The 105,783-nt window shown below is 42.9% G+C and overlaps 14 protein-coding genes across 20 annotated transcripts; 5 read left to right on the top strand and 9 right to left on the bottom strand.

The window, feature by feature from the left end:
* The first annotated feature begins 4,434 nt into the window (after positions 1-4,434).
* Positions 4,435-7,569, top strand: rcvrn2 (recoverin 2). Its single transcript, XM_084556296.1, has 3 exons — positions 4,435-4,835; positions 6,736-6,847; positions 7,289-7,569. The coding sequence occupies exons 1-3, from the start codon at positions 4,455-4,457 to the stop codon at positions 7,375-7,377; spliced, it is 582 nt and encodes a 193-aa protein (XP_084412422.1). The 5' UTR covers positions 4,435-4,454; the 3' UTR covers positions 7,378-7,569.
* A 1,278-nt stretch (positions 7,570-8,847) lies between these two features.
* On the bottom strand, positions 8,848-13,176 carry LOC311497453 (germ cell-specific gene 1-like protein). Its single transcript, XM_084557774.1, has 6 exons — positions 12,412-13,176; positions 10,037-10,219; positions 9,878-9,925; positions 9,637-9,789; positions 9,366-9,477; positions 8,848-9,266 (listed from the first exon to the last, which is right to left on the bottom strand). The coding sequence occupies exons 1-6, from the start codon at positions 12,605-12,607 to the stop codon at positions 8,894-8,896; spliced, it is 1,065 nt and encodes a 354-aa protein (XP_084413900.1). The 5' UTR covers positions 12,608-13,176; the 3' UTR covers positions 8,848-8,893.
* A 2,563-nt stretch (positions 13,177-15,739) lies between these two features.
* atg12 (ATG12 autophagy related 12 homolog) lies at positions 15,740-19,590 on the bottom strand. The gene is made up of 4 exons (XM_084557495.1): positions 19,377-19,590; positions 17,255-17,391; positions 17,109-17,171; positions 15,740-15,928 (listed from the first exon to the last, which is right to left on the bottom strand). The coding sequence occupies exons 1-4, from the start codon at positions 19,468-19,470 to the stop codon at positions 15,869-15,871; spliced, it is 354 nt and encodes a 117-aa protein (XP_084413621.1). The 5' UTR covers positions 19,471-19,590; the 3' UTR covers positions 15,740-15,868.
* isoc2 (isochorismatase domain containing 2) lies at positions 17,422-22,332 on the top strand. 3 transcript variants are annotated; one of them, XM_084557492.1, is made up of 7 exons: positions 17,422-19,323; positions 19,864-19,951; positions 20,328-20,452; positions 20,535-20,747; positions 21,641-21,711; positions 21,815-21,932; positions 22,189-22,332. In XM_084557492.1, exons 1-7 carry the CDS (start codon positions 19,306-19,308, stop codon positions 22,252-22,254), a joined length of 699 nt encoding a protein of 232 aa, XP_084413618.1. In that variant the 5' UTR covers positions 17,422-19,305; the 3' UTR covers positions 22,255-22,332. The 3 variants fall into 3 exon arrangements, with proteins under 3 accessions (XP_084413618.1, XP_084413620.1, XP_084413619.1); XM_084557494.1 differs by lacking the exon at positions 17,422-19,323 and adding an exon at positions 19,367-19,476; XM_084557493.1 differs by lacking the exon at positions 17,422-19,323 and adding an exon at positions 19,565-19,673.
* A 233-nt stretch (positions 22,333-22,565) lies between these two features.
* foxj2 (forkhead box J2) lies at positions 22,566-28,913 on the top strand. 2 transcript variants are annotated; one of them, XM_084557720.1, is made up of 11 exons: positions 22,566-22,803; positions 23,120-23,469; positions 23,581-23,655; positions 23,751-23,849; positions 24,508-24,666; positions 24,770-25,274; positions 25,355-25,570; positions 25,685-25,786; positions 26,469-26,573; positions 26,712-26,810; positions 27,280-28,913. In XM_084557720.1, the coding sequence occupies exons 2-11, from the start codon at positions 23,146-23,148 to the stop codon at positions 27,390-27,392; spliced, it is 1,797 nt and encodes a 598-aa protein (XP_084413846.1). In that variant the 5' UTR covers positions 22,566-22,803; positions 23,120-23,145; the 3' UTR covers positions 27,393-28,913. The 2 variants fall into 2 exon arrangements, with proteins under 2 accessions (XP_084413846.1, XP_084413845.1); XM_084557719.1 differs by having other exon boundaries at positions 26,469-26,810.
* Positions 28,914-29,065: 152 nt separating this feature from the next.
* Positions 29,066-39,204, bottom strand: epn1a (epsin 1a). The gene is made up of 12 exons (XM_084557724.1): positions 39,162-39,204; positions 36,040-36,200; positions 35,674-35,775; positions 35,188-35,346; positions 34,548-34,676; positions 34,134-34,254; positions 33,884-34,041; positions 32,245-32,328; positions 31,319-31,622; positions 30,515-30,679; positions 30,023-30,265; positions 29,066-29,708 (listed from the first exon to the last, which is right to left on the bottom strand). Exons 3-12 carry the CDS (start codon positions 35,740-35,742, stop codon positions 29,242-29,244), a joined length of 1,899 nt encoding a protein of 632 aa, XP_084413850.1. The 5' UTR covers positions 35,743-35,775; positions 36,040-36,200; positions 39,162-39,204; the 3' UTR covers positions 29,066-29,241.
* Positions 39,205-45,133: 5,929 nt separating this feature from the next.
* On the top strand, positions 45,134-48,124 carry sbk3 (SH3 domain binding kinase family, member 3; the record flags this gene model as incomplete). Its single annotated transcript, XM_084557853.1, has 4 exons — positions 45,134-45,166; positions 45,346-45,493; positions 46,003-46,205; positions 46,984-48,124. 4 exons carry the CDS (start codon positions 45,134-45,136, stop codon positions 47,770-47,772), a joined length of 1,173 nt encoding a protein of 390 aa, XP_084413979.1. The 3' UTR covers positions 47,773-48,124.
* A 4,600-nt stretch (positions 48,125-52,724) lies between these two features.
* Positions 52,725-55,574, top strand: mfap5 (microfibril associated protein 5). The gene is made up of 7 exons (XM_084556577.1): positions 52,725-52,788; positions 53,738-53,812; positions 53,924-53,956; positions 54,093-54,119; positions 54,210-54,297; positions 54,862-54,935; positions 55,023-55,574. The coding sequence occupies exons 2-7, from the start codon at positions 53,770-53,772 to the stop codon at positions 55,133-55,135; spliced, it is 378 nt and encodes a 125-aa protein (XP_084412703.1). The 5' UTR covers positions 52,725-52,788; positions 53,738-53,769; the 3' UTR covers positions 55,136-55,574.
* A 106-nt stretch (positions 55,575-55,680) lies between these two features.
* LOC311496661 (adaptin ear-binding coat-associated protein 1-like) lies at positions 55,681-61,502 on the bottom strand. 2 transcript variants are annotated; one of them, XM_084556576.1, is made up of 7 exons: positions 61,387-61,502; positions 60,493-60,593; positions 60,047-60,151; positions 59,666-59,747; positions 59,462-59,570; positions 59,211-59,358; positions 55,681-57,228 (listed from the first exon to the last, which is right to left on the bottom strand). In XM_084556576.1, exons 1-7 carry the CDS (start codon positions 61,485-61,487, stop codon positions 57,116-57,118), a joined length of 759 nt encoding a protein of 252 aa, XP_084412702.1. In that variant the 5' UTR covers positions 61,488-61,502; the 3' UTR covers positions 55,681-57,115. The 2 variants fall into 2 exon arrangements, with proteins under 2 accessions (XP_084412702.1, XP_084412701.1); XM_084556575.1 differs by lacking the exon at positions 61,387-61,502 and adding an exon at positions 60,789-60,933.
* Positions 61,503-62,250: 748 nt separating this feature from the next.
* Positions 62,251-65,614, bottom strand: aicda (activation-induced cytidine deaminase). The gene is made up of 4 exons (XM_084556659.1): positions 64,851-65,614; positions 62,681-62,963; positions 62,450-62,565; positions 62,251-62,331 (listed from the first exon to the last, which is right to left on the bottom strand). The coding sequence occupies exons 1-4, from the start codon at positions 64,971-64,973 to the stop codon at positions 62,281-62,283; spliced, it is 573 nt and encodes a 190-aa protein (XP_084412785.1). The 5' UTR covers positions 64,974-65,614; the 3' UTR covers positions 62,251-62,280.
* Positions 65,615-67,686: 2,072 nt separating this feature from the next.
* nat14 (N-acetyltransferase 14 (GCN5-related, putative)) lies at positions 67,687-70,653 on the bottom strand. Of its 2 annotated transcripts, XM_084556506.1 has the most exons (4): positions 70,562-70,653; positions 69,949-70,111; positions 69,543-69,848; positions 67,687-69,458 (listed from the first exon to the last, which is right to left on the bottom strand). In XM_084556506.1, the coding sequence occupies exons 2-4, from the start codon at positions 70,027-70,029 to the stop codon at positions 69,015-69,017; spliced, it is 831 nt and encodes a 276-aa protein (XP_084412632.1). In that variant the 5' UTR covers positions 70,030-70,111; positions 70,562-70,653; the 3' UTR covers positions 67,687-69,014. The 2 variants fall into 2 exon arrangements, with proteins under 2 accessions (XP_084412632.1, XP_084412633.1); XM_084556507.1 differs by having other exon boundaries at positions 67,687-69,455; positions 69,949-70,614.
* A 262-nt stretch (positions 70,654-70,915) lies between these two features.
* On the bottom strand, positions 70,916-79,112 carry znf628 (zinc finger protein 628). Of its 2 annotated transcripts, none has more exons than XM_084557354.1 (9): positions 78,951-79,112; positions 77,951-78,525; positions 77,486-77,558; positions 76,452-77,390; positions 74,985-75,155; positions 74,506-74,839; positions 74,107-74,261; positions 73,402-73,644; positions 70,916-73,303 (listed from the first exon to the last, which is right to left on the bottom strand). In XM_084557354.1, exons 2-9 carry the CDS (start codon positions 78,334-78,336, stop codon positions 71,246-71,248), a joined length of 4,359 nt encoding a protein of 1,452 aa, XP_084413480.1. In that variant the 5' UTR covers positions 78,337-78,525; positions 78,951-79,112; the 3' UTR covers positions 70,916-71,245. The 2 variants fall into 2 exon arrangements, with proteins under 2 accessions (XP_084413480.1, XP_084413481.1); XM_084557355.1 differs by having other exon boundaries at positions 77,951-78,493.
* A 1,577-nt stretch (positions 79,113-80,689) lies between these two features.
* Positions 80,690-84,554, bottom strand: il11a (interleukin 11a; the record flags this gene model as incomplete). The annotated part of the gene is given in 6 exon segments (XM_084557852.1): positions 80,690-81,051; positions 81,182-81,343; positions 81,488-81,583; positions 84,229-84,402; positions 84,404-84,474; positions 84,521-84,554. Coding segments are annotated over 6 exon segments (717 nt in total). The 3' UTR covers positions 80,690-80,871.
* A 12,597-nt stretch (positions 84,555-97,151) lies between these two features.
* rasip1 (Ras interacting protein 1) lies at positions 97,152-105,580 on the bottom strand. Its single transcript, XM_084557773.1, has 16 exons — positions 105,103-105,580; positions 104,432-104,553; positions 103,684-104,135; positions 103,255-103,515; positions 102,909-103,150; positions 102,656-102,820; positions 101,960-102,164; positions 101,493-101,791; positions 101,221-101,382; positions 100,432-100,472; positions 99,973-100,127; positions 99,733-99,845; positions 98,294-98,588; positions 97,995-98,158; positions 97,775-97,916; positions 97,152-97,670 (listed from the first exon to the last, which is right to left on the bottom strand). The coding sequence occupies exons 2-16, from the start codon at positions 104,551-104,553 to the stop codon at positions 97,492-97,494; spliced, it is 2,997 nt and encodes a 998-aa protein (XP_084413899.1). The 5' UTR covers positions 105,103-105,580; the 3' UTR covers positions 97,152-97,491.
* Positions 105,581-105,783: the final 203 nt, after the last annotated feature.

The following is a 105,783-nucleotide window of genomic DNA, read 5'->3' as shown; positions in this document are numbered from 1 at the left end:
ATTCTGTGTGTGTAATATTTTCAAACAATATAAAAAAAGATTTCAGGCCAAACATCTGCATCACCCTGACCTCTTAGCTTTATTCACTCGGGCAAAATATGTCTGCCTCCTTTAAGAATTTAACAGTCACGGCTGGTATCAAACAATTTCACAATACATAAAAGGTCTGTTTGGTCAAAAAATATCTACAGTTTCCATGGTGTTACTGTGGGCTCAAAAGAAACCTGTTACCCTTTCTTTGTCAGTTTGACCATGAGTTAGTCTGGATTAGACCAGGGTTTGGTTGGTGTTATTTTTGTGAAACTGCTGAACTTGCGTTAAACAAATACAGCAGACTTTAGAAAGGTCAAACACTACAGACCAATACATTTATCTAATATTTTGCCAATAAAATCTTTTTTTTTTTTATACTGTGACTTTTTTAATTACCCTCCCGCTCTCAACAAGAACTTGTTTCCCATCTTCTCTCTCCTCCCGTGTCACGTCTCTCTTTTTCTTGTTCAGTAGGTAAACTGCCACCACGCTAGCCACCATGACAAAACAGAAGGCCAGAATCACTAATCCCAGCCCCAGCAAGAGAGAGGTCCCCTCTGTAGTCTGGTTCAGTTGGTCCCACAGCCCCACTGCTATGCAACTGAAGCTGATGAGGGTTCCCCAAAAACCGAAGGCCAGCACGCAGGATCCACAGGACAGCTCAACGCCCCCAGTCACCACAGCGAGGCCGGCGACTGAGACAACTCCTCTTGGTAAGGTCACCGTCTCAGACTGAGGGTTGTAAGTGACAGTGGAGGCGGCATCTGTTAAAGCTGAAGGGTCGAGGGTTTCCATCTTGTCTGTCATGGCTGGTTTTGGTAGAGAGTGCTCTTACATGCAGCTTCTTCTTCCTTGATCCTACAGCACGACACACAGTCCTGATTAAAAATCCATTTGCATTCACTTTTCCATTAGTTCGTACAATGTGAGTAAATTAACATCATCCAATACTCTCTGACAGTAAGCACACACAACTGCATATGATGATGTGTTGTGTATAATTTTTGTCACTTGGTTCCATCTCTTCTTTCAAGCTACTGTACGTCATATTGTCTTCCTGTCCACAATGCAATTTTTGTCCTCCCGGGTCAAATCTGTCCTGGTCTTTTGACTACTAATAAAGCCTAAAATAAAATTTATCACCTAATTCTGTGTTACATACTTTTAGACATAAAAGTATATACTACATAAGGTACACTTCTTTTCAGAATCCATAGGCAGTAGACCACATTTATATCAAATGATGTGATATAGAAACATTCAAGATGGGTCAAATTTGACCTGGAGGACAATAGGAAGGTTAAACAGGTGAGCAAATGCTTGCCCTTCCCAGCTTATATTAAAGGCTCACCAGCTCCATATTATTTAATGGCAATGTGTTTTCAACAAATACTATTTTTTCCCTATGATTTCTGCAGCATTTCAATCACATTCCCTGAAATAATTATTTTGAATTATTTGATATTCTTCAAATCTTTGATATCTCCTTTACACTTTACAATAGAAGTCTGTAATGACCGGCCCAGTAGTGGATTGAGATAGATTATGGTATATTGGTATATATTAAACAGGAAATAGCACAAAACACAAAGTATGGTATTACATTTAGGATAAAGTTGTAGCTACCAAACCCATCAAACACTGAGGACTGCTTTATCCTGTTAGCTGCAACAATTGTCTGCGCAACCTCATGAGTCCGTAACAATCTTCACCCAGTATATTTTTTAATCATATTGAAATACATGTACATAAGATGAACTGGTGCAATGTTGCAATGTACTCTGCCTGAAAAGTGTAGCATTACTCACCTCCGTGCTCAGCTTAGATCTCAGCGTAAAATGGGTTTAGTGAAGGTTCTATAAATTCATCAGTGTGGCTCTCTTAAATATAAAACTCTCTATGGTTTCACCGAATTTCTCCCTCTCTCCCTCTACGCAGTGTGTGTAGAAATGTGAGCAGGCGCCCAAGTATATTTCTCAGACATACCACCACCCACTTGAGGCCTCACAAAATGGTGGATGCAATCTTCAAGATTGTGGCAGCAGTTTGTTTGTTCCTCTCTTTCCTTGTGTTCGGTAGGAAGCTCTCGTCTGTCATTAAACGTCATTATGACCCATTAACAGAGATTTATCTAGAAACAACTCCCTTCCTCTTTTCCTCTTGCTTTCAGTCATAAGACCTGAGTTGTGTTCCACCAAGGCATTGTTTGGGCCAAGAATGGATTTTTTTTTAAGGCATTGTCCTGCTCAGCAGTCCATTTCTTGTGCCTACTTAGGTTCTTATTATTTCCTCGCTGCTCTTTTGTCTAAATCTTTGAGGTGTACTGATTAACTTTGTGGCTTAAAATGTGAAACATCCGCCTGAACCTGAAACCATCTTCACAGATTAATCATTAATAATTAGACAAGAATCAAAAGTGAGCACTCTTTAATTTATTAATTAATTTAATTTAAACTCCTTGTTTCAGAAACCACCATCCCTTGAAAGGACTATAAATAAATGGGCCTAAACGTCAGAGCTGACGTTTCTCAGGTCACTGCTGTGACACAGCTGAAGCTCAATGCAGTCCATTAATGCGATGTAATGCTGTCCAGCCCACTAGGAAGTTACCATCGACCTAATTGCAGATATTTTTAGACGTGACTTCTTCATCTTTTAAAGATTCACCTGGAGAATTTTTATGTGTATTAAATGTAAGTGCCTGAAAAAGAAAAACAGATCTTACACATCTTAATTTTTCCAAGAAATTCTTCTGTATATTTTTTAATAAGATCTCTTGCAGTCTCAGAATAATTGCGCTAATACATTCATATTACATTTACTGTTTCTTCACCCTCTCCGTAGGTGGAAAAACCTTCGAAAGTAGCTGCAAATCCTTGCTTGTTCTAGCTCTCACAATTAGTCCAGCCTAGGGTAGAGGTCAGATGTCGGGGATTGTTCTGTGGAGAAGCGGGGGTAATTCTTTGGGCCATCGCACTCACAGGATGAAGATGATGGTAATTGGCTAAGTGCTGGATTGGGTGGGACAGGGCAGGGCGTGAGTAATCCAATAGACTCAGATAGCAAAAAATATCCCTCTGCAAAAATAAATGATGATTGATTGTCATTAAGAATTGTCACATTGTATGGAAGAAGTTCTTTCATTTTTTGCTGTTTATTTATTTTTTGCCGAATTAACATAATCAGCTTTGTCCCCCATCTTCAGTCTGAAACAATACTTAAGACAATCAAGATAATACTCTGAGTCTAATCAAAGCAGATACAAATAAATCACACGAATGATGTAACTGTATCGTCCAACAGTCACAAAGTGAGTCTGATGAGCTGATAACTGCCACGTCGCTTCTGGTAAAGTGACGTGTATCAACAGGAAGCAATACAGAAAGGTGAAGTGGAACTGAGCACACACAGGATATTCAGTGTGTAAACCAGAAAGCCTTTAAAGCATGGCAACACTATGTGACAAAGAATGTTAGTGACGCCTGGGACCCAATGTTGAAGGGCAATTTGTCATGTTTCGATAAGTAGGTGGGATTGGAGGTGGGGTGACCGAGATGGGGAGTTTAACTGCCTTGGACAGATGGTAGTCTGGAAATAGATGTCAGTGGTCCACTAAACCCACTGAAATCCACTACTGAAATAGCAGACGAATTGCTGAAGAACTAGAAGCTAGCTTTCTCAACCTAACTGAAGATGCGATTTCTGTTTAATAAACTAAAGTTTTTATGACTTTGTGACACTTGAGTAGGTTTCAGTTTCATAGAGGGACTTAATCTTTGATTAGAGAAGCAAGATGTGTTGATCTTTTAGATTAATATTAATATTGAGCTAACGGGTTAGATTGTTAACATCTTGGCTACGATATCACATGTGAATTCTTATGGTTTATTAATAATTAAATAGAAAGAACAACTCAACATTGGCATTCACTGTAGACTCACAGATACACTCTAGACTTCCAACCCAATAGAGGAAATTAGGATCTGGGGGGTCATTCTAGTCAAACGCTCATCCACCTTAAATCCCGCATTAACAGAATTAACCCAGTCATCTCCTTTAGGAGTGTGTTTCCCCCGGCCCTCCTTATCTCTCGCTGTCTTACTGTTGAGACAGACACTCTGGCATCGTCGGCCAACACAGGTAAGATTTTGACCATCAAGAGGTTTGCTGAGCTGTTGTTTAGAATTTCAGATTTCATGAGTGGATTATGTCACATTTCTAAGTCATATTTCTTTTGGGCTTCTCGTTTGTCTTTAACACCAAAAGAAGAAGAAGACATCAAGCCAGGGAGCGAGATTGTATTTTGGACACAGAAGAAAGTCTTAAGGACAGGAGAAGAAAACCTCTGAGGGACTCAGGTGGCAGATACTTGGCAGGGAGTTTGAGAGAATTAAGACTCTGAGACACTGAAAGCAACTACCATGGGAAATAGCACCAGTAGCGCACTATCCAAGGAGATCCTGGAGGACCTGAAGCTCACCACCAAGTTCACTGAGAATGAAATCAGCCAGTGGTACGAGAACTTTCAGAAGCAGTGTCCAACAGGACGCATCACGCCAGAAGAGTTTGAGCAGATCTACAGCCGCTTCTTCCCTGACAGCGACGCCAAGACCTACGCGCGGCATGTGTTCCGCTCCTTCGACACCAACGACGACGGCACTTTGGACTTCAAGGAGTACATCATTGCACTGCACATGACCTCCACCGGGAAGACGACCCGAAAGCTGGAGTGGGCCTTCTCGCTGTTTGATGTGGACAAGAACGGATACATCAACAAGACAGAAGTGACAGAGATCTGCCAGGTGAGGCTGAATCATGTGCTACTAATGAAATGATGACAAAAAAAAGAAGTTAACTGTTCAATCTTTTCAGCTGTTATTTAAAATGTGGCTTTTTCAGAAGGAAATGAATCTCCTCCTGGCTTTTTATTAGCATCTCAAAAACTGCCTGGGATAGTTTTCACTAGAGAGTGCTTGAAACAGAAAATCTTTTCTTTCAACACAATTATTATTTCTGAAAATGATAATAAGGACTAAGGTTGCTCGCTGTCCTTAGGGAAAGGTTTTCAACTACAGTGGAAGGAAAATATAAAAAGGATTAGCTGACGTAAAGCAATCCAAGACACCAGCTTTAAATTTTAGAGGTTTTTGTTTCGATGCCACGTGTTAGTTTAACTCAGTGGGACGACATCTTTGAGGTGACACTCTGTGGCATTGTTACTGAGTAACATTATTATTTTGACTGCCTCCTGTAAAGTCTAAACTGTGTTGCTGTCGACTGGATGTCGACCATCCCCGGCAGGGTATGCACGTCCTAATTAACAGTCCAGTTAGCCCTTCTATTTGAGCCTGAAACTCCTGATAATCGGTGATTATAGGTTTAGCTCTGAGATAATATAGCCAGTCCTACTCTTGAGCATGGCCCTTCCTCTTGTATTTCAAGGCTAGCAGAGGGTCCACTCGTCATCCTGAGTGTAATCCGTGATTTTTTTTATCCCTGAGACTGTCATTTAGACTATATACCGTATTATAACAAATGTCTGACATTGTTTTCATACACTCAGAAACTCACTCTGATTATTGTTGTAAAGTTTCTTGTATTTTGTTTTAAGACAAATGATATAGCATTGTAAGAGGTTTAGACAGATCAGCTGAGGATCCAGCTGGCATAGTAATGGGATTTAATTTCTGGCCAACTGGCCCGAGTCCATAAGCATCATGTTTACAACCACTGCATAATAGCTGAATTTTAAAGCCATAATAGCAGTTCAATGGCCTACAACAACACAAAAGTCTGCAAAATGGCAAGCTGATGGCAGAAATAAAACAGCTTTGCATGTAAAAAAAAAAAAAAAACATTATTTAAAGGTTGGATGTGTTAGATGTGGATCTGATGTAGGAACCATTCACAAGGGAAAGAAATACACAAAATTATTAGAGTATGCTACAGTGATGGGGCAGACTGATAAATAAAGGGTTTAAACAGGGTCAGGTATACAGCAGACACTTGACTCCGCTTGGTATAATTATTTATGACTGGCTACCTCCTCACTACCTTGTTGTTCATCTACAGTCTGAACTATTCAGACCACAAGATCAGAGGGGCAAGATGGAGGGAGAATCCAGAGAGAAAAGAGATGACATCTTGGTGTTTGGCCTGTGGCCTGAGTCTTGGCACTAATCCATGTTAATCTAGGTGCCTTAAATGTTGGAGATGAGTGCTTTCACTCTAACTGGGACACACACTTAAAGACCTGAACCTAAAGTGCACAGTCATTTAGTCATTTACAATCCGCTGGATTTCAATAAATAGTCTGCGTTTAAATGGTGATGATCAGTCTTTCTAGGACTGCTCTTGTAGCTGCATTCACTTCACTTTGCATGTGAGGATTGTTGATTTATTTGTAGGCCACTTGATTCGGTTGCATCCACCTACATTGCTCAGTGACCAACGACAATAATTAGGACAAAAGAAAATACTAAAGACGATAGTATTGTATCTTTTCTGTCAGTGTCAGGTTGTTTTGGTTCAGTAGCTTGTCAACCACATGGATGATCAAGGCTTTAATTAACTTAAGAAGGCAAGGAGCTTACTCATCCGTCCTACAGGTTACTTACTTATTGGCTTGCACACATTTGTTGTTATGTGCTGTGATGATGTTCAGAGAAATGATGTATTATCTCATACCCAACCCCCTCTCAGGCCATATTTAAGCTGATCCCCAAGGAGGAGCAGAGCAAGCTACCAGAGGATGAGAACACACCCGAGAAGAGAGCCGACAAGCTGTGGGCTTACTTTGAAAAGAAAGACAATGGTAGGCGACCTCACATGAACACATACATTGTCCCCGTGCTGTGCATCGTGTACTATGTTACAGGGAGATTAAATCAGTCTAAGCTCTTTCTAACTTTCTTCAGCAGATGCTCCGACATCCTGTAGGGAAGATTACATTTTACAATAAACTGTTTGGATTAACAAGAATACAAACAATAAATCCACCTGGAGGGGTCATCCACACTTACGGCATCACTCATGTCATGCAAGCTTTATTATGTTATTGCCAACTGCTGGCCATGAAACCTTAAGTGACACCGGCATTGCATGCGACTGTCACCCACCCACACAGGAGATAAGATCGGATTTCTTAGATGGGATACAAAGATCATATTCAGGCTTGTGTTTACCACTTAGATCTCTTTTAAGTTTTTTTTCTCCTCACGTTGACATTTCTTACTCTTTCCTTTTTTCCTCACAGAGCGACTGGCTGAAGGAGAGTTCATCAAAGGAGTGATTGAAAATGAGAATGCGATGCGTCTTATCCACTATGAACCAATATCACAATAAAGTAATTCCTATTCACCCTCTTCTAACCTCTGTCCCACTCAGTGTATATATTCATTCATTCATGCAGTGTCTTGGTTGTAATTAACTTTTCAGTAAGTTTTTCGTTCACTTCGTTTTTCTGTTTGTTAATGAATTTTTATCAAATCGAGGCCATTAGAGGCGAATATAGCATAGTATAATACATGAACAGCCAAAATGATTTCTAGTGACTGTATAAATATATGTACATTGTTCCACTGTTAACCTTTAAATGGCTCAAATAAAAATTCACCTACAGATAAATGTAATGATAATTTTAAAAGTATTATCTAATGTGCTAGCTTGTTATAGTTTTTTTTTTTTTTTTTTTACATAATTTGAAATGTCTTAACTGGAGTTGTAGCTCTCAAGTGTTGTACTCTATCCAATGTACAATAAAGTAAAGGTTTTCACATACATCTGTGGTTTGGAAATCAATTTATTTATCTTTCCTCTGAACACAATAAATTCTTCATTGACCTAGAAACAAACTGCACATGATAATGATGCTGACAAAAGTGGAGCTTCAGGTTGTAGGTTTTCAACTGTATTAATCCCAAACGGCAAATCCAGGATTATTTGAAAAGTACAGATATTTGAAGTAAATGTGGTTACATTTATGTTGCTTTCCAAATGACTGTCTGTGTAATTTTATATGAAACACAGTCAATAAAGAGAAAAAAGCTTCATGCAAATTGGCAAATCATTTGTTTCCCTGAAAGTGTGATGTTAAAGTGTATGTGCACATGTATTTTTTATTTTTTTTAAATGTCATTCTGACCCCCCGCAACCTGCTGCTCTCCTTCCCTCCGTAGCTCCCCTCACTCCAGTCCTCCTTCTTTCCATCCAACTCGGGATTACTGGTTTACACATAATCTTCTGTTCAACATCAGAGAGCAGACTTTTCAAAATCTCTGTAATCTTTCTATCTCTATGGGTCTGTCTGTGTATCTCCGCGGACAAACCCATTCGCTGGAGCTTTCGTTATACAGTATGTGCATTGCATCTAAATTCTGTGTCTGTTAAACTTTTGTCGCCAGCGAAAGAAAGACCTTGAGAAGCGAAACGTGTTAAGAAAGATGAGGTTACATAACAAATTGGATGGTTTCTCGGGAAAACAAATAGCCATCCCAACAAACTGATCACTGAGAAGACGGTTGTCCTGATAAATTGCAGCTTAACATATATACATAATAGAAACATTTATATCCTTTTATATAGAGATATGTATATTTACTTTCCCACCATGAGGCACTGAGAAATACCCAGAAAACATGCCAGTTTGCATGTGAATGTTCCCTGTACATATATCGTAGTCTTAACATTTTGATAAATGCTGAGCCTTTAACCCTTTTCATCCCAACATCAGTGGAAGTCAAGGTGTAAGACAAGAATAACAGGATCTGTTTGCTCACATTGACCTTCTCCAGATCGATAACAGTGTCTCTCCTGTTCAGTTTCTCAGAGTTTTTGAGAGTTGGTGTGCGCTGTGGATCCCCTAACAAGGGGAATCAACTCGGTCCATGGCCTCATCCATCTCATCCATCTCTCTCTCACAGTCCTCGCAGCCCTCTGGCCCACAGCCTCCTACTAGAACCAGTGTCGGCACGTCCCCATTTCCCACTCCAACCACGCTGCCGTTTGGGGCCCATGCCACATCAATCATGCCATCCGGGCACTGCAATAGGCCACTGACAGAGTAAAGGCCACCCCCTGGGACAACCTCGTCATAGGATGGGGCGTGGGTGGCAGCTCTTGCTTCCTCCAGACGTAGTCTCTGCCTGCGACGAAGCTCGATGATGGTCTTTGTGTAGGAGTTGAGCGTGACCACAGCTGCCCCCATGCAGCAACTGAAGGACACCCAGGCAAGACTAGGAACAGACGATTCAGATTAGTTATGAGACAAGAGAAACACCTGTCTAGAGTAGTGTTTTGTGCTTAAATGCTGTCTCAGAAGAGCACACGCTTACGCAAATGACCAGCCGTAGTCCCAGGACTGAGGCCTCCAGTCTTTGGGACCCACAATGACTGTCATCTGAAATACTGTGGTGTACATCATGTGCGCCACCATCCCAAGAAGACCTACACCAGAGACGAAACAATCCAAACTTTTGCCAAATCCAGGAAACTCAAATGGGAAAGCCAGTACTGAATGGATTTTGTCATATCTGAAAGACTGAAAGAAAAACTGAAAGAAAAAGAAAAAAAAGACTAAATAATGTAAATGACACTGGGTCTCACCTGATAGGACAGTACAGATAGCTGCATAGGCATTGATTTTTAGTGAGTGCATCTCTTTATGGGAGCACAAGACTTCCAGCCACATCAGTAAGAAGCCCATCCCCAGCAGGCCGATGTATGTAAACTCAGAAATAACTGACAGCCAGAGTACACCTGCAAACACAATAAAAATATGTACGCTGTCATGAAAGGACAGTTGATTAAATGACAAAATGTAGATATCACAGCAGGAGCGGCTTACCTTGAGTTTCCCCTGGAGTTAGATCTATAAAGCTGCGACATTTCTCCCCTATGGAATGACACCGATGAAGGTGAAAGGCTTTAACAACAGTGTATACGAGCAGGCAGAGGACAGCTAATATCGCGACCGGGTGCAAGTGTGATTTTTGCATGGTCTCACCATCATTGTGTTTTTCACAGCTTTCCCAGAAGCCGGTGTGAAAGTATCTGAAAGCAAACTTGTCTTCCCCGGTCTCCCAGATGTAGTGGACTGCGTTGGCCAGCTGTCTTTGTCTGATCTTGGCCAGCTCGTCTCTCCTGGCGGGAGACAGCGTGCGGTTGTAGGGGTTCTGAGTGGGACTCTCTGCGTAAGAGAAGAAGATGACAATGAGAAAAGCCTTTTTGGGTTCATTTTTGCACCTGTTTATTCTTATTTTGGTTGATGGAGCTAGTGAACATAAGCATGCACTTGGGTGGAAGGCCTGTCTCCATATGGTCCTTCAGACTAGAAAAACAAACCCCTTCATGATCACGCTGATATTTATGGAATATCTAATTTATCCAGACATGCATAGTGGGAGGAACGTGGGAGAGCGTGGGAGGAAACCTGCATGCACAGGATCCATATCATGCACGTGCCAAACAAACAAATCTTCCTGTGAGGCACCAGTATTGACGATCGATTCACTGAGGACAAATCAAAAACAAAGTAGAAGCAAGTATCAGCAAGCAGATGCACGAAGACTCGCCAAAAATTTGATTCTCCAAGAAGCCAGTTAGGATTTAAAGAGGATAAGGTGTCTTAACAGAGATGTAATGGGGGTTTAATTAAGAGGTAAGAATTGAGTATCAGCTTTAAAAACACAAAGGAAAAAGGTGGGCGCAAAACATCTGCAAGTTTGTTCAAAAGTAACATGCAGCCTTTGTCTTTCGCAGTCACATGCAGCCTTGTCAGTGTGCACCTTGTCATGCCACGTGTGTTTGTATATCAGGTTTAGATTCGTAAGGGGGCATTAAATCCACCAGCGTGCATTAGGAAAGGTGGATTTTTCTGTACAAGGTAGTACATGTAGCGATCAAAGTTGATTTCTTTATGAAGCTGTTAATCTCAGAGTGGATTAAGCATATTTACTGAGAAAGTAAATCAGCCTCTCCTGTACTGTATGTGTGAACGAACCTTTGGGAGCGACGCCTCACACCCCACAGATGAATACTAAGCCTTAATTGAGTTCCCTGTGGAACAAAAAAGATTAAAAAAATACCAAAACCGAGGACAATCACTTTCGAACGGAGGGAGAAGCTTGTCAGCTGTCAGATTAGTTCCAGGTATTGTTTGTTATTCCGTGACACACTGCAAAGATCAAGGTATTCAACACGTGTGGAATCAGGTTCAGCTGTCAAGGCCAAAATTCTGGAAAAGTCAGCTTCATAAAGATGCATTTTAGGCATGTATGCACGCACGTATCCAGGAATGGAAACCCTGTCAGGTTTCTTCAAGAAGAAGTTTGAATTCAAATGCCAAGAGTCAATAAAAGGTCACAGAAAAAGTTGGAAGTTTGCCAGGTCTGTGCAGATTTTTCAGGAGTGCATGAATTCTGGAAATGTCTGATTTAATTTTGTCCCATCACTGGCTGGAGAATTAGCATGTAAACAGGACACTGAGATGAACTTAAGTCAAGTTTTTTTTTTTTTTTACAGAAGACACTGTATGCTTGTCCTGAAGAAGGTATCTCTGGGTAAAAATATGTCGGGTGGCATCTCGTCACTTACAATGTTTCATGGTTCAAATTACCACTGAGTCTGACTATTCTCCTGCCAAGGATTCATCACGACTGTTGAAAGAGAAAATAAAGTGAAGAGCTGCTGTTGTTAAAAACAAATTGTGACATGCCTGCGAACGTGCTGCAACAGACGCCGGGATTAGTCTCAAGAGAACTGGTTGTTTTCGTTTCATAGGCTTTACATTTTAGCAAACAGGGACTATGGAGGTGTCAAAAAGCTTCATGTTCTACCAGTTGGTCAAATACTGTTCCAGCTTTTGAGATACGTGGAGTTAATTTAAGCAACATTATGCTTCTTCTCACCATAACAATGAATGCTGCAATGCATAATGCATCGGTATTATGTGCATTATAACATGTTGACATAACTTGTATTGGAGCATTTTTACAAAGTAAAGGCTTTGAACACTTCTTGCATCACATTTAGTAGCACACCTGCTGTTAGATACAACCTGTTGCCTCTTTAGTTGCGAGGAAAATGGAAAATATGTCAATCTGAAGAACATTTAGCTAAAACATTCCTTGCAGCATGTTCTTTGTGCAATGCAATTTGACTTCTGAACCCTGTTTGTACTCATAAATGCTGTTAGCACACAAGACATTACATCTGAAGGAAGCTACTTGCACAAAAGGGGAGGTGCACCAGAGAAGAGAAGAGAAGAGAAGAGAAGAGAAGAGAAGAGAAAAGAAGAGAAGAGAAGCAGAAACAATAAAGTATTGCACAAAATACTTTGTAAAAAAACATCTTTAAGTCATCTGTGGGGCATTTCCTTACCTGTGGTGTAGGGCTCGCTGTTGTTCTGACCACAGTTCTTCATTTTGACGGGCGACAGGCAGAGGGGCTTGACCACCTTGTGAGTGCCCTCACACCAGTAGGAGGTGCAGAGAGCCAGGATGGAGAGGGCCAGAGCCAAACTGGTCAAGGTCAGGGAGAGCAGGGAGCGAGAGCGGCGGGACAAACTCTCCAGCATGGCCACACGGAAGAAGAGGGAGGCACGGAGACGCCAGCCAGAGAGAGAGGAGAGGGAAGGTAAGGCAGAGAGGAGACGGAAGGGGGAGAACACACGTGGCAGCGGGGCAGAGGGAATGGGTACAGTCACAGATGGGGCCGTGCGTTTGGGACAGATGCTTTGGGACGGTTTTAAGAGGCGATGAGCTGCCAGGTTTTAATAGAAAGCAAAGATATATGTGATGTAACAATGGGGACAGAAGATCACAAAACAGCTGACGAAGTGATCCTGCAAAGACAGCGTGACTGAAAAGAGAACGAGACGGGAGGGAGGAGGATGAGATGCTCTGAAGTTGATACACGTGGGAAAGGATAGATGGATCAAAATAAAATGAACAAGAGGGGATTTAGGTGGACGACGTGGGCAGGGCGAATGAGAAGAGTGGGAATGCAAGGACAGGGTTCTGGTTGGACAGATACAATGTGGTATCCTGCTACTGATTCCTGGGGGAACTGATATGAACATACATCCCCTGAACTCAACACATCTAACCCTTCAGTGTGGCAGTATTAGACTAATTAAAAATACTACAATCTATTATTAAAATGTGTAAATCCATGGAGGAGATAAAGTAACATCTTTAAACTGATGAATTGTTGAATGTGGAAGACAAAGGCTAAAACTAAGGTGTCCATATGACAAGACCTAAAATCTAACGGGCTCCAGCTTTTTATAATGGTTATGTGTCTTTTCCTGTGACCCAGTCTAATTGGTTTGCGCCTTCTGATTAATTAACACACTGAGCCGGAAATACATTATGAACTTCCCTGCTGGACCTTAAGTGGAGCAAAACAATAGATTACTTTTTCTTTTTTCTTTTTTTTTTTTTTTGCTGATGAAATTATGGATAAGCCACAGATCTAAATGAAATTTTTACTAGTAATCCCTGGAAATCTGCTTTAATCTGTTTGTGTTAGGTGTATTTCAGTGTGAAGTTCACTCTGACCACGTTGGCTGTGTTTCTCGCTCTCATGCAATAGCCCCCTGTCAACCGGCAGCCCCTGAAAAACAACACAACATGCAAGTTAAACCTGCTGAATTTAGCACATTCACTCAACTCTGATCCGGTGAATACTGCTGATCATAAAAAAATACACCAGTATAATAATTTGGTAAACAACCATGAAAGTATTACTTCGGTAGTTACACCACTGCATTATCAGCTAATACGTAGTTGTCCGGTCAAAATGTAAAAAAATATTTTTTTTTAAGATGTTTAGGTTCTTATAAATGTACACCATTATAGACGTGTCTGACTGGTCCCAAATTCCTTCAATAATGACACAGTAAACTTAATTACTGGATTACTTCTTCTTGGGTAAAGCAGAAACCCAGAGCCAGCTCATTCACCACCACACTCCTCAAGATAGACAACAGAGCACTTCAGGATGAACAAAGGATGTGATGGATAAGCTTTGAGTGCACATGAATGAGTTGAGCGCAGGCTAATCTAGAAGGAAAACTTTCACATCAGTAGAACGTTTTTACAGGGATGGTTCAGCTTTTAAAATTCACCAACAAGTTTGTTTATACTGACAAACTGAACATGAACTGTTCCCTTCATTTAACCCTTACATACTGTTCATTCTTGAAGTCTTCACGATATGGTTTGGGTCAAGTTTTACCTGGACCAAGAATTCCTTCATAATAAGTGTCTTAACCAGATTTTAAATTAGAGTTCGGTTTAGACTAAAATAAATAAAGCATGTCTCATTACTAAATGTATGATTAAACCTAAATAAATGTTTCAGAGAGCAGGAGAGTGTCTTTTATAAGTTCGACAACATTCGTTTTTGACCCAAACTTTACCCGATACAGCCTCATTTTTGCGTATTTTAGGTCTCTTTAGGAAAAGTCACAGAATTTCAGACTAAAAGAATGACGTTTAGGGTATATTAACTGCTGCCAAATGTCAAACTGGGTCAAATGTGACCTAAACAGCATGTAAGGTTTAACCCGCATTCATCACCAAATTATTTGAACAATCTTTTGTGAATATAATAAGGTCAGCTGCATTAATAATGTCATCACATATTTCAGTGCATTTAGTCTGTAGAAAACAGCTTAAATATTTGTTTAAAATAGTTTAAAAAATGCCAGAGCCTAAGATGAGATGAATCAATGTTAATTGTGTTTACTTGATCAAACTTTAATCCAAAACCAGTTACTTATCTTATGATCAAACAACACTAAAAGTAAAAGGAAATGAATCCTCACATTCTAATGTCTTCAACTGTTGTGTATTTGTTCTTGTAAAAGTAACAATCAGTCATTACAGTAGCTGCTGATTCCTTTTCCAACAATCAACTAATCATCCAGCTTCACTTATTTTAAATGAACATGTGGTAATTACCTACCAAAGACCTTTTTCTTCTCCTTTGTAGTAGTTCATGTCAAACATGAGAGGAGTACCATGGTAAAGCCCTGTCTTCAGCTGTCACTTCTTGCAGCGCTCTGAACCTACAATCCTCGGTTATCTTAGCCTTGTTGAAGAGCCCTTTAATCAAAAAGCTCCTTAAGAACTTAGTAACTCCATCTTGAACAGACTGTCTGTCACTATCCTCTTCATCTTTTTCCTCTGTACACCACCAGTGTTCCCCCTCCAGGACGAGCATCAGTGAGCCTTACCTCTCCAGCTGCATCGCTCCCTGTAATCCTCCTGGCCAATAGACAGATGGATGCAAACTGATGGAGCGATTGAGCGTCTGTCTCCACGCCACTCCACCCTCTTTTCCGTCTTTCTTGGGAATTTATGTGACAAACCCACCCTGAATCATGTAATCCCCTCTGAGTCCATCTGCTCGTGTAGTGCCCCCTATCTTCATATCTCTCACTTTTTCAGAGGTGTTTCCTTCTGAACCTGACTAAATCTTCCTCATGAGTTTAAGTACCACAGCATAACAGGCTTTAATTGATATTTCATTACTACACTAAGAGGGAAGAAACAAAACAATAATCTCGAGCCACTAATTTATATGACTGGGCTTCATTTTGTTCTCCGTGCAAAGCCAAACCCTGAGCCCACTGCAAGCGTTTACATTTGGGTGTCAAATGCGATGCCTAAAAAAACAGTACACAGAGCTTTACATCATCATAATCATTTATTTACAGTGTATGTACATAAAAGTGAAAGACAATACATTGGGGAAAACAACATTGTGTACATGTTTGTGAGGATGAATTTAAGAAGGAGCAGATGGAAAATTAAGATGCAGGCAGCAGTTAACCCCAGGCTTGAGATTTACAGTAATGTAGAACCAGCTTGCCGTCACTGCCGAAGCACTGAACGAGAGACAAAGACAGAAGAAAAGACTCAGTGTTCATGAAATGTTTACACGGGGATCAATCAGTGTACACAGTTATTTAGCAGATCCAATATGAGACTGTTTAAACTGGACATTGATCTGTCAAGAGTTCAAGTGCATTGACCAGCATGATTTCTAGACTTTGAGGTCTTCACTGTTACTTATCAAGGCATTAACTACAAGGATCTTGACTCACACATGGAGAGGCCCTCTTATTGCCCCCCCTGCTGGTCAAAGCTCCACATGACCTGTCCACCCATGTAGGCTCAACCTACAGGTACAAACCTGCCTGTCACTCACACTAGTATCTGAGTATTTCACAGAGGTAAAGAGACTCTTCCATTAAGGTATACACACATATGCTGTGATTTTTAGGTGTTCCAACTGTCTCACATATTTATTTTTTTGAGGCAAAATTTTGTATTTTTCCAAGTCTTAAAGGAAAAACTGTGTGTGTTTTGAATCGTGAATATTGATAGGATATGTTATGGCTATTATCACATTTTAAACTACTTGGTTCTCCTATTTCACCATAACTGTTTCTTCTAGTTATAACATGGAGAACTGTATATAAATTATTGTATGTCTTACTAGGGCAGCACACGATAAAGTAGCCTTGGATCATGGGAGTCTTCAGCTGCATTGCAGATAAAAATTTATCTGATGTGACTCATGTAGGAGGTGATGTATTAAAGTTATTGTCAAAGATATGTCATTTCATTTTAATAAAATAGCTGCCAGTAACATTAGCTAACGCAAGGCTAGTTGCTAACTCACATTAATAACTACGACTCCTTACAGGTGCATCAGTTAATGTAATGAAGCTAATTCAGTAATGTGGAAACCCAGTGTGGTTATTCACGATGAAAACAATCTTATTAAAAACAACGTTGCACAATGTTGTAATGTTACATTACATTTCCACAGATATGATTTTTTTTTCTGGAAGTAACGCCAACTAAAGGGCCTAACGGGGCCAAGACGCAACTGAATAAAATAATAGATTTGTCTGGGTTAGTTTAGTAGTCTATAGTTATTTTTTTATTAGAAGCATTATACATACATATGCCTCTGCATATACAGTAGTTCTGCTCTGTAAATCACATTATGTTATACTAACTGCAAGAACTAAGCATTAAATCTGACCATATACTCACATCAAAAAGGATCCCTACTTCTTGATCCGGTGAGGGGGCAAAAGACTGGTTAACATAGATGAACTGGAAAAAAATGAAACAGATTTTTAATTATGTCCAAAACTTTATTTGAGATTAATTAGACAGTAGAAAAAGTCCCTTCTTACCAATTGTTCATTGGCATCAAACTTGAGGAAACGAGAAATGAACTGAGAAAGGGACTGCACCGTTCTCCCCCTCTCCATTGCCCACTTCCTTGTTTTCATTATTGGAGTGTCTCCCACCGCCTTCAACAGCACATCAACTGCAAAAAAAAAAAAAAAAAGAAGGAGAAAATAAAAGTGAAAGTGGTCCCTGCCCAGACTGGTCCATGCAAATCTAAACTTGATCTGTTCAGTGGAAATTGTGTGTGCTTGTTCCCGTAAAACCCATTCACGCATGACTGCAGTGGAAAAACAAAATGCTGTGCTTCCTCTTAATCATTATTTTTAAACACTTGCATCAAATCCAGACGTGCAGAGATTGGGATTTCTCCATCTTATGTGAGATAGGAAACAAACAGTATTTCAAATAACCACTTGAGGTATGTCTTTGAAGGTTTTTTTTTAAACCTTTTTTGGATACGCTTGAGGTATGCAGAAGATCACCTCTGAGCACACAACAAGTTAAACCTTGAAGAAGATGGGCTACGGCAGCAGAAGCTCATACAGAGTACTACTCCTGTCAGCTAAGAACAGAAAACTGAAGCTACAATTTGCAAAAGCTCACAAGAATTGGACAAATAGCAGATTGGAAATAGGTTGCCTTGTCTGATGAGTCACAAATTCTGCAGCGACATCCAGATGGTAGGGTCAAAATTTGGCATAAACACCATGAAAGCATGGATCCATCCTGCCTTGTATCAACAGTTCAGGCTGTTGGTGGTGAAATGGTGTATGTGTGGGGGGGGGGGGGCAACCCTAACCCCCTAACCCTAACTGGATGTACAAAAACACAAAAGCAAGTCCAACATGGTACTAGCAAGGTGGATTTAAGTTTATAAAATGTGAATAATAAAATGGATGGGAAGTTTCTGAATATTGTTTGCGAACAACATACTTGTGGCCACCTACAGAATCACTGTGCACACAGGTCTAATAACGGTGGAGCTTAACTTCTTCTCATGGACAAGACAAGGTGCCTCCTAATATTGTGTAGGTCTCCCTTGTGCCTCCAAAACAATTGTGACTCATCAGAGAATGGACATGGTCCTTCTGAGGGTCTCCTGTGGTGTCTGGTAACATAATGTTGTTAGTGGGGGCCTTTGGGTCCTATGGGTTGAGTAGAGGGGCCTCAGTGGATCATCCCACAGATACTTGATCCGTTTGGGATCTAGTGAATTTGGAGGCCAGGTCAACACCTTGTGCTGTTCTTCATGTTTTTTGAGTTGTTCCTAAAGCGTTTTTGTGTGTGTGTCTGTGTCGGGCTGCATCCTGCTGCCATCAAGGAGTGTCATTGCTATGGGGTGGGGGTGCCTGGTCTGGTCTAGGTGGGTGGTACACGCCTAAGTAACATCCACATGAATGCCAGGTCCAAAAGTTTCCCAGCAGAACACTGCATTGTCACGCGATGGTCAACGGTCAGTGGTTTCAGTGTTGTGATTGGTGTATACTTAACATGCAGGGTCATTTATTTACTGTATGATAACATATTAATTTTGTTGATAACATCTCTTGCCAGACAACAGTAAGTATTGTGCTACATCTTCTTGACCCTAATTTGAATATTAAGTTTCATAAATTTTAACATACCCGTAATAACATTATTTGGCAAAATGATCCATAGAGTTTTTTAAACAATTGTGAAACTGAACGGTACTTTTAAAGTTAAATTTTGCAAAGCTTTAAGCTAACTGTCGCTCGTTAGCTTAGCTCACAAATATCATCCTTATATGCAAGATATGTCGTTGCTATTAAGCGTCACTGTAAAATATATTTGATAAATTATGGCAATGAATAGACTCTTGGTAAAACATGCGACCCCTAAAAGCAAACAGATAATATATTGCCTCAATATTTACTGTTGTTAGCTTCTCCATTGCCACAAACCGGTAGTACCACTTGTTAAAAAGCTCCATGTTTATTGGCTAAACGGACAAAATCCATCCACCCTATTGGTCTAATCTACTGTCAGTTGCACTTCACGTAACAAAACCGGAAGTATTCTCTTTAGCATTAGCATGAGTTCTCATAAACGGGTAACTATAACTCGCCAGTATCGTAGTAATTTCGACATTTTAGGCTTTCTTACTTTTTTTCTTCTCTTCATTTGTCGCTGTGTCCTCTGACGGTGGTTGGGGCTCCTCTTTTTGCGTTTCTGTTGGGGATTCTGCATTGTCAGACATCTTCAGGTGACCACTCGGGGTTACACTACGGTGGTCCACCCACCTTGGTTAGCGAGGCGATTCGTGACAAACAGTGGCTGTTATTGGCTTAAAGAAACGTCCATCTTTACGACATGTAATTCTATTGGCTCATACGATTCAAATGGGCGGAGCTTATCTGAGAAGGACTCTTGAACTTTTGTGCCTCCGTAGCTACATGCTAGGTTAGTTTATATTTTGACATTGGAACATATTTGTTAACAACGTAATTATTACCTAACGAATTCAGATACTGATATTTAATATTCCCTCATTATATTGTTACATGTCGTTTTTGGTCAATATCGAATGCGTTCTTCCTTGTTCACTTGCAAGTAACACAGGTAAATATTCTGTTGGTTTCCAATTACGCAGGAGGCGTTACATGTGCAATTAAAGTTTAACCTGACAGTTAAACTTTCCACGATCTCCTCCGTATCACATTTGGACTATTCGAGCAACAGTAAGTCCCATTTTTTATGATTTAGTTCGCTCAAATGATCTCTCTGTCGGTGCAATTCAAAATCAGTTTGCTCTCACAAGACACTGAAACACCAAGGAGAACATATTTCGTGCAAGGAAGACATCCTCTTTCCTATTTAAGTATGCACAAAAGCCCTATTGTTTAAAAATGCCTGGAAGTTTTTTTTTTTGTTGTTCTCAAAAAAGTGCTATAGTTATTATCCAAATAATGCTTAAAAAGAATAGCAAGTAGCTATATTACAAATATGATAGTAGTATACATTACATTACCATATATAACTCCAAGGAAGGTGCCAGGAAACACTGAGTAATGTATCTGAACTTAAAAAAATATTTTTTGTTCCTTGATTTTGCAGTGGCGAAAATTGGCCGGCTCTCCACCAAGGATGCAGTCCTCTTCCTCTGTGACATGCAGGAGAAGTTCAGACCCAACATCTTCCAGTTCACCAACATTGTCAGCAATGCATCCAGATTGCTCCAGGTCAGTTTTAGTCGCCATCTCTGTTAGTTAAGTTTGAATTAAACGGACAGTGTAAATTAAACCTGTCTCCTCCTTCTCACAGGCTAGTCGCGTTCTGGGCATCCCCTCTATATTGACCGAGCAGTATCCTAAAGGGCTGGGACCCACGGTGCCAGAGCTGGGAGCAGGGGACCTCAAAGCCCATGCTAAAACGTCATTTACCATGATGATAGAGGCGGTGGAGCAGGAGCTGCAAGCCCTGGGGAACCCCAAGCAAGCTATACTGTGTGGAATAGAAGCACATGCCTGTATCGCAGTAAGACCACATTATTGTTACATCAATTAAATTGCCACAGTATCTTTCTTTAGCTCAAAGAAGAGAAAAACTGGAAGCTCTTTGCCTGCATGTAATACAGATTAATCTTCTACTTTACATTCTGCTTTCCTACAGGACTAAAAGATACACAGCAATGTTTTATATATTCTTGCACTGAAAAAAAATAATCAGTGGAGCTTTTTATCAGACATTAAAGACCACTATTAATTTATTTTTAGTACATCTTGATGCATGTGTTCATACTGCATTGCATCTACACACTGTTTGCTAGCTAATGCAAAAACAAAGCAGTGTGAAGGAAGTCATAATGTCACATGTTTAGTTATTATACTGTTCTAAATGTGGGTGGGCTGTGGACGGCCTTAGATTTGAGGTGGAGTTTGCCACATGTAAACACATGGATTAAAGAATCTGCAAATAAAAAAAATGAAAGGAGGAGTTAGTGATGTTAAGCAAGCAAAATGGCTCCAGTCAATCCACATAGAAGTATTCCAACTAGACAGCAAAGAAGGGACACATGCTGACACCTGCTGAACTCAACAGGTGGTAGCATTAGTTTTGCTATCACAGACCCAACGACTAAAAACATGAACATTGTGTAGCTTAACTCACTAGCAAGGTAATAGTTAGTGTTGTTCTGTTTAGTAGTGATAGCTTGTTAGTGTTGTGCTCTATAGTGTGGCCGTGTGCTGATTGTTGGTGTCTGGGCTGTGCTCATCCATAAATTTGCGGTGACGATATTCTGAGGGGAAAGGGAGTGGTGTAAATATGCAGTTATGTGTTGTTGTTTTTTCTAGCTTAGTGTGTTACAGGCGGCTTTCTTTTTGATAGTGAATGTATGAAAAAAGTCTCCTCTTTGCTTTTATGTTCAGTGTACAACTTTTGACCTGCTGGAGAAGGGCATGGAGGTCCACATTGTCGCTGACGCCGTCTCATCCAGAAGGTATCCATGTACTCTGCTGAGGTTTCTCTGCATAATTATAGTAATTCGCTGTGTGCACGTTACGTGTTTGCTAAACTGTGAACATTTGTGTTTACCTCCACAGCCAGACGGACCGTTTGTTTGCTCTGTCTCGACTGAAGCAGAGCGGAGCTTACCTCACCACCACAGAGGGCGTTCTGCTGCAGCTGGTTCAAGATGCCAAACACCCCAACTTCAAGGAGGTGCTCACTACAGCTGCTTGCTGTTCCACTCCCGAGAGACTTTTGTCTGTTTAGATGTGAATACACTTTAAGAATGATAGATACAGTACTTTAAATAAGTATACAAACTGTAGCTTAGTAAAGAATACACCATTTTAAAGGGTGCAGTGAGAATCTATTGTGACACGTCTTTTGTCGTAAATGTGCCTGTGTGAACATGCCAGTATTCAATTCATGAGTATAAGTGGCTAATACATGTTGTTTACTGTGTTTTCAGATCCAGAAGCTTTTGACCCACCCATCCCCTGACACTGGCCTTCTGGCCTTCTTCAGTGCTCTGTAGAGAGATCACCTGTCATTACGTCCAGCTGTACTGAAATTCACAGCTTGAAGTCTATGAAACAATAAAGAAATAATGCCACTTCAGCCTTTTGTGTTCATGTATCTGAATCAGATCCTCGTGCCTTGTTTGACAGTATGAGAGTTCAGGTGTGTTTCTCTGTAATGGGAACCCGGCCGGCTGTGAAAATGCAGGCAGAAGACTGAAGAGGTGGGTCCAACACATGGAGGCGGGTGCAAAGAGAGTTGTCACAGAGGGGGAGGAGTGAGTGATGTCATTCTGGTAAAGTCAGAAAGGGAGGGGAAGGAGAAAGAGGGAGAGGGAGGGAGAGAAAAAGGAAGCTCTCCGATAAGTTTCTGTGTATATTTCTCCAAAGTTAGACAAACTTTGACAAACCGGAGGTATAATTGGACGCCTTGAGGGGATCAACATGCTGAAGAGAGACGTCTGAAGGACAGGACGGAAGGCAGTTTGTCAGTAGTCGTACACAGCTCATGACAGCATAAAATATTAACACTTTTAAGGCCTTGGGCCTCGATTGACCACAGAGAGGTAAGCAAGTCACTCTTCTTCCTCAGAAAACATTAACTGGAGCGGGAAATTGCCTCATTTGTATATGGATTCATGCTACGCGTTTGCTTGCGAGTGGAAAGTTTCCAGGGCAGCACAACGTGTCTGGTGTCTAAACTTACTGGTTTGTGATTGACGCTGGTTGGAAGTACAGGAGCAGAACGGCTGACTCTGTTACATGACAGGCACGGGGAGTCTGCTGTGAGGCTGCTCGCTGTTTGTGTGTCTCCACAATGTGCTAAGTAAACGTAAAGAGAAAGCACATGTTGATCCAGTACTTACTCTTCTGATCCTACAGACTGTCGACAGAGAAAAAGAGACACAATGTCCTCCGACTTGGACTCTAGTCTCACTAGTATTGACTGGCTGCCTCAGTTGGGAATCAGCAGCCTCCGCTCTGGGAAAGAGAGAGGAGGAGGAGTGGAGAGGGACAAGAAGAAAGACAGAGGGAGGGAGAGAGGAGACTTCCTACCCTCAGTGCCGGACCCCTCCCCTTCTAACTGCAAGGGGAAACCCCCCCACAGCTACGCCACTCTCATCGCCATGGCAATAGCAGCTGCACCTGAGAGGAAGTTGAGTTTAAATGACATCTACACCTGGATCAGTGACACTTTCCCCTACTACAGCCGAGCAGGCCGCGGATGGAAGGCAAGCTCTACTGTCCAAATACAACACAGTATCAGAGTATATGTTACTGAAGTAGTTAGCATGATTATCATCAGAGGCTGCTGCACGACTCACTCATTTCATTCTCCACAGAACTCCATTCGGCACAATCTGTCACTTAATAAATGCTTCAGGAAAGTTCCTCGACCACAGAACGACCCTGGCAAGGTGAGCTACTTCTTATATTATGACGTTCTTGTGTTCTGAGGCGCACAAATATTTGTTTTAAAGAGTAATAAACTAGGAACTTACTGTATTTTCAGGGCTCATATTGGACGATGGATGGACCTTCAGAGGTGAATCAAATGAGAGCACCTAAACGTCCCTATCCAGAGGAGGAAGAGGAAGAGGAGCAGGAGGAAGTATGTTGCTTTATCACACATTCATCATTCAACAGTCCTTGACTGTCAAAATATCAAATGCATACACCGATCAGCCGCAACATTAAAACCACTGACAGGAGAAGTAAATAATAACACTGAGCATTTTGTGACTTTTGGACCTTCATTCATAACATTCATGTGGATGTAACTTAGACATGTACCACCCACCTAGACCAGACCAGGCACCCCCACCCTATAGCAATGACATTCCTTGATGGCAGCAGCCATCCCCAGCAGGATGCAGCCTGACACAGGCGCACACACAAAAACGCTTTAGGAACAACTCAAAAAACATGAAAAACAGCACAAGGTGTTGACCTGGCCTCCAAATTCACTAGATCCCAAACTGATCAAGTATCTGTGGGATGATCTACGCAACAGGACACCCTCAGAAGGCCCATGTCCATTCTCTGATGAGTCACAACTGTTTTGGAGGGACAAGGGAGACCTACACAATATTAGGAAGGTGGTTATAATGTTGTGCCTAATTGGTATTGACACTGATATTTCAAAACCTTAGCACATAACATTAAAACCATAGCTACATCAACAGACTTTAAATTCAACCTGAGTACATCTGAGTAATGCCACTGTCCTAATAGATTTGAATTCCTCCTCTTCTTCTGTGTTGTTACAGGTTCCTCATATACCTGAGACACAGGCAGAGCGAAGGCCCTCCCCTCATCAACATCAACCATCAGCCCATACAGACCTCACGCTTCTGAACTCAGAACCACTCGGCGCCATCCAGCAGCAGTCCCCCCAGTCTGTGTCCCTCTCTCCTCCCCCATGCAAGGTAGAGTCACCTTCCCCCTTCTTCTGTCACAGCCCGGGTGGTTCGTTGGGCGGTTTCTCAATCGAACAGAACCTCATATAATATCTCGTCTTTGTCTTCACAGCAACCATCACCCTACATGCCCCACTCCCTCTCTAGCCTCCCGGTCCCTCATCCATCCGTCTCCCTGTCGGCTGGGCTCCCACCTGTTGCTCCGCCCATGTCATCCATCAACTCTTTCCCTCCTCCTCACCCAACCGGCTCCACTTTTTCCATCCCCGCTGCTTCTGTATCACCTCTGTCTGCTGCCAATATGCCCACCTCTTCTCCAGCGGCTCCCTCTTTCTCTGATTCTTCGTTGTCCTTTCCAGCCACTTCAGGTCCTATGCCTGTTTCTACTTTCTCCTGCGCTCCTAACTCGACGCCAGCGCCTGTCTGCACTGTGTCGGTGCCCCAGCACGCCTCCGTGTCGACTGCCCCTTCATCTGTTGCTGCCCCTCCTGCTGTCTCATTAAACACCTCCGCTGATCCTCCAATGCGTTTCACCTTCGATGAGCTTAACTTGCCGGACTTGTACGCCTCTTTCAAGTCTCTCGTCAAGACAATGCGAGAGCGGGGAGGCTCACAGTGTAAGTATCAGGTGTATATATGTGTTACTGTAACAATAGTACACCTATAAATGTCTTCTCATTTTGTTTTTCCTTTCCAGCGGATATTGCTCCCCTTTTTATCCCAAGTAATGACACTACCCCTCTTCACACTCCAACCCTGCTACCAATGTCTCCTCATCCTGTTCCTGCACCATCTGTACCACATGCACAGCACGTACCATCTGCACCACCTGCGCCAGCTGCACCTCCTGCACCGGCTGCTCCATCTGTGCCAGCCGCACACCCACCTGACACAGAGCGGATTTCACAATACAGTGAGTCTCACATTACCTTGTCAACTCAGAGATGCTTGAATTTAATACAACACCAGGATAATAATATGCAAAGTTTGTTGCCATCTAAAGCTGCCTTCCTCCCTTCCACTGTAGCGGTGCCACCTGACTGGTTCAGTAACCCAGATTCTCTGAAGGAGAGCTTCCGCATTGCCAGCAATCTAGACTGGGCAAACATAGACCTCTCTGGTCACCCAGGTCTGTGCTGTTCACCACAGTCTCGTTTAAAGGGTCACTTCACCCAAATTACAAATGAAAACGTATTCTTGGGGAACTTTGGGTTTTACCTGCAGAGGTTCCTCCTCATAGTATTTGACTAATGAAAATAAGAGCTAAGGTGTTGAGTTAGTCAATTAGATTGGTAATGAATTAGTCAATACTTGATTTGTTCTGTCATATGTGATAAAAAAGAATTTGGATTTTTGAGCTGAAGAAAAGTAATTAATCTCTTAAGAAACTCCCAGCTCATTTGATCATGTAAATAAAGTTGCAGCCTGAAATAAATGTAGCTGTCAATTTGTTAAAGTTAATTAAAAGTTATGAAGCTTGAGATTTCTTGAAGGCAGCCAGCTCAAGAGATGAAAGCCACCTTTATGGACAGATATCTCTAGAAGTAAATTAGAAAAATGTTGTTTGGATGAAGTGACCCTTTAGGATGGTTGTCTTTTGTTAACAGTTTAACATTTCAGAAGATTTACTAATTAGTAGATGTTAACAATAGATAGATGTTGATTTTGTTTGATGAAATAATATAATTTTTGAGGAAAAGTTTTGTTGTATCTTTAGATAGTTTCATGTTTAAGGCAGACAGTCTGGACTGATAACATTCATGCTTCCATGTACCTGCCTTCGAACTGTTCCCTCATTTTCCTGTTCCCAGACCTCCTGGAGAGCATGCGGCAAGCAGAGCTCTGCGACTGGGCCCTGGACCCGGCGCTCTTCACCTCCCTGTGCGACTCTCTGAACCGCTTCTTCACCCAGAAAGGCATGATCACCTCGGGGAATAACTCCCCGCTAGCCCTCGGTGCACCTCACCACCTACAAGTACCAACATTCGCCTCCAACCCGCCTCCTACCCTGTCCAGCCTCACTCACCCGTCACCCCTTCCCTACTCTCCCATAGTTCCCCCCACCAACGGCGCGCAGCCGCCTCGGAGGGCTCTGCACATGCAGGGACCGGGTCTTCAGAGACCGCAGCTGTCACAGCCTGCCAACACAACCGGTGAGAGTTGGACATCATGGTCAAAAGTTGTTTACTTATTTATATGCATGGCAACTTAATTCATCAGTAAAAATGAATTCACTTGTTCCCAGGTCTGTACCTAACCCTTTATAATCCTCCAGCAGATTTGTTTGGGTTAAAATATATAAAAATACTGAAGCCAGCATCAGGACACAGCAGTTTGAATTATACCAATCAAATGGTTATCTATCAGAGTTTGCTCCGTGTAACAATGCAGAATATCATCAATGGATTGTGGCCCTTGAACATTTTTAAAAACGTGTTAGCACAAGTTATTACAGTGACCAAAAATGAAGACATGTTTTATGGACAATAAGGTTCTTTGTTTCCAGAATGGTGGCAGCAGTCTTGTCTGTTGCAAAGAAGTGATTCAGTTAGAAAAAAACACAACTATTTACTATTCTTTCACTTCCCTCCACTGAGTGCCTGCTTCTCTTTTCTGTCTCAGCTGGGATTCAGGCTCAGTCAATGACACCCCCACAGCGCCCTCCACTAAAGAATCTACACAGCAACAGTGAGGAGATCCAGGACGACTTTGACTGGGATTCTCTGCTCGTTTGATCCTCGCCGTTTGCGCGGGGGAACAATTACGAAACGAGCAATGCGTGTGGCTGTTTTCTTTGCAGAGGCTGCCTCACTTTTGTAAATGTTAAGTCTGGGATCAAGTTTGTCATATATGACTGAATTATATACAGTATATTTCAAGCTTCAAATGACTTCCTCCACTGTTGCTCCAATTCATATGCTGTAATAGTTTGTTCAGCTGGTCTTGTGTAGGTAAATGGCAAGCTGTTGGATTGTAAAATTTATAAACATGTTCACCAAAGAAAATAAAGTGTCTGTTTATTATTGTCACATTATTGCATGTTAGAAAATAAAAATGCATATACAGCATGAGAGCATTTACTTCAGCGGAAGCATGAAAAAAACCCCGACCACAAATCCTGTGTTTTTGTTTTATTTCATAAATTTCTTTTGATTTTTTTTTCCATTTTACTTTTCAAATGTGAATGTTCACAGTCAACACCACACAAAATTCAACCTTACCCGATAAAAGAGATATTTTTTTCTTGTTGATATAAAATAACAATAAATTCATCAAACTTAATTAAAAGAACAGCATGGAGCATGTTGTCAAGTCCCTGTTTTTTCTCCTTTCATTCACTGAAATAATTGTCTTTTTTTGTTGTTTTTTAAGAAGCATCAGTAGCTCTCCCTCTCCAAAGGAAAGGGAGATGAAACACAAGGACAGTGTTGCTCTGGGACACCTGCATGCCAGGAATCCCGTATGAAATGTGTGATCAGGAAGAAAAACTGCTTGATTAAAAAGAAGGTTGTGAAATAGGACTGACAGAAAAAGAAATGTGACCCTTATAATACCTCATTTGAGATCCCAACTTTACATACTATTAATAAAAGACACTGTGATTTGCAAAAACGAAAATAGTGGATGTCACTTCTTCCTTTCTGAGTCACTGAAATGAGATCGGACATAAGAAAAATGGAGACAGATACTACAACATATACACAGAAACGGGCATTTGTACTATTGCATACTTGCGCACTCACAAATGAGCATTTGTGTTCTCATTCACACACTGCTGCAAACACACAGATTCAACAAACATTTTTCCGTCATCAGACCACAGATGTCAGAGCTCTTTAGTTTTCTACAATAATCAGGAAGAAAAAAATAAGCATTTGATTTAAATGGCATCATCACATGGTTTTCCTTGTTTATTTGTCCCCGGAAATTGGGAAAAAATAAATTACATTTAACATTAAATTAAATTAAAAGTGAAATAATTGAAACAATTTGACCACATTGTGCCTGAAATGTTAATGCAGGTATTTCAGTCCGTATCTCAGTCTGGAGTCCATTAAAAATCATCCTTCATGCGCTCGTTTCATTTCAGTGATTCAGTGTTTGTCTTCATCCTAGAGGGTGATTGAGGAAGAGGCCGGGACAACAGTTTTATCTGCTCAGTTTGTTAGTGGCTATGTCACCCCTCCCTCCATCTCTCTCAGTGCAGTAAGATTAGAACAGAGTGACACTACTGAAAAATCCTGCTCTCACAGACTTACCTTCATATCAAGACAGGACTGAAAAAAACACAACATGTAGAACAGTACAGAACAGAACTGGATTAAAACAAAATAAATAGATCTCTATTTCCCACCCAAAAATAACCCCTACTGAAATGAAAGGAACTAAATGTGGCAAATGATTGTGAAATGAAATAATGCTTTCAAAGGAAAAGATAAACAAAACTTTTTGCTTTTTTCTTAAATATAGAGATGTAGACATTTTTCTTTTTGGACACAAATTGCATTGAGGGAGGATGAATGAACGGGGCAGCAGGTACGACAGAGGAGGCTGAAAGGTGAGCAAAGTAGTGGTGACACTTCCTCAAAGAAGAAACGGATTGGTGCTTGCTCCTGTCGTTCCTCCGCCTCCCACAGATCCTCCTGCCCCCATCACTCCTCCTGTTCCAGTAGGCCCACCCAAAATCAGCTGAGGAGGTGGTGCGACTCCGGGCCCCAACAGAGCCGAGCCTGGAGGCGCCATAGGCGAGAGCCCGCTGAAGGGCATGCCCATGGGGCTTGGCTGCATCATGCCCATGCCCATCCCTGGAGCCCCCATTCCCACACTCATTGGCCCCATTCCCATTCCTTGTGGCATCATGCCCAGCATGGGGTTGGGAGGCACAGGACTGGTGCGGAGGCCACTCAGGCCAAGTGATGACGGCTGAGGTGAGATGGAGGTCATAGGAGCGGCGACGCCAAAAGGGTTGGAGGACAAAGGTGTTGGAGAAACCCCCCTACTGGAAATGGTACTGCCTGGAGTGACTGCCATGCCAGGAGCAGGAGATGAACCTGGGACACAGACACAAAACACACAAGTTACAAACGTCGCATCTTCACCACATTTTCTAAAGCTTGAACTGATTTAATTTTTTATATTATTTTACAATTTTTTTTTTTTTTATCCGTAAATTACAGCAACAGTGAAACTAAAACACAAATAATTGAACAAATTAGAGTTGAAACAACTCACCAACTTAATAATGGGCAGCTGCAAGTTATTCATTTCAGCATTTTTTTGATCTGGGCTGTTCAGAAATACTCTGTACATAGTCCTGTATTAGTAGTAAATAAACTAACTAGAAAACTAATTCTAAACTTCTAACCTGTGTTCTGAAGGAAGGGGTTGTGTGCTGATGAGGAAGAGATGGAAGGAGGTGGCGGCTGTTTGGGTTTGGGTTTAGATGACACCAGGGAATCGAGATCCACCAGGGCTGCGTTGGGACCGAGGAAAGACTCTGGAGTCTTACGAACAGGAAGTGAGGAACCGAGAGAGGACAGGTCAAAGGGCACTGGTGAGCCTGTGCTGTCACAGCCTGTTGCTGAAGACCCTCGTCGCTCTGGATCTCCTGTGAGAATGAAATGCAGATCAAAAAACGGACAATCAGACATAGAATACAGCAGGGTCCTTTCATAATAATGTAAAACTATTTGGAACTGCGTACCAACACATATTAGAAGACAATGAAATGTAAGACAAGACAACTTTTGTGTGCATGCAGCTGAAAAGTATTTAAGTAATATATGAAAATCCCTTTAAAGGTGTTCACCAGTACCTCAGTGTTTGAGAGTCCATGTAGCTTTAAGTGTGAATGTACCTGTGCCGTTAGTGTGTTTGGCGGTGCCACTCCAGATGTCGGAGCTGATAAGGTCAGAGGCAGGGACAGGTCCGTCACTTGCCCAGGGGTCAACTGGACCCCCTGAGGAGGAAGTGCTGGGTGGAACTGAGGGGCCCCAGGGGTCAGCACTGGGGGGGGTCACAGCTATAGGGGAGGGGAGGAGACGCAGGGGAAGGGGAGGGTTAACACAACACCTTACAGGTACAACCCACAATAAGGAGGGAGCAGGAAGCTGGGCTGGGTTCCAACAGCAGCATTTCTCTCCTTAACCTCTCCACTGTTAGTAACTGTACAAGTGTGGACAGGTGAGAATAGAAAGTTCTGTGGCTTTCTGCCGCATTACTTTAACCTATTTAGTATCTGGAGCTCAGTAGAGGTAAAGGAGAGATAATATGTAGTAACGGCAAGTAAGGGCAAGAGAAGAGAGCTCTGGTTGAGACTCAGCCACAGTCAGTCCTGAGTAGAAACAAGAGGATAAAATCCCTGATTTAGACATAAAGGGAGAATGAATTTAGCATGCTTGCTTTCCACATTACAAACTGAAAGCATGTAGGTGGATGAGAAGAAAGACAGCATGATGACATGACAGAAACTGTAACAGGACTGTAATGAAGACAGGAAATGGAACCATGGAGTGAAGAGGAGTAAAGGTTGAGGTGTTCACATCCTCTTTCATCCACAGAGGGAGACACAGTTCTTCTTTTAATTCTCAGCCATGACTACAGTCCCACCTGCCTTATTGTCTCAAGAGATGATGCATGATCTCGCATCGTGGCTGCTTACCTGAACTTCCCCATGGATCAACGTTGTTCACTTTGTTGGACGTTTCTCCCCAGGGGTCCGGAGGAGGGGCTATAGTGGGTGGGGCTCCCCCACCCCAGGGGTCAGAGCTTGTAGGTGATGTGGGTGATGCTACCCCCCATGGATCTGTTGGGGCCGCGCCCCATGGGCCCGAGGCGGCAGCAGCAGCAGGGGCAGAAACTGTGGGTGGAGGTGAGGGACCGGCAGAGCCCACAGTGGCGGCGGCGGCGGCAGCAGCAGCAGGGGCCCCCCAGGGGTCCACGGCACTGAGCTCCATCAGAGCGCCCTGTACAAGAGAACATTGTGGATTAACACAGTTGCAGGACGCTTGGGTTAGAATGTGGTATGAGACAGGGGACTTTATGAAACTTCACATTAAGAGCTGTAACACAGTTTGCAATATGTACACAGCTGTTTTGTGGTTTGACGGTCACATGTATTCATCATAAAGACACTAACACATCTGAGCTACAGACAACATATATTAAATGGATGGCCCTGTAAAATTAAACAGGTTATACAATGGAATAGATGGAATTAATGCAATATTTACCCTAAAATTGAAGTGATTTAGATTTTTTTTACATGTCTATACTAAAATATTGTCTCTTTCCTGGTGTAAATGTCCAATAAAAATAGAAACTGTTTGCAAATATTAAAAGTACAAAGGTTTTGTCACTATTCTGGTGAACAGGCTGTCCATAATAACTGTATTACTACTCTGACTACTATTTGAAATGTTTTAATGATTATATTTTCAATTTGTGCCTAACAAACATAAATAACTATGACAAAGCTCAAACACAGAGAACACACATACCAATATAATACAATAAATGATAGAATAACACATGATACGCCTGTAATGGCATAAACATCTGAGATACACGACTACATGTTGAACACACCTCTTCTGGTTTAGCTTTCTCCCTCTTGCTCTCCTCAATGGCCATCTGAAGTCTCAGGTCATCCCCTCTGCGCAGCCTCTCCTCCTGCCAATCACACACACACACACACCCCCACACACTGATGTCAGCAATGTGATACACCTTGGAAAGCACACCAAAAGTTAAGCTTTTGGATCAAAAGAAGTCCGAATTATTTGGGAGTGGACACCGCACCTAAACTTTAGTCATCATTTACTCAGCACCAATCGACAATCCCAAAAATCACACGGCACTTGTGCAAATCAGGAGAAGGGTCGTCAACAAGCTTTAGTGCAGTTTCACGCAGAAAATAAACCATATTTCAGAACTGCTGTCACATGGTCACATCACCAGCAGACCACAACAACTGCTGGCTGATTTTCAACGCTTATTTATCGTTTAGGCCACCTGGAGCACAAAACATTACCATAAAAAGGAGAACAGACCGGTGATAAATATATTTATATGATAAATACCAATAAATTTAGAAAATCTGCTGTCCTATACATTTTGGACACCGACTCAAGGCATCCTGTATCTTTATTTTTCCCTTCCTTCCTCCTTTATAATGTTATGTAGGTTATCTTATTATTTGTTTTATTTTGTTTTATTTTCCATAATTATACTTTATCTATTGTTATCCCATTGTTACTGTGTAATCTCGGCTTCACTGAAAATGAGGACTACCCTCAATGAACCTCCGAGAATAAATAAAGATTGAATGAATGAATGAATGAATACCACTGCATTAGACTGACTATCAAATAGCAGAACACTAACTAATCCACAAGGAAACAGGCCATATCTGAAGTCACTTGACAGTGATTATCCATGATCCTGCATAAGACTAAACCAGTCAAGTAGTACAGTAATTGCAGGACTGTAACCACTTGACTGCAGCAGGCAAACAAGATTTGCACTCAGTAAACACGGCACAAGGAAGTTACAACAAGAGGAGAAAGGTGTAACATGTAAGGAAAAGAGTGTAGCTCAGATCAGGACTACAGATGAATGCATGCTATCAGGACAACAGGAAGGAAGGAATAATCAATACTTACAAGCCACTCAATCTTAGATATAGTCAATTATGGTAAGTATTTACCAATGTCATGCAAATTCTATAATTAAATTACAGCTGATCAATTATTGGGGTGCTTACTATTGCATAGTTTAAAACATCTTACTGAGGATTTGAAAAGCACCTCTTTCACACTTTTTATGAGTGCATAAAAGGCAGTCAACTGAATTATCTCAGCAGAATTACTGGAATTAATTTTCTTGATTGATCAGTGCTTAAGATACGTTTGATAAATTCCAATTGACAGAAAGACAAATAGTTGATGGCGGGCTCTCCAGTCATCTGGACACACTCTCTGCCCCTGACCTTTTGGTGGACCTCTTTGCTGAGTGTCATTGCATAGCGGAGCTCTGCATCCTCCAGAGGGTCCGCGCTAGTCTGGGGGAGGCCAGGGGTTAAATGGTGAGAGCACAGCTAGGTGTATTTAGTAAATAATATCTGATATTCCTCTGTGTGCTGCATTAGGTTTAAACTGCAAACGTCACTAATGTAATGAGGACAGTATCTTAGCTCTGCTGCCCTTAGTAGGCTGTCTTGTGTTACCTGCTCTGCCTCTTCTTTACTCATAGCCAAAGCCAGCTGGAGCTGCAGGTCCTCTTCTCCAGTGCTCTGTGGCCAAGCCTGCTCAGGGTCTGCCCCTCCAGAATGTGAGCCCAGTGATAGGCTGCCCCCAAGGCTGGGCGCTGAGGGGGCTGAGGAGGCTGCAGTAGAGACAATGCATGGATATGTACCTCTCTTTCGAACTGCAACACCACTTACTTAGACTGTAATGTTTTTAATGTAGCCCTCTCACCACTGGAGGTCTGTGCCATCTTCTCTTTGGTTTTAAGAGCGTGGATCCTCTCCTCTCTTAGTCTCTCTTCATCTTTCAACAGTGTCACCAGCTGTTTGGCTTTCTCTCGCACATTCACACCCTGGAAAAATAAAAGTTTAAGCAAAACTGTTGGCTGCAAACTCGTGCCTGGCTTGTAATGTTGCATATTACGTAAACACATGTCCATTGCTTGATTGCATAATTAATCAACTATGAATGCAATTACTGAGTTAGCACAGTTTTGTTATCGACAATCACTAACTTTTATGGCTTGCACAGGAGGTGAGGAACACTAAAAGGTTGCCATGTTTGACAAACATTGCCTGCATTCCACAAAAGTGAACCTTAATCGCTAAACACTTTCTATTTAACTCAGTGGGAGTGTTTGCGTACCTGGTCTTTGCCATCCCGGTCTATGTACTGGAAATCCTTGAGGGTCTGGACTGCGTATATGTTCTCTCGGCACTGTTGGGCAACGCGTTCTGAACCCGTCTTAATCAGGTACTCCATAAGAGTCATAGCCTAGTGAGAGTTAAAATCACAACCATTTACCTAGAGTAAACACGTTCTGAAAACTGAGGTTCAAATACCAAAGTATGTATCACCCTTTAACATATGACATCCATTCACAAGTTTCGACACCAATAGTTATGCAAGAGTTATGCAATAGCCTTACTTGTGAGTTAATTAGGCACGCTCGTGAAAATGACTGCATACTAATATAAACAGACCTACATCTTCCAAAAGGAACGCACAGCTGAAATACTTAAACTGTTTCAGCATAAACTGAACATTGTAACAGCCATGAAGAGGGATTTAGTGCAGGACTGGTGTATTAGAATGCATTCATTTTTACAAGTGTACCCAATGTTTGAAAACTCAAAGGATAACAAAAAACACAAATCCAAAGTCATCAAAACTAACATTTTAGAATACTTCTGTATTGTACTGACTTATATATTAGCTGTCAGAATATTAAGTGAAGGGATATATTGCTACAACAGTTAATCCCAGTGTCAACATGCCCACAGACCTTGTACACATGTCTCCAGTTCTTGCCGTGATCATTGAGGCGCTTCCACACCATGCTCATGATTTCCGAGAAGGCCACAACATTGTAGGTCAGGTCAGCAATCTCTGACATAAGAGAGCTGCTGGGGCCCCATGGGTCATTGGATGTCGCCTCTCTAACCTGAACAACACCGCAGCAAGGGGTGAACTTTGATTAACCTCAGTTCTAACGATCTGATGTAGAAATAATTGAGGACTGTTAACCCTTTATGACAGCTTGGTTCACAATGTTCAAACTTAATCAGGACACGAGCTAAGCTAATGAATGCATGATATAATTAGATTACCTCATACAGAATATAATGAGAGGAGAGAGTAAGGAGGCGCTTTAAAGAAATGTCATATGAGCTGCAGAGATACACGTGTTGCACTTAAGTCATGGACACATGGAGAATGAGGGTAGTAAAAAAAGAGAGGACAAGGAGAAAAGCCAGATAAGACACACAACCTTGATTTCAGCTTCTGAATAGTTGTGGACGATGTTCTTTACTTGTCGCCGTAGCGATGAGGTCGACATGGCAACGGTCTGGCCGTCAAGTTCTGTTGCAATCTGAAAAGAAGATAGAGAGGAAGAGTTGTAAAGTATAGTTCATACAGTAACACTGATTTGGTGCAGATAAAAAAGTAATTACAGATATATAAAATAAACAAGGACTAAGATTAAGAGTGAACGACGGGAGATGAGGTGTGCAAGTTGAAGAGATTCAATAAAAGAATTGAAGACCTTGAGGTGAACAATCAGCGAGTGAAATACGGCATCCATGTTGGATATCCGCCTTCAGTAGAAACAAAGGAAAAACAACTTTGTGCACACCTGTTACACAAAAATGATGCAGAATAGTGGTCTCTCCTCTCTGTATCGTTCCGTTTCTCTATCTTGTCCGCCACTCATTCATGGAGTGCTGTGTCTCGGTTTGTCCGTTTCTTCCCGTGGCAACATTGGGTCCCAAAAGCACAGACGTAGGGAGATGAAAACTATGGAACAAGGTAGAGACCAGTGTTAAAAATGAATGCTTTGAAACTTGGAGATTACTGATACAGAACAACAAACAGGCTAAAACTCATGCTAGGATAAATTCCGAAGAAACCATTTGGAACAAATAAAGACAAAGCAGATATTCAGCAACAAAAATCATATGATCTGTTGGTGATTCACACAAGGCTGATATCAATACAACATATTAATTATGTGCTTTATCCTACTACGATCATATAAATAGACTATTCATGTAAAAATAAGGCAAAAAGGAGGGCATAAAAGAAACGTGTTCCACAGAAAATAAGTTAATCTGACAAACCTAAACTGTAACTAATTGTAGTGTTTTTGGAAACAGATTTGTGGTTCCCACATTTGAGGACTCGTGATTGATTCATGAATCAAGTCAACAAAGGCCTTTGCGTGTAAAAAGAGTAAAGCTGTAGAACAAGCTTTGTAAATATTGAATTTCTGAACCTGAACTGAACTTTTAAATCAAGCTGCCTGCTGCCAGTTATTAATATGATTTATCTATTTAACTTCCAGGTATTGGTAATAATATTCCTTATCATTACATTGCCAACAGTCTGAGCGATCATCTGGGACTCATATTACCAGGATGTCTACCAGGAGGCCTTAGATGGAATGAGTTATGAGACAATGAGTTCAAATTTTAGATAAGCATAAATTAAGAAATTATGAAGTAAAAAAAAAAATCTCTGTGCACATTTATTTGAAAATGTACAAATAAAAAGCCCCCAGTGGTATAAACAGCAGGTTTAGTGTAAAATGACACCGTGTGAAAATGTTTTCAGACTGAATAAAGTGTAGTTTTTGTTATACGACACCAGCGACAGGTTAAGACATACACATCACAGACTCATCCTGCCCGCTGGTGGTTTAATGACTTGATTTCATGGCGCAATACTAGACCCCTCAATACAGACCGAGTATTGTTTGTATTTTAATTGCTTACACAGCAGCCTGAACCTATTGTTGCTTCCTTTCCATCCTTTCACTGCCACAATCTGTGTTTTCTCACCAGACAGATGCTACCTCAACACATGCAACAAAACAACAAGGGAGAGCAATAAACAAAAAAAAATATTCTTTTAAAGTCATCTACAGACTCAGTGTTGCTGTCAGTACATCTTCAATAGCTTAAGTGTGGTGTTTAATGTCATTATTCTGCCGTCTAATGAATATAGAAATAGAGATTCGTCACATCAGTAGGATGTTATTGGAGCAAGTTCAGCAAAGGAATATGATCTCAAAGCACAGAGATCAGCCACTCCTTCAACTGTTATGTCTAAAAACACGACAAAGGAAGGCACCATTTCTTTATAATATAATGTGATGAATCCCTCCACCCACTCTATGATTATGTTCCTCCAAATGAAAAGAGAGCTTCTCTTTACATAGAAGTAAATAGAAATTTAACACTAAAGATAAAACAGTTTGCCACTTGTTTAAATAAAACATACTGACTGTTCAACAAACTGGATTTAAACAGATTATTATATTTGAACTATACTTTTGTTTATTTATTTGAGGTCTGAGTCTACTTTTATGAAACCAGCGATATGACAAACACGCCACACTAAGGGCACACCTGTTGTGAACACTGTTAACGTTTTAAACCAGTTCAACACATATAGGGCATTCAGATTTGTAGGCCAGTCAAAATGAGAGCACGTTGCATAACTGAACATAGGGAAACTATTGCAAAAGTTCAGAGACTCCTGAAGTACCAAAGTTCAGACACGCGAACTAATCTATGATCGGGGACATAACATGCCTTTTGTACCTCAAGCTCTTCCTGGTCTCAGATATCGCCACAGTCTCGTGCACCTTGAGAAAAATCATCAGGCTTCATTAACTACTTTAAATGCTGCAGCTCTGAAACACCTGAGAGGAAGACAGTGCACACGTACTTTAACATCTACAAGGGTTTACAACACATAAATATCATACTCAGATGACACAGGGCTAGCTAGGATCACGCTATTAATTACATGACCTGTTGAAGTGCAGTAAGTATTAGTAAATCAGTCAACACCACACCTAGCTACTCTAGTTTACATATCGTCAGCTAGCTATACTGAGTACACATAAGGAAAAGGGCTGACGTGACCTAACCTGAACTAACTTGTGCCTCCTATCACTCGCATGCAGTTGACGCCTTGTAAAGAAGTTACCCCCACCCAGTTAGACACAGATAACGTTAACAATCGTTTGCCCAGCCTGACAAATGCAGCTTTCCCTGTCACACCTATCAACTTAGCCAGCAAACGAAATGTTAGCAACCAACACTCAATTAACGTTATGCTAGCCGACCGGCAACGGCCACACAAAGCAAGAAGAAATGTGTCACACAACAGTGAAACATTTCATTTCTGTGTCACAGCGTCTGTACGAGAAAGACAAGCAGTCAACGGCTAATTGGCAAACTAACGGTAGCTGTCATCTGGCAGCGTTAGCTTACATTAGCCACTTAGCAAGCAACTCTACCGTTCTCACCTAGGCTAGTCGAAACTGTTGGCGAGCACTTTGCCAAAAGGGTCTGAGCAAAGTCTGGGCAAAGTATACACAGGGAAAGAGAAGCTTGTAGCAAGACACGAATTAGTAAGCAAATTACTGCCAAGTACAATGGGTTATTCCCGTCACAACACTGAATAATCCCAGAGCTGATACGAATGTAAAGGTTACCTGCCAGTTTGACTGATAAAACAAATCACTTGCTGCTTCTGCTTCTGACTGCTAGGGCAGATTAGCCAGCTAGCAATGTTAGCTAGCTAGCTGCTAGTTCGCAACAGGCAACAAGACTGCTGGATTGTACACGCTTCAGCAAGGACCCGTCCTGCTTCAGGACAATGTTGAATATACACGTTCGAGAGTCAAAATGTCAAAAAACGTTGACAACACGCCACGATAAATATCCAAATTAAGTGTGTACTGACCCTGCTGTAGCTTGAATGTACGAGGAGATGGCCGAATTTCCGCTTCCGTTCTCGCCTACAGGAAAGACCGCACCCCCTGTAGCTTTGTTTTCCTGTGATGGTAGTGGAAGACTCATGAATAATTAATTGCTTTTTTTTATTTATTTTTTTTAACAACGAAGACACATACAGCGAGCGTTAATGATAATTATTATTATCATTTACAAAAGTGTCCTATAAAATAGAGAAGTCTGTGTATTTGGATATGATTGTTTGGCCCTATTCCTTTATTAATATCTTTGTGATGAAGGAGGAAGAAATCACATCCTCTTTTTTGCGCTCGTGACTTTTAAAACCATTCTTGTCAGTTTTGCTTACTTCTTCTGCATATCATTTAGAGGGAAACATATACACTACTTGTGTGCTAGAGGCAGATAAGAGGACAATTTTAAATTTACTAATTTACTATTCAGATCTCTGAATTACTGAATGTTTAAATTTTAAGCTGATACATTTTCTGTTTCTTAGTGGTAGAACTGTTGCTATACAATGAATCACTGTGGTACACATTTTTAAATCTAGACATTCACTGTTTAAATGATGCTCCAAATAAAAAAGAAGTTCTACCCCTGTCACCATCATTAGCTTGTGTTGCATGTGTAAAAGCCACCTTCGTCCCCAAAGCCATCCTCCTCCTCAACTCCTCTCCACACACTCTCTCTCTCTCTCTCTGACTCTTCTCCAGCTCATACACAACCATAGTACAGTCAACCTCCCCCTGCCCCACACCCCCATACTCACATACCAGAGACTCTTGGTTGTTTTTATTTATTACCCATTCTACCTCGGCTATAACTTGTAAATACATATTCCCTGCAACTACTGTTTACTGTTTACATTTGCACTTTAGTCACTTTACTTATGCAGTCTGTTTACATTCGCCATGGATATTTTGGATAGTCATAACATTTATGGCAGGGTAACTTGTATATACTTTGTATTTTGTATCTTGTTCTGTTTCTGTTTTTTATTTTTTTGCATCTTAAAATGTCTGTACTTGCACGTTAAGCTGCTCATTTGTGCCTTAAATTGCCCCCCAGGGACAAATAAAGTTTTCTGAATCTGAATCTGAATCTGAATAATGTTAGCAGTGGTCAGCTATTATCTTTAATCTTTTTACTTTTAAAAGTAAAAATATACTTTTTTTTTTTTTTTTTTACTGCTGACGCTTGTATCAAACAGCCTTCAAACCTTCTCGTCAGAGGCTCAAAAGTTGATAACTGACTACCGTCAGCGGTATGAAACTATAATTTGCAACAGTTCAAAACCATATTGAGACATTTGGAACTGAGCAAGAGAAGTCACACCCTCAGTTTCATTGATAAATCATGTAATGTAATCCCCAACACTGCCTGTGGTTTCTCCTCAGTAATGCAATAGCCCACAATGTCCACAAAGTGGCATCCTTGAACTAATTCTAGCACCAAGTAAAACCAGAACAGCGTGATTCAGATTTGCCCCTCAGTGGAACCATAAATAAAACACGGTAAGCCTTGTAGATCAGAACAACACAGGGACAGATGGCATGCATGTGTGTTACGAGTTCCCCTTTTATCCTGCATCTCTATATCCTTTTATCTCTGCCTTCTCTCCAGGGAGCAGGGAGCTGAAGGAAACTTTGCAGCGTGACTCGAGCAAGCCGTACAACTGTAATGCACTGCTTTAGAAATACTAATCTTAGGAAGATAAACAAAAAAAAATGCTGGCAAGTGTTACAAGCACAGAATTTGTTTTGACAGGTGTTGCTCCACTGTTATGTCATGGAGAAACTCTATATAGTAGTTCCTTTCCGTCCATGGACCATCCAGCTCTGTCAGAAGAGAGTCCTCCTCCACAAAGCGGAGATATCAAACAAATAATAAGACATCTAAATGTGATGAAATAAATGAATGTATTTCCTTTTAATAGTCTATGATAGTCTATGTCATCAGTTCGTGGATGTAAATTACATTCATTAGGTCTGCTTCTGTATCTACAGCCACTCAACTGAATTGTTTCACACGTTCACCCGCATCACCACATGTCCAGTTATTGTCATTTTGAGTGAAAGTACAGAAAACACAAGCACACTTAGTTTGGTTCAAATTTTGTGTATTAGCACATTTTTTACACTGCATGTGTGTCTTAATGAAGCTATGAATGATGACTAACATAAGCTGTATTCAGAATTTCTCCTTGTCTTCCAGGCCACATTGCTTGAAGACTGAACCTGGACTCTATTTTCCCTTGGCTTCATAACAATTTGTGATAAGAATGAAATCTACATAAAAGATAAACGGCCTCATTTGACCAATGATGAGTACACATCTTAAGGCACTTGAAACATCACAACATAATTATCCCTGTGTCTCCGTTATGTTTTATTCAGATGTGTGCTTTCTTGTAACTGTTATCACATTTTCAAAAGTAACCAGTACCCACAAACTGTGGGTCGGCTTTAGGTCTGTTATAAATGTCCCAAGTCAGTCACAAGAGTGATGCGAGTGCATTACAAGATTCCCACGGTTTCCTAACCATTTTTCTTTTTAATCTGTGTTGTTTTTTTCATTGCAACATTCTCACAACACATCCACGGAAACATGATTCCACCTGGGCAGCTCTATTACTACTATATCTACAGTAAATAATGGTAAACAAATATGACTTGGGGAATGACGTCTTGTTGTCTTCACTTCTTTTCACAGTTCATATATCATGTTGGAGTCTAATATAAATCCAGTATATATTTCAAGAGCTGGGAGATGACACCATCTCTGGTGTAAGCAGAAAACGACTTCCTTTTTAAGTTGTCCAGCGCGGTCAAACATGTAGAAGTGTAACCATACCTATACATTATGTAACTTGTTAGCAAAGCTGTCCTGAGTCTGTGCTCTTGTGCATACTGTATGTGAAAGTGCATCATCACCTATGTATGACACACAGTATTTGTGAATGAAAGCGTCTCCCTCTCAGCATCCACTTAGTGAAAGAGCTGGGAGTTGTATTTTGGCGGGAGAGTGAAAAATCTGGTTGTTACAGCAGGCACCGAAGAACCCTACTGTGCAAGCACAAACATGGAAGCACATATTAGTGATGAGCGGCTGCGACACAGCAGTGGTGTTAGTAACCCAAGCAGAGACAGGCCGTTGTGATAGCAGCCAGTGTTTATGTTACATAATGCACAGCCATCGGGGCAGTGGCAATAATAGTTCTATAGTATGCAGTACTGAGGGAAAACTATCTGAGTGGACAGAAAGATAAGGAGGGTGTCGAAGCCATGGGAGCTCGAGGAGAGGCCTGACCTGCAGCTGGCACTGAGTCGAACCAGATCTGGCACAGACAAAGTACAGAATGAAGTTATGTCCTTTTAGGCAAGCTTTCAGCTGTTAGGTGTGTCAGTCGGTGATGATAGGCAATAAAATGCACATGGAAGGAGATAAAAGCAAACACAGTTTATGACAAGAAGGTGAAACAGCAAGAAGAAGGGGGGAATTTTCTCTGATGACAAAAAACAAAAAAATAACATACATTTTCAATGTAGGATATAAAGAGGGGATTAAACTGATTTGATCAATATCAAACAGTATAATTATGCTTCCTCTAGAGATTGACAGGAGTGCAGGACAGAAGAGGAAGAAGCAGCAGGGGCAATTAAAAGTTCACAACTGTACCCTGTAATCCAGTAAGATTCAAGGATTATAAATACAGCTTGATGGCCTGTTCCAATCATTCCTGCATACCTGTTGATTAAAAAAGGAATGCTACACTGTGGGGGGAATTCACTGACTGGGTCTGACTGAGAGGGCGAGAAAGAGATATGGAAAGAAAAGGAGGGGGATGTATATGGGTACAGAGTGAGTGACAGCTGAGGAGAGGGGAGACAGGAGAGCGATGGGTTAATATGCTGAGGCTGACTGACAGATTGGAAACGGTGGATTAATAGGGCTGCATAGTGAAGGAGGGACGGGGCACACGGAGCGAGAGGGAGAAGCTTGAAATGCCTTGTAGCTGGTTTGCACGTATTTGCCAACATAGCAGGCGAGAGGCGGAGAGAGAGAGTTGGCAGAAGCGCAGGAAAACAGAGACAGGGAGTTTTGTGCGTGTCTCCTGGGAAGAAGCACGCAGTCAATATCTAGGTCTCCAGTAAACATCTGTGAGCCTCCTCTATAAAGCTGCTACTGCTACTGCATGGAACCACGGAGCAAAGACAAAAAAATATATATATATCGCCTTCATTTACAATTTAACTATCAGTCCAGCAGAAGACATACAGTAGATCTCCAGTGTTGAAGGGCAGCTACACTTGCTAGTACCTGGGAGGAGTTTAAAGAGTCTTTGCACTGAAAAGAGCAGAGACAAACTGAGCAAGGATCATCATCGAACTGAACAGAAAATGACAGTGAGTACGACACATCACTCCTGACAGTGTTAATTCAACACAAAAGTTTACATGCAATGTTAAAGTGCAGTCTTCTGAGTTCATTCAAACTCAGTGTCCAAAGAAAGTCATTAATGCAGTCATCTGTATGTGCAGACAGGTCGAGGTATCATATCTTATTATATGTGTGTTTTTGCAAGTATATGATTACATGACATGCAGGATTTACATGAATGCAATGATGGCTTTTTATTGCAAAAATCATTTGAGGGTGCAGAGATATAATAGACCAGGTCGTTAAAGGATTTTCAGCTTGGGATTGTTTATCTACTGGACTTCAAAGTTTACAAGTTTACAGATGCTAGCAATGTATGAGATGCATTAAAATATTATATTACTAGTAGCATATGCCAAAAGCCATAAACTAGTTAGGGCTTAAATAATAATCACCTTAGCTTACATTAGGACATGGATGCTCTTGATGCACTAAATCACTTTTCTCACTGTGATAAAATAAGCAATTCTCCAAATGCAAAAAATCATATTAATTTCACGTCTGCATGCGTGGAATGAAAAGGAGCCGAAGAATGTTATAACGTGATAACATGTGTTAACAACCATGTGTACGATCTCCGGCTGAGATTTAAGAAGAAGAATTTAAGACTTGAACATTCTTCCCCCCTGTTAGCAATTCCATGCGGCACATTTAACTCTCGGACATAGACTGTCGTCTCAGAGTGCTGGGGACTTTTTCAAGGTCTAAGGTGTTTTTGGGTTATGTAAATTGAAGCCCACTGGTGTACCAATAGAACATCATTAATCACTGCGCCATTGACAGCCCATCATGAGCTCTCTCTTTAGCTCCGTGCCAAGCAGCTCTCTGAGACAGACGGAAACCTTTAGTCCGAAATTTGGCTGCATGTCAGAGCTGCAGCGTATAGCTAAAATCAATCTGATTTCTAAACTTGAGACATCTTAAATGGCACCATTTGGTCTTATCACATCAAGGACTTATAAATGATGGAAAAGTTCAGTGACTATGATTATTAATCCAAAACCAGAACTATCAAAATATTGATATTACAATAATAACCTACAAAACCGTTTGAAGGGAAAAATCTGTAGTAATTTAGAGTAATTTAAAATGCCCGCTCAGCTCGGTTACACAACTTGTAGAAGGTCAAGACCTTCTACAAGTTGTGTAAACACGTTAACCCCCGTGATCTCTTTATGTTACGTGTTAAGCTGCGTGTCTTAGCTGTTCACGTCCTTCGTAGTTTGGTTTACTATGTGGAGGGAAGATTTACTTCAAAATAAGTCGTCTTGGGTGTGACTTCACCAAACAGAGAATGATGATGGGGACAGAAAGAGTAAATGACAAATGTTCCGAACGCCCTCATGAAAAAGGCCGGACTTCATCCCATCCATAAGTCAATGGAGATCAAACCAGATCGGCAGGAAAAAAATAGCATGACGCAACATGTTCCACTAATTTCTGCCAAATGATTTCTACTGTTGCACAAGTTTCTTCACATCTCAATAGATGCACGCAACATATTTACTGTTGCGAGATTTGATGTTGAGAGGTCTTGTCATTTTGGTGGTTCAGGTAACACGTCAGATTACGCAACCAAAGATTCAGACTTCATCCTGCGAAGTTATCTGTCATTAACATCGACAGGTGTTGGCCACGATGTAGTTCTTATTCCTCGTGACACCGCTGTACCATTCACACTTTGTAAGTATCACGCAATGACAGAACGCGGATTTCTTTGTACGTGTGTCCAGGCTGAAGCGGCTCAGGAACTTGACGAGCTATGTTTCCTGTCAGCGCAGTCCATGTCCAGTCTGAAGGTATCCGAACACTTCCAGGTGGTAAAGCTGCTGGGAGAGGGATCTTATGGAAAGGTCATGCTCGCAGTGCACAGGAAGAGAGGTTAGTACAAGACGCAAAATTAAAGGTCAGAATTGTCTGAGACAGTACATCTCAATTTCAGTCTGCGTGTCAGAGTATGAAGTTTTCATTCAAACTTAGTCCATTTAATTCAAATGTTTAAAGCCCCACCGCCCAATCTGAAATCTTTTAAATGGCTCCTTGGCAGCACATTCATCCCAAGCTTGTGCTTCTTTCTAACTAAGAAACTACACATGTTGTGAAGGATCATCACTGCAGTAATGTGAGACCAGATCCGTCTTTTGATAGTGTTCACTTAACCTTTTGCACGTCTGGTGCTGTAATGAACTGCTTTGGTACATTCTCTGGGATAGAGTTTCTCCAGCTGGAGTGCAGCAGTGAAACAAAGTCGCCCCAAAGGAGAAGTTATATTTGTTCACTGTGTCAATGATAGGCAACCCTCACATTCCACTAATGGTGACAGACTTTTTTTATTGATTTACTCAAGTTGACTGGTAGTGTTCAACGCATTCCATCTTCATTCCTATCAGGAACTCCAATGGCTCTGAAGTTCTTCCCTCGTCAGTCTACATCACTTGCCTCTTTCCTGCGTGAATACAATCTCTCCCTTTCTTACTGCACCCATCCCTCTCTGACACGGGCTCTTGGCATCTTCTTCTCCACACCCTCCTACTATGTCTTTGCCCAGCAGGCTGGTCTATATGGTGACCTCTACAGTGTTATAGTGTCAGAGGTCAGTTTGGCTGATGTGTGGCATGAAACACGATCTTACTATTGGGCCCGCATGTACGTGGGCATGCATTGCTGTGTTTTATAAGCATGAAGAAGCTCTGATTAATGCACGTGTTAAACTGCTGACCCAGAACAAATCTGTCAGAGGGAAAGATGTCTCACATACTGAAGAAAACATGGCGCAGGAGACAGGACGTGTTTGCTTTATGAACTTTCACTGGAAACCACAATCTGTGTGTTTTTGTTGCAAAAACAACACAGCGGTTTCTTTGTGAAAAACAGTTCAGGAAGTTAAACTGATTAATGCAGTTTGAAGCAGTCTGATCGCAGGCTGACATCTACATGATAGACAAATTTGATACATATTTAACGCTGCAAAGGCCCAGGAGGCTTATCGTGTGAGTCTACAGTTCTGCTTTCTCACAGGAAATTTTACTGCTGATCCAGTCCTACTGAGCTCTCATCTCTGTCAGCAAAAACACGGGACGTGCTTGATAACAGTTTCCAGCTCACCTACTTCTGTGTTTGTGACTCTGCCAGTAACACAATAGAGCACTGATAAGATTAATTACGCTGTGTGCTCACTGAATGAAGAGCGAGTACTTGGAGCAAAACAGGGATTTCCAAGAGCGTCACTGATCATGCTGGTGACGCAGGTTTTGGTGTGGCCCTCTTTGTGCCAGTACTACAGTGCTTCAACCAGAATGGCCTAAAATGTTGTAACATCTAAAAAGTTTTCTGATGTCGAGGCAGTACTGATCCAGACCGGTCTCTTTCAGGTTGGGGTGGATGAAGACTGTGTCCAGAGGGTGATGTCTCAACTGAGTGGTGCTGTTACACACCTCCACTCCCTGGGCTTCGTCCACCGTGACATCAAACCTGAGAATATCTTCCTGTGTGACAGCTCCTGTCGTTGGGTCAAACTGGGTGACTTCGGTCTCGCCCGGGCCATCGGCTCCACTGTTCGAGCTGTGTGGTACGAGTCGCCCTTCTGCACACCTGAGGTGGAATGCGCCAAGGAGGCTGAGAAGGAGATCGAAAGGAGGCAGAGCGAGGGGACTGAAGAGGAGATGGAAGACATTTGGGTAACAGTGGAGCCCTGTATTGACAGCTGGGCCCTCGGTGTACTCGTCTACTGCCTTCTAACCGGCTGCTTCCCCTGGGAGGAGAGCACGCATGATGACCGTGGCTACTGCAGATACAAGGAGTGGTTTGACAGTGAAGCTGAAAAGGAGGAGAAAATGAAACATGACCTTGATTGGAGTTGCAATGAGGACAATGACAGTTACACAATCATGAAGAAGAACCACAGAGTCAACCCTCCTCCTTCTCAGTTCGAGGGCCTCAGCCCACTAGTGATGGCTCTCCTCAAAGAGCTGCTCCACCCTCAGCCCAAGCACAGAGGGAGCCCGGAGGAGATCCTGAGCTACCTGGGAGGGCCGTGGCTGATGGAGACGGAGAGAGAGGAGAAGAAGAAAGTAGAGGACGCCGAGAAGGAAGCCAAACAAATAAGAGAGAGAGGAGCAGTAGAAGAAGAGCTGCTCAGGGAAGGAAGAGGGGAGAGATAAGATTCGTTTTTATAAAACTGTTTTATAAGACAGATTTTTCATTAATATGACGTTGTGAATATTTCTGTGTATGATTGTAGATATTACTCCGAATGTATACACTATAAGGTGCTGCATTTTTGATATTTTTATAAATATCCTTCCTGTTAACACTTCCATTGTTCTATATTGCCTATATTTGTGTGTATATAATGAACTAATAAAATTAGAAATCCAAATAACTAGCTGTATTATAATGCCTATGCAATCTGTTTTGAAAATAAAGACGTTAAAGTTAGTTTAATATGTTATGATGTACAGTGCATTAGTTATAGGAGTAAAGAGTTCTAATAAATGTCGTCATGTTGCTGTATATTGATTCGCATATTTGTGAAAATTGTCTTGCTTTATTGTGCACAACCCAGAGTACCTTATATTGTTTTGACATGTTAAACATGTACATTAAATGTGAACTCACAACTTGCCATTGGTTGCCATTTTTTATTTATTTATTTTGTTTTTTACTATGTAACATTATTAATTCTTCAATTGCAATGATTAAATGTTCATCAATACTTGCACACACAAGAGCTATTCATAAGAGAGTAGATAAGTAGACATACGCAAATGACATCTCTGACGTATCCAAGCAACAGGTGCTGCAAAAACACATCTAAAATTGGACTAAACAATATAAGCTGATAGCGATACTAGCCTGATCTTGTTCCAAGTTTGTGTGATACAAACCCCAGGCATACTACCTGGACACGGAGAGAGAATTAATTTAGAGCTAAAATGACCTTGTTATACTGTCCTTGGTTAGCGTCCACTCTGCTTGAGTGATCGACCCGCTGACAATAAAACAAACCACACTTGAAATCGACACATGTTGCAGGCTGGCCTCCGTTCTGTTAGTTGGTGGTGCAGTTGTCCTACATCTGTCAAAGTGGAGAATTACTGCTTGAAAAATCCCCTTTATTCCCGTCACAGTAGGCGTTTATTCCAGATAAAAGCCAGTACTGTGCCAGCACTGACGACCACTCTGTAACACGTTTACCAGTCCTGAGTCACGCTTTGATGTTAACCGCAAGAACTCAGCACAATGAAATCCTCACTTCGCTACAAGTTAGATGTGGCTTTACTTTACTACTCAGTGAACGCACTAATACACCTCGGAAAATTCAGTCACAGCTTTCACATCCCAAGTAGCACACTATCACGCTTTCAATCTGGAGTGGATCCCTGTTGGTAGCAAGCTGCTAATGTGCAGTGTGTGTACGTATGTCAGTTGGGCCTGTGCTAACCCCCTGCTAAGGACCACTCCTGATGGATTTAAAAATAGACCCCAGGCCCATCTATTTACACACCATGCACATCATCACCTCCCTCTGACTATCTGCACTCCGCAGGCCTCCAAAGGCAAAAGTCAGGCTGCCTTGGCGCCCGCAGGCCTGTAACAGCACAATCTGATGGAACACCGTGACCCATCTTGTCCATTAACTCCCTCATCTCTGTTCTCTTTTTATCCCTGGCCCTTGTGCAGATTACTTTTCCCTTTTCCCCACCACACCACTTGAACTTTATCTTTCTCTTTCATCTTTGCTTGTGTGGTCAGATGATCACCCCCTCGCTCTATGGGCCCCTTTGTTCCGAAGTCGCCGCTAACATAAACAAGGAACAGCTTATTGAGCTGTGTTTCATAATGCAGTATGTTTACATTAAAACATACGATAGCTGCTTTAGTAACGGCCATTTGGAGTGCAGTGTTTTCTGGGAAGCAGAGGAACGTGGCTCATATGACACTCAGGTGGGGAATTAAAGGAGGACCACTGCCTGACAAATGGAAACACATGGCAAAGACCACAGAGACAATAGAGTGCCAACGCAAAGATGCTGATCGAGGTGCAAATCTGTTGGAGCTCCAGAAGGACAGATAACAGGGACGATAAAAACAGGAGGAACAAGAACGGGTCGACACGGGGACGGCTGGCACTCGCTGAAATCCAATGTTAGCGAGACACGGCTCAGTTTACTTTAATTCACGTGTGTGCTTCCAAGTCGTGATAGGCCTTTAAACATTTGTGAGGATGAAAGACACGCTTCCTAATATAGAAACTCAAGAAGCTTGGGATTACTGTATTTGTGTAATGTCAGCAAGACTCCTATTTCATGCTACCAGTATTGAATGAAGCACACTTTAGCACAAAAATTCACACATTGTAAGGGTCTGCAGGTTGACACGTTCGCTGTCCTTAAAACATATTCTGGTTTGGTATCTTATTTATCGTTTTACATTTAATTTGTTTCTAGTATAAAAGGAAAATCTTTTCATTTATAAAAGCTGTTTTTGAACATAGCAAGACGGAGAATACAGACAAGAAACAGCTGGAAAACGACATAGGGTATACCTGATATTTAGACAGATATCTGATAAAAGACGTCACCTGCTGTGAGAACGATAGCTGCAAGATACACTGACATAAGAGCCAGACGGATGGCTGCATTGGAGCGAATAAAGAGTTGATATTGCCAAACGTATGAAATGTATCCGTACAAAGAAGCTAAAGGCTTGAGCCACAGCGACCTAATATTTCCCCTGCTCGTCCAACTCTTTCCATCACCTGGCAGCTTGTTAACGTTCAGCTATGTTAATTACTTAAGCAGGTCTGAGAATGATGATGCCGATCAACTGGGAGAACACTGCATTATCACTTTTGCACAGCGAAAAGAACCGATGAGAGAGTCTAGTTGTCTCGCGAAGCACGTGCTAATGGGGAAGCTAATTTGACATTCTGCTGTTTTTTTGTTTTTTTTTTGTGCGTAGGAAACACAGCATTACATCAAACATTGCGCAGCTGTTTGAAATGCAGAGACGGTAAAAGAGAAGCAGAGCGAGGGCAGAGTGTGCTGAGGTGAAAAGGAGGTCGCCGAGAAAGTATGTATTACGGAGCTGGCATGCCTTGTGCAGCGCCGTCCACCTAATAAACAAGTGATGAGATTATCATGTGTTTACTATCTGGCATGTATGCCTTAACCATTCGGTGCTGCTTCCTGGTTCCCTCACCACCTGTGCGCCTTTCCTCCTCTCTCTTCAGTCTTCCCTTGCTTCATCTGTGTCCCTCTGAGCTCCACTTTCCCCTCATGCTGGAAAAGTGTGAGCAGAGTGGCAGGTTGATGTGTTCACGGGACTGATCATCCCTCTTGGCTCGTCTCGTCCTCCCTTTTGCTTACACTGCCTCCATCTGTCAAGCTGTCATCGGTCTCACCCAGTCGACCTTGTTAGGGCCACCCCGCAGGCACTCGCCCTGGAGTCCATGTAGCCCCGTTATGTCAAGGGGATGATGAGTGTCTCCCTCTTGAACTGACCCGGAGTACCATAGGGTGAGAGCCAGGCAGAGTCTTGCCTGTGACTCCAGTGGGATTGTGTAGAAATATTTATATGAGCCAGGTCCCTGGAAGCCAATGTAGAGTCAGGTTTCTCTCCCAAAGCAGCTATAACAGAGCCAAACAAAGGCATCTTTTCAACACAAAGGGCCGCTGAGACCAAGGGTCAGAAACTATGGCTTTGATACTCACTTTCATCTTTACACAGGTTACCACGGTGGATATTTGAAGGACGGCTTATTTGAAACGCTTATCGAGAAGCTGTTGTATGGATGACAAATGTTTAACTGTATACATGCAAAAATAAAAAGATTATTTTTATCTGTTAAATACCAGAAGATGAGTTTGAAATAATTTTTATTACTTCTGCTGGTCTAATAATTTACTCAATAAATTGTCCCAAAAGTAGTAAAACATGCCCATCACAATTTCTTAAAGCACAAGATGACATTTTCAAATAAGCCAAACACATTTTTGCTCAATAAATAACTTTACCTTTTTTAAAAACTGATGAGCTCTACTTTTTCCCCCCCCTCTACAAACTAACATACTAAACTAAAGACACTGTAATAAAAGTAAAAGTAATCGTGTTTTGTGAAATACATCGACTGTGGGGATGAAAAGTGTGTAATACATGCAACTTGTTATTATTGCACAGTAAGCCCAGCCCAAAGTGGCATTTTCTTTGCCTAAAATTATTCATTTCAGTCTGTCTCACATGAAGCGTGACCTTAACTCAACTGACCAACTGCTGGATAACTTTCTATAAAGTCTCTGACTGAAAACTGCAGGGCTGTCAGCTGAGATGAAGGATGGGTTTCTATGTGCATTGCTCCATCTGCTGGGTGTACAATATATTGCCTAGGGCAAGTTTGAGGCCTACCCTTGTGTGTTTTGTCACTTGGTTGTATGGTTTTCAGAATTAATGCAAAACAAATGCAAACACAAAGCAGGAAAAATGGTTTTCAGTCTTGCCTTTGTACACAAGAATGAATCAAGCGGAAATATTGAACCAAAAGGCTTTCTCTCTGTCTCTCTTAGCTATTTAAATTTATTCATAGTTATGTCTCACCCACAGTTATTTACACTGAAAGCTGTTCATTTAGTCTGCTGCAACTGGTGTGTCTGCCTTAGTTTATTTTAATGAACAACTGAAATCGGTGGTGATGAGACACAGCAGGATGTTAGTAACGCATACTGAGCAAAGCTTTAAGCATCATGCAATACAGCCGGAGATGAAATTCATTTTGATTCAGCAGTGAAGAAGTCTGAACATTCAGCCAGAGTCCTGCAACACGTGATGCGGTCCCCTCAGAGCAAGATGGAATTTAAATGGTAGACATGCCAAATATGATTTGATGCAGTTTCTGCTTATTTTATGCAGAGAACTACCTATTAGCTATTCAAGACATTTATGAAAGGATTCTCATTTTCAGTGGTTTGTGATTTAAATACAAGGTATTATTATTAGTTGTTGCCAGCCTGGGCATGAAAAATTGTGGAATGCACAAAAACTATCGTGGGAAGGAGGACAGGGCCAGGAGGAGGAGGAGGAAGAGGAGGAGGAGGAGGGTGCAGGAGAAGGAAGGAGGGGAAAGAAGAGAAGACAAAAGATTCATAAAACTAAAGCAGTTGTGGACGACAGCAAACATTGTGAGTACAAGTTAATTATGCTTCTTTTTCACCTGATTTTTACACATTCTGTAGGGAGTGCACACAGGGTCATCTGCCGATGCAGAATAATTAATTAAAGCATATGTCCTACTGATTTAATGGAAAAACATGATGTGTGAGAGAACGTTTGGCTGGTTAACTGATTCACTTCTGAGCTGATATTATACAGTTATGATGTGCAGTCGGTTTCATGTAGAGTTGAGTAAGGAGTAAAAAACAAGTCACAAACATCAGCAGGGACATGCACCCAGCTAAACCTGAACAATGTGAGTGAGTTTCCAATTTAGTAATTGCACATGTATGACTCTGGGTTCATCCCAGCAGGAGAAAAAAAATGAACTTGGGACAAAAACTGTCATTGGCCAGAGATGATTGTGCAGCAGGGACATGTTCTGTGAAAAGAAAGCTGGGAAAGAATGTGTGACTGCGACAGAGGAGGGGTGGAGGGCTGCTCAAACAGGGCACAAAAAAAAAAACACATTCTTTTGAGAGAACTCACATCTTGGACTCCAAAGTTGCACTGACACATCACAAGAGGAATGATGCAGGGCGGGAGAGGAGAGGAAAGAGGGAAGGGAAGAAGAAAAACATATTTTCAGAGGTGATGTGTTTTTCTTTAGCTGCTCCACTGCTTCTTTATCTAGCTGTTTACAAGCAGTCTAATAAATGCTTGAATGAATAAATGTAGGAAAATGACATCAGCTCTCTTTTATAACGATGACAGCTACGCAAAACATAGCATACCACGCTGCACATGTGTGTTTCCAGCTGAAGCAAAACTTTTAGGAAAACATTACAGTGACAGGGAATGCTGGGAGCATTTATATGGAAGGGCATTAAAGGAAACATAAACGGTAAGAAAAATCATAGTGAGGAAACTGAGCAGTGTGAAATCATCCTGACTCTTTTCCTCTTCGGTTTCCTGCAGCTCGTAAACCTTACCTCTTACAAGTTGAAGGAATGGGCAGCCTCCCAGTGGTCCTGCTCCTCTGCAGTTTCCACGGTAACGCTGCCAAACAGAACACACAAATCGTCGCGTTTAATTATGGTTGAGTCGCTGTGTGTTTGTTTTTATGCTGCAAAACACTCCCCTCATGTGGTTTCTGTTCCACAGCACTCACAGCTGTAGCCCAAACCCAGCAGACCGGTAATGCTCTTCTCCCCATAAGTCCCACTATTGATCAGTTCCACATGACATCTATCTGTCTGTCTGTGAGTCATTGACAAGGCACATCTGTGAGATGTTTTCCCAGTCTGATTGTGTTTTGTCTCCTTGTTTCTAGAGGCAAATGGAGGCAACCTACCAGCAGGTGGGTGAGAGCAGACTGGACATGACCCTCTGTGCTTCATCTCTTCATATTGATCTCTACCATGTCAATAAGTGTCTCCCGTCTCTGCAGAATGTAGGGAGGAGATGTATCCATGCACCAGGATGTACTCGGTCCACCGGCCCATCAAGACGTGTGTCGGTAGTCTTTGTTTCTACAGGTGATCTGCAAAAGTCCTGCTGAAACACAGTTTTTAATTTCTGCCAGCAGAATTACTCACTTTTATGAGTGAGCTGTAAAGGCCACGCTCACATAACCCATGGCTGTTTCTTCTAGCGTTCTTCAAAGATCAACTGTGACAGAAGAATCAGATCATAATAGTAAATAAATCCTTAAGAAATGTGGCATTTCTCTATCACACTGTTAAAAATAACTCCATTACATGCAAAAGCAAAGTTGCATGAAAGTCTGAGCATATTAGTATGAATGTGTAAGAAGTGCAAGTATTATTAAACTTAGTTTTGCAGATAATATTTGTGTTTTACTGTTTTATACTAGGTCAGTGTTACAGATGCATAAATGTGTGTGCAGAAAAATTAAAATACAATAACTGCAAGTACTTCAACTTCAAACTGTAGTTATGTACTTGTGCTAATGTACTTTGCTGCATTCAGCTGGCAAATCTTGATCCTCTAAGGTTTTGATAAATGAGATGCCTGTCAGACTGTATCAGTGCGACTCTACAACTCATAATGTTCCATGTTTTGTCCCGTTGCCGACACAGCCTCCCTCGCGTCTACGTGATCAACAACGAGATCTGTGTGAGGACGGTGTGCCAACAGGATGAGTACCTGAAAGGTGAAACATCCTACACGTAAAACCAGCACTCAGATGTTATGGCGTATGATCACACGTTTGAAGAAATCTGTCTTTTGCACGCTGCAGCTGAACTGTGTCGAGAGTTGTCCGGGTGGCCCCGACGTGTTCAGAGGTCATCTAATAAGAAACCCTGCCGCAGTCGCCGTAGCAACCCCAAAACCTGGGCAAACAAGGCCTGATGTTGTCTAAACTGGTGACCACCAGCGAGGATGGTGCCCCCCCTTAGAGACACAACCCCGGGGTGTTGTCATAAAAACAGCCCATAACACCGTAAATTCACTGCTCAACACCTGCAGGGGTCTGTCTTTCTCTCTCCTTTCACACATACACACAAGTATCACATGAGTCATATGTATTAGTCTTGAAATTGTGCGTGAATATTGAAGGTGTGCTCATTTCATCTGTGTATCGTTGGACACAGATCATGTTTTCCATGGTTTACGATGCATTTAAGGTACTGTAGTAATGGGCCTATAGCAGCACTGAGTCATTTGATTGTAAAAGAAAAAATATATAGAAAAGACAGACACACTCAGTTTTGGATTGTAAGGTACTCATTGACAATCCAGTATAACGTGCACTATTCTATTCAATAAAACATAACTGAATTTGTTCATTTATCGATTTCCTTTTCACTCATTTCAAAAAGAAAACCAAAACAAATGCCTCTGGTCATTAAGTGATTTCTTTATATTTTTCTTTGCATATTCATTTCCATACACACTTACAGTTTGAATGACAAGTAACATTTGGGAGAAATGCATATAATTTGAACAATAAACAAACATAGACAAACATTGTTAGGGCTTCACACAAACAACAATGCGTTCCAGTCAACACCCATCATCACGCCACTCGCCACTGCACACCTGTCACGACACATGTGCGTGTGATATCAATGTAACACAATCCACCTCTTGCTACATAACAACATCACAACGCATCAAACATAAACTAGCTTGGTCCCACATCGCATTGGTCTCCATTAGAATATCATTAACAACAACACATCTCGATGTGGAATAGAAGTTCACAGTTAAATTCATTTGTACAGTACAACATGCTGTGGTTGATCACCATTCTCATACTGAATTAAGAAAACGAAGCTTTCCTCAGACTGACGGAGCAGCGCAGAAACACAGACCTATTCATTGAGGAGGAGAGAGAGGTTGTGACCTACATGACTCACCAGTTAGCTTTAACAGCTGCGTTGAGTGCAGATGACATAACATAGACTAAATCATCTCTGTTTCCCCTTGAGCCAGAGATAAAAGCACTTATGCCTCTCTTTCTTTTACCGACACTCTTCCGTCCAACATTCCTTCTTCCATGTATCTTGATTTACAGTTAAAACAATGTACACAACTCTCGTGACCCATCCCCAGTGGAATATTTTCAACAGCTGCAGAGCCACAGGAGCTGACTAGAGAGTGCTAGAGCGTCACTCCTCTGTAAATCAGCTACGGACTGACAGGACTCTTTCAAGTAAAACCATTTTGTGGTAAACTTTGCAATAATCTAAGTTTAATATGTGACAGTCCCTGCGTTAAATGCAGACTTCATGAATTACTAACTACATAGACAGACTCGACTGTCAGTCAGTGCATATAGTCAGTCCCCCAGCTGGAGACTTGGAGGAAAATAAGCTACAATACATTAAGGTGACAACACCAATGACAATAATTACAAACCACTGACAATATATATATACATTTAAAATAAATATTCTCTGTACATAAAGTTCATTCATTAATATATTTGATTAGATTTCAACTCTAGATGTTGAAGAGATGATTATACCTCCATTGATATTATTCTTAAGTATAATCTACAATAAAAATGAGCAAATAAAACTTTGTATGGAGGAGGAAAAGGGTTGAGTTTAAACAGAGTGAAAGTGGAGGGTAGAGAGGACAGAGGTCTAATGAGTAGGCGGAGATGGTCTGTATGTCTAAATGTCTCAGCTTAAGACTGTGCTGTAAGTTCAGAAAACAAAACTCATGAGGAATTCAGCTTAAATGAAACTAACTTGCACAGGGGGTTACCCTGCTTGGCAGGGAGAGAAACAGGACCCCATAACGGGGAAAGCAAACTCGCAAAAAGTGCTGCAAAAAATTTACAGAGAGGAAACAGGGAGAACAAAGAAAATGAAGCTCTCTTCACTTCGGGGACACAGAGTCAAAGTCTCCCCACAGGTCAGAGCTAGCTGTGGTTGTGGGGTTGGCTGGAGCCACTGAGTTGGAGTTACTGGAGTCCAGATCTAGTAAACAACCTGGAGGTTAGAAACAAAACAAGTGAGAACTACACCTCTGAGAGCATAACAAACAATATACTGAAAGTGACTATTTGTTTCTAATCAGCCAATAAACTTATTTGAAATTAAAAGTTATTATTGCAAATTCAATACACAGTTACAAAACACAGTTACAAGAAATATCTTTCAGTAGTTTTCACTGACACTGTTGCTTGGGAACTGTATTTTGCTAAACGTTTTCAATTTTATGTGCTGAACTTTTCAGATGCCACATCTGAAACTTTTGTCACCACCCAAACACAACGGAGATGGATGGAACATGTAATTAAGTATAGAAATGTAACAGCTCAAAGCAGTGAGTCTTTCCATCAAGTTTCTCCTGGTTAAACCACTACGTGTATTATTAAAGGCTGTTAACAGTTGTTGCAGAATACTTCAAATGTCATTCAACACACTGACGACCACATCTAAATTTCAGTTATGCTCCACTGTATTCAATGGTGGAAGAAATCTCTGTAATGGCAAAGATTCCTCTAGGAGTACTTAAAAAACAAGGACTTTTAAGAAATGTGGTTTTCATACTGAAACTGTCTTTTCTACAGGCATGGAGCAACAATATTTTTAAAGTGAAATATTTTTAAGGGAAAATTCCAGTGCTTTACTCCATTCAGTATTTTATTTGCCACAGTTTGGTGGGTTTTCCTGTAGGTCAGCATAACACTGCACTCACCACCTCCCTTGTAAAGACAGCGGATAGAAGTGTTTCCCTGGAAACACACACCAACGGGGACAATAAAATACAAACTTTGAATAACGAAATAGCTTTTCTCTGATTCATACAAACCCTTTCTATGAACTTTCATTGTGTATGACTTCTAGGGAGCCATACCCATGTTGCATTTAATTTCCCACTGTAAATTAAACAGCTGCTCCATCTAGAATGACGTAGAAGTAAAGCAGCCAGCAGTGGATTATTGAGATAATAATGTTTGGTGTTTCCCTTCATTTATTCTGTATTCCCAAAAAAGGGATTTACACTGCTAAAACTGGACTGAACAGTTTCCAGAAGATCAGATATACAGGCAGTAAGTGAATATTTTGTCCTCAAATTAATGTGTTGGAAGCAGGAAAATGGGCAAGTGAAAGGATTCGATTCATTCTGACTGGGGCCATATTATGATGTCAGACTGGGTCAGAGGATCACCAAAACTACAGCTCTTGTGGAGTGTTCCCAGTCTGCAGTGGTCAGTATCTATCAAAAGTGGTGGAAAAACAGTAAACCGGCACTGGGGTCATGGACGGCCAAGACTCACTGGGGAGTGAAGGCTGGCCCGTTTGGTTGGATCGAACAGATGAGCTACTGTTGCTCAAAGTGCTGAAAAAGTTCATGTCAGTTCTGATAGAAAGGAGTCAGAACATGCAGTGCATCACAATTTGTTTTGATGGGGCTGCGTAGCCGCAGACCAGTCATGGTCATGTTCCCATGCTGACCCCTGTCCACTGCTGAAAGATAAAAACAATGGGCTCATGACGATCCAAACTAAAACACTGAGCAATGGAAGAATGTGGCCTGATCTGATGAATCACGGTTTCTTTTGCATCATATGGATGGTTGAGTGCCAGTGTGTTGCTTATCTGGGAAACATACGGCAACAGGATGGAAAAAAACAATCCCTTGCCATTGCCATGGGGATGTGCTTGGCCCTGCCACAGTGTTCATGTGGTGGCACGTATCAAAGAAACATCCACATAGATGCCAGGACCCAGGATTCCCAGAAGAACATTACATCATAATGAGATAATCAATGTTACTCACTTTGCAAGAGATGTGTTTAATGTTGCGGCTGATCAGTGTATGTTGGTCAAAACAACAACTTTCAACAACAACTTTTTGTTAATGGAAATGTTATTTGGGGAAAACATATGACTGTATTCTAACTGTATTCAGTTGGGCAACATCTCCAACTTTCCATTCTGATTACAGGATTACAGTTACCTACCGGTGTCACTTCCTCCTGCTGATGGTTGTGTGTTATGATTGGTAGACCTGGATGAAGGGGGTGGGGCTAGCTTGCCACCAGGGGGAGGTGGAAGGAGCCCAAAGCCACCTGAACTCTGCGGACGAGACCTGTCCTTCTTCTTTGATTGCTAGATAGAGAATAAATGGAAGAAAGAAAACTGTCTAAGAGCGAGATGATGCTTGATTTTAGACTCAAAGTTAAACCACAAATATACACAAAGATAAGGTTACCCCAATATTAAGAGTAATGGTCTGTCCTTCTTTGAAGCCCAGGTCGAGTTTAGGAGTGGTGTCTGGAGCCTGAGCCTGTTCGGTGAATTCCTTTTCTTGTTTAACCCACCTGGGGAAGACAACAGTTGACAAGAAATACTACAATAAATCATTCAACTCTGATTTTGGTTATGATTCTTAACAAACTATAGAGCAGCTGCATACTTAAAGTGGTCCTGAAGAGCAACATTGAAGTCAAAGGCATCGCCTCTGTCTCCAAACCCAATGCCTATGAACGCACTGCGGCCTTTGAGAGAAATAAACACAACAAATAATGATTAGAACAGTACAAAAAAGTGTTTTAAAAAGGCAACTGTTGCCTTTTTAAAACACTTTTTTTGGATATACCATGACCTGGATGACTGAGAACCTTCACAGACAGTACACACGTGAAAACACTGAATCTATGACTAATTTGTTCGATGTGCTGTATAGAAAATGCAGCTCTATGATCATTTATATGCATTCCGTACAAACATGTTATCCTGTAATTTATGAGCACCATTTGCAAAACATTTATGGCTCAGCTATAAACAGTTTACCCACCGTTGTCATCCTGAATGCGGAGGACGAAGTAACGGCTTGAGTCACTGACTGTTTCCACTGTGATGCCGGGGTACTCTTCCACTGGTGCTTGGGCAAACAGCTCCCCTGTAGGTTAGAGCAAAAGAAATATGTTCAATAAAAAGCCAAAACTCAACTAACAAACCTTCACACTGATGCTTTTCTAAGTAAACAAGAGAGCAGAGTGATTTAAAGTCCACATATCTCATTACAAGGGCAACTAAAATGCGTGTTTTGAAGAACACAAGCACTCTGATTTCCTCAAATGCACTGATACATAAACACACTCGCTTTGGCGCATGCTGGGTCACCTTGGAATAGATGAGTAAGAGAGAGCGAGGAGGCGAGCAGGAGACTATACAGTGAAATGATTTACAGCAGCGCCAATAAACAAAACAATACCGCTGTCCAGTCTGCTTCTCTCTCACCAGAGATTTTGTCTTCCAATTTCACGTAGGCCACTTTGCCCCGGGCTGTCACACGCATGCGCCCGCTCCAGTCAGGAGCATCCAGCTTCCAATCAGCAGCCCTGGGACATACACACAAGCACATACAGGTAGGTATAGACAAATAACTGATAGCAGGTCATTGAGATGGATGCAGACAGAGGAAAGTTACTGTTATGATTCGTCCCACTCAAAACACATTCATTTTCTACGTGAGCGAAACGTGACCAAGACATCAGACAGACATTTAGGCTAAAATATTACATCACCATCCTTACTCACTATACATCTGGTCACTGGTTAACCAATCCTGTGTCTCATGGGACTGTATGCTACTGTTTGGCTGCTGTAGTGTCCAGTCAGAAGCAGCTGCGGCAGGTCAGGCTGAAGGACCAACCAATGAAATATGGAGTAAACAATCCAATGACACTGTAACTTATAGGCATAATAATAATAGACCAGTGTCCTACACTCGGAGCATCATACCCTGCTGAAGTGTCCTTGAGTTAGCCTTCTCACAGTAGCTAGCCCTTCCTATATATATGTATATATATATCCTCCAGCCTCTGACGGTGTTGGAGGATATATACAAACGGACGCTGTAGCTCGTGCAGCTTGGTCCCTGTTCCATGGGCTAACAAACTAATACAACCGTTATCTTACGTTTTTTTCCCCTCTTATGACCTTGTAAATACACAATAAAATCAACCAGCACACCAGCTACCGCCGCCGTTACGTGAGGCTGCGTGACTAGGGGATGAGCTCGGTCGGTCGGTAGGTAGGTATGCATGTCGGTAGGTAGGTTGGTCGCTGATGCTGCTAACGGCTGCAGCTCGCGGATGCTGGGCCAGGAAGCTGGCCGCCTCCCCCTCTCACCTGATAGCCCGGTTTGATGCCCTCGGAGGGATTCGGTAAACGTTGACTTCGGGTTTCACACAGAGGACCGACTCGTACTCTAACTGACCCTCGGTCGCCATCTTGACTTTTACTAAGTCGGAGTACGCCGGTGGTGGTGACGGTGACGATGAGTGGTGTGTCGGTGCGGCGTTAACGGCAGCGTGACCGTAATAGACAGTGTATTTGCGCACTACCGAGCGGCTACGCGACGCTGCTTCCGTTCTAATGCGGTAATTTAACTTTATTGGATCACGTAGTTTATGCTGGTGCAGTTGAACTCTATTGAATTAAACATGTTTTTCTGTTATTTACCTCAACCCACTGACAACATGAGGTCGTCAAAATAATAGGAACACGTGTCAGTACAACACAATACAATCAGGCAGTACTACAAACCACAATGAAAACAGTTGAATCAACAGCTCTCAGTGTTATTTTAAACAAATACTGCATACAATAACTCCCCTAAAGCTACAATTTAGTGCATGAATATTATATTAGAATGGATTTCGTTTTACTGTACCTATAGTAATTGTTTTGTATTAGCATTAGCATTTAACATTTTATTACTGGGTACCCCATTCATTGGCAGCACTGTAAGTCTATAGCATAATAACACACAACAATATCTCATTGTTTATATTTTTTATTTCACATGTTGCCACAGAAACAGCAAGCAGCCTATCTAACATTGCAAGCCTTGCCACAAATTTAAAGCTATTTGCTCTCAGTTTTTTCTCATTCTCAGTTTAGCAGTTGTAGTGAGTGTCCAACACTGACATGTCTTTTTTTTTTAAAGTTTTTATTTAATTTTTTTGTCTTTTTACCTAATTATAGTTATAATGCTAACACTAAGGGGGTCACCGGTATGTTTCATAGTCCTAGAAGCTTGAAGGCGTCTCTTAAGTCTTCGGTATCACACGGCTGAGAGAGAAAAAAGAAACACAAAGGACATCGTTATGGTTATTTTAAACGTCCAGTGACATCTGACAGACCTCACCCTGCCTGGTAGAAGAAACATGTTATGTATTGATCTTTATACCTGGAGGATGCGGTTGAGTTTTCTGGACAGACGAACAGAGTTTTGTTGCAGCTCATCCCAGGGCTTGAATTTGCTTTGATTACGAGCCACGAATGTCTGCCAGCAATAGAAGTAGTCTGAAGAGAATGTACAAAACAATTATGATAAGGAAAACAATAGATTTTAAGGTGAACTTGTGCCTGCCTCTGTAATGCACAAATACGCATCTGCTACACACAGTTATCACTGCACCTTTGTAACTCATGACTGTGATGTGCACGCCAGCTTTTTTCAGCAATCGTAGACCTTCTCTTTCTCGGCTGTCCTCCAAGTCACAGAAGTAAAGGCGGGAGACGAATATCCTGAGGCGAAGGTTGGGCGTCTGGCTGAGGAACTGGGCCAGTGTGACAGAGCAGTTGGCACAGGGAGACCAGGAGCAGAACCAGGTGATGGAGTAGCTTTGCCTCCTCTCTCCAGTAACTCCGTACCCCCACAGACCAGGGCACAAGGATCCCAGATAGCGCAGGAACAGCAACTACAGTAGAATAGGCGAACAGAGAATATAAGAGGACATAGATATAAGTGACAAATTAAAGCCAACATATAGGGTCTTAGAAAGGCTTTGGGTCACCATGTGCTGATAAACCAGCTTCATTGTGCTTTAGCATTGATTCTACTCTAGTCCGTCGTTTGTCCAACATCTCCTTCTAGGTGTTCAATTCAGCTGAGTATTGTTTTTGTGATTTTAAACACCAAAGAATTATGTTGCACATGGTTTTCATTGTTAAAATCACTCAGTGAACCCCTGTGCCCAGTGGATGGGGGCATTGTCATCTTGGAAGAGAACCCTTCTTTACATAGGAGTGTTTCATCATAGGTTAAAGATGTTGACTCAGAGCAATTCTGTGTTGATTTCCAATTACTCTTCTCACGGAATAAGTAGACCCACGCCAAGCCAGCAAAGTGCCTACAAATCATAGCAGAGACCCCTGGATCCTCTCACTGAAGCAGTCAAGTATTCAGGCTTGTACTGTTCTGTTCTCTTAGTGTACACGTGCACTCAGCCACTTGTTAGAATATGATGAAGCATGACTCATCTGACCATATCACTTTTTTCTACGCCTCTCTAGACCAGCATAGATGATTTTTACCCCACTGAACTGTACAATACACTGCCGAGCCAAAAAAAAAGTCGCCACCTGGATTTCACTAAGCAAATAGATACAGTACAAGCCCCCTGTTGAATAATTACTGCAGAGCAGAGAAAACATCTAAGGAGATTGTAGAAACTACTAAAATTGGGTTAAGAACTGTCCAACGCATTATTAAAAGCTGGAAGGATAGTGGGGAACCAGCCAGCAGAGTAAGATGAGAGGCAGATGAAGTGATGCACCCATCATGCCTAGTGCCTACTGTACAAGCCTGTGGGGACAGTGCTATGATCTGGGGTTGCTGCAGTTGCTCAGGTCTAGGTTCAGCAACATTATGTGTCCAAAGAATGAGGTCAGCTGACTACGTGAATATACTGAATGACCAGGTTATTCCATCAATGGATTTTTTTCTTCCCTGATGTTCACGGGCATATTCCAAGATGACAATGCCAGGATTCATGGGGCTCAAATTGTGAAAGAGTGGTTCAGGGAGCATGAGACATCATTTTCACACATGGATTGGCCACCACAGAGTCCAGACCTTAACCTCACTGAAAATCTTTGGGATGTGCTGGAGAAGGCTTTGTGCAGTGGTCAGACTCTCCCATCATCAATACAAGATCTTGGTGAAAAATGAATGCAACACTGGACAGAAATAAATCTGGTGACATTAGAAGAAGCTTATCAAACAGTTTCACAGCAATGCCACTTGCTGTGATCAAAGCTGGTGATGCAACAAAATATTAGTGTGTGTGACCTTTTTTTTTGGCCAGGTACTGTATTCACTGGTGTTTTTGAAGGGCTATGCATTTCCACCCTGCTATAACATCCCTCTCTATGTGAGTGTTGACACACTGCTTGTTGGTAAAGATCAAGTCCTACACTGATAGTCTCCTGAGGAATGGTTGCTCTTCTGTTTTTCCACACATATCACACAAATACATGAACATCACATCCATCTCATGTCGATTTCAATGTCCAGTCGTATTTGCTGATGTCTTTCCTATAGAAATATATGCAGATTTAGTCACTGCCCCTATTGAAAGACTAGCAAGTCGAGCGGTCATAATAAAATGGGCTAATTTTTTTTACACATCACACAGTATGATTTGAAATAAATGGCATAATTGTACCATTTAGTGCTCTTCTCGGAAGCATCTGAACTTGGTGTGTTTCTCCACTTATTTCTCCAGCTTTTCCCTTTAACTTGTGACCCGTCTGTATCGTCATTATTTCTCTTATTTTACTCCATCTTCTCCCACCTTACTTACCTCTACATGGCAGCCACTGCGATTGCGTAGATGTCCAAAGTCAAATGACAAGGAATCTGGCCCCACCCGCTTTTTCACCACAAAGCAGAGGTATGTCTCGTGCCGACCCCTTGCCCAGCGCATATTCTTGTAATGAAAGATGAACTTTTTTCTGGGCAAAAGCACACTGCAACAAATAGACAAAAGGTGTCCTTTTCATTAGCTACTGACTGATGAAGGTGTGGCAAGAAGGACAAAAAAGAATGCATATGGATTAAAGGTTATTATTTTGATGCTTTAAGATTAAGTCCAAAAATAATAGTGCCAAAGGTGTCGGTGACAAATAATCTCAGTAATAAGCACTATAAACAGTCAGTATGGCAGTAAATATCTGACACAGAGGGGTTCTGAGGAGACGCGTTAAATCACCTTTCTCACGTATCACTGTTCAGATGACTCATTTGTCAGCTCATGTTTTAAAACGATAAGTGAGGACAAGACATGCATGTAAAACCTGTGGTTAGCCAAACATGGTTGATGGACAGTCAGAAAGCGGCTAGCATTCACTAACAAACCTTTCACTCACTCTCAGTTTCAGAACTTTTTGTGAAACTAGTACAGTTGTTCATCAGTTATTAATTCTGAAACCTCGATATCGATCACGCATATAGTGTCACAGTCATTAACAAATTTCCATTCCATCTTATATTACTATCAAAGTGTGGCGGTGTGGTAAGAGAATTAGAAAAAGCTTCCTGTTTTTTTTTTCATTCATTATTTTACAAGTGTACTATGCACAATTTGTTACACAGAAAGATAAATGTAAGATATAAATTGAATTTGTCCATTTCGCTCACCTGTCTAGCTTTGTAATCATTTCAAAAGACCCGCTTTGCTTTGTCACCCGTCGAGCGTGGGTATTAAATGGAGGTAAATGAGAAAGAGTGAAAGTGTGTGTGTGTGTGTGTGTGTGTGTGTGTGTGGTGTGTGTGTGTACGTTGGGGGGTTGTAAAGGAGGGAACTGAGAATATATACCTCTAAACATAAACATCCTGCACACAACAGAGGCAGCTTCTGGTTGGACAGAAAGATTTTTCAAAGTAAGTTTGGAGGGCGTGATGCAAAAGAGATGGTTGGATTACATTGTCTTGCTGCAGATCAGTTTAAGATAAATGGATTACTCAGCAGGCAAACGTTTTAGTTTTTTTCTTTTTCTTTTTAAATGCTTCATGGCTTTTATGTGTCCTTTTAAAAGGAATGACATTAGTCCACAGAATGATTAAAGTGCAACTCTTCCTTTGGTAGTCGACAATAAAATACTTTAATTGGATGGGCAGATTACACAACACAGATTTTACAAAATAATCTGAGTAACCACACATGAGAGGACGGTTTGACGTGATTTGCAACATTTGGTGTTTTTAACAGATGGCAGTAAGCTGAGCCAACTGGCTGGAACTTTCCAGACACTTAAGACTCACCCAGTCACTGGCCTCTCCACTTTGGTTTTCCCAGATCGTTAAGTAAAAACTTCCAGATACGTTTTCACCTTCATCTACGTTGAGACTGCTACTAACCCCTCCTGCTATTTACCTTCAAACCATGATAGTCCCCCACCTCCTCTGGGCCCCTAGATTTGGTGGAACTATAGGCGTTCCCAGACTTCTGAGGGCCTTACTTTGTCTTCTGATCTGGGTTTTCCCAAACTGTGTCAGGCTGAGAGCAGAACTGTAATCGACCTCCCTCACCCTACGTGTCTGCTAGACTGGCCGGGCAGCTGACCGACCACAGTTTGTGGATAAATCTCACTCATAAGCCTTTGAACCATCAGATGCTGTCATCACTCGGTGCCAAATCAGGATGTGTATTATTTTGCTCTCTGCTCTGTCTGCTTTAGCTCTGGCACAGTCTGCTCACTCAGTGGCACTGCAAGCAGGCATCCTGCTTTCCCATGACTCCCCTCACCCTCTCATGCACTCTGTGGTTTGGGGAATTCACCGTTTCCCAGGGTAGCTGTTTTTGGAGCTCATCTGTGTGCGTACGTGTGCATGTGTGTGTGTGTCAGCCATCTGCATGAGCATGTCATTAACACAGTCTATATGTTGTACATCATCTGGAACGAATTTATCTAATTTATCCTATGATTGTGTGGTGCCCCGAAAAGTTAGAATGATTCATGTGTGTGTGTGTGTGTCTGCATGCTCTGAGCAACCTCACATCATATTGCATTACTCTGACAGTGCAATAAGCCTAATGTCTCCGCACATTTGATCCCGTGTGCATGCGTCTTTTCTTGTCTTCAAGACGCTGATCATATGCCAAGCTATATGTAACCACTTCCCACCCAGCTCTCTGGGTTTGACCACAGTTGACCAAGGTCATGGCACAGTCACACGTGGACGCTCACATGCACTACCAATCCTCTCACGTACTGCGTACGTATGTGTGTGTGTCCACGCTAGAGTAGTACAGTATGGTGCATTTAACCCATAGTGAGAGGCAGAAGCCGGGTGTAAGAAATGCCAAGTCATATTTTCCGAAACCCACCCGCCCACACCCAGCACGCGCGCACACACACTCACACACAGCCATACCGTGCAGACGCATACGACCACAGTCACAAACAGACTTTCTTTCCAGTGTGTGAACTCACATCTGTTTCCTGACAACAATAATAGCTACAGATCAAGCGGGTAGAGGCCCAGCTTACAGGTGTCTGCTGCTTGACAGTCATGAGGAAACAACCTGACAATGACCAAGAAGTGTCACAAGTAAAAATACAGCTTTTACAAGGTGAAAATGGCTGGACCACACACACACTTGCCCCGGCGTATGACAAAACTGTTGCCTTACTAGGTGTCTCGGGTTTTTCATTAAAGTTAATGAAATGATTGGTGATTTTCCACTATGACTTGGCTTGCATGATTTTGCAGCAAAGTCTGAGTCTTTATTTGTCCTCACATCAGGTGAGATATGCCTCCTTCTCACACACATTAACATTGTACAAACATCCTGTGGTGTTGATCTGTGGCAGACTGATGCTGTACTGACATCGTCTGAGGTTAGCAGTGGGGCCGACTCGCAATGCAAGCGTGAGGGCTGCTAACCATATTAAGGTTAGCCTCAAGCAGGGGGTTGGGCGCATTTCCCCTCCTAGTCACATAAACTGCCATTCACCTGCAAACCACACACATGCTTGAGTCAGAATACCTGGGCATATATTTAAAGCAATGCTGGATCAATAGGTACGATTTTGTTGTAATAACTGTATAAATCCATATTTGTACTTAATCTGTTCATTAAATATATAGTTACAGGTAATGAAGGTAACAAATGATGTCCTAAAGTGACTCACTTTTTTGTTGTATGACGATATAATGGAGTCTAGTTATATAAAGAAATAGAATGTAAAACTTTCACAGGTTATTTTTCTTTGCATAAGTCAATTATTAGACAGTTTCAGCATTAGAAATGATAACCAACACTACCGTTATCAACAATAAAGGATGCAGAATGTAGAATTCTCAGTCACCTATGGCCCCAAATCTTCTGAACTGCAAAAATGAAAACTAAAAATGGAAGAAAGTAAAAGGAAAGGAAGGGGTTGCTGTTTCTGCAGACTCACGAACCCACAAAGTGTGCTTTAAGGTGAACAGCGAGAGCCAAGGAGCGCAAAGATAAAAGACGATAAATTCTGCAGATTCACGAAAACCACAGTTACTTCCTATACAGTAACTGTACAACCTCCTACACATCTGTATTGGTTCACACTGAGAAAAAAAAAAAAAAAAACAATGCGTGCAATCCCGCACATAACTTTTACTGTGCTTTTGAGAAAGGAACCACAGGAGCAGTTTAAGAAACACATTTTGCATAAATACTTTACTTCAAACGGTGAAGGAAAAGCACATCTGAGAAAACGTAATGTCATGTTTGACTTATTAAATAGTGAACAACCATTTCGTTTATCAAAATGGAGATTTAAATGATAAAAAAATATGCTTAAACAAACAACCATAACAGGAGCACTTACAATAAATAAACACTTGAATAAATAACACAAAGGTTCCATAAAATATTATCTTCCGAACATGCTGAAGCAATGACGATATCACTCCTCAGCAGATCTCTGCAGGTTACATTCACGTCTTGTTTACGTTATCAAACCAGTCCACTGTCACTCTATCACAAGTCTTTGTAAAACACTTTAGTAAGAGGGTATCCCAGGAAGCCCCTCTCTGGAGTCTCTCGTTTCACCTCCTCATCGTCTTCTTCGCTAGGCCCCTCCCCCAGCTGCTGATAGCCCAGTTTCTTGAAGAAGACTTCACCCACCTTGGAGGGGTATGGGACATGTGCATACATTCTCTGTGCCCCAGTCTCCCTCTCTCTGTGCTCCAGACTCTGGACAAGTAGTCGGCCCAGGCCCTCCCTGCGGTACCAGCATCCCGTCACCAGCCTGCAGATCCTCCTGATACCCGCTCGTGTCTCACTCTCACGGAAGATGCAGCCTAAGATCTCCCCATCACTGTCAGCCACCCAGACCTGGCCTGCTTCCTGCTCCCTCTCTGGGGTGATATTCTCCGTTGACGCCTCCTTGTCCTTCTCTTTGGACGCAATTTTGCGCCTCTGCTGCAGAAAAGAATACATAGTTAGTCCCTAGAGAAAGTAAAAACCCTTTAAAGTTAAAAAATGTCAGCAAACCATCAGACTAACCCTTTTTGTCACTGGTGTCTTCCCACTGATCCTGCAATAAGGGTTCTGCAGCGTCTCATCTTGTGTCCCTCTGTAGCTGCTGCCCACATAGTCCCAATAAGGACGGCTGCTGCCCAGAACCCCTGTCGACCGCGGCATGGTGAGCTTGAGATAGATAATTAGCAGGAAGACAGGAATGGCGAGGGCCAGGATAAAAGAGTGCACAAGGCAGCGCAGGATTGAAGAGAAGACAGCCAGGATGAAAAGGCAGAGTGGACGAGTCAGGATGTGGAGGATGAGACGATTTTCCGTGCCCTCGCAGCCCTCCTGCAAAGAAATGTATGTTGAGAAACAAGCCTGCACAAGGCTCACGAGAGTATAGCTAAACCCCCGGAACCAACAGTTCATCTGAATGTGCTGTACAAACCTTGATGAGGGCTTTGACCACCTCAATGTCCTCCTCCTTCATCCTCCTCATCACCACCTGGTCAAGGTCCAGCCTCACCATGTTTAGGGTTTGTGCAGGTCTGCTCCACCGCTTTTTCTACACACAGTGGGTCGCAAACATCCACACTGTGTGCACAGGGTGCCTAAAACAAATGTAAGACCAGTACATGGAGAGAACAAGCAGATGCAGTTGTTGGATTATGGATACTAGCTTCATGCATAATACAAATGACATCGTTGCACAGTCAGACTGGTTTGTCCTCTATGCTTTCTCATACATGTTGCAGTTGAAATAGGCGAATGGACTTCCACTAGGCTTCACCTCCAAATAGTCTGTGGCTGGCTGCACTGTCAACAGTGGCTTCAAACAACAAACACAGACGGGGATTATGGAGGATTTGTAGCATGTTTGCAACACCGTTATTCTGTACACCCAGCCCAAGGTTTCATCTTCACGTTTGTGAGCAATCATCAAAGGTACAGTCAAAGGCGAGATGAGCTGGCTGAAACCCTTATATGGTTATTCGTAAGCGCTGCGGTCTCCTGACACATATACACGTCTCGCTCCTGCCCTGAACCTCGGCTCCGCTTACCTTCTTCTCGGTGCTGCTCAAACCGAGGCCACAGACGAGAAATACGCACAGTTTGTCTTAAATCCTTGTGCGTTTGACTGAATGACCACCACGCCGGGGTTTTTTTTATTTTTTTTATCTGTTTTGTTCTTTGCGGACATAGCGGTATTCTGAACGCGAGCTTACTCCGTTTTATTCCCCGGTACGCGTGTTCAACGTTTCACTTTACGCCATTTGCGTAGGCGCAATACGCACTGCGCAAATGCTACGTGAATGCCAGACGTAACAACGTGAACGGAGCTCTGCACAAAGACTATTAATAAACTACAAGAAGTAAACGGAAGCAAAAACGGCGAACGATAAAAGGTATTAACATATTTATTAATAATTAGTTACTATTTACTATTAACATTGTGAGGAAAGAAGGCCGTGTACAACATTTATTCACAAAAACATATTTACTTCATAAACAAACTGCCATTGACAGTATCATTTAAATTAATATATTTAGGAATATTCAGAGGTCCATGTACAGCCTTTTTGAATGTATAACATTTCTAGTATGCGGCACCATGGTATTACAACATATCTAACTGCATGTTCTCTCTCTGTGCCAGGAGAACTCTCTAAAGTGCTAACAAAGAGCCCACGGTGAGGCATTCACTTACACACACACCTTATTTTCTTCTAACATGCAAACTGTCCTCAGTTTGAGAACTGGATCTCTGTGGAGTTAGACATGGGTCCGTTTCTTATCGCGTCTTCAGCCGACGTCTGTACCTCTCCGCTGCCTGCAGGGTCGTGCTCCTTTACAGACTTTTCCTTTGCCTCTGTTGTTACACTTTCATATTTCATCTCACTACACTGCGAGATCTCACCATCCCCTCCCCTCTCCACCCTCCCTTCTCTTAAGCTACTGGTGCTGACCTCAATTATTACAATTCCATCTCCACTTTCCAGCTGAAATATACTCTCCATGGTTCCCCCGCCCTCAGTAACTGTGCCATTTGCAGAACTGCAACCTGCCCCTTCTTCTCCCATCATTCCTCCTTCACCTTCAATCAGGGCTATCATCTGCATGCCCTCCTCAGTTTCCTGCTCCATCTTGGTCTCACCTCCGAGCTCAAACACCACCTCCTGCCCATCAAGGGGTACTAAACCTTGGTTAGGTGTGCAGGAAAGCTGCAGGCTGCTGTCTTGCTCTTGGCTGAAAGTTGCATTTGATGTACCACCGTCCTGCGTCTCAGTGTGGAAATGAAGAACATACGACTCCCCCTGGCTTTTGTCTCCAGCTGCCTGTCTCTCACCCTGTTTTTCCCCTCCCCATTCACGCAGAAGTGATATCATCCTCCCCTTATCTCCCCCCTGCACCCCATCACCTTGTCCGTCTGTCTTGAACTGCAACACAAGTGACTTTCCCTCTCCACCCATCCCTCCATCAGCTGCCTCTCCAGATGCATTCCCTTCAAACTGTAACACATATGACTCTCCGCCCTCGTCGATGTTCATCCCCTCCTTTGCTTGTCCTTCATTATCAAAGCACAACACAAACTGTTTCCCTGTCATAGTTTCTCCTGTCCTCATTTGCCCCACAGTATTATGAGCTTTTGTCTCTGATGTAGCAGGGACAGGACCAGAAGCTGATGCTGTGACTGCTGTGTTGGCTGGTGCAACCATGGTAACAGTTGTTTGGGGTCCTGAGGCATCCACTGTGAGGGCTGCAGTGGTGGAAGATAAATGAGTGGGGACGGTAGTGCAAGATGTTGACAGAGGACAATGAGAAACTGTGGATAGAGAAGATGGTGATGACTCAGTGGTAGTGTTAGCAGCAGCAACAGTCTGGGTGCCACTGGTGACATTACAGTTTGTTACTGGAACAGCTCCACCTGCAGTCTGACTGACAGGAGCTGTTGCAGATTTCTGTAGGGCAGCTTTTGGTTTACGCCCCCGCCTGCCCCTTGCTGTCCGTGTGCTCTTTCCTAATATGGGTTTGGTCAGGAGGGAGTTGGCTGAGAGGCTTTGATTTGGTGGGCCAACAGGAGTGTTTGCATTGTTATTGTTGTTGGTAAGCATGATCCTGGTCTGCTGTTGTTGCTGCGATACAGTTGTAAACTGGGGGATCTGAGTCTGTGCCTGGTTTAGGACGGGCTGGAATGCTTGGAAAGTCTGCAGTACAGGGAGAGACTGAGGCTCGGGGGCTGATGGAGGGTTGTTTGCAGTAGGGAGCAGAATCAAGCTGGACTGGCTGCCGTTGTTCGAGGGACACTGCAAGAGGAGAAAGTTTTGGGGCTGGGACGGAGGTGGAGGCGGAGGAGGAGGTGGTGGAGGAGTTGGTGTAGGGGAAGACAGAGGAATGAGCTGCAGGCCACTGGCTGTCTGAATCATGAAGTAGTTCTGGGAGGTGTTGGGGGGGATATTAAGTGCTGGCTGGGACACAATCAGGCTGCCACTGTTTCCTGAGGCTTCCAGGGTGATGGGGTTGAGCAGGGTTGTGGTGGTTGTTACGCCTCCAACACTGGCTTTCACAGCAACACCGTGTTTAGCTGCCCCACCAGCGGAAGGCAAGGAAACCCCATTGCCATGGGTGCGGATGTGCCTCTGCAAGTACGAGTGCATGACAAACTCCTTGGAGCAGTAGGGGCATTTGTAGTCTTTGCGTGTGGAGTGCGTGCGAAGGTGGAGCTGAAGGTTGGAGGAGTGTGTGAAACTTTTGCTGCAGTGTGTGCACTGAAAAGGTCTCTCACCAGAATGGGTGCGTTCATGCTGAGAAGAGAAATTGAGAAAACAGGTCATAAAACAGATCAATTCCATTTGAACTGCTAACAATTTAGATGAGTTCACACTACACTGGCAGCACTGACCTGCTTCAGATTTGATATCTGGGAGAAAGACTTTGAGCAGATGGAGCATATGTGGGGCCTCAGACCAGAGTGCATCTGACTGTGTCTGCGCAGGCAGCTGGTGTTCTTGAAGGACTTGCCACACTCTTTGCACACATACGGTCTCTCACCCGTGTGCTGCCTCAAGTGGTACTGGTAATGCGAGCTCCACTTGAAAGTGAGAGGGCAGTGTGGACACTGGAATGCCCGTACTCCTGTATGCACCTTGTTGAAGTACAAATGGAGAAAAATGTCATTCATTCACACTATATGTAATCAAGCTTCAATTTTTTTTGTCCCACCAAAATCAATATCTAATATATATTACATAAAATAATATATGCTGCACTTGTTCTTTTATATTTGTTGACCTAAACTGCAGTCTAAGCAGTCACTGTAGAAAATACCAAAATACAGGAAGAATACTCATGCAAAGACTGATACAACTGCGCAGTGTGATAATAACTACTTTGCCACAAGACCAGGGTTTATTTTATTGCTTTATTGGTTGTGTCAGTTGCAGACTGTACAGAGCATTACAGATGAGCTGCGTGACCAAGAGGAAAGTAGAGTTTTACACTAATCTAAATCATGAAATTCAGCTTCCAAATGGTGGTTTCTCATTTTGGGGAGAAAAAAAACAACAACTTGGGATTCATTTCAGCATAACAGAAATAACAGCCTTACCCTCTGATGGATTGAGAGCAGTGATGATCTCTTGAAGCTCTTTCCACACTCAGTGCAGCGGTAGGGCCTTTCCCCAGTGTGATCCCTCATGTGGTACTTTAGCCCTGATGATCCTTTGAAGGCTTTTCCGCATTCTGAGCAGCGGTATGGCCTCTCTGCAAAGGATGATTGGTGAAAAATAACATTTTAAAAGCAGAAGAACAGTTGGTTTTCATTGCTATAGCATTATGACAGCTAATTTGATAATGGACACATCATAGCTATCTTTGAGCAAGCAATTACTACTTACTACTCGATTACTGTTATATTGAATGTTCAAATATTAAATAAAAAAGGTTGACTGTCCCCATGTCAGGCGGAAGTTTTTGTCTGATGCGTTTTCTTTGGAAAAGTCTTTACCTCCCGCAGTTGCACTCTTGCTGGATGCCGTCTTTTTGTGGCCTTTGGTCGGTTTAGCCGGCTCTTCTTCTTGCTCCTCACCGACGGCAATGATGTCAACATGGATCTCCCTCTGGCCCTCCGTTTGCTTGTCACCTTGGCTCGGAGAGGAGGGCAGGGGGAGAGACAGGGAAAGGGACGGAGGACACACTATCTCAGCCTCCGCCTCAGCCAGGAGACGCTGCTCAGGCGTGTGGGAGTGCTGGTGCGTCAGGAGCGAGGAGAGAAGGGGGAAAGAGCGGTCACAGGCAGAGCAGCTGAACTGGGATCTGGACTGTGATGAAAGAGAGTGCATCTAGAAAAACAAAAAGCAACACAGGGGATGAAGTTTATTTTCTGAAGGCTACATGTTAGTCTTTGTATCGTATATACGGAGCTGTAATCTATCTATAGTCTTAGAACGTAAACAGTCGTAGAACAGTTGAAAGAGTCATTCTCACCAGTGACACATGTCTATTGAGGCCTCCATTGGTCTTAAAGGTCTTACTGCAGTAGCCACATGACAGCCCTGCCCATGTGGTTCTGGCCTCTGGCTGAACGGTCTCAGAGCTCTGAGTCACCTCCGTGAAGCTCTGCAGCAGGTCAAACTGGGCCTGGGTGGTGCCAACATTCTGAGGACAAACCAATGGAAGTAATATCAAAAATCTTCAAACTGAACTCATTGACTTTGTAGTGGTGGGTTTGTGTTGATCAAATAAAAGAAGATTACATGGGAGTGTTTGTCTTTATCTTGAAGGTCGAATTATACAGTTTTGCCAAATGATCAAATTAGGTGAAGACAAAAAAATGTTGGCCCAACGACCATTTCTCCGTGACTAAATTGTGTGCCTTTATTCATTGACGAGACGGGACTAAAATGTCATTTGATATGATGAGATCTGAATATATCTGATACCTGTTATCTGAATATCAGTCATTCAAAATACGTGATCTCTTCGTACGGGCCGACTGTCTTTAAAAATGTGCGTCCCATGTCATTGGGTTGGATAAGGGGCATTTGCCTATCTCATCTCAGGCAGTTGACAGTAACCGACCGAAATTAGCAAGCTGCCACAAGCCCTGTGGCTACAAAATTAGTGGGAAGAACACGGCATTTCTGAGGCGCATCACAGTTTGGCTCCAACACGCTAAGTAAGGTGAGGTTAAACAAGTCTCATCTAAGTACTTTTAAAGTTGCCGTTTTCCACAACATGAAGTTATTGCCTTCTGACTTTTTACTGACACGTATTTAAGCAGTGTACAGAGATGGAAAATGGATTAGCGTTTAGCTAACTAAAACTGTCCATAAATGTAGTTCCTGGAAAGAATCCTTCTTGTGCAGAAGTCCAAATACAAAGTAATAAATTCAGATTACTATTGTAATTGTCGACATATCAAATAGATGCCAGAATTAATGCTGTTGGTTGCAGTTTGACTGAATGTAACAATTAAAAGTTGACAAAAATGCAGTCACTTTCCGTCGACTAAAACTAGACTAAAGGTAGGAAAGATAAAAATGATTTGATTAAAATGATAATGAAGACTAAATAAAAATGGCAGTCAAAACACTGGCTCAGACTGAATTGCCTCATTTATTCAGCACGATGTTGTCTACTTGTTAGGAAATCTTGTTGGAGAAAGACCTTGGTGGGAGCTGGTAGTCACAACTCGTATGTCTATAAAGCAACTGTAAACATTAGGTCCATGAATCACTGAAGTTTACCACCATTTTTCAGGCCAAACATTTTTTTTTTCCATAATTTTTCTAGCAGGTGTAAACACTGCGTTAACGTGCACACTAACAAACCTATTGCTGATATTAACAAATGAAAGTTATGGGTAGTTGTCCACTTCAGACTTTTCCTATTTAATGTGAGTGGGAAGATTTGAACTCTTCTCGTATTTATCTGCTTGATTACATCACTTACTGTATTGCTGCCATCTGCTCCCTCTGCTAATCCAAGGAGCACCTCTGTTGTGTGTCCACTTTCAGCCACTGTGGTAGTCTCCACCACCTCCTCGAAGTCAGCCAGCAGGTGTCCAGCTCCCACCAGCCCATCCCCGACCTCCATCCCTGACCCGTGCCCTGCCTCTCCACTGGCCCCGTGTTCCTCTGGAACCATGTGGATGGACTGGTGCTCCTCAAGCTCTGTTCGCGTGCCAAAAGTGTGGTTGCAGCTGCCACAGCTGTACAGCAGCACGCTGGCCCCGGTGTCTGTGCTCAGGTGAACCTCTGTCCCAATGGCCCTGGATGTGCACACCTCCTCCCCAGAGGAATGGAGGGTGAGCTGGGGGAGAAGGCTTGGATTCTGGCCAGAGGAGCTGGTTGACAGAAACACTTCTTCCATCCCCACCCCGACTCCATCGGTTCCTTCCTGGCTCACAAATCCCACCATGTCGGTCAACATCGATGACGTCACTTCCTCTGCTCTGACCACCACCTCCACTACCTCATTCCCCGTCCTTCTGTCCTCTGCCCGCTTTCTCTCCTTCCCTGCAGCATTGAGGTTGGAGTGAGAGTGCTTGTGCAGGGCCAGGTTCGATGAGTGCGTAAAGCTTCGTCCACACTCACTGCAGATGTATGGCCTCTCGCCTGTATGTATCCTCATATGCTGCCTCAGGTTGGTAGACTGAGTGAAGGATTTGCTACACACCGAGCAGGTGTAGGGCTTGAGACCAAGATGGACATTCTTGTGTCGCCTCAGACTGCTTGAATTCTTGAAGGCCTTGGGGCAAGTGTCACAGGGGTATGGGCACTCTCCAGTGTGCTGGCGCAGGTGATACTGGTAGTGAGAACTCCATTTAAACGTCAAGGGGCAATAGGGGCACAAGAAGGAACGCACTCCAGTGTGGACACTCTGATGGACCTGGTGATAAGACAGATTTAGAAATGTTTTCTCATTCCTAAGCATGTTTCTTAAACAAAATGTCCTCTTGCTTAAATATTTGTCTGACACCTTACCTGGAGCAGAGAGGAGCGCTTGAAGGCTTTGCCACAGTCCTGACATTTATAAGGCTTATCCCCTGAGTGAGACCTGAAAAATAAAAAAGTAACTTCTCAGAAATACAGCTAGTTTTACGAAAGAACCAGTTGTGATTTTTTTTCCCTGTTGATATGGATTTGACAAGACAGAACAGAGACATTGTTTTTGGAATGCACTATCACGTGGTTTTGAAATCTACAGTAGTGCACAGTGACATGACTTTTATTTATTAATTGCATATGTTATAATGTATAATGTATATCATGGGGTTTTTTTTGCAGAAGAGAAGGCTCCTGCAGGAATTTTACAACACATTTAACTGATTGCATTTTGAAGGATGGCACATGTGTGGAACGGGACTGTATCAGTACAGATGAGGAAAGTTTATTGCACTGTTTTTTTATTACAATAAAAGGATGGGAAGAGGAGCAGTATTGAAGTACCGTTGGTGGTAGAGCAGAGCAGAAGAGCCCTTGAAAGCCTTGGGGCAGACATTGCAGCGGTAGGGTCTCTCGTTGTTGTGGCTCCGCTGGTGGTGGGTCAGCCTGGACGACCACCTGAAGCTCTTTCCACAGTCCAGACACTGGAAGGGATGATCCGATTGCTCGGGCTGGTGGGTCGGGCCCGAAACCGACGATGACACCATGTCCAGAACCACCTCCTCTCCACCCGCTACTACCTCCTTGTCTCCCCCCACCAGTTCCCCTCTGTCCCGGTCATCCTCACCATCCTCCCCCGAGCCAAGAAGGGACGGGAAAGGAGAGAGGGAGGTGGTGGACTGAGGTGGTAAGAGTTCGGCTTGTACCACTAAGGCCACTGAGTTAGCCATCACCAGATCAGTCTGGTGGCAGATGAGGGTAATCCTTGGAAGCAGGTGTGGATCAGTTTTGGTGCAGCATCATGGTTCGTCTTCCGCCTTTCCTTCATTCATATTCTCTTCTGTATCTTCTATCAGTGTCTTCCTTGTCAGTCACCGCTAACACCAGCTGTCATCCCAAGTAGTGAGATCAGGGCAGGTCTGACATAAAGTGAAACACAAATAAACACAGTATTATAACTTGGTAACTCCTGGTAGGAATGCTCCCTTTAAATTCCTCCCCCTCCCTCCAGTGTTTGAAGCTGGTCCTCTCCTCCTTGCTGTCTTTCCTCTGGCCGTCTGTCCGTACACAGGCTATGGTTTCTGTCCGTCCCCGCAGTGCGGTGCTTGATAGCAACACACGCACACAGGCTACAGCTAAGTTACACTATAGGTACTTCACAAGTATACCCTAATAAAACCGGAGAGCCCAGCAACCTAGCACACACAGATATAATGTCCCACAGTATCAACAAAAGCAGTTATTGGCCTTCTTTTAAAGCTAATCAAGCCCACCTCAAAGACGGAATACACTGGTTAAATGTTCGGTAAATATATGCAGAAATGCAGCCTGAAGCAGTACTTACCGCGAACCTTTAACTCATCTTAAGGCAATATTTTGATATTACGAAAAGAAACTGAGTACCGCAGTGCTAATCCACACAACCTTAACAATAAACACAGAACAAACTAACAGCAGTTCTCCACCCGATGCCGCCTTCCAAGAACAGCGACGGTGATTGGTTGTTTGGTACCATACACGAATAACTACCATTGGCCAGAACGCTCAACAGACAGATTGACGTCTTCAAGGCTTATAAGAAAGTATGTAAAATTCATAAATGTTACTAAAAAACACTCGTCTGAGATCTATATACACCCACGTACCTTCCAAAATAAATTATATTACGTTAATTCCAATTAATATTTATCCTTTTTAGTTTGACCTTGCCGCATAGACTTCTGGGTAACGTAGTGCTCTCGTGCACGCTCCAATTTCTACATTTCGGTTTGCATTGCCGGTTAAGCTCAGATAGGCAGACGGACGTTAAAGACACACTCAGATCCATTGTGCACATTCTCTCTTATTTATTTCACCAAGGCACATATTTCACATTGAGGCCAATCAGTGTGTGGAAGAAGCATCTTGATGTTACAACAATAATTTAACGTGATGATATAATAATAATAATAATAATAATAATAATAATAATAATAATAGTGAGTAAGAATAAAACTGTATAAAAGTACAAAAAGATTGGAGACTTGCTCCGCTGCAGCACAAAATAAATAGTTCCACAAAGTTACTTAAATAAATAGTCAATACTGTAACAAATACTAGAATAGAAATGGACAAAAATGATAGTGATAAAGTTTGAAAAGTAATCTACATTATATTGTAGAAAACAACTTAATACACAAAAAGCACTGTATACAACAATTTACATTCTTGTACATTTATGTACACCTGTACAGAACATAGTGTCACAATACATAGTATTTTAAGGCTTTGGGTGTTTAACTAAAAATAACAAACTTTTCTATCCCAAAGCACAGGTTCAAGATCAGCCATATTACTCTTCCAAGAGGCTAATCCTAACAAGTTTGTGCAAAGAATCTAATCAGGACCATCAGTGCTCAACAACAGGGCACATTCATACAACTTTACCACAATGTTAAATAGGCCTCCTCATGCAGAACATGAGAAACGGGCATTGAAAATAGACACTCTGCCTGTGGTACAAAAGAAAGTATTCACGCCTCCTCGTTTACCATCATGACATTTGCAAACAAATTCAATGAATTTGACAAGCAAATCAAATCATCAATTGATGAGTTAATACATGGCACGTTTATCATGGTTAGAGATAACATTAGCGTCCTCTAAAATGTTTACTTTAAGGGCACTGTAAGTGAGAGACTGTGAAAGCCTTGGCTGTCCCAAACGTGTGCTACATCTACTGGAAAAAGTATTGGCTGAAAGAAATACATAAATGCAAAGTAAATTAAGTTAGTTTAAACAGAAGTCATTATCAGAGCTGTAAGTTCAGGAAGTGCTACTGTGTTTGCCTTGAGGATCAGTGAGACACAAGAGAAAAATAAAAGGTTACATTGATGGGGGTGAATAAGTTCACGTTAGTACAGAAATAAAAGTTAGAGTGACACATTACAACTTCAAATAAATAAAATTAAATAAATTACTAACAGTCAATAAATAAATAAATACATAAATAACATGGTCATGAACAAGGCCTTTCGGAGAGAGTTTGGGGAAGCAGGATATGATCGCTGCAGTTTACTTTAACGGGAATCTTGATTGTTGTAACTGGCTGCAGTATGATACATCCTCATGGGCTTGATGGAAAGATATTCTTCGACACACATGTCATTGATTGATGTTTAGGCCTCTTAAGGGATGCTATTGACTACAGAGCACAGTTTCCCGATTGACTGAAGTGAAACTCCATGCATCCTCACTGGCTCTGGAGCCATTGACTCTGTGGATCATCATTGTACTGCAGACACTTTGGGCTTGAGGCTGATGAATGCTCTGTATGCCCAATCACAGAAGAGCTTGAAGTGTTGAAGAAGCTCCTGGCTGGACTGGAGGACGTCAAACTGATAGGAGAGGTGAGGGGGCAGGGAGGGGGTTGCTGGAGTTTGCATTGGTGCTTCCACTCTCTGCATCTTTGAAGGACAAGAACGACAAACAGATTTTTTTTTTATTATTAATATAACGGTGGTGGTGAATGCACATTTATTTTAGATTAAACTCTGAAAACAACTGAGCATCAAAAGAAGAAACCCAGCTCTTTACCTGATGGTACAGCAGATTGATGAGAGATTTCATTTCTCTGATCATCTCCGCCAGCTTGGGCACCGGTGCGTGGTGGTGCTTCTTTGAAACCCTGTTCAGCCACACGAAGTGGTGCTCATACAGCTTCAGGTCGGCATGCAGCTGAGAGAGTGTGGGCTTCAGCTGGAAACAACACAGACATACTTTAGAGACTTCGCATGGGTGTGGTAAGATGTAACTAGCAGAAACAAGCCAGCCCCTCTCCCTCCGCATGCACGCACATACATAGGCAGTGACACACACACAAATACATTATCAGAGCATTACCTCAAGATTGTTGAGGTCATTGGCTGATCTGTTGCTCATTTCTGGCAGATACCTGAACCTGTGAAGCTCCACGTCTGAGTCAAACGCATGCTCCTTCTGAAAGAGAAAACGAGACACAGAGCAGCCCCTTAGTAATTTGCATCAGCGCAATTTTACTCATCCTGAGACAAGTCACGGCAACATGAGGAAAGTATTAGTCTAGCACCTCGATTGGAGGACTGTTTTCTGTGCTTGGAGACAGTAGCTCTCACTGAAGGGAGTGTGGTTGATCGGGTCAGTGTGAGTTCACCCACATTCAGCCTCCCCAAATGTCAACAATAAGAGCAAATGACCTGAACCCACAGGATGTTTTCTGCTGGGAGTGAGGATAACAACATAGGCAGTGACTAAGAAAGCTCCAAGTGGGACAGACAACACAGGACTGTAGGGAAACTCCAAGGTCACAGCTATAAAAAGATAGAATGACGCAGTGCTGCTGCCCAGCTAGAGTTGTGTTGTGAACTAAATCCAGACAGAAGATGAGATGTCACGCACATCATAGCCAGCAGAGGGGGATAAACAACCTGACTGCTGGTTTTCAGTATTCTGCTTGACATGGGCAGCTGTGCTCATCGGTAGTGCTATTTAGTATAAAAACTGTAGGCCTGAATCAGTAATGAATGACAACAAATGGAGATGACTGATGTAGAATGCGTCACTTCCAATCAGTAGAGGAACATAACAACATTAGGATAATGAGTGCTGAGAAATGTTTTGGATAAACAGGTTGAGTTTGCTTAATACTTCCTTAACCTGTTATGCTGTTTTCTTTGCTCGAACTGTTTGCTTCCAGTTGTTTGTGTTGACGTTTTTCTATTGATGAATGTGCTGCATTGTCGCTCATGTCTCTCCATCAGCATTTCATAAGAGCTCACTTATGTTTGCAGTCCAATGTTTAGTCTCCGTTGCTTTTGTCCCCCTTCATGCCTTATTTCCCTTTCCCCCTCTCCTCTCTCCCTGTATTACACCAGGTGCACAAGCACATGCAACCCGACATGCACATGTGCATGCACACACACACACACACGCACACACACTGAACCACTGGCTTGTCATCTAGTTGGCTCTCTGATCTCTTCATCTCTTGTGGTTTTTGCTCCATCTTTCTCAGCCTTTAATTCTCCCTCTTATCCTCCTTTTTCTTGCTCTCTCCATCGTAGAGCATGACCTCACCCGACAGAACTTAGCATCCAGCCTTTTTCTTCCTGAATGCAAATACTGGAATGTGATAAATCTTTTTGATTTTTATCAAGTCACTTTGCTGTGGCGACCGAAAGCAAAACACTAAACACTGCACCTATACTACCATGACTATTTACAGAACCCTCAATGCACACACACTCACGCACGCACGCAGCCACAAAATGTACACGCACAATGTGTGCAGGTTTGCACCATAACTCTGTGCATCCAACACGCACGGATTCGCGCTCACACACATTCATAATCTTATTGGAAACACAGACCTGTGTATACACACAGACACACATGTCTCTCTCTCTTTAAAGATTCAGTTTCATTGCCTTTTTGAAGGGACTTTCCATGGATTCCCATTCTATTTATCTTTCCTAACTTTGTCCTCTCTTCAGTGAAATTCCACACAAAACGGGGAAAGAAAATTTAAAATAAATCTTCCATGTTGCTGAACACTGTCTAACACTGTCCCCAACACTCTTTGATAATATTGGCCTGTTCACATCTGGATTCTACCACACAGCTATAACATTGTTTTAAAGCACCAAAGTCACACACACACGCTCACACACTTTCTGAACACTATGTACTGGCCAAGACTAGAGAGAGTATGTGGCTATTTTTTGACTTTACCCTGTGAACAAAAGAGTTTAAACATTTGCATAATGCAAAAATAGAATCTAGATCAGTCATGTGTAACCAGAGATCCAAAGATATGATCCCGTTTTCTTTTCACCTGTTAAAACACAGTGTAGATACACCATCACCAGCGGGATCCAAAGTTCTCACATCTGATTTTCCTAACTCACTCGACTGTCAGCAACATAGCATTTAATAGGCAAAAAAAAAAAAAAAAACTGCTCCAGCTCTCTTGAGACTTCCACAGTCTTGCCGCAGAACATAAACATGTTTCTGTGTAAACAGGCATGTGATATACTGTGCTGTCATTTCATAGATGGTATGCTATTAGAGCTGGTTGCAGGCACAAGTCATTTTGTTGCATCTTCATTGGCACCTTCATTTTAATGTCTCTGGCTTGGCCACCAACCTCCCCTCAAGTGTCACCAGTGGGGTGACCAAGCACATTAAGAGGCTGCTGAGTCAGAGCTTGTCTCCCTAGTATATTTCAGTGTGGATTAAAAGTGAGATCACTCTGTCAAATCTCCCCTGCGGCATTTGCTGTCCTAATCTAAGCATGCAGATGGCCTCTAGCCAGTCTGTCATCAATGAAAGCGGCTTAAAGCAGACGGAAGCCCTGAGCAAACCTGGTGTAGTTCAGTGTTTCCACAGCAGGATGCAAAGTTAGTGAAGAACTTAGTGAGGTTACCTGAATTGAAAGCCACCATTAGCACCACAAACAAGTTAATGAAAGATTAATTAATGACAAGCATCCTCCCCCACTGTCACACCATCAATTCAATTAGTCGAGGATGGCCAGGTCCTCATTAGCCTCGCCTCTAATCAATGGCTGATTGGTAATGACCATGACCATCATGATCTTAACTTACCAACAGTTCTTGGGTGAGCTTCATTAAATTTTTGGTCTGATTGGACAGTTTATCCATGTCACTGGACCGCCGCTGAGGCACTGGAGACGCAGACGTGAACACAGGCAGCTGGGCCAATAGCAGCGAGAAGAGGAGCGATGAGGAGGAGTCGAGCAGCACTGCAGGGGTAGAAGAAAACGGAAGCAATTAGGGGAGAGGCGCTGTCATCTCGCCATAATGATAATAACCTCAGGCCACGGCTGTCAGCTTTCAGGGAAGATATTGCACCATAATATAAACAATGGCTCCAGACTTGGCAGAGGAATCCTGAGGAGCTTCAGAGTCATGTTTTCACAAGCTGAATGCAAATCATTAAATCATCAAAATCCGGGCTTTGACACAGAATATCTCCATCACTTCTTTACCATAAGCAAAGCAATGAATGCTGCTGATTGTCACACCTGCAACTCGATAGGTACCTGAGCTGGTGGTATAAATTATATAGACCAAGCCAAGTGAACTCTCTTCACAGTAAGCTCATTCATTCTTTTCCTTTCAAGTTCAAATACAAGGTAGACTAAGTATTAAAAGGGAACCACAGCAGTGCTGAAATGATGAATGCTTGATAATTACAGGTGAACCACAAGAATCAGAGCCAAAATAACACTGCACGAGCATCTGAGCTCCCTGTCCCAGTGTGACTTTAACAGTTTAGGGTTCACCAAAGAATAAAGTTATCACCACTCAAGCAATATATAAACAGAGTTAAATCAGATGGTGAGATTTTAATCTACTGGTTATTGAAAATAAAAATATATATATATAATGACACATTTAAAATACTTAAAAACAAGACAAAGTTGAACAAAAATAACATGTTAAGCAATTGTAAATTAAAATCCCTTATGCAGTCATATAGTCACTTACATTTCATATTGGTCCAAGAGGTGGGCAAATCAGCAGAGGAACGGAGGAAAATAATAAATAAATAGAAAAATAATAAATAAATTGAACTCCGGAAATTGTCACGTGCTCCGGTTTCTTCTTCTTCGCACTCTTCAGTCGGCGCGAGGAGGAAAGTTGTCAGGAAAGAATGAATGAGAGGGGAGAGTGATGAGTGGAGCACTCACACACACACAGAGGGAGAGAGAGGGAGAGAGAGTAGGAAAATGTTATTTTACAAAAAAAAAAAGAAAAAGTCGTCAAACTTTCTGTCTTTAGCAAAGTTTGAGAGGAGCCCCTGCAGTCTTTATAGAGTGCTGAGAGGTAGAGAGGCACTTAGACAGTTTGGAGAGAGAGAGAGGCTAGAATGCAGAGAGAGGGATGCGAGTGTGGTAAGTCCAATTTTTGCGCGCAGTGAAGTGTTTAGGCTTGTTTAAAACTTCCTTTATAAAGACGGCCTATGACACATCGGCAGTGACTCACTTCATTCATAAAAACACACACACACACATAGACACACGCTCTTTCTCCCTCCTCTCTCTCCCTCTCTCTCCCTCTCTCTCTCTCTTTCCTCCTCCCCTCCCTGCTGCCTGTCTCTCTTTGCGAAACTTAAAAAAAAAAAAAAAAAAAAAAAATGTTCCGTTGTTTTTTTTCTTCCCTCTATCACTTTCTCCCCGTCCTGTCCCGTCCCTATCTCCAGCACTTCCTCCGTCGCATCCCGCTACCTGCGCCAATCAGCCCAATCTACCTCTTTTTATCTTTCCATCTCCAAATCTCTTCCCCTCTTCTCTCTCTATCACTGCACAGACGTTTTAAAAAGCCCATTGTTTTCGTGTGTATCAGCACATCTCGTGTAACCATGTATCTTTTGGTTAGCCTCTACTTTTACCTGTCCTTTCTCTTTCTTGCGCCTGCTGGTGATTTGTGTTCGAGGGAGATATGTCAGAAAAAAAAACGCATAGCTGCTTGTGTTTCAGGCTCCATGTCTCATTCTCTGTGTTTTAGTTAATACACATTTTCTCTCCCAAATTTCTCTCCCTCTTTTTCTCACCCCTGGCTCTTTTTTTTTTTTTTTCAGAGCCCCTCCTGAGACAGCAGCCTGTTATTTCCACTGCCCCCCCACCCACCTCCTTCTCCTTTTTTTTTTCACTTCTTCTCTCCCTCTCCAGGGTGAAGGAAAGAGTGAGGAGTGAGAGACGGATAGGAGCAGGAGAGAGGTGTTGTCCAGACCAGGGGCCTCTGAAAGTGTTGCATAGAAACAGTGAGCGGACACACACACACACACACTACAGGACGTTAAGGTGGAGGGATGGAGGGGTCGATGGGGTCATCTTATAGAGGCACACTCAAACATGCGCGTGGATGCGCTTGTATGAAAATATACTGCTCTAATAAACCAACGCATGCCACAAAAGAATCATTCTAACACACGCACACACACACACACACACACACTGGCACATGCACAAACATCACCAACATGTTTGTGTCTCTCTTTCTGACACAAACATACACACATGTAGGGAGGCCTGGAAAGACTCAGTCAGGTGCAGTAAAGCGAGGCCCGCAGTTCCAAAGGGCAAAACTTATTTTCCAGCCATCACAGTGGGCTAGTTAATCATACTGTACGCACGCTGTACAGTATATCGCAGGGGAGTCTCTCTTACGCACAGACACAAAGGGAGAGAGTGAGAGGGCGCAGGGAAAGGGAAGAAAGCGATTTTGAGTCTGGGTGTGAGATTAGGAGACCCTCATTCACAGACATACACTCATGATGTGGTTAGAAAATAATTAGTGGTGGGCTTTGTGCGCGCACACTCGCACACTCATGCACACATACACACAGAGTTGCCAGTCCGGCGGTGGGCCTACACAGACAAACAAACACCCCTCCGAACGACGAGGGCCCGGTGGCAACGAGTGGGTGGCAGAGTTGTTGTGGTTAGAAAGGGTCATGCTCTGTTTTCTCGGGTCAACAGTAGAGAAGAAAAGCACGGAGAGGAGGAGAGCAGGGGAAGAAGGAGAGGAAATAGATGAGTGCGGTTGGACGTAGGGAGATATTGACACACTCGCTCTTTTTAATTTCCCACATCAAAGGGACGTTTGAAGACACAGCTGGGGAGAGAAGAAAAGAAAGAGTGAAGTTAGTCACTCTCCCTCATTCCCTCTCTGGGCCGCCTCTCATGATGGGGGTCTCCTGGGTGGTTCTGAAGCGTACAGTCTTCTGTTAGGCCATCCGCCAGCGCTGATCACTCACACACCATGACACAGGGTGGGTGCCCTTTAAGTGTGTGCGTGGGAGTGCATGCACATGTGCACAGATGCCAGTGTGCAAAGTAAAAAGGGTTATGTATCTTTGTTTAGACTTTTGTTTTGTGTGTGTGTATGTGTGTGTGTGAGAGAGGGAGCGCTTGTTGGAAAAGGGGGAATCCAGGGTTTGTGTAAATGGGTGTGCGTACAGTATATGTGTGTAATTATGGGTATGTGGTGGTATAAGTGCGGTGTCTGTATAACGTGCATGAGCATCAGTGTTTGCGTGTGCGTCTGTGTGTGTGAGAGAGTGTGTTTGTGTGTGGCCTTCATATGCTACCCATTACATCACCAATCTGTGTAAACCACCATAGGAGGAGAAACAGAGTGAGACTACGACCTCAAAGACATCAGAGAGGAAGGGGAACCTGTGACAGGGCCTGCCAGCCTGCCCTGCTGCCAGACAAACTTTACTCACACAAGCTTCACTCACTTCGCTCATGCTCTACACTGGGCTTCCTGTGCACCATCGCATGTATTCACACATTATTGCGCAGGCTTCAGATCACTTGAATGCCTCACTCTCTTCACTCACCTTTCGCTCGGTTGTTAATCCACACAGTTGCTCAATTCATTCGTCATTTGCCAAACTGGCTTTCAAAAAATTCTGATTTAAGCAAATTGTGTACTTTCCAAACATAACATCCAGTGTTCAACAGACAAGGAAGAGCTCGAATAGAAGTTATGGTGGGAATTTTTTTTCAGTGTTTACTTTAGTGTGATTGTGGTTAGAACAAATACCAAATCAGCCCATTCTGATAATGTTGGTTTTCCCATAAATGTTTATTGCTGTGGGTTAATTTCCATGTCCAGGTGGACGATAAAGTGGTCTTGTGGATTTCTCATGTTCTGCTTGCCTCAGAGTGTCATAAGTCAACAGTGAAACTGGTGGCTGTGACGCAACACTCCTCAGATGGTAAACGGGATTATGGGAGAAGGAGCAGTAATAAATTCATCATTTTTATGTTGCACCCTCATTTCCTCTAGGGAATTCCAGCAGGGCCTGAATAAACAAACCCGAAGATTACGTTCAAAGGGAAAACCAAAGGTCCGACCTATTACTGTTAATATTTACCCTCCTATAACAGTACGCTTTCAAGTTTCCCCATGACCTCCTCAACCTCCTCTCTTCTTCCTCTCTACTCCGTCATTCCGTCTCCCATTCATTCTCTCCGGCTCGCTCCCAAGTGGGGGACTCCAGCAGGGTATCCTATCTGGGGAGCTGCCATGGTAACTCTCTAAGCACCACTATCACTGCCCCGTATACCTCAAACTACGTCAAAGAGCAAGTGAGTGTGTTAATAGTTTGGGGGTTAAGATGAGAAATAGTGACACACAGGAGGGGGCTGCAGTCATTGGGCAATAAAGTGACGTCTCTAACTTTCTTTCTCATGTCAGAGATCAGTGTCGGTGCGTTGTTGTCCCTTTTCAAATGGATATATGACAGCCGACCCTCCTTTCAAGCCCCCTTCCATCTCCGCTCCACTGGTTTTTAGTTTAGAAAATTCCCCATGGACGTGATTTACAAATTGTGCGTGTCAATTGCTCCCTTCCTTTTCCATGCGAGCGGCCCACTCGAGACAGATATGGCTGTTGTGTGCATCTGTTGCTTTGCCTTTTTATTAGGCCATTAAAGGAGGGCATTAACCAGCATCATTACTGCAGGTTTCCTCCATTGGCTTGGCTCACAGAGCCGTGCAAAGGGCAGGATGCAGGGATGAAAGGGAGAGCATGAGGCAAATGTCTCTCCCGGCAGAAACTGGGGGAGCAAAATGTTTAAATCAGCTCTCTATTAAACACACATTTACAAGGCTCATTTTGTTTGGAGACCGAACTCTATGGTATGTGACAAAACACAGTGCATGTGTGTACGCATGCACTGTGTAACAGTGAGAGTCAGCTGAAACCCACTCAGTGTTGCTCACCTGCTCACGTTCCCCTCTCACTCTCACTGCTTCCAAGCACTTCTGCGTCTGCCAGTGAGGAAATCTCTAAATGAACAACTTGAAGCAATAGGTCAGAGACGGAGTGTGAGAAGGAGAAGAGGAGGGGTGCAGCGGGAAATAAGCAACCCACGCAAAAGGAACTTTTTACTGTGCAAACACTCTTTCCATCTACCCTGCTTCCTCCCTCCATCTCAGACTGGTGTTAATACACTGGAGAGCCCAGGCCTGTCTCGGAGCTCCTGCTTTCTCCTCCGGTTCTCCCTCCCGCTCCCCTCACCGCCATTCTCAGTCTCCCTAAACATTCTTTCCTCTCCTGTCATTGCGTGTCCTGTCTGCATCCCTCTGTCTCCTCATCTCTTCCTTCTCTCTTTCCTGCCTCTTACTTTCTCTTTCACACACTCGCTTCCACTTGACAGCCATCTCTCCTCCCGATCTCTACCTGTTTTTTCTGTCACAGTCTGGTGCACGGGACGATCAGTGAAATATAAACATGTTCAAGCAAATCATGTGTAATCAGGCATGGACATGTAAACAGTGATTTATTTTTTTAATTTGGCTGCAGTATCTTTGCCCCACTGACCTCATAGAAACTTGCAGAAAGTAAAGGATAAAAAAGAGTAGAGTGAAAGTGAGGGTCCTATTTTTGGTGCATTCCTCAGTGAGCAGAGTAGTTACCCAGAGACATTTCTCGTGCATTCTCTGTTTCCTTGTCAGTCTTGCACCATTTCTGTGGTGAGTTACTGCATCTGTGTGTGTCTGTGAGTGATGTCGGCTGTATCAGAGCTGACCACTACTTGCCGGCGCGCCGCGCGTCTGCGTCAGCCACACATTGAGCCCGTTGTCGTGTTATTCTACGGAAGCTGAGAGCTGCTGACAAACACACAGGGGAAACAGGGAGGGGTGTAAGTGTATGTGTAAGGGGGGGAGCTGGGCCGGGTGAGAGGAGGGGGAAAGAGTGAAGAGAGCGGGAAGACAAAAGGAAGAGGACTTTTGTGACGTCACAGCTTGCCCCGCAGAGTCACTTTGTCAACGTGACATGACCTCAGTCACATGGAGGGGAGGAGGATGCCCTTTAATAGACAGATGGACACTCACGTACACGCAGACACACAAACAAACTCACACAAGACACATGTGCTTACGTCTGTTAGATCGTTCCCCCTTCGTTTAAAACCATTTATAACCCACTGCCCCCTTTAACCTGACATGGTCTGGCTGTTTCTCTGAATGCTGACGCACTTCAGGCCCTTCCATCACTGGCCATTCATTAAATTAACGCTCATTACACACTGACAATCATAAATCAACCTCCCACAACAATGATAGCAGATAACACAACTTATAACAGAGCACATGTGCCGCTCGTTCCACCGATGACTTCCTGTGCGTCAACCATAGTGTGTGTAAATTTCATCATAACTAAGAGCAAACACAGGAAAGGAAATTTCATATCCGCATGTTGTCACTGTTTATGTTTTGAAGTAGTGTTCTGACAGGGATCGGGAACTGAGTACAACGGTTTGGAGGCACATTTGAAAATGTTTGGAAATCAAAACGACTTCTCTCCGCATTCAGCAGGCTGTGCTTTGACCGCGCAGGGAGGAGAGGTGGACCTCAAGTTCACTGAAATGTCAACTTTGGTTTGAAGTGACTTTGACTAAAAGTGGTGCAAACACAGCACAGAAGATACACTGTGGACTTTTTTAGATGAAAACTTCTGCCCTGGCTGTCCGATTGCCTTTTATTTTTTTGTATTCTCTTTTACTGTAAATGTTTATTTGAGTTGCGTACTATCTTTCCCTCATACTTCTTGGACGTTCTATCTTATCTCTGGAACAGCAGATATGGAAGTACTGAGTTTACGTGCATTCTTCTTAACCACCATTATCATTATCTCCAGCTGACAACTTGACTGCCGTTTTTTTGTTGTATATCCGCATGCACTGTCACAACACCAAGGTCTCTTGAGTTTTATTTTCTTGAACCTTTATCCTTGTGGGAACGAAAAAGAAAAGCTCTTATTAGTATGCAGTTAGAGAACCACCTTTATCGTTGGAGGGCTCTGACTAAGAGGAAAAACATGAAAGTTATTCTAATCTCTCTATTCTTGTTCCCATTGTTTATGTGCACTTTGACCCTCTTCTGTTCCCAATTAGCCATAAACTGCTCCATCGGGAGACATATAAATGCCTTGCATGTCTTCCTTTATCAATAACATTGCATGAGTCAAGGACTAAAAAATGAATGCTATCCAAGACCTTCTATTTTTGGCACGGACCTCACAAACATTATCATTACACCCCCGCTGTCTCTGTCCTTTTATGCCCCCACCCCGTCTTTTTTTCCTTGGCTCCTCATCCTCCTTCTGGTCATCAGTCAAAGTGTCCATCCTCATCAGAAGGTCACTGCTGGATGTATGAATGAAGTCTGGCCTCAGCGTCTGCCTTGTATTACAGACACCCTTGCATGTGGCTGGACCCCCAGTAGTGCCAGGAAGCTCGCCAGGAATGCAAAGAATGGTTCAGTGAACGATAAGAAGGAAATTCCCCATGGCAGACTCAACTAAAGCCCCAGAAACAACAGGAGCTCCAACATTCACTGTGAGAGAGATGACGACAGAGAGTGGGATGGAACAGGAAGCCTGGACAGACATAGGTCTAGGATGGACTCTAAGACAATAAACACAGCGACAGCGGCTATCCTAGGAAGATCAGAACGATGACGACAATGGAGCTGTGACACATGTGAAGAGAAAAGAATTAAAGGAATGGATGGCTTGTGATGGTGGGATATAGATGGGTGCGGCTTGTGAAGAGGCAAAGAGCTAATGAGCACCAACAGAGGTGGATTAGAAAAAACAAATTGATACCATGGAAGAGAATGACTGAACAGAGATAGCAACTGCAGAGACATAAAACAGACAGTCATCTGTCTGAAGGGACAAGAGTGTAACTGTGGGACAGGAAGAAGGCGTAGAGATAGAGGCATGTCACAGGAAAGATGAACCCCTTTAATCAGCCCTTGATTGGCTGAAACTGAGTGGGAAGAGGAGGGGACACACCTCACAGGCAGATTGCTGGCTGGTGAATCCTTAGGTTTGACTGGCAGCGCGTCTTTATGACTCACAATCTTGGCTTTTCTACCGTCTCCCACTATGTGCCATCTGCAGAGGCTTTCAGGCTTGATTTAAACAGCAAACACAACGTAACCAACCCTTGATCCAGATTAGCTTCCCCTTCGTAGTGACCTACTAAATCTGATTTTACATCAGCGTCTACTAACAAGCCTACGTCCGTTTAGTCTGGCTGCTGGTGCTGATTTTCGCAGTGGGCAGTTGGTAATTGTTTTGAATTGCCAAACTGCTGCAGGAGGGATTGGATTACCGACCAGGGCAGCCCCCCCATCTTGTTTCCCTATTTCCCCTGGATTACATCATCACTGGGGCTCCTTCATCTGTGAGTAAGCACATACCTCACAGTCAAGTGGGAGGCCAGAAACATCTTCAGTGTGTTAGAACAGACAGAGGATAATGGGCTATATGGAGGAGGGCAGGAAGTGTAAACAGTCCTCCCTGTACATGATCTTCTATTCATTGCCAATGGAAAGATAAGAAATGGAGAAGGAGTTTGATGGTGATCTAGTTTATGCATGCTGGTGGGTATGTGTGTGCCTCTGCATGTTTGCTTATTGTTCGCATCTGGCCTGAACCCAGACTTTTCTGTATTCACATCATAAATAATGAACTACCTAGAAGGAAATGAAAAATTATCCGTATAAAATTCCCCAGGGTGTCTTATCTTGTATGACAGTGACTCATTCCAGCAATATCACGATCACAGCGTAGACTTTGGTCTATGTCATCTCATTATAACAACGTTGAGATAGATTATTAATATCAATACCGCTTCTTCTCTTAACAGATATTGACTAATCAATCTCGAAAGTGAAAACAAGTCCACTCACAGAAAACTCAATGGGTCAATGACATGAAGGCCAACACAAGAGAATGGACTTGTTCTTCACAATGTGTCCGTGCAGAAGAAACTGGCGTCAGAATCCAATCCAGTGAACGTGGACAGTTTTGCCCTTTTCTTGTATGTTTTGGTCAAAACCTCACATAACGACTTAGTGCGGTTCCCTGGCTTTTCGACCCATCTGAAACAGCTGACATAAGGCAGATAGGTGGGTGTGTGAGTTTTGAGGTGAAGCAGTGAAAGGCTCAGGCAGACAAGAAGGAGTTTTTTGGTAACTCCGTTAGAAAGAACCCCTGGGAAGTTTGGACGACTGACAGCTGAGGTGGAGCCTCGGGCAGCCAAGCAGGAGGGAGAGTGTTTTCATGTGTTTATGTGTGTGTTTTCCTTCACTACTGGGACTTATATATATGTCTGCTGGGCTGTCTCTCAGGACCTCAGCTGAGTGTGACAGGGGGTTCACTCAGGTTTAACAACAGGCCCTGCGGACGACCTGTGGAACACCTTTGCTATCCTCCAGGGAGTGATGCTTTTGAGGTGCGGCCCCCTGCCACCCTTCACCTCCAATGTGCCGAATCAGTGGAAGGCAGAAACCCAGAGAGTATCCCTGACACTAATATGGAAAAAAGCCTGTTTGGAGTGAATATAAGGGCAAATATTATTCTTCCTGAGCGTAACCACGGCGAGCACCTCTGACCTGGCAGTGAAAGTGCTGAAACAAAAAGCCCAAAGACTTTTTCTGCGCCATCAAAGCAGCGCTACATAAAATAAACATGGCCATCAGATTACCACGCTGAACACGGGGCCACGTTAGCCCGCGCCGGCCGCCCTGCCGCCCAACCCCATAGCTCTATGGGAGTTAAGTGTGGGGTCCGCTCAGTCAACACCATGACGCAAAATGGAACAAGCCTCTGACAGAAGCCCCAGGCTGATGGAATAAGGCCCCTACCCACAGGCCCACAGGCCCCCCGGCCCGAGAGAAACATACGGAGCAAGAACGAGAGAAAGACGTGCAAACAGGAGGAAAGAAGAAGAAAAGAGGGAAAAGGTGGATGAGGAAAAGACTACCCGGTCCAAATTGGCACCACTGGCTTTGTCCCAAATTGAACAGTGCACACATAAGCACGCTACTGCTTCAGACAACCAGAAGCAGCAGGTCAGGACAGACAGCCGCCAGTGGACCAAAGGCCGGGGCAGGGCAGGGCAGGGTATGGTACAGTGGTTGGTGGTGGTGGTTGTAGCTGCCAGTGAGACTGTGAGGCTTAGCTGGATAGCCCTACTAACAGTGGACAGCCTCAGCTCGGTGGATCTGACCTCACAGGGGTTCTTTTATATCCCTGCGTGTGCCCGTACGCACTGGTGTGTAGGTGCATGCAAGCATGGGTGCACCATGTGTGTTTATGTGTGTATTTCACGTTTGGGTGACGTAACCAGGAGTAAACAGATTTGTCCGTTGAGAAAGACCAAGGCTTTTCTCTTGGCCTTTTAGTCACCTCACTGAGGCTCTGCTGTCCATTTCATCCACGAGTCTCCCCATCTCCAACCTCAGCCACAGTCTGTCGTCTGTCTGCGTCTGACAGATTTCCCTCCCAGCACCTCTGACCTTCTCTTCAGTCATCTCAAACCTCACACAGATTCCTACTCCCCCGGTCTGTTTTTTTTTTTTTTTTTTTTTCATTTTTTGCGCCTGTGACCTAACAGAGATTCCCCTGCTCTCTTGTTTCCTTTCTGGCCTTAGCACTGGACTCAGCCTGGGGCCATGCACATTATTCCACACTTTGCTTCATTGTAGCTCTGACTCTTTGGTGACTGTGTCTCATACAGCCAGGTTTTTAAATATTTTCAGTCTGAGACCCAAAATGAGAAATCAGATTCCACAATCCTGCGACTCACACTCACCCCTTTTTGCCTAATAAAACATGTCTCACAGCCTTCCTCAGTGGCCCTGTGGTCATCATATAGTCTGACCTTTTCGCCTGACATATGACTTAAAAAACCTCCTTATTCTGCAGGCTTTAGGATGACGCAGGGCTCAGGTAAAGTGTTACCAGATCACAAATAGATACTGAGGCCTTGCCAGGTTGTAGCAGTTATCGTTAAGTGTGAGTGCCACAGGCTTTTTCTGGTTCCTGAAAATGACTCCTGTGTGTACAACAATGAACACAATCACTGTGGTCCACTGGGCCTCACACCAGCAGCATTGCATTACCACGCTTGCCTCCCTACTGTTCCCCTTTTCTTTTCATCCTTCCCTCTTTTCTCCTCTGACTCAGCTGTTTTGTAGGAAACTCCGTCTCTTTGAAGAAGGGAAGAATCTTTCATTACTCGACAGCAGGGTGAGAGAAGGAGATGATAGGGACAGAATGACTGCCCCATTGTCTTCACCCCCTCCTTCCATCCACCAATGATAATTGTGTTGAGCTAATTACAGAGAGCTGCTACAACAGGTGTGGAACTCTGCACCTGGGTAAAAGAGTCTACTTGGTGCGTGTGTGTGAGACGGAGAAAATGTGTGTCTGCTTGTGACTGGGCATTTCTGGGTGAAAGTATGACATTTCTTCTGCGTCAGTGATAGGGATCACAGAAAACTGTGTGTATGACACATGCTTACTAAACCTTACATGATATAGTAGCACTCAGACATTGGTCACCATACTGTATCACAGACTACTGTGATATCACAATCACCACGGACCTATGCCAGTCTGAAGCATCTGTGTTTAATTATAAAACTGCAGTCTACATCTGTATGGCATTACTGGAAAGTTGAAATTAGCACACAAACACAGTCTCACTCTCACTCATACACCACAATGAATTTCAAATGAGAGTGATTACAATCACCTAATTGATAAATGTAACCACAGGGAGCCTCTCCTCATGATTCATAATCTATAACCGGTCTTTCTCAATAGCATGTTTTTTGATGTCAGCACAGTAAGAAATTGAGTAGACAGAACCGGAGGCAACAGTGGTGATGTAAGCAGGGGTCTCTCACGGGACTGATGTTTTTTTGGGCTTTTTACCGTAAAGGAACTGATCTGAGAAGCTGACCGGAAGAAAGGAAGCCATTTGGCCGCACGCCAGAGGAGGAGCATGATAACTTGAGTTTTCTGAGACGTCATAGGGCTTCACTCTCAAAACAAATAAAGTGGTGAACTGTTTTCTGTAGACGTCTGGCTGGCTAGACAGTGAAACTGACTGGATCTGACAAAATTGTGACAGAAACAAGTTCAAATTACTCACTCTGACGATGAAATCACCTGTCTGCTGTCTGTTCATGACAGATGCCGGCTACTTTATTCTTAATGAGCTTGACTTTTTTATATGGCCAGAGGATTGTACCACATTAATGAAAGTGGAAACCCTACCAATCAGTGTGTCACATCAACCAAAGGGAAATTAAATTCTCCCCTGCTTTTAAGTCACCAGCTTTGGCCTTTACAACAGCTTACCTTGGTAAAGGTAGCCTTTGCATGTGGCCGTCGCAGTCTCATTTGCTTTCCTGAGTCATGACCCTGCGTAAAATGTTACCGTTATTACAGGAAATGAGAGTGTGCCTTCGGAGCAGACGATAATGTAGCCGCATGATCACCTCCTTAGTCAAGCAGCTCTACCTGCAGACTCATCATTTAATGTCAGCGGGGAATGAGTCCTGCATCGCCACCTTGTGGAATATTTCTTTGGTGGGGAAGCTGAAGTGAGTGCCAAGCCCCAGGGGCCCTGCTGTGGGAAACAAGCTTGTCAAAGACCATACGGAAACTGTAAGTCTTGTAGACCAGAATTCACCGTTTTATTAAAAACAAACAGTTTGAAAACATACATGGAAGCCAAGTGAAACAGCCATGTAAAGCATTACACTAGATGGCCCAGCAGACATGAGGTTTCACTCCCTGCTTTAAAATAAGTCCTATAAAGACATACCTAAGTCAGTATATTTCCTTTACTTCAAAATAACTAAATGAATAAATGAAATGTTATGAAAATGAAAAACAACAACCAGGCAATGAAACGCAGAATAAATGTCTGCATTTCTCTGGTGTACAGTGTGCTGTTTCTGGCAATATCCTTTTTACTTCTATGAAACTTCCACAGAGAGACAAATATGGGCTTCCTCAAAGCCGAGTCCTCTGATTGGCAGGGAGCTCATCCTGGTCGAGTCCCCACAAGAAGGTGCGGAGACGTGTAACTTCCTTTTGGAGCTCGGGGCTTGGGATTGGCTGGGAGAGGTCGAGGCGTGGAGTCTCATTTGGCAGAATAAGGGGAGGATGATCCAGAAAGCTCTCAAAGATGTCTAAATGATGACAAAAGAATTATAAACGGTTAACTTCATATTAAATCTCACGGTTTGATTATTTCATGAAGGTTTGAATCGTCTTTATTTAATTTATCTGTTACCTCCGCTAAGCTCTGTGCCGGGCGGAGGAGCCCAGGATGCTGGTGGGGCTCTGGTCGGTCCCAGTTTGTAATGAGTGAGCAGGTGGTGTAGCTGAGAAGGACTTAACGAGGCATGGTCTTCTTGTAGACTGTTCCAGGATGACTGGAAGAGGAGAAGATAAAATGCTTGATGATACTCAAATAATAAAAGAACTTTGTACTGCACATGTAGCTGTGTTACCTGGATGAGACGGGTCTTGGGAATGCACAGGAAGTTGACTGTGATGGACAATTTTTTCATAAACTCAGACGCTATGTCTCCTAGCCCTGCTCCCTGAAGCCAGTCCAGAACCAGGTCCAAGTTCGTACGAATTTGGACTGCTCTGGACCATGAAAACAGTCCATCTGAATGAAAAAGGGAATGAAAACATGCAATTTCCTGAGAACGATAGAAACAATCTTTCTCTTATCCAAACAAGAACATCAATTTCTTAATAACAATAATAATAAAACATTTATTTGGCCCACAATCCCTCTCACCTCTCTCCAGCAGAGTATTGAGCAAAGAGGTGTTGGTGAAGAAGAAGAGGTAGCCGAAAGTCTGAGAGGTGAGTGGAGGAGAAAGACACGCCTCCCGCGACAGCATCAAAGAACAGCGGTACACTTCCACCAGTCCAGCAACCTTGGGCGGCAAGGAGGACACGTCGTCCACCTCTCCTTCTCCTTCCCTCTTCTCCTCACCCTCCGCACCACGAGCTCCATCCTTGTCCTTCTCTTTGTCCTCACTGGAGAATGGGTTGGTGTCGAGGAGAGCTGGGAGAAGTGAGTAGAGGGTCTTTGTGGACAGAAAGGAGAGAAAATGAGTTAATTTGTAACCAGAAAGGATTAAACTGGAGAGGATAGGGAAGAGGGCGGAGTTTTGTTTTACATTTTTAGAATGGTTTGACCATTATAAATATCAGGGAATTTCGTACAGACATTACTGTGCAGAGAGGATGAATCCTACTGACGTTGGTGAACTGACTTTTCTTCTAGTGCTGTCATCGGGTCACACTTTTAAGTTAGTGTTTATCACGAAATGCCCAATAACACAGTAAAAATAACTTCGGCAATCTGATTCACCGATCAGGCATAACATTATGGCCACCTGCCTAATATTGTGTAGGTCTCCCTTGTGCCTCCAAAACAGTTGTGACTCATCGGAGAATAGACATGGTCCTTCTGAGGGTGTCCTGTGGTGTTTAGCAATATGTTGTTGCTAGTGGGAGCCTTTGGGTCCTACGGATTGAGAGGAGGGGCCTCTGTGGATCATCCCAGATACTTGATCAGTTTGGGATCTAGTGAATTTAGAGGCCAGGTCAACACCTTGTGCTGTTCTTCATGTTTTTTGAGTTGTTCCTAAATCGTCTTTATGTATGATCCTGTGTCGGGATGCATCCTGCTGGGGATGGCTGCTGCCATCAAGGAGTGTCACTGCTATGAGGTGGGGGTACCTGGTCTGGTCTAGGTGGGTGCTACATGTCTAAGTAACATCCACATTTTGGACCTGAATGCCAGGTCCAAAGTTTCCCAGCAGAACATTGTATTGTCACAAGATGGTCAATGATATTCACTTCTCCTGGCAGTGGTTTTAATGTTGCGGCTGATCGGTGCTAGCATTGTGAATATGTTATCCATACTACATTCTAAGAAGCTGTTTTTGTGAAAGTGTCATAATGAGGTAGTAAAGCCTAAATATGGTTGAAATGTGAGTGAGCTGTTCTCCCGCAATACAAGGCACGAAGGAAATAGCGGAGCTGCCTCACAGATGGAAAGAATTAAAACAAATTGTGGGTGGTAGCGAGACAGTTCCAGAAAAAAAAAATATATGTAATATGTCTTCCGAGAGACATTTTGCTGTCTATGTTTAATTAGAAGGGGTGTTTAAAGTAACAGTTTAACTCTGACATTCAACATGATAAAATGGTTTTTTTTTTTACCTTGGTGAGGTGATATACACACTGTTGGAAGGTGTGCATAATGACATCATCCAGCTGTGCCAGAGCTTCTGAGCAGGTGTCCATGTCAGCTGTCAAAACTGGATCCCCAGGGGCTTCAAACAACCAATCATTAGGATCAATTACAGACTCTGTGTCCACTTTCGTTTCTACATAGTGGTAATGTACGTATAACTGTCAAGCCTCTGAAGATGATTTTGACAATAATTCTGTTGTTTTCACCTTCAAACTCCCACTCTTTCTCCATGGTTTCAACTTTGACCTGGAAGAAGTTAAGCAGCTCTGTGGCGTTTGACATCCAGAACATGAGGGGTCGAAGGTCAGATGACAGTTTCTGGACGTTTGGCATGCTTATCTCTCCCTCTTGCTCTGTTGAACTGGACACAGCATTTATGTTAGGCCAAAGTTATGTTAGCTGTAAAATCATTGTGAACATTCTCCTGTCAGTGTTTTGTTTGTGCTTTAAAGGAGAGACACACCATACTGCACATAAAAATGGTCAGAGGTATTTTTTGTCCAGTTAAATTCAAGTCATTTTTCAACATCATCCCGTTACAATGCTTTCATCATACCACAAAAATTTACCAAAGACATAACAGCACGAGCACAAATGTATCATAAATCACTCAGCAGGAGATCTCTAAACAGAGGAAACATTACGTAGACCAAAAATGTTCTTACTTTTGCGTGGGATGCTTATCCCCAAATTCCTTAATGTTATCCTGTAAAGAGAGTTGGAGACAGAAGACAGGAGAGACATCTCAGTGTGGAGGTGGAGGATGGGGGTGGAGGGGGCAAGTCAAGCCCTGCAGCCAGGACAATTACAGCACATTTTCCAGGAGGAGGGAAGTGACATCAGCTCATCCTCGCTCCTGTTCACAAACCCAGCAGGCCGCAATGAAGGGCATGTGTCTGTCTGCTGGTTTTTCTCTCTGACTGAAAGTGGCAATCTCAATCTGCCTACCTGGTGATTTTAGGTCAAGTTTGTTTAAGCATGGTCTGGGCCGTACTGTCGTGAAATACAGTCCAAAAAAGCCCACACAGGCCATTCTTTCCACACATTAGCCAATCGTGACCTCTGAAATATGTTATGAAGTTGCTTGATATTTTTTCTTTTTTGTGTGTGTGGTTATGCAGGCAGAATGGCTCTGTCCCTTAGTCCATCACATTAGTCCAAACTATCTGAATTATTATGTATAATTATTAAGTAATGGATGAATTATTTAGAAAATTGGCACAGAGATTCATAGTCTCCAGAGGATGAGTCCTGCTGATTTGTCCTCTAGCTCCACCTGCAGGTTTTCAATTTGTCCAGTACTTGATGATGACTACACACAAATGATGTTTTCATCAGCATCAGTTCTGAATGGTGATTAATGAATTAAATATGACTTGATGAGCTTGACACAGCTAGATTTGTTGCAGGTATTGTTTTGTATTTATTTATTTATTTATCTATTTTCCACTTACCCAGACAATTTCTTTTATTAGATTGGCTGACTTCAGTAATATCTGTGGTGTGAGAGCTGGGTCCAGGTGTTTCGAGGCGTGATCTATCATGATTGACAGGAGATAAGCAGGAGCTAAAGGCCCACCGCTGGAGTCTGGAGAGGAATTTTTGGAAATGATCTCCTAAGAGAAAAGTAAAAGATAAACAATGATATATGTCGTCAAAGCCCATTTCCTGCTAGATAGCTACAGTCAGACACAGTAAGTGTTCATTTAAGTCCATCGTCTCTCACCTGTAACAAGGTATCCGCGTGACGAGGATGGAATTTCAAAACTGCCTCAGTCGATCCCAGGTACTGCCTCAGTGTTTCCTGTCTGTCCACCAACCCCGAAGGGCAACAGGTGGTGGAGGCATCGGCCTGCCATGGCAGGGTCAATGCCAGCGGCGGGGCTGGAGTCACACGAGGGTCACGGTACAAGAAGAGGAAGTGGTTCCCCAGGCCAATCACATCCCCAGGCCTTAGGACGGTCTCTCTGTAAAGGGCCACTCCGTTGTGTGTCACTGCGCCTCCTCTGAAGGGCCGCATCAGAGCTGGGATGAAATGAAAATAAATTTGCGCAGATATTTATGAAACAATAATGCTGTAACGATTGTGTGTTTAAGTCTTACACCTTGCGTGAATGCACAGATACATTTTGTATGACACCCAACTGACTGCACCATGGATCTAAACGTGATTTGAGCCAGCGTCATTGGTACCTTGTCCAGTGGGCGTCTCTGGAACAGCAGAGTCTCTTCTGATTAGTAAGTGTCTGGCCAGAAGGTCAGGAGCAGACAGGAACGTGTCCACCTTCAGAGGCCTCTTCCCCTTCCTTTCTCTCTCTCTATCCTTCTCTCTCTCCCTCATTGTGGGTTTCCTTCCAAACACATGTGTATGTCCCGTCATGATGTACAAAACAAAATCCTAAACAAAACACACAGTGGAGAGTCAGGGAGGTCTTTTATCTTTTAAGTGATATAGTTTATATCATGCATCAGATGGTAAACAGAAGACGACCGATAAGGAACGAAGTGTGTCACAGTTTTCTACAATGGAGACCTGTGTGAGGTCATTGTGTGAGATGGAGTGATGTACACAGAGGGCTTTTGTGCATTCGGTGGATAAATTGCTGAGGCATTGTGTTTGTCAGAGGCTGTTTTGTGCTGGATGGTGAATAGGCGAAGCTTGAGGAGGGATGGAAACCTGATGGTATTTGGCGATTACAGACATGCAGGTATGATGTCATGTGCAGGGTGTGTGGATGTGTATAACATCACATGCACCTTGCTACAAAAGTATATGTACATGCCAGTGTGTGTGTCAGTTTGTGTTCATGTGTTTACATAGTGATACGTGCGTGTGGGTGTTGTTTGTGAGTATCCGTGTGTGTGATATCATCTGTCAGCATGTCTTGCCTTGCTCTGATCGTAACCCTGCAGCAACAGGAAGTAGGGCCGGTCTGTGGGTGGAAGGATCAAACTCTGTGACATCACTTCCAGGTCACAGGTGGAGTAATCTCTCTCGTCCTCCGCCGGCTGGTTCGTCCATCCCACCTTGGCCTCAGCTTTTGAAGCTCTAATCTGAAGAAGATGTTCAAGATGTGACATTTAGAAAATGAATGCACAATTAGTTCAGTTTCTCTGAAATGCATCATCCTCTTTACCGTACCTCTCCTGGCTGAGGGTTGATCATGCTCACGATGTTCTTCCTGTCGTGCGTCGCTCCACTGTTGTTGGGTCGGTTGCCAGAACCACGGGCTTCATTGCTGACGTGGTTTCCTTGGCGACGGCGCAGACTCAGGTTCATGTCACTGATGCTCCTCCGGAGCTCTGTGTTCCTTCCACGGTGACCACGCTCACCGTCCTCTGGTCCGCCGCCTGATGACATCCTGCTCCGCCGCCAGCGCACACCTGTTGCCCAGAGAATCAGAACATGTATAAGTTTTTCCCTGTGTACGCAGAGCTAAACTGTCCTTTGCATGCTACCATACCTGCCTGCTGAGTTTTAAACATACCTTGGTAGTTCTCTCCCTCCCTCTCACGCTCCTTCTCCCTCTCTCTCTCTTCTCTCTCATAGTCTTCCTTCCTTTGGATTTCAAAGCGCCGCTCAAATCCGTCCTTAGGCCTCCACATGTCCACTAACAACAAAGGACATTCCCATGGGGCAACGCTTCTCCGGCACTCTGTCTCCCATTTGATAGCTCCATCTGGTTGCTGGATGGGCTTTCCAATGACATCACACAACAGGAAGTCTTCAGGGCTGTGTTTTTGGAGAACTAGAAGGTAATGGAGGAAGGGAAGATGGGGGGGGGGGTAATTATTTTTCCATAACACCGCTCTTTTTGTTTAGGTAATTCCCAACGGGTTAACAATTTTTGAGCAAACAATTCCCAGTGATGATTTCAGTGGAGGTCCAAATGAGAGAAAATTTCCCTTTCTCCTACCTGCGTCATCTGTCTCCTCCCTCTCTCTCTCAGTGTAGCGAGTGATGACCTGGGCGATGAGCTGCCTGGCTGTAGAGTGAATGTTAGCCAACAGGGAGCGATAGTTGGCTCCACTGGAGAGAGCATCCCCATAGATCTTGATCAGGCCTGGGGCAGAGGAAGAGGCAGGGGGCAAGTAGTGGTGGGAAGAGGGGGCAGCCGAATGAGCCCAAACCTCTCTCTCCCTCTCCCCCACGGCCCGGTCCCGGTCGCTGTTGGAACGCCCCCGCAGGAAGAGATGGGAAAGGCGCTTCGTGCGGGACTGAGGCCCTGCAGGCCGTGGCCTGAGGAAGGCCGGGGAAGGAGATGGGGATGGTGTAGGGGAAGCCAGCGAGGGGGTAGAGTTAGAAAGGGAAGAGGAAGGAGCAGAGGGGGCCTCGTGGAGGGAGGCTGCGTCAGAGCTGGTAGTCGACCTGGGAACAACAGAGGAGGGGAAGACAGATGGAAGAGAGAGGAAGGAGAAAGGAAGGGACCAGTCAGCTGTGAATTATGACTGACAAACAAGGACTAAAATTAAACGGGGAAGGTTCAGTAGTCTGGAAAGCATACTAATGACAAATGGCAATAAGATAAGATGATATCAATTCACAAACTGTTCATTCAACAACTAATCAGACGCTGAATTCACACTGGCAAGAACTGTATATGAATATACATGACAGAATAACAGGAGATACAACATCGAGGAGTTTAAGAACTTCAGACTGACTTGACAGAGACAGCGCTGGGCCAACGGCCACCTAGTTTGGCAAAGTGTTTCCTTGGGGAGTTGATCCACAAACCCACTGGGAAATGGAGTTTTCTGAAGCGAGGACTGCCAGACCCCTCCATCTGACAAAGGAGATAGCACACATTGAGGAGAAATTACTTTTTTTTCTGTTTAAATGTCTACCATATTCTAAGATAAATAAATGTTAGGTTTACCCTAATCTACCTTCAGCGAGTGTCAACAATCCCAGAAATGAAACAATAAAACAATGGAATGATGTCACCCTCGAAAATATCAACAGGATACCTTCAGCAGGTTGTCAACACGGTGAAAACAAACAAAAAGAAATTAACCCACCCACCCCAGCAGCCCCTGGAAATCAGAGTTTGTATTTCCCATTCTCAAACAGGAAGCATGTTTTGTAGGGCTCAGGCCCAGCTGTCGCAGTAACAGGGAAAATCCCACTCCAAAGGTCACTGCCTGTCCACTTCTCAGTAATACCTGTATGTACATTATCAGTTATCAAAATGCTCACTACAATTTAAGATGAAATCGTTATTAGTAGGCTATTAAAGGCAGAAACGATGGCGGGTTTTAAGGCCCTCCTCTACTTTGCACACAGTATCTTGACAACTCAACTATAAAGAAGAAGAAGTTTTTAAAAAACTTACCCACAGCGACTTCTGATTTCTTCGTGTTCTGATTATCTTTTGACACCAAAATAAAAATTCACAGCTCAAAGTATCCTAAAAAATTTGTATGTTTCCTTCTTCTTACGACAAAAATCCATTTTCGAAAGGACTCAGCTCCTCAAACATGTACATACTGTAGGCATCTCTGGTTTCTAACTGTCCATTCGTTTAGTCTTTTTTTAACCAAAAATGTCCTTTTCTTTAGTTTTTCTTTTTGACTGGGTAAGATCGTCTGCCTCCCCCTCTGTGGCTCTCAGTCGCTCTGGGTCTATACATAGAGAAATGGGCCCATTGTTCTAAGTGACAGAATTTCCTTCCTTTGCTTTGGACAACACCTATATCCTGACTGAGCGAGAAAGAGAGGGAGACATTGGTGGAAAGTGAGGGAAGGGTAAATTTACACACATGTATGTGTTTGTGACCTTTTAGGGAATATCCTATACATTATTGTACATCACACATTAGTCTAGATATCTACTTTATGGTGATATCTAAAATGTGCTTCTGTTTTATTCTAATAAAGTTTAGTTACATGAAACTAGGCCAAAGAGCCTCCACAGATTATAAAGACTGGGGACATTTGATCCTGGTATTGTTTGTGTTGTAGTTTCTGGAGAGAAATTATTTCACTGTGTATCACAAAACACACAGAAAAAGCCT

The sequence above is a fragment of the Chelon labrosus genome, assembly GCF_963514085.1.
Source record: "Chelon labrosus genome assembly, chromosome: 12".
Classification (NCBI taxonomy): Eukaryota; Metazoa; Chordata; class Actinopteri; order Mugiliformes; family Mugilidae; genus Chelon; species Chelon labrosus.
This window is presented reverse-complemented; position numbering and strand designations above follow the sequence as displayed.

Coding starts and splice junctions, on each gene's coding strand:
- rcvrn2 (XM_084556296.1), top strand. CDS start 4,455: ATGGGAAATAGCACCAGTAGCGCACTATCCAAGGAGATCCTGGAGGAC. Junction 4,836..6,735: donor AAGTGACAGAGATCTGCCAG/GTGAGGCTGAAT, acceptor ACCCCCTCTCAG/GCCATATTTAAGCTGATCCC. Junction 6,848..7,288: donor CTTTGAAAAGAAAGACAATG/GTAGGCGACCTC, acceptor TTTTCCTCACAG/AGCGACTGGCTGAAGGAGAG.
- LOC311497453 (XM_084557774.1), bottom strand. CDS start 12,607: ATGCTGGAGAGTTTGTCCCGCCGCTCTCGCTCCCTGCTCTCCCTGACC. Junction 10,220..12,411: donor CAGCGAGCCCTACACCACAG/GTAAGGAAATGC, acceptor TCTCTTACGCAG/AGAGTCCCACTCAGAACCCC. Junction 9,478..9,636: donor TATCTGTACTGTCCTATCAG/GTGAGACCCAGT, acceptor TCTCTGGTGTAG/GTCTTCTTGGGATGGTGGCG.
- isoc2 (XM_084557492.1), top strand. Junction 19,952..20,327: donor TTTGGACTATTCGAGCAACA/GTAAGTCCCATT, acceptor TTGATTTTGCAG/TGGCGAAAATTGGCCGGCTC. Junction 21,933..22,188: donor AACACCCCAACTTCAAGGAG/GTGCTCACTACA, acceptor CTGTGTTTTCAG/ATCCAGAAGCTTTTGACCCA.
- atg12 (XM_084557495.1), bottom strand. CDS start 19,470: ATGTCTGACAATGCAGAATCCCCAACAGAAACGCAAAAAGAGGAGCCC. Junction 17,392..19,376: donor AAATGAAGAGAAGAAAAAAA/GTAAGAAAGCCT, acceptor TTTTTTTTGCAG/TTGATGTGCTGTTGAAGGCG. Junction 15,929..17,108: donor AAGTAGGGATCCTTTTTGAT/GTGAGTATATGG, acceptor TCTCTCGTTCAG/TGCTTCGGCAGTGACGGCAA.
- foxj2 (XM_084557719.1), top strand. CDS start 23,146: ATGTCCTCCGACTTGGACTCTAGTCTCACTAGTATTGACTGGCTGCCT. Junction 23,470..23,580: donor GAGCAGGCCGCGGATGGAAG/GCAAGCTCTACT, acceptor CATTCTCCACAG/AACTCCATTCGGCACAATCT. Junction 25,787..26,468: donor AGACCTCTCTGGTCACCCAG/GTCTGTGCTGTT, acceptor TCCTGTTCCCAG/ACCTCCTGGAGAGCATGCGG.
- epn1a (XM_084557724.1), bottom strand. CDS start 35,742: ATGTCGACCTCATCGCTACGGCGACAAGTAAAGAACATCGTCCACAAC. Junction 34,677..35,187: donor ACTGGAGACATGTGTACAAG/GTCTGTGGGCAT, acceptor AACTCTCACTAG/GCTATGACTCTTATGGAGTA. Junction 30,680..31,318: donor TGATCCATGGGGAAGTTCAG/GTAAGCAGCCAC, acceptor CCTCCCCTATAG/CTGTGACCCCCCCCAGTGCT.
- mfap5 (XM_084556577.1), top strand. CDS start 53,770: ATGGGCAGCCTCCCAGTGGTCCTGCTCCTCTGCAGTTTCCACG. Junction 54,120..54,209: donor TGGAGGCAACCTACCAGCAG/GTGGGTGAGAGC, acceptor CCGTCTCTGCAG/AATGTAGGGAGGAGATGTAT. Junction 54,936..55,022: donor ACAGGATGAGTACCTGAAAG/GTGAAACATCCT, acceptor TGCACGCTGCAG/CTGAACTGTGTCGAGAGTTG.
- LOC311496661 (XM_084556576.1), bottom strand. CDS start 61,487: ATGGCGACCGAGGGTCAGTTAGAGTACGAGTCGGTCCTCTGTGTGAAA. Junction 60,594..61,386: donor GCATCAAACCGGGCTATCAG/GTGAGAGGGGGA, acceptor TGTATGTCCCAG/GGCTGCTGATTGGAAGCTGG. Junction 60,152..60,492: donor ATTGGAAGACAAAATCTCTG/GTGAGAGAGAAG, acceptor TCTAACCTACAG/GGGAGCTGTTTGCCCAAGCA.
- aicda (XM_084556659.1), bottom strand. CDS start 64,973: ATGCGCTGGGCAAGGGGTCGGCACGAGACATACCTCTGCTTTGTGGTG. Junction 62,964..64,850: donor GCAGTGGCTGCCATGTAGAG/GTAAGTAAGGTG, acceptor ATTCTACTGTAG/TTGCTGTTCCTGCGCTATCT. Junction 62,566..62,680: donor CACAGTCATGAGTTACAAAG/GTGCAGTGATAA, acceptor CATTCTCTTCAG/ACTACTTCTATTGCTGGCAG.
- nat14 (XM_084556506.1), bottom strand. CDS start 70,029: ATGGTGAGGCTGGACCTTGACCAGGTGGTGATGAGGAGGATGAAGGAG. Junction 69,849..69,948: donor TGGTCAAAGCCCTCATCAAG/GTTTGTACAGCA, acceptor ATTTCTTTGCAG/GAGGGCTGCGAGGGCACGGA. Junction 69,459..69,542: donor AGACACCAGTGACAAAAAGG/GTTAGTCTGATG, acceptor TCTTTTCTGCAG/CAGAGGCGCAAAATTGCGTC.
- znf628 (XM_084557354.1), bottom strand. CDS start 78,336: ATGGCTAACTCAGTGGCCTTAGTGGTACAAGCCGAACTCTTACCACCT. Junction 77,559..77,950: donor GCTCTGCTCTACCACCAACG/GTACTTCAATAC, acceptor TTTATTTTTCAG/GTCTCACTCAGGGGATAAGC. Junction 77,391..77,485: donor AGCGCTCCTCTCTGCTCCAG/GTAAGGTGTCAG, acceptor TCTTATCACCAG/GTCCATCAGAGTGTCCACAC.
- rasip1 (XM_084557773.1), bottom strand. CDS start 104,553: ATGGAGGGGTCTGGCAGTCCTCGCTTCAGAAAACTCCATTTCCCAGTG. Junction 100,473..101,220: donor TAATAAAAGAAATTGTCTGG/GTAAGTGGAAAA, acceptor CTCTCTTTACAG/GATAACATTAAGGAATTTGG. Junction 98,159..98,293: donor CAATACTCTGCTGGAGAGAG/GTGAGAGGGATT, acceptor TTTTTCATTCAG/ATGGACTGTTTTCATGGTCC.